The sequence below is a fragment of the Urocitellus parryii genome, chromosome 1 (assembly GCF_045843805.1).
Source record: "Urocitellus parryii isolate mUroPar1 chromosome 1, mUroPar1.hap1, whole genome shotgun sequence".
Classification (NCBI taxonomy): Eukaryota; Metazoa; Chordata; class Mammalia; order Rodentia; family Sciuridae; genus Urocitellus; species Urocitellus parryii.
Genome location: NC_135531.1, coordinates 59917555 through 60039450, shown reverse-complemented (window position 1 = coordinate 60039450; position 121896 = coordinate 59917555). Strand labels below are relative to the sequence as shown.

The 121896-nt window shown below is 41.8% G+C and overlaps 1 protein-coding gene across 1 annotated transcript; it reads right to left on the bottom strand.

Annotated features, from left to right (window-relative positions):
• Positions 1-1045: 1045 nt before the first annotated feature.
• On the bottom strand, positions 1046-64037 carry Znf366 (zinc finger protein 366). The gene is made up of 5 exons (XM_026393261.2): positions 63902-64037; positions 18758-20109; positions 14987-15178; positions 5113-5287; positions 1046-2075 (listed from the first exon to the last, which is right to left on the bottom strand). Exons 2-5 carry the CDS (start codon positions 20093-20095, stop codon positions 1540-1542), a joined length of 2241 nt encoding a protein of 746 aa, XP_026249046.2. The 5' UTR covers positions 20096-20109; positions 63902-64037; the 3' UTR covers positions 1046-1539.
• Between the last annotated feature and the right edge of the window lie 57859 nt (positions 64038-121896).

Below are 121896 nucleotides of genomic sequence, written 5' to 3'. Positions count from 1 at the left end.
CAACCCGGAGGCAGTGATCATGTGTACACGAACACAGACAGTACCTACCAGGGTCAGAGTTGAACATACGCAGCCCCATCAGTATCGCTGTGCTCAGTGCCAGTGCTTAACTAAGGCCCATGGGCCAGGCCCAATCTGCTATCTAGGTCCTCTGTGCTGGCGGGAGCTGTGGTGCCAGCACCTGACAAGAGCAATGAGTCACTGTCAACATAAAAAGTGACCATGAACAACACAGGCTTCTCCTAGCACAAAGAGCGTGTATCTGTATAGAGTATGTGTGTCTCCTTGTGAGGATCTTCCAGAATAGGTACAAAAACCTGAGTCAGCATCATGATTACAGGTATCCTGACCTCCACCTCAATGAGTCTGAAGCCAGGGACAGAAATATTTGTGGAGTCCCTGGGAGGGGGGTCCTGGTAAACACAGAAATGGATGAGGGTTATCAGAGCCCAGTGAATCCTTCTCAATCCTGGCTGTGCATACCCCACTCAGGGTAATCTGGAAATGACCAGAGCAAAGGCTCCATTCCCAACCAATTAAATCAGAATCCTGGGATAGGGCATTGAGACCCTGGCATTAGTATTTTTTAAAATGCTCTTCCAGATGTGCATTGAGAACATAGCCCAGGTCTTCCTTATAGTGATTAACTGATGATTGTTCTAATACCCTGAATAAGTCAGAACTTGTTTCAGGGAGAATTCCCCACCCACTCCCTACCTCCAGCACTGGGGAGAGGTCTACTGCTCACTGCCAACGTCTCCCTGTAGCTTTTTTATGGGGCATGGGACCACAGAGCAATGGTCTCTAGAAGGGAGCTGTGCTTGGGACACCAGAGGTTAGTCTGAGGAAACGGGACCCCCTGAGCATTGTCCAGTCATCTGCAAATATGTTTCAAATGCCCCATCTGATGAGCCAAAGCAGGACAAAAGATCCAGAAGGAATTTAAACATGGCTGATTTTCCCTTCATCAAAACTACTCATCTTTTTCTGAAGTTTCATCTTTTATCTATAGCAACTACTTGAGAATATCCTTTTCAAAAGCTCACCCTTCTGTGTTATTTCTGGTTTTCTGATTATTTAACAAAGTCTATTTTTATATATACAGCTATATATTTCTGGAAAAATATTATCACTTTCATGAACTCGACTAGAGAGTTATTAATAAGGTAACTCATCAAGCACCATAGTTTTGCAACTAGAAGGAAATTTACCATGTATTACATATTAGTAAAAGAAAAACAGAATTTCTGAAAGCACCTCAGGTTCAGCTTACAATTAGAAATCTAAAAGAATATGCATAGTTCGTTACAGGGGTGATGCATAAAATAACAGTGAACACCCTGCATGCATGCTAAAATTATGAAGGACCCAAGAAATGACCTGGGAAGCATTTACACTACCTAGGCTGGCTCATTTAGTCTGAGCCATTTGTAAGGACTGGCATCGCCAGTCAGTCCCTAGCAAATGACAGTTCATGCAGAAAGCTATATTTGAACTGCCTACTTCTCATTTTCCAAATGTAATTTTAAAGCTGTCCACTTAGATACCCAAAAGCACTGCTTGTTTTTCCATTTTCCTCTCCAGTAATTCTTTTAAACTCTCATCTCTGTGCTTGAAGTATAAGTAATCAGAAAAAGAGGGGCCCCGCCGGGAGCTCTGGAAAACTCTGAGGCTGAGACGCTCGTCTCTGCGGGCACAATCTCGCTCCTGAACACCTTCTGCCTCATGGTGGTCCTTGCTCCTCTCCTCCTCTTCTTCTTTGGGCACATCCTCCTTCTCCTCCTTGCAGTTGTCCTCTGGCCCCTCGGGGGCCTGCTCGGGCTTGGTGGACAGATCCTGGGGTGCACCAAGCTGCTGGCTTTGGGGGGCCAGGCCAGGGCTGTAGGGTTCCACCTCATAGCAATTGTCTTCGTCCTCCTCCTCATGGCAGGGGCTGCCCCCGGCACTTTCCCCATCCAACTGGAACATGGGCCCCTTTACCCCACGCTTCTGGGAGAGGTCAAAAGGCTCCTCCTGCTCCAAACTCCTCAGGACACCAGCTGACTGTGCCAAGGTGATTCTTCCTCTTCCCAAACCTGTGAGAGCAGAGTGAGAATTCATGCACACATGAAGAACAATGGAAATGGAGCCTTGAGTGTATGCGGAAGGGTAACCCAGGGCCATTTAACCTGTTCTGATTGTAAATATAGACACTTCCCAGTAAGAAGGTAGACAAGGGAGGCTTGTCAGACAGTATCTAAATCAGTGTAACCCTGTTAAGGTGAACTTGGCAACAGGCACCAAAAGCTTTAAAAATAAGCCTTGACTTAGCAGGACACTACTGAGAATTTATTTTATTTTATTTTTTAAATATTTATTTATTTATTAGTTATTGGCGGACACAACATCTTTGTATGTGGTGCTGGAGGATCGAACCTGGGCCACACACATGCAAGGCGAGCGTGCTACCGCCACATCCCCAGCCCACTACTGAGAATTTAAATGATTAAAAAATAGGCAGGCAGGAGCACAGAATGTATGTATAAATATGCTCATCACCACGCTTTTTATTATAGTGAAACTGTGAGGACAATTTTGGTATTCAAGTTTTGGTTCAACACATAACAGTACATCCACACAATGAACTATGTGTAGGTGTTATGTGTTATAAAGACCCATTAACCACCATAAAATGTATTCTGTACTTAAAGTTGAAAAATATGCACATATATTTATAGTGTAGACATGATTCATTTTCTCTTTCTGTAAAAAAAAAAAATTTCTAGAAGAATGTATGCCCATATCTCAAACCTGATGAACTCTGAGATGATTATTACATTTTTCTTTCCATTTCCAAAGTATGTATTATTTTATTTTACACACGCCCCACACACATACACACTCTACTGTAAGGAAAAAGATAAGCAACAATAAAGATATTCTCATCTTGAAAAAATACAAAGAGAAATCACTTGGGGCTGAGATATCCACTAGAAGACCATGGCCCCTGTGCCTAGTAGTGAGGCTATCTGAGGAGCACACTAAGCCCTTGTGTCTGACCATCAGTGTCCCCATGCTAGGCATGCAATTGGAAAGGATGGCATTTCCAGTTTCAGTTTGGGACCCTATAGGAAAGGGCTTGGCTGTGCCCAACAGACATGGGATGGATAGTGTTCATTCGTCCCTTCTTTACAGGTCTGTGGTGACTCCACAGTCAACCAGGACTGTAAAGAGGAGGAACAGGAAGGGAGGGGTCTGGGACGCAGCCAGGCAGGCTTCAGGGTGGGAACATAAAACAGATGGGTAGGGCCCCAAGGTCCAATGTTGAGTACTTTATGGTACCAGGCACTGCTGCTGTCTGTATCTTTAATCTTGCCAGGGGACAGGGAGGATCTTCTAATGACTTTTGAGTCATTTAAAAACCAGAATGGAAAAAAAATGCTAACATTCTTTGTAGATGAAAACACTAGAATCGTTGAAAGTCTGTAAAATTTTTCAAAGCAACCCTGTGATACACAGTAATGCTTCTCTTCTTTCCCCCAGAGTGACAGAGCTGGTCGAAGCCTGCCAGGATATGAACATGGGTATGTGGCAGGCAGTGGGGCCCAGATCAGGCTGTCAGCCAGAGGACCACCTCCTCGTTACCTTGGCTATCTCCCCCCTCAAGCAAGGGGACAAACTTTGCCTCTTCTGGAAAAATCCAGGCCTACCTTTGGAAGTGGCTCAGGTAACTACAGAGTCAATGAATCATTCAGGAGAGTAATTGCTTTAAAAAAAAAAAAAGAATTTTTTCAAGGCCTTTAAAAGCTTAAACTCCAGCCCTTTTTTGTGATGACCAAGTTCCCTGGCATCCAGGAGTCACCATAGAGTAAGGGGATGCAGTGAAATGCCTAAAAGTGACAATCATTTTGAACATGCTGTGTATGCAGGAGTGTGTCTTAATTATGAATCTGTGCTGACATCACTGTCTTTGTAAGCAGCAAACACAAACAGATTGCCCTAGGTTTTTGCCTAAGGTAGTGAGCCTGGGCTTAATTCAGAAATTCTTTGGTTGGAAGTCCACTTCCACCTTCAGACCTGCTGTCTGACCTCAGCAGTTTATATAACACCTCTAGGCTTGATCTCCTCTTACCTAAAATGAGAATAACCCAATCTCTTTCATGAATTGGTAGGAGTAGGCAAGAATGCCCTGAAGTGTCTTGCCCTGTGCTTTGATCACATTAGTGGTCAAAAATCAGTTCATATGATTTTGTAAATTACATGTATCACTGTCATCTCTCCCCCAACACAGACCTCCTAAAGGGCGGAGGTGGCCTTGTTCCTAAGGATCTGCCACGGCATGCAGCTCACTGCTGTTGGACAGAGGTGCGTTTATTGCTGTTTATGAAGGACTGGTTGATTAGGTGACTAAGAAGCAAGTCTGATGAAGGCAGTAGATCCAGAACACAAACTTGACTGCTAAGGGCCCTGGGGATGCCAAGGGAAAGGAGGCGAGAACTTCATCAGCTCAGTTAAGACTCAGTTCGGGGTGAGAGACATAAACTCCTGCCCTGCCTCGGGGGCAATCAGCAGGAAACCAGAAGGAGGGTGAACAGGGAGGAGGGGGCTGCTACAAACCCAATTCTGCTTGCAGCAGAACATGCAAACCTGTTTTTTTTTCAAAAGAAAAGGAAAATCACATGCTCTTTAACAGAAGTGGACACAATAAAGACCCTCGAGTCAGAAGGGTCTGCATTCAAATCCTAACTTGGCCACTTTTCAGATAGGCAACTTGGGAAGCCTCATTTTCCCCATCTGCAAAAAGATATAGAAGTTCTTCCAGCCTGGAAGAGCTATGAAGATTTAAGGAGATAAGGCACCTGAGGGAACGTCTGGAACAAAGGAACCAAGACCTGAGCCAACTGGCATATTGTTTTGCTCTAAATTTACTCTGTGATTCTCTGTTATTTATGTCCTTCCCACATTAATTATTACATTTCTTCTAGTAGCATTCTAAGTCTTGAAAAGTCACAGTCCTTTTTTTTTTTTGACAAGAATAACCACCCCCAAAGTAATACCCCAAAGTTAAAAACAAATTCCACACCCATCTGCTGCCCACTGGACCTGGCAGCGTGGGGCTTCCTGCAGTGATACCTTGAGAATGAAGTCCCCGCTCCATCACTCCATGCTTGACTTTCATGTGACGTGTCAGGTTCCCCTTCAGGGTGAATTTGCTGGGGCAGTAGAGGCACTTGAAGGGCTTGCTGTCTGAGTGCAGGTGCATGTGGCCCATTAGGTTGTGCATCCGGTTGAATTCCTTCCCACAAAGCTGTTGGAGACAGAGAGGAGAACACAGTTATCCTGCCAGAGAGAACCCACATCAGGCCCTTGGAGAATGGACATGTGGCAGCTCACAACCACTTTACTCTGCTTGGATCTTGGCATTTCAAAGATCTGTGATTACAAGGAAAATGGCCCCTTGGACATCAGGGAGGGGTTGGATTCTGCCCAGCCTCAGAGGTGGAGCACAGAAGAATGGATTCATGAGACATCTGTTGCTGGTGTCCAGGGATTTCTGAATTCAAGGTGAAAAATTGTAAAGCTGTTTTGGATGCAACCTTTGGAAAAGGAGAAGAGCTGAACTGAAAGAGCGGTTGCTGGAAGCTTGTTTAATTACAAGAATGCAGTGATGTGTTTGATATTTAGGGGGTGTTCACAATATGAAGGCATTGCTCTAAGTCTGTCAAGGAATATCTTACTTAATTCCCACATCAATCTTATGAGATGGATGCTATCATCACCCCTATTCAACAGATGGGAAAACTAGGGGCTTAGGTCATTTGCCTAAGGCTCACAGCTAGTGGGTGCTGGAACTGAGCTAAGGAACTCAGGCCATCAGACCCCAGGGCCAGCAGGGTTCACACTACATCCCTCACAACATAGCTCTTTTATAAGACTGTACCAGACAATGCATTTTTAATTTACTAATTATTAGAATGCATTTCAAGGTTTAAAGAAACAATAAGATATCTAAGAAAAAGATGTGTCTGTTCTTGGGGTAGGCATTTGAAGATGTAAGAATATTATCTCAGGTCTACAAAAACATGGGTTATTCATTTCTTTTTCAACATTTCTCTCTATTTCCATCCAAGTGCCGGTACGTGGAGACACAACAGTGGTTCTCACACTTCCTCTGGAAGAGTAGAACCTTCCTTCCAAACGCATGGATGGGCAAGCAGAAAGTTTAGAACAGCCCTGGGGTTATTTGCCTGTCCCCATGCCTTAGTAGAGCAGGGTTTTAGAAACTCCAGCCCTTCCTTGGCTGTCCTGTTAGGGATGCAAGGGAGCATTTCTCTGTTTGCACTTGGACTAGAGTGTTAATGAAGGAGCAATCTCCTCCCACCTCCCCACATAGTCACAGAGAGGACTAGAGGTATGGCACCCTCTGGGGCTGAGAGAGCAGTGTCCTTTTTCACTGAGACCCTTTTATGAACACTGTTGGAGATTCAGATTGAATTTTTATTAATGTAGGCAACATTTTTTTCAGGGAAGTGAGAGTTGAGTTGACTCTGGAGGAATGTTCAGACCTAACAAATGATGACTTCAGAAGGTTGGCCTAAAAGAACACTGGGTGGTAAGAGTCAGCCAGTCTAGGATTATGCATTTGTCACAGAATCCACGTATGGATTATGAATGGCTGGTTTTGTATTTTTGGATAATTAGTACTTGGGGATTTTAAATACTTTTCCCTTTGCTTCCACACTAGCAAAACCGAATTTGGCAACCTGTATGGGTTTCCAAGCTGTGCACCACCTTCATTTGAAAATAATGATCCCCCTGGAGAAAAGGATGAGAGGATTGGCCTAATTCCAACATCCTCAAGAGAAGTAATATATGTATGGACACATCTTTTCTTTTATTCTCTATAGAGATAGTTAATTAAGATATTTCATTCTATGGCTCAATTTCACACGTGTATAAAAGTTTTGGTACAGTTATCAGCTTAGGTTACCTACTTCTCTATTATGGCTAAAGAAATAAAGTTTCAAGATTCTACATTAAGTATTTCCAGTTGTGATCATTTTTAGAAAAGGCATACCTCCTTTGGTTTGTAGAATGCTTCCTGATTATTTGGAGTGATATTGCTGTTTGCAATTCCTAAGTGTGACCAGTACTTGGCTCGATAGTTATTTCAGCTGTGTTCTCACCTAGGAGACTGCAATATCCATGAAGGCTCTGCCTGCGTTTTATTGTATTCCTGTCTAGGATAAGCTTGATGCATGCTAGGTTCTCAGAGAGAATGTGTTGAGGGAAGGAGTGGGCACCTGGCCCCAGAAAATTACAGAAGAAACAGCCTGATGTGGTGAAGCACACACAAGTGCAGAAGAGGAGCTGAAAGCTATAAGGGCAATTAGGCTTCCGCACAAGTCCAGCTTGGGTGGAGTCTCTAGGCCAGACAGACATCCTTGCAAAGGATGGGTGCCTTCTTGCACTTGACTCCCATGATGGGAGGAATTCCTCTGTGTTTGCTGAGGTAGTAGAGGCTGGACTGACCTGATGGGGTTTTGTAAAGGCGATGGAATTTTAGCCTTTACCTTGAAGAATGTGCAGTGTCTTTTGTTTTTATTTGACCCATAAATAAATTCTCTTCATTAGATTACTTTTAGACACTCCAGTCAAACTTACAGCACCAGGAACAGGAACTATCACTTTTGTGATAATGATGAATTGCATGTTGCTGTCAGACCTGCTGGGACATGGGAGTCAGGGCAGACCCTGCAATTCACCTGCCCCTATCATTTCCCCTCCCCCACTCCAAATTCGGAGGTGTGCTCATCAGAGTGGCTGCCTCTAGGCATCCTCCACATTCTGCATCAGCCTCAGATAAGCTTCTTTTTATGATCCTTTACTAGTGTATTTTTTTTCCTACAATGTATTTCTAGCTCAATTCATTCAGTACTGAACTTCTTGGAACATTTTAGCGGCACATGGGGACATTAAGATGTTAAAATGGTATTGTCAATATCATTTTATATATATTATCAAGACCTGTGGCCTCGGGGTAAGTCCATTGTGGGACATGACTGGTCAGCTATATCATGTGTGATTGGTAAAGGAGAATGATTTTTGTACTATTGGTAAAATTTACTTTTGATATTCTAAATTTATCCTGCATGGTTATGTTAGCCTATTGGACACACCAATGGAGAGCTTTCCCAGGACTAATGGAGGTACACCAACTCTGAAAGGTGTTTGGGGCCCTAGACAGAGTCCCCGGTAATCTCCAATGCAAGGGTCAGCTCCCTTTTCTATGTAACCAATTTCTCTATCAAGCACAGGACTATACACCTAGTACCCTCAATGAGTAGCTAAATATTTGGTCATGAGAATAAATAACCAAGTCAGGAAAATATCATTACCCCATGCAAACTTCTGAAAGCAGCCATTACCAGTTCTCTTCCTCTCCCCACTAAACCTAGACACATTAGTTAGGAAAATACAGTCCTCCCTAGCAGGAGGATGGAGCCAATTAACTCAGGGCCTAAGGCACCTGAGCTCCATTCACATCTCAGCAGTAGTTGCTTAGATTCATCCTCTCAGCCTCTGACCCTTCCAAAAGCCCTTGGGGCCCTGTCCAGAACCAAAGGCCTCTTCATCTTTCTCAGAAGATTATCCTCATATGACATAGCACACAAGAGCACAGAGTTATTTTATGTCTTTGAAATCCAGGGAGAGAGACTTCAGACTGTTAGTGAAGAGGGGGCCAGCTAAGGATCGCACCCTGGGATGACGTCTGAGATGGCAGATCCAAGCAGAAGCACTTCAGTCAGGAGGGAAACTGGCCTGGGAGAAGAAGAGTGACTGGGAAGAAACAACAAAACTCGTTTCTTCTCTGGATAAAAGCAGCCACTTAGATTAAGTCCCCTTTAAGTCATGAGCTGTGCAGCTAAGAGCTTACCCAAGTTAGGGCTTGCTGAATCATCTCCTACCATGGTCTGCAGAGCTTAAAACAAGGTATACAGGTGCAGGAAGCTGATGGAGGGGTGAGGGCAAAGCTTTCATCTTTTCAGAATCGTCTCAACCACAGTGCCTTTTGCCTGAATCCTCTCTAATGAGCAGCATCAATGTGCCTCTGACTTTAAATCCCAGATTCTCCACCTACCCACTTTTTAAGAAGGAAGTGGACCTCAAAATCTAATTAAAAAAATAGAAGCAGCTGGGCCTGGTGGTTCACTCCTGTCGTCTCAGTAGCTTGGGAGGTGGAGGCAGGAGGATCACAAGTTCAAAGTCAGCCTCAGAAAAATCGAAGAACGAAGCAAGTCAGTGAGACCCTGTCTCTAAGTAAAGTACAAAATAGGGCTGAGGATGTGGCTCAGCTGGTCAAGTGTCCCTGAGTTCAATCCCTGGTACCCCACCACCAACCACCCCTCCAAAAAGAAAGCATTTTTAACTATACTTTAAAAATAGGTTGCCTGGATCATAAGGTTTTTCAATGACAGTGTAGACAGGTATAGTGGGAACCCAGAACAGAGAACTTGCTTTGTCTTCTCTTCTGTATAATGTTGATGACAGGTAGTTTCTTACGAAGGATGTTGGGAGGATCAAATGACATAATTCTTGCAAAGTGCTTGGCAAACAGCAAAAGCTCAGTAAATATTAGCTCTTATTACTATCATTATGGAGTGCACAGGAGATTCTTTAACGTTCTAGAAATAGGATGATCTTCTAAGATGTGGGTTCTGTCTTTTTAAGCTAAATTAACTGAAGGAAATATCAAAAGAAGGATCCAATGAAGAAAACTCTAGATAAATATCTATCAGGTTACTGGGAGCCTGATAGAAATGCAAGTAGCATATAGGCCCAGGATGGGCATTGAGTAAATCCTAGCTTGCAGGCTTTGGGAGAGCCCACTCTCTGGTTCCCCAGAACTCAGTCTGCCTTTGAAGCAACTAGCAGATGCCCTGTGTGCTCCAGGCCTTTTCACTCTGGTCTCCTGGTGCCCTTTCCCTACGCAGTCCATGGCCAAAAGGCACCACAGGCTCACTCCCGTGAGCCCTTGCGACATGCTGACAGCCAGTCAGTAGCTGCCAGAGAGAGGTCGGCTATGGGGAGAGACAGGGCGATGGCAGTGGCAGCCCCTTGGCTGGGGCCAGAGGCCCAGAAAGCCAAAAAGAAGCACACTACCCTGCTCCAGCCCCAAGTGAGCTTCGGAGCTGAGATGCCCCAGGAAGCCCGCGTTTTCCTATTCTGAGAGAAAAGGTCAAAGAGCTGCAGGCCTCAGCCGAGGAAAAATGGCCTCACTAAACTGCCCTTCCCTTACATTCTTCTCCCTCTCTCTCCTTTAATAAGAAGGGTGTTCCTTTCCTCAAAGGGAGAGAGAGGGAGGGAGAGAGAGACTGTAAACTGTCCAAAAGGACCGTGAGAAAACAGGAAGCTTTGAAAAGTACAAGAGAAAGCAAGATGAAATCTATTTGCAGGCGGCCCCTGGGGACGCGGGAGGCATTGTTAAGCAGGCAGTTCATACAGCTATATCCTTCCTTCTGCTGAGGAGGGCTTTGCTGCCAAAAGGCTGCTATCTGGTCACTGCCTTAACCCCCTCAGTGCCAGCCTGAAAACCCTGACCCCAACCATGGGGCCTGCAAAGTCCCTCACCTGCTTTCTTCCTTTTAGAACATCAAAGATCTCCAGAGGATAATGGAGGCAGCTTGGCAGTGGAGGTGGAGACCCTTTTCAGGGAGACTTCACCCCTCTTCTAATGGCTCTGCCCTCCAGCCTTCAGCCCTGTGCTGCAGAAAAGGCTGCAGATGACCTGGTGATTCATAACTTAGGCAGCTCCCGGCTTCACCCATCTCAAAAGAGAATTTGTCCCGGAAATTCTGGATGGCTGCTTTTCCTGGACAGGTTTTCCAAAGACGGCAGCTGGTTCTTTGCTGTTATGGAGTGTGGCCCTACAAGGATAGTATCCAAATCAACCCCTGCGTGCTTACGCAGAATCTGGGAAGCATATTTCTGAAACATGGCTCAAGTGAGTCTGCAGGCGCAAGCCTCTGGACAGACGCCAGCTGGCTTCAAAAAGCAAGGAGTCCAGAAGTTGAGCCAATAGCAAAAGAGCCCTGAAGGGCAGTAATTTTTTTTTTTTTAATATAAGGGAAAAAAATTAAAAAGAAAGAAACAGAATGGAAACCTTTCCTCTCCTCTAATTTTCCATCCTATTGTTAATGCCTAAGACCACAGTTAGTAAATGTTTTTGCTCGCTGGGAACAGCTGTTTCTACTGAGCACAGGGCCATAGAGAACCACTTCATGTTGCAACAGGAGGAAGGATTTATGTTAGGAGGAAATTTTAATGGTGAGAATCGCAAGACATTGGAATCCGTTACCAAAAGAACCTCCCTTGTTGCAAGGTTTTGGGTAAAGAAGACATAGCTAACTGTTAGAATATGGCTGCAGCAAGATCTGTCTTTCTTTTCCAAACATGTCAAACACAGGAAAAGAATAACTCTTCCCTGTCACTGCTCCAAGATCTTGTTTGGTTATCTGAGCATGTTCTCCAACATCACCATGAGCCAGCCAGCCATTGACCCGATGGTTATGAACTGCACAACCATGATACTCCATCCCACTCCCAACTCCCAAACCCCTGACAAGATTTCTAAGAAATTAGCACAACACAGATGAAAAGCAAGGTCCACAGGACACATCTCAAGAGGGCCTATCACACAGTTTCTATAAAACACTAAGAGCCTTTTTGCATAATTTGTAAATTCAGGCATGCTCTGGGATTCTTTTGGAATGAAAAAGAGTGGTGGTACAAAAAGGATACCAAGAAGGGTGACAATTTGCAGAGATATGGTAACGGGGAAAGGAAGAACCTGGAAGTACATTCTAGCACTTTCCAGGAGACAGAGAGCCCTGGGTAGAGGTGATTGCTACCCATTATTGTTTCGAGATGTTTAAGAAAGTAGAAGGGCCACCTAAGTTTGGCAAAAATGCCCTTTAATACCTTTTTGTCTAATAATAGATAATGCTTTCTAGGCAATCTAGTGTCTCACAATGTGGCCACATGAGAGAATGTACCCATTAGAAAAAAATGATCTTTGTAGATGACCAGCCCAAATCCTATGCCAGGGCCATCTCCTATTGTGAAATATAAACTGTGCATTCTCTCAAAGCTGGCATTCCACTCTGCAAACATTCTCTTATGGGATCTGACAGTGTGGACCAGATATCCAGAGCCTAATCCAACCTCAGGGAGGAGGAGATGTGGAGTTTCTGAACTATGAAGCTGACCATCACATACCTTTTGAACCACTGGGGTGGAGGGGGACACTGTTATCCATGAGGGGCTAAAACTTTCAGATAGGATGGCTCACTCAGGCTGTATTTCTCTGTCCAGAGTTCTGGGCATTGGTACCTGAGAGAACTTCTAGAACTTCTGATACTTCTAGCCTCTAGAAATCCTCAAGGACATTTGAGAGTGGAGAAGCAGAACTTCCTCTGTGCCCACAAATTCAATTCAGTATATATTGGCTCTGCCACTGACATATCCCCGATCTGAGGGGCATTCTCTGCCTGGTGGTGCCACTACTGCTGGATCAGAATGGATGAGATGGTTGGTCTGAACAGGTATGGATATTTAGGGGATAAATTGGGCAATGGCTCCCTTCACATTTTAACAACTTTATTCCACCAAAGGTTGATAAGATGAAAAAAATACAATTCATGCTTTAAGCCCCAAAAATAAATCAACAAAGGGAATAAAGAATGGCAAAGAGACTCTGCTTGCACCTCCATATTAGGAGACAATAAACCTCTAGAGGAGGGAACAGCTTTGATAAAAGTGAAGCACTATAGGGGCTCAATGGATTGGGAAGGGAATCAAAAATATGCCTAAGGAGAGACAGAAGAGGTACTCTGTGGAGTCCATTGGTTCATGAAGCCAAGGCTGCTTCACAGGTGTTCAGCATGGGGTCCCTACTCAGAAGGGTACTGAGTCTGATTTGATGCTCTGTTTTTACTGTCTTGAAATTCTGAATAATGTCTGAACATTAATGTTGGTCCCTGAAAATTATGAAGTCCATCCTGCATGTTGCTTCCTCCCCCTTAACTTGGCTGACTCAAGGTGGATATAAATTGACTTTCAAACCACTGGGAACTTGGAGAAAAGGAGGGGAAACAGAAGTGGGTGGCAGGAAAAGGGTTGGGGGGAGAAGTCTCCCTCTCCCGCCTCCGGACAATGCCCACACGGTCTAGGGAAGCTCTGGTTCCTGACCCCTCACCCCGTCCAGGAGTTGCCAACACAGGAAAGAAGTGAACTTCACAGGGGGTTCCTTTAAGTGGGGGCCATGCTGCAGAGGATGAAAGCAGCAATGTCCCCTAGAAGCAGGGAACCCCACTTCAGAAATATAGATCAATGGAGAATGTCACCCACACCCCATCAGACATGCAGTTACAGAAAGAAGGAAAACCTTTATTTCAAGCAGAAGAGCTCTACAGATGATCTGCATCTGGTATTTCCCTCTTCTCTCGCTCAGCCCTCCCTTCATGACCAGGATGACACTCACCCACACAGTGCCTAACTACCCAATCTGAGCAAGATTCCTCATCTTAGCAGCAGAGAAGGAAACAGGGTTAAGGGGTGGGGAAGCCTCAGGAAGCCCAGGAACTTCTGAGCAACATTGGTCAGGGCTTTGGACCTTACGAGACTCTCCAGCTATGCATTTTCTCATATGATGAAATAAAAATTCAACCAAGTTAATCTGACACAAGAGCTTTTAACAAAGATGCTCCATTCCTGTGCTTTGTGGCACTTAGGAATAAGTGAAAAACACTTTAATGACTGTGCTCACAGCATCTCTGGGATCCTTTGAAGGACTAGCTTCAGAATCCCTTTCTTTTATTCTATTTTTTAGAAAATTTTAATTGACCCATTATAACTGTGTACCTTTATGGAACATTATGTGATATTTGGATTAGTATTTACAATGTGTGATGATCAAATCAGGGTAATGAGCATGTCCATCACCTTAAACATTTTTCACATCTTCATGTTGGGAATATTCCAAATTCTTTCTTCTGTCATATCCAATAAATTGTTAACTTGAGTCACCTCACTATGTTATGAAACACCAGAACTTATTCCTAACTGTATTTTTGGATCCCCTCATCAGCCTCTCTCTATCCTGCCTCCCTCCCTTCTCAGCCCCTGGTAACCCTCCTGCTACTCTCTACTTCTATGAGGTCAACTAGCTTCCATGCAGGAGTGAGGACATGTGGCATTTGTCTTTCGGTGCCTGACTTATTTTACTTGACATAATGTGCTCCAGGCTCATCCATGTTTCTCTAAATGCCAGGATTCCATTTTTTTATGGCTGAATAGCATTCCATTGTGTATATAAAGTACATTTTCTTCATCCATTCATCCTTTGATAGACACCTAGGTTGATTCCATATTTTAGCTATTGTGAATAGTGCTGCAGCTACCGTAAGATCCCACAATCCCACCACTGAGTCTACATCCAAAGTAAAGGAAATCAACCTGCGGAATCTCTTTCATCCTCTCTGGGAAGCCTGCCTTCAAATTATATAGTTCAGATTAAATGTCAGAAAAGGAGCAGGCAGAGGCAAGGAAAGGGCTATGCTAGAAGCTTCTCTGACTCCTTTCTATATTCAATTTATTGACTGATAAGGGAAAGAGGACCACACCTGTTTCTCCACCCTGGAACAGGAACTCTCCACATCACCTCCATCCCTTACCAACCCATTCTCCAGACAAGCTTTCCACCCTCAGACCTTCCCCCAGGGCCCTGATGACACAGTGAGACAAATCTGACAGGCTCCTCAGGGACCAGCCAAAAGCTTATGTGCACAAAGGTGTAGTGCAAAGAGGGACAGAGTAGGGGATGGGACTGGGGGTTGGCCATAAACCTACTCTGAGTAGCCCCACTGATGAAACAGAGTAGACTGTTCCCAGGTTCTCTTTCCCTTTGGATATTTGCCCAACCCTCTGACCCTTCTTTTCTGCCCACCTTGCATTTGAAGGGCTTCACATCAGAGTGGACAATCATATGTGCCTTGAGAGTCTGTTTCTGCACGAAGCTCTTGTAGCAGAGGTGACACTGGTAGGCACGGATGTTGGTGTGAATCAGCACATGTCTCTTCATGTTGGCCAACAGGGTGAACTCACGCCCGCAAATGCCACATTTGTGCTCCTTTACACCCTGTGAGGAGGCAAGATTCAACAAATAATTGGTTAACAGGTAACAGGCTTCCGTGAGGTTTTGTTCTCTCTGCTACATAAATCCACAAACAGCTTGGTGAGGTTCCCAATGGTATAGTTTTAGCCTTGTTAATTTATTTCTTGGAAAAGCATTGATTACATAATCTAGGTGTTTTTGTTTTTCCTTCTGAACACCATAAACTATCCAGACCAGTAGAGGAAAAGAAAACTATCACTTTTGTTGTTCTTGTAACTTCTGGTATTTAATACTGTAGTAACAATTCAAAAGCATTAGTAGGATTTTGATAAAAGCACTGTGGAATGTGTCTGTAATCTGGCTTTTCTGGTAATGAAGAAATAAAATCTTTTAAACTGGTATCATTTGCCATATGAAAAACAATGTCCTCTTGACATTAATGGACAGAAAAATTCCAGGAGAGCAACTCAGCCTCACTTCAATCAATTATGACTTGATTGTCATTCTCTAGTTGGTCCCCTGGTTCCCATGGGCCATTCTGAGTTGTGTGATATGGTCCTGGATCTTCTCCTTCTGATGGAGAAATATGGCAGATTTCTAATTAGAAAACAGGACAGAAGGTTTCCAGTTTGCTTGCTATCTGCAGTGCAGCATTTGAATACTTGAGCATCTATGCCCTCAATCCAGAGCACTTCCAGGGACTCACACCTCAAGCAGCCCATTGGCTAAACCTATTGCTTCCCTGCAAAGGTCTTCAAAGATGTCTTGATCCAGAATGAACTTTTGTTTTCTAGGGTGGTCTTGAACTCACGGACTCAAGTGATCCTCTACCTCCTGAGTACCTGGTATCACAGCATGCACCACTGTACCTGGCCTGAATGACTTTTTGAAAAGGAATTCTTAGAGGACCAGGGATCTAAAATGAAAAATCTTACAGAATGAGAACAGGTTACTAAATGAACAAATCTTATAAATCCATATTTCCTGGAATCTATAGTATAGTATCCTTTCTTAGGTCAAAAGAAGAGATTCCAAACTCAGCTCAGACTCAGACTATATTTTCACTTATCTAACTTGGAGCATGGTAAGAAGGTACCACTCCTCAGTTTGGGTGAGCCCGTGGTACTGAAGGGTAGGGTTCAGATCTCTGCCCAGCCATTTACTGGATGTAAAACTTTAGATAAATAAGTCCCATGGCTTTTCCTGGTGGAGGCTTCTCTTCTCAAGATGAACCAATAGGTCTTGAAAATCCTAGGGTTCTTTATAGCTCAGTTTCTAGTCTAAATGATTGCAGATACATATGGATTTATGCTAATAAAGAGATCTAGGGATTGTCCTCCTTTAAAATTAAATTTTAATGCCCTCTAAAAAGATGAAAATACATTGCATATTAGTTGAGTTTAAAATTATGAAATCAATAGAAATATTTTCTTGATGGTTTTCAAAATTTACTACAGTATCTTTCTTCTTTCCAGATATTCTCTGGGCTGGGAGTGGCTCAATGTGTTCAATGCATGCCTACCATGCCCAAGGCCCTGGTTTAATCCCCAGCATCAAAAAATAAAAATAAATAAAATATTTAAAAGATTTTCTTTGGGTTGGGCACTGTGGTGCACACCTGTAATATCAATGGCTTGGGAGGCTGAGGCAGAAGGGTCATGAATTCAAAGCCAGCCTCAGCAATTTAGAGTAGCCCTCAGCAGCTCAGCAAGAGCTCTGTCTCTAAATAAAAATATAAACATGGACTGGGGATGTGGCTCAGTGATTAAGTACCCCTGGGTTCAATCCCCAGTACCAAAAAAAAATTCAGAGAGATTTTCTTTGGGTGTGGCTATGATCTAGGACCAAGGAGAAGCCACTATTTTTCACTGGTTTTGGAATTTTTTCTAGAGAATTCAGTGTCCAAAGTCAGACTCACATGAGGCTCACAGAAGGCAAGGGAAAAGGAACTTGGACACAACTATGGGGCAACAAAAGAAGCTGTTGTATCTCTGACAGGACTGGGTGGGGGGAGGTTAGGGATGAGGGGAAAGAAGGGGTGGAAAAGAGGAAGTTGTCAGGGTAAAGTGTTCAAAACTCAGACATTGGTGTCAGGGATTCCCGAGTGGCCTCTCCATGCCTTGGTGTCTTCATCCGCAAATTGAGAGTAGCTCTCAGAGTTGTTGGGAAGTAAATAAGGATTAAATGAGAAGTAAAGCACTGGCCATAGAGAAAAAGTATTCAATACTACCTTTCACTTTTTGCTTAAAATTAAAGCAAAAAATAAATTAAAATTTAATTTTTAATTTTTAATTAAAATGCAGCTTGTTTCCTGATTCAAATGAAATTTATTTTAGACACCAAGATGTTTCTCCCATTTTGACTTCATTTTCTACTAACTTACAGAATCCATATGTTCTAAAATGTACCTTTGATGCCTTTTCCATACGTGCAGGAGTCCCAAAATAAACAAATGGTCCTCTTTGTGGTTGAATCTTGGTCTAGGTCCTTTGTGATGGTTCCTGCACTTGGCAGGCAACTCCCCTCTGATGGTATCTACGGGAGCCCTTTGTAGGGCAGGAGCTGTTTGTGCAGAGCCCACAAGGCAGACCCACATTTCATCTCTGCTTCAGAGTCAGAAAATGCCCCAGGTTTTGTCTTAATCTAACAAATGAAATCCATTATAGCAGAGCAGAAGCATTATCTTGGCTGGGCAAAGTCCTTCACTGACCTTTCAGAATTAAAGAATGTTTTAACAAAACTTTGGCTTGCTAGAAGTCTTTCCTGCCAAGAAAACCACTGAGGTCAAGGGTAATGGATGAGGTCAGCAGGGCAAAACTCCCTTCTCAGCAGTTCAAAGCACTCAAGTCAGCTCAACCAGGCTAAGATTTCAGGAATGCCACTAGGGCCTTGTTTTAGTTCAGTCTGCATGACTCCAGGGCTTTAGTTGCAACCCAGACTGAAGATAGACCCTTGGGCTGTATATCTCCTTGAAGACCTGAGTCCAGGGAAGATAAAAACAAACCAAACAGAAAAGGATGTTTTCTCCTGCCTCCTACAATGCAAACCACAGGCCACCCAATCCACTCAGTTACCTGCCTCACACCCAGGAAGAACAGGCCTTGCAGAACTGGGCCAAGCCCTGCTCTCCCCAGAGGCCCTGCAGAGATCCAGCAAACAGACCAAAATGTAGCCCTGCTTCAGCATCAAAAGACAAGAATTCTCTAGAAGACTCTCACTGGTATATCCTATTGATCAAGGTCTGATAACACACTGTGTGCTAGTGCCCTAGATGAAGTTATCAGGAAAAAAAAAAAATAGGGATTCTTGGGAAGTAGGAAGCAACAGCAAGACAACTAGCTGCTTCTTCATCCTTCCTCACTCTCCTCTCCAAATATCTGCATTATTTATTCCTGGGCCTACCTTAGACTCTAAAAGGCTAGCTGAGGAAAGGACTTGATTTATAGTCTATGGTCTTATCATTCTCTCTTACTTAAAGGTGAGGAAGGGCATCAGGGCTCAGGATAGGGAAGCCTCTTGCCCAGGGTTACACAGCTTCTCAGCGTCTATGGTGATCCCCCAAGATCCAGCAACCCTGTCCCTGGGAGGGGAGCCCCTCAATACCTTATGCGTGAGCGAGTGCTGCTTGAGATGGTGGGGCTGCACGAACTCCATGCCACACTCGGAGCAGATGTAGGGCCGGATGTCCTTGTGCTTCATCATGTGGTTCTGCAGCTGGCTCGGGTACTGGAAGGTCTTGTCGCACTCGGAGCAGTTGTACTGGATGGGGCCCCGGTGCGTGGTGAGGTGTCTCTTCAGCTGGGCCAGCGTAGGGAAGTCAAGGCCGCACTCCACACAGATGTTCTCGCGCCCACTGGCGTGCTTGGCCTCGTGGGCCTTGAGCTCGCTGGGGTAGGCAAAGCCCCGGCCGCACACACGGCAGTTGTGCGGCTTCACCTCGCTGTGCTGCATCATGTGGCGCTTGAGGTGGCTGGTCTGGGTGAAGGCCTTGTGGCACACCTGGCATTTGTGGGGCCGCGTGCCCTGGTGGGTCAGCATGTGGGTGTGCAGATGGCTGAGCTGCTTGAAGAGCTTCCCGCAGCGGGTGCACGCGTGCGGCTTGATCCCGCTGTGGCCCAGGATGTGGGTCACCAGGTTGTACTTGGAGGTGTAGGACTTCTCACAGGTTGGGCACTGCCAGCGCTTCTGCGCCCCACCCACGTCCACATAGTAGCTGTCATCGATCTGGACGTTCACATCCACCCTCTCCACCTTCTGCTTCGTCTCCCCGCTCTCCTGTGGCTCCACCTTCCTGGGCAACAGGGGTTCCGGTTCCGGGGGCTGCTTGGGCAGGAAGGTGTGCCGGCTGAAGTGGAAGGGTGGGGACGAGGGCACGAAAAAGGGGAACATTAGGCCAGGGTGGACTTTGGGGTAGTAGGGGTAGGGCGAAGGCAGGAAGGGAGGGGGCGTTGGCTGGGGCCACACGGCGCTGGGCTTAATGGGCTCCTGCTTGACAGATTTGCCCCCCAAGTGTTCCAGGGTGCGGTAGAACTGGAAGCCTACGTTGCACAGGTCAATCATCTGAGAGTCATACTTGGGACGTGGGGGCTGCGGGTAGAGCAGAGGGAGGCTCGGAGGGCCACGGCTTTTGTTCTCCTCCGAGTGGAGCGCGAGGGTGGCTTCTTCCGCCGGGTGGTTGTACGGCATCTTTGTGGGCATGCTCTTCCGTTTCCGGGACCCCCCTCCTTCAAAGACCCCAGCAAATCCGTCTAGGTCTCCTGGAGGAGGTTCATACCGAAACTGGGAAAAAGGCCCTCGAAGAGCTTCTGGGAATGGATGTCTTTGGGGTGCTTTACCCCGGGAAGCCACTGGTTGCAGACAGTGGGGAAAGGAGGGGGTGCTCTTCACACCCAAGTTGAAATGCACATCCTCATCTTTGATCATCTTCATTTCCTTCTGCATCCTTGGCAGTTTTCCTTTAAAGAGAAAGAAACTTATTGTGTGGGTTTTTTGTTTTTGTTTTTGTTTTTTTTTTTGGTTTTGCTTTGTTATGAATCTTCTTTTCCCTTAAAGATTTTGGCTACTGATCAATACAAGTTATGAAGAGCAAACTTAAACACTGACCCTCATTTGTCCTAGGGCTGTTCAAAGTACCACAGTTCTTTCTCCTTTCAAACACTGGCCTTCTGGAGGGAGACCCTAGAGCTGGATTATACTGGACTCAAGTGGTGTTCCAACTACCAAACTAAGAAGGCAGGGAGTGGACTTCTCTGTTCTCTGTTTTCGCTTAAGATAAGGGTCCCAAGGTCCAGAGAGATGAAATGATCTGCTCAAGTCACACAGTTACTCTGTGGAGGAGTCAGACTGGGACAGGTTCTGCAGCAGCTTTTCAGTCTGAGATGTAGTTGCATCTACTACTACTGATGATTTAAATGTGTTTATCTAAGGATGGTTTCTTCCTTAAGGGAATGCCTTTTCAGTACTACTCCTTTACTTGGACCTTTGCTTCTAGGGGGTGGGGATATCCAAGGGCACACTGGAGAAGGGACTATAATGCTGAACTCAGATCTAATATTTTGGAGTCTCTACCCCGAGCAAGGTGTGCTGCTGAGGAATATGGAGCAGATGAGATGGACGTGCTTAAGAAAAGCATTTGGGGCAACCCGGGGTATAAAGTCATTTTGACAACATACGTGTTCTAATCTTCCACTGGAAGCACTCTCTAAGGGAAAATTCCAAGGTTATGAGTCTAAACCTGTATTTGGGTTTCTCCCTTCATGCAGATGTCAAAGTAAAGGGCAGCCTTTGGTGACTCTTATGGTCCCTGACATTTCTCCTTCTGGGCCAGTTATTGCATCCAGGTGATCATGCCAGGCACATTTGAAAGAGTGTCAGGCCAAAGTTTGGACCAGGGGCCATGTTTCCTTTCACAGATCTCTCTGCCATTTTCCTGTCTTCTTCACAAGGACACTAATGGAATGAACTAACGACTGACTCCACCTTCCCAGGGACAATCTTTTCTCCCCAGGATCCCTTAGTTTGCTGGGTCTCCTTGGCTCATCAGAGATGTCCATGTAATCAGTCATCCTGGCCAGGAGTAAGGCCTGATCTAGAGACTGTCCTGGAGTGATGCAGGGCTCTGGTCCCTTGGAATGGCTAAAAACCAGGCAGTGCAGGTTGGGGTCCTACAGGGAGAGGGCCAATGGCTTCCTGGGATTTCTGTAGTCCTTAGTGAGACACATGTAGTTTTCATAAGTATCCAGTTATTCCCAAATTGCTTATCTGTCTTTCGAGAGGTTTAAGAACTGTAGTGCAATTAAAGCAAATTGGGCCTTTTAATAATTTGATTACCAAATTCATGCACAAATAGTCCAATGAAGGAAAAAATACAAGTTCTTTTTATGTGACTATTTGGGCATTATTAACAACTGTTCCGAATTGGTCAGAATCCTAAAAAATGATGTCAATTAATATTTATTTTGTGATTATGTGAGTGATAAGATGACCCTGGGCTATTGTTCTTTCCTTAGGTTGGGGCTCAGTAATTAAGGGCATGAGCTTGTGTGTCCAGCAAATGGGAAACTTGCTTCCTCCTAAACTTCTTACCACAAAGCAAGGTCTTTTACCACTATAGCCTCAGGCAACTGCAGGAAGTGATGAGGGCAGTAAGAAAAGAAAATGCCTAGCTTCACCAGACCCAGAGAGACATGGTGGGTGTTCAGTTGAGATTTGGGGTACTAATACTGTCAGAAGGGACAGGCAGGTGGGCAGGGACAGCAGAGGGGCCTTGATGGTGTCCCATGTTTATTAGATGGTCTCTTGGCTTGCAGTGCAACAGATGCTGATCCCTGAGTTAACACCAAGTTATAGAGCGGGGGACCTGGTCCAAGAGCTTGTGTCATCTATAAAAATCATTGGCTTTCAGACAGGGCTGAACATGCCTGTTGAATATGAGGGAAAAGGGCAGATCTTTTCTGAAATGAAATTTTGTTTTAGCTGCAGTTGATTTTCTAACCCCTTTGGAGATAGGTTCCTTTTATGAAAAGTCTGTTCCGAATGTAAAGACTCTTCCTGGTGGTAAGTGGCTCTCATTGTCACAGCCCAGCCATCCAAAAGCAAGCTGCTTCTCTGTTTTATTCTGATCTGATGAAAAGAAACAATAATTTCTAGACTGTATTAGAGAGTTTGATTTGAGGATTAGTGAAAAGGGTTCATGTTAGAACATGGGACAGAACTTAACAAGTCTTTTGTGTATTTTATTCTTAAGAGGATACTAAAAATTCGTGGCTAATGATGTGTAGTATCTTTATATCATGTGCTGTATATTATACTGGAAAGCTACCTACTTGGAAAGTAATCTTATCACTGATTTTGAAACAGAAGGTATCTCAGCTTATACCATTATTATTGCCTTGTTTAATATTTTTGTTTTCAGTTATGACATGATTAACTAATTGATTTCTTTTAACATATATTAGTACCACTCCTAATGCAATGCTATCTCAAAAGCGTGTTTATTTTTGGTGTTTATATTTTTATATTATCATCACTGACCTATTAAGGCAAAGAAACATTGTTGAGCAGAGATATGGTATGTGTGTGTGTGTGTGTAACATAAGTGGCGCAGTTACATCCCCAAGTACAGAGACTATACGTGTGCATTCTCATTTCTTACTTATTTAAATGTTATAAAATTAATTTTCAATTTGCATTTTCTGTCTTGTGTATATGATGATTCTCTTAAGCCTGAAGTAGTAGTCTGAGTGCCCTAGAATGAAGTTGCTATCTCCAGCAGGCTTGAAAAAGCATGGAATCCACTGATTGACATTTGCACAGATCTTTAAAACAGCAGTCCCTCCATGCAGATGATCTTAAGGAGCATTGCCAATCACAAGAGGAGGTCAAGGAGAACTAGTGCTGCTTCCCCCTTGGCCTTCTTGGAGAGAAATCAACTGTGGCTGCTGCTAGCTATTAATATCCCTGACTTTGAGCATCAGGTAATAAGGAGAAGCCCTAGAGGGAGAACAACAACAACAACAAAACCCAGAAAAGAAACCTATACTGGGGATGGTGACTGTTGAGAAGAAAAGTAAGGAAAGTTTATCTTTCTCTGGAGTAACTTACCTTGAAATCAATCAAGTTAAAATTCTGGGTGTCCTCAGATATTAATAGACTCCTAGAAACCTTGGTGTGTTCCCTTTGATTTCTAAAAATAGATCTTTAAGCATTCATGACAGCCACAGGATTCCTGTTCAGGAAGCAAGAGAGGCTTGGGGACAAGGATGTGATTGGGAGACCCACAACCTGGAGGGCAGAGCCTGCAGGTGGGAGAGGAGTAGCTTTAAGCCCTTGGTTGCCTATAGCTGATTCCAGCTCTGGAGAAAACCAGCAGATTATATGACAGTTTCCCACCAGGCTGTGTTGAAACAATGTACAAAGAGAAAGAAGAACTGAAATTTTAGAAGTAGACAGCTGTGGGATAGTGGAAAGAGCATGGGTTTGGAGCCAGAGGGCCTGGGCTTAAATATTGGCTTCGGTTAGCAGCTTTGAGAAATTGAGCAAATTAATTTTGAGGTCTGGTATTCTCATCTGTAAAATGGGAGTTTGGATTTCACCAAAGGTTATTGGAAATTTAAAATCAAGTGGTATGAGAAAGTGTATTGAATACTAGACTTTGTGGTGCCTTTGAGGGGTAAGAAAGAGAAGAGAATTGGGTCAGTAATCAGCGGGTGGACACTGACTGACGTCATCTGTGTTTTCCAATTCAAAGCTGTTGGTCATCATGGACAGCATCCGAGCCTCTGCTTTGCAAATTCAAAGCTAAGACTTTACCCATTTACCCTAAGTTGGTATTGTCATAGCAGTAGAGGTAAACATACCCAAAGAGGCCAATGAATATATTAATTCTGGAGGCAATTAGCCCCATTCTTTCTCCAAGCCTCCTTCCCTATAATGAAGACATCTTCTTGCCGACATTAATATCAGACTAGGGAATGAGGAGTTGAAGCTAAAGGGATCAGATGCTCCTGTGAGCTATTTCAGCCAGTATGTGAGAAATTGAAGAATTGCCCCAATCTAGGGATGGGAGGCCTTCTTTGTGAAACCCAGAGTCTCAGACACTGGGACAGTGCTGGATTAACCATGGCAAAGCAATCCCTAGTGGTCTGTGAGGATAGGTGCCGGGTCTGTTTTGTTCACTGCTGTATCTCCAGTCCCCCAGAGTGTGCCTGACTCAAAGTAAGTGCTCAAAAAACAGCTTTGGAATGAGAAAAGAAATGAATAGTTCCTGTTTTGAAAGTCCCCACATGTAATCTTAAAATGTACAATTTTCTCTTACATAATTTAGACTGCAGATGACTTTTGGTATGACCCCAATCAGATCATCAGTACCCTCATAAATTCTGGGGTAGTTATTGGGAAGTACCTGATTCAGAGACCCTGTGTGAACTGTTGCACCTTGGTTTCTAAAGATGCCATTCTCCAACTCCCTTTCAGATGCAGGGTGAGCCCTAAATCCTGGCTACACTAATACCAGGGAGTCTTTCAATGAATGCCACAAAGTTCTCTAACTCAGAAAAGATTCCTGAAGAGACCAAAAAGCAGTAGAAAATAGAAAGACTCCTGAATCAAGAGTGGGAATGGTGATCACCATACATTCTTCCACAAGAAGGAACCTAGTCTACCCTTTGTGCTAACGAAGTCAAGAAAAGAAGAATCATACATTTTTCATTGCTGTGGTCAGAGAATGTTCTAAAGTCCCTGGCCTCCTATGTTGAACTTGCAACCACTAAACCCAATAGACCATAAATCAGAAAACAAATAGTTCAAGGGAGAAAATATTGGGTTGATCTGTGTTAGAGCTATTTGGAACTCAGAACGTCTTCCTTAACAGATATTACTTATGGGAGTTAGTTATGAGGAAATAAGAAAAGAATGAATTTTTTTAAATCCAAAAAAAAATTTTTGTTTCAACCAAAAAGACTGATCAGAAATACAAAACCTAACTTAGATGAAACCACGTTTAGTTTTGAGGGAAACTGCCTCTAATAATGCCCTTTAATTAGGAATTCACCTACTGCGCCAAAATATAAATATTCCCCAGATAAAATTACTGGTATTTCATGGTTCTCATTTGAACTGAAGGTCATTCCAGTAAATGCTATTAGAAGAGCCACAGTGAGTCAGCATGCCAGGGGCAGATTTATCTCTGCTCCATGACATTGATTTCTGTTCATCCTGAAATTCACCAAGGAATATTCACCCTTACATGAAAGAAAGAAACTGGGCTCTTCATTCCTTGAAGTTTTCCAATGTTTTATAGGAAAATGTTGCATTTTAGGAGGCTCTGCTTCCTTTTTAACTTGAACATGGTGGTTCATTATGTGGTTTACCCTGGAGCTCTGTCCTCAGCAGAGAGGGAGGTGAGGATAAGGAAAAACTGAGGATATGAAGCAGCGCTAAGAAGAACAAAGTGAGAAGCCTGAGAGGACAGCAAGGAGCAGGAGGGGAGGGTACAGACTGACTGATCTTCTCCCTGTTCGTAAAAGCAACCTTGTTATAAGGCTTCTTTGGAGTAGGATTTTAATAGCTAACTCGGTTCCTTCTGAATCCATGTTGTAGCTGGAGACTTTGAAACAAAATTAAATGTTCTAATGGCTTAAAATAATTGTCCTAATATATATGTGGTTGTACTTGTTTTGCATCTTTAGGTATTTGGCAAGTAATGTTTGAGTCTTAAATTCTGGATATTGGCAGGAATAGAAGGGTCTCCATACGTAGCTGGCAGATTGAGTGATACAGTCTTAAAGAAATAGATGTCCTGCCTTGTCATTCCTTGGGTCAGTGGGAGAGTCAAGAAGAGGTACCTGGTAGATACCTGGTAGCCAGACTACAGGGCTATTATGAATGACCTTGCTCCCATTTATTTTACAAACCTCGATTCTTCCTATCCTGTTATAAAAAATAACCTGTCAGCCCATGGTATGGGCTGAGTCCTATAGGTGACAAGAATATATTATTTGGTGATGAGACTTGTTCACCAAAAAGCCAATTGAATTCACATAATTAATTTTTCCAAAAGTTCCAAAATACAACTAAGTCATAACATAATGTTGAGTTGAGTTTCATATTGTTTAAAATGTATTGAATGAGCGTGGATACACATCACTTTTTTACATTTTTTTAAAAAGAAGCTCTTAATAAAAAAACAACAGTTGGTTCTGCTCCTTACTTGCATACATTAAAGTGCATGTGGCTCCCATTTAGGAAAGATAGGTTATTCTTCTAAGGTGACTTTCTGAAAAGCTGGAATGAGTACAATGACTTGAGCCCCAGAGCAGCTGCTGGCCTGTTGGGGTTATCTCTGTCCTCGTGGCCCATTGAAAGGAAGGAAATGCATTGGAGATATGACTTAGCAGTTCTCTTCCCAGCCCTCAGAGCTAATATGTCTCCTGATAGCATTCTAACTGGAGTGCTAGAATTTGTTTCTAGCTTTCTCTGGGGGAAGTTGTCCTTAGACTATGCCTTGATTTTTTAAAATTTTGTTTTATGTTCATAGATCAGATAAACTTGATATACTCATTCTTAGCTAAGTAAATGTAAAAATGCTTATTCTTAGCTAAGCAAATATACAAATTCATCTTGTCTATCTCTGAAATGGCACCATATTGGAGATCAGGCTAAAAAACTATGACCTTTCATAAGCAGATATGTTCAGAACAATGTAACTGATGAAGTTGGTCATCTTTCAAAAAGAACCTATTTTATCTTTTTAAAAATTTGTTCCTTTTTAGATAAACATGACAGTAGAATGTATTTTGATGTATTATACATACATGGAGTATAACTTATTCTAATTAGGATCCCATTCTTGTGGTTGTACATAATGTAGAGTTTCACTGGTCATGTATTCATATATGAACATAGGAAAGTTATGTCCAATTCATTCCACTATCTAAAAAGAACCTATTTAAAATTGAAACTCAAGACAGTACTTTTTTATGGGTAAGAAGATAATAGAAATGTTTTGTATATTTATGGCGGTGATGGTTACACAACTCTGTATTTGTCAAAGCTCACACAACTCATATAAGGAATTATACTGAATGTAAATTTAAAATATAAAAGAAATATACCCCAAAATGCTACTCTGCACATAATTACTAAAAGAGTAACTAAGAAATTTGAGAAATGTTCAACAATAGCCAAGATGACAAGACTCCTGTAACCAGTTCATATCTGTGGAACACGTCCAATAATGTGTATATGGTATATAAAGAGGGGTATGGAGGGGTTATAGGAATTTGATGGTATGAATTCCTATTCATTTCAATGGGGAGAGTTTAAATATGACAGATATCAGCATTGTGTGTGTGTGTGTGTGTGTGTGTGTGTGTACTCTATTCAGCAAGAGTATTGTGGGATGTTGTATTAACTCTTTGGGTCTTCTAATATTTGTCCCTGATTGCAAGCTCAGTAAACAATCTCCTATAATCACTCCACCATTCTTTTAATTGTAATGTAGTCTGGTAGACAAGATCATTTTGTCATTAGAAAATATGTTCTTACCCCTTTGTAAAAAAATAGATTGGTATGGATATTCAGGTCCATAGCTGGCTCTTGGGCATCATTTCCCCTAAACCTGACTGATTGAATTTCCTATAAAAATGGAACTTGTTTGTGAATCTTGAAACTCACAGGCCAGTGCTGAGTCCTTCCACCCACCAGGCTCTTCTCTCCTCGGGGGCCTACCTGAGTGCCTGCTGCCTTATTTCTTTAAAACCTTGCCTTAGATATAGCAGCCAGACTGCTGCAAGATTCTGCAGGTGGAAAGAACCTCCCCTAGTGGGAGCTTTATGAAATCTTCAAGGTAAAACCTTCCTTTCCACCGCAGCTGGAAGCAAATCCCTGACTTCTCCAAAGTCTGTCATGTTTCTTTGATGTTCCCCTCATTGGCAGGGTCCTGTGCTGTTAGCCACTGCTCTGTGTGCCTGGGGAGACTACATTTCTAACCTAATCTGGTTAGAAAGTCAGAAACTTTGCTGGTGCTTTATATATGGTTGGGAATCAATAATTACTTTGGGAATTTACTTGACAAATACCATATTCTAGCTCCTTGATCTCAGGTAGCACGTTGGTGTTTCCTGAAGGAAGGACTAACTGGTAAATTTATTCTGTCCCAATCCACCCAAGTCAACCTCACACAAATTAACTGTCAAGGACATCTCTAATGAGGAAGGCGGCTTAGCCCAGGCGTGGCAGTGACTGGGGTAGTGCTATATCAGAGAGTACAACCCCTCTTTCATCTTGGCTCAGGATCCTTGGCCAATGTGTGTTGTATTCTTTGAACTGAAAGGTGGAATGTCCTGTTTCACTGAAATAATATAAAGGAATGTGGGAGGCTTCTGGAAATTGCCAAGGTGACAGTGGTCAAATGCTGCTGAGCCTCTGAGAGAGTGTCACCCTGGAGTAGAACATTCCCAAGTTCCCTCCAACAGTATCCAGGAGGAGAGACCACCATGACTGTCCCACTTGGGCAACAGCTGCAGGTTCCCTGTGGCACTCCATGCAAATTACCATTAGCTTTAGGAGGCCCATCCTAATGGGTACATGGATGTGTGGCCCTTCCCTTTCTTTATGTATGGTTTGAATTCCTGCTGTATTTCTGCCTTCAGATGAATGATCATCTTCATTTGGATACTTTTCTTCACCCCTACTTACACTTTTTATTTCAAGGCCTCCTCATTTACCTGCTTCATATTGATTGTTTTCCTGTGAATTCTACTTACTAAACTCATTCTTAGAAAATATAGCTACACTTATAAAATATACATCCTCCTCTCATGTATATGTATACATAGCTCATCTCTCAAGAGCCTGGTTGTCTCCAGAGAGAAGGACCATGCAGCTTGGGGGAAGAAGGCTTGGGAGTCCAGTTAGCAACTTCACAAGCAATAGAAAGGTGCCCTTGGAGTTGTGCGGTTCCCTAGGTGGAAAGGAGACTTCTGCTTGTGGATTTTCCCAACTTATACTTTTATATTCTGGGACTGATGTAGCTATTAAAACACTTACACTAAAAAATAAACATAAAAATGCATACTGGCTTTTGTTAGCAAACACTCAGGTGAAATTAGACCAGGGATAACCTTCCTTTGGAGCTCTGAAGAGTTCCCTCAAAACATTTTATTGGACAACTTGATTTTTCTGCCTGAAGTTTTTGGGATGCCCCAGGCAAATTTCACCCTGGTTTACACCTTGGGAACACAGCTTTCTGACCCAGGCTTATTTATATCTTCAGGGAATAAGAATAAATCACAGCAGAGATTCAGACTGTGAGGAACATTCCCTCAGCATGCCACTTTGGGTGCCTCTCGTGCCTGCACTATGCTGGGTGCCAGGAAGACAGTGTCACGTCAGTCAAACACAAGGCTCAAGAAACTCAGCATCTGGTGGGAGAAACTGACAACCAGATGTGGAGAAAAGTGTGGTAGGGGCCACAATAGAAGAATCTTGATCTGGTGGCTTGATTTACTAAATATGAGAGAATAAGAAGCAGAACTACATTTTTTTTTTGACTGACACATGAAACTGTTTTCTTTCAAAATATTCCTCTTCTCTTTTTTATCATTAAAATGTCAGAACAATGTGAAGAGGATGAAGGAATGAATACCTGTGGATATAAGGGAGGAGAGAAGAATTTCCCCCATTTGACACCATGTTCTAGCCTCACTTTCAGTGTTTTCTGGACGATAGAGGAAGAGTTTTGTGACTTGCAAATTAGGAGTGACCTTGGATTAACTGAATTGAGGAAGTCAGGTGTATAAAAAAATAAACTACACTCAACCTTGAAAGTTCAGATAAAGATGAGCCGGTATAAAGATTCAGAGTAATTACAAAATCACACACTGCAAATACCACTAATCCATTTTCTCCATTAAGCATCCCTGAGTTTCTCCTTGACTCCTTCCCCAATGTTGAGAAGGAGCTCTGGGAGGTGTCAAGGTGAGATCCTTGGCTCTCTGGCCATGTCACCTCCTTTCCCCGTGCCCTAAAGTGGTTGAGTTGCTTAACAACTCTTTCTGGCTAAAAGTCCAATCCCCTTTGTGTCATGGTAGGACCCTGAAATGTCAAAAAGCTGCAGCACTCAGATGGACCTAGTCCCTTCTTCCTCTCAGCTCCCACAGTCTATGTCCACACCCTTGAGGTAACTTCCTCATGGGGTACTGTAATGAGCTGCCTCCCACATGCTGGGATCCACTTTAGGCTGGGAGCTTTTCCTAAACCTTTCTGTAAATACACTGTCTTGTGCCATGACTGCTATTTAATAACATTTAGAAAAGATTTTTGGATTGCAACGATTTTCTAGTCTTAAGAAATTTTTATTCTTTTCTTTTACCATAACTACCGAATAACTGCCGCCCCCCCACCACAAAAAAAAAAAGTTCTGTGGAATTCCTTCCTTTTTATTCTTCCCTTTTTGTCCCCATTCTAACAAATATGCAGAATGCTTGCATTATTTAGGATTAATCATGAAAAGAAATGTAAGTGATTTTCAGAACGGATTCATTTTTCTTTCTTTCTTTCTTTGTATGGTGCTGAAGATAGAGGTGGGGCCTTGGATGTGCTAGACAAGTGCTCCACCATGATTTCCACCCCCAGCCCTCATTTTGCTTTTTAAGCTTAGATGTATTCTAATGGTCTGTCATGTTTAGAAGATATCCCTGGAAAAATAAATTCATGTTCCCAAGAAGAAGCATATTCCTATAAGAATCCCCTGACTTGGAAACCAACTCAGCCCTTTCCTACCCATCAGGTGCTTTTTACGTTAAAATGTAATAACCTTCCAGGATTTGTTATTGCCCCAACATGTCTCTGATTCTTGATGTTTTCTTTAATAATAAACACTAATAAGTACCCTTCCATCTTCCCCAAATGTTAATTTTATGTATAAAAGTAAAAAGAAAAGGGCCAGGAAGATAATCATTCACTTTGACCATTCATTGTAAAGTTAAAATTGTTTTCATTTTTCCTTGGAAATAACTCCTAGCTTCTCTTTTTCTCTCCATTATCATATCCAGGACTCTAGTCCAAATGCTCACCACTTCCTCCTAGATTGCTTTCAACGACTTCCATTTATCCTTCTGGAAGCTTCTCCTTCCTTCTGAATCCCTTGTATACCAAAGCCAAATCCATTTTTTAAAAAGTCATCACTTTCTCTGAGGTAACTCTGTTCAGGAACCTACACTATAGTGTGTAGAGATTGCTGCTTGCTGCTCGAGTGTCCACTTCTCCTTTTGCCTTAAGAAACAGAACTCTGATTTCGCTTGTGATGACAATGTACCTAAGAAAATCACTAGTCTTTCAATAAGGGGCTGCCTTGTGCCACAATTCTGGCCACTGAGACACAAACCAAAGACTGATAAGGATTTCAAAGGAAGCTTTTGCATTTATTCCTTATGCAAAGTTCACCCACCGTCTCCTTTCCTATCTTCTTTCTGCCTGGGATGTAGGTATGAGGCTGGAGAACAGCCATATTAAGACCATGAGCAACAAGCTTAATGGCAATGCTTCCCACCAAGAAAGAGGGCAAGATCCAATGTGGGACCCTTGTGCCCACTGGTGTCGGTCTTTCAGCTGTTTGAGAAGATGAACTCTTTAGTCAGTTAAGCAAATGTATTCAGAGTTCTACAGTTTGAGGTTAACCCCAAGGCCTTCCTAACACAGAGAGCAAATCAAATGCAAACTCCTCTTCTGACTTTCCAAGTTCTTTATAATCAAGTCTAATTCTATTCCCCTTCTCTCTAAAAATCCTCTCAACAGCTCTCAGACCAGCCTTTCACCATTCTCTACATTGAGCAAACTAATCCTACCTCTAAATCTCTGTTTAGACTGGTAAACCATTCAGGAATATTCTTTTCATTGACCCACCCTATTTTTCCATGCTGAACTTCAAATTCTTGCAGAAGCCTTTTCTCCCTACTCCATGCCCAATTCTCTCTCTCTTCTTTCAACTCCTGTTGCATCACCCTACTGAGCCCTAGATTGAACACATGTTTTCCCCTGTACTGCACTCTGATTATTTCATGTTTGTTTTTTTCTGCAGCATGCCATTCTTACTTTCCTACTTCCCTTTGCATCTTGCATTATACAGGTTGCCACAAACATATTCAATAGCCATTGCTTGGTTGTGATTCTCTCATCATGCATTGCCATATCTGCTTTTAAAACAGATTTTTTTGATGCGTTAGAAGCACATATGAATTTAGGTTGTATCTCCATCTGGTAAATTAATATTACTGTTGGTTGCCAGCTCAGAATCAGAATGAATTAATTTGTTATGTGGAGAAATTTTGACACTGAAATCGCTGTGGGTTATTTATTGCTGTGAGCATTATGTTGAATTTGCACATTGTTTACAGAACATTTGTTGGTGCTGAAGATCTACCTCCAATCCCTCCAATCTGGGTTTTCCATATGAAGAGGATCTGAGATTGGGACTCTGGCATCCTGTCTTATAAGCCCTACAAAGGCCAGTTGAAAGGCTGAGGGCTGTCAGGTTTGTGCACAGAGTTAGGGCAGGCCAACATTGGTGAGCCCATGGAAGGTCTCATAGGGCTACACCATTCCTCTGCAGAATGCAAAGAAAGAAAGGAAAGAGGAGACAATGTACCTCTACTTAAATCTCTGAAGATTTAATTACCCTTCAATTAAATTGTAATAATCACAGAACCTATGTTTTGCACAGTGTTTGTATTTCCCCTTAGATTATGGTAACTTCTCACATTTCTGCATTAGTTTTATTCAATGATGTATCACCATAGACATAGCCTCACTTTCTTCCTGTCTCACATACATGTACACACCCACGCACGCACACACTCATAGCTATAGTACACCATCTTTTATCCCAATTACCATATTCTGTGTGTGTATGTGTGTGTATGCATGTGTGAGTGTGTGTGTGTGTGTGTGTGTGTGTGTGTGTGTTACAACAAAATAGACTGTTCCAGAGATTTCTAGTACCTTACCTGGATTTCTTTTTCTGTGTAGAATCTCCCATATCCTTACCTACAGAATCCTCTTTACCTGGACTTCTAAGGCTGCCTTATTGAATAATGATCCCTAGTCTAGAACTTGCAATGACTCTTTAATTGGTGTTTTAATATCAATTTTTAAAATTTTAATTAGGAAAAAAGGCAGATGGCATAAAACAATTGCTTTTGAATTTTTCTTTCCAAAGTACAAACACCCACAGAACCCATTGGTAAATGCCTGTGCTTTGGGGTTCCTCTGAGGAATCCCAACATTGCTTGCTGAGGACTCCCCCAGGGGTCTTGAGGAAAAAGCCTGAAGTTACTATCTTTGCTCACACACAAAGGAACTGGTGAATAGCAACTCTGAAACCTGAGGCCTCAGGGGCTCAGGAGTGACCGTGAGGCTTCAGGCAGGCAGCCTTCACAGACTGACTGACCACTGCTGTGTTTATTACCTTCCAAGAGCAAGGTCCCTGGCAGGTGAGAGAGTGGAGTGTTTGGCAATGATGTATAAAATGGATGCCTTCCTGGAGGAGCGTCTATCTAGTTGGGGAAAACAATGAAAGATCAAAGGCTCATAAATTCTCCCAGTTGGAAGAGATCCAAAAGGTCTAAAAAGCGAAGTCATATTCCAAGTTCTCAATATTTCAGAGTTGGCTTCCTCATTTATGAAACTGGGCTCACAATGTGCACCTCAGCAATGGAAATGAACTAATTATCCTGCAGAGTGCCTGTACATAAGAATGGTTCAATTTGCTTTTCGTATTATCACAATGTAAGTCAGAAATTGTATTCAATACATGATGCTGACAATAGGCTGTTACTTCCAAGTGGGGTGATCAAAGAAGTTCTCATTAATGGTGGAAACATAATATAAAAAAAAGGATTATTCAAGATGTGCCCTATTTTCTATTCATTTAATAGTGGTTAAGAGGGAAGTAGGGGCATTCTGGAACCAAGTTGCTGAGGGTAAGGGATACCTGGTAGCTTCCTGTCCCAGTGGGCAACCTGGGCTAGTCTGCCTAATCAGGGTCCATCCACCTGCAAAATCTGGGCTCAGGAATCACAAGAAGGCTCACCATCCTGAACCCGGTGCTCTGAACTCACTGTAAACTTAGGAGTCTCCCCACCCATCAGCTTTCTCTTTCATAGCCCTTCATTTTATTTCCTTGTAGACTGATCAGAAAGGTATCTTTGTCATTCCTGTATTTATTAGCTGCCCCCACTAGACCATAAGTTCCATGAGAACAGGCATCTGACCTGTGTTCAGTGTTTTATCACCCTAGAAGAAAGTCTGGCACAGTAAGTCTCAACTGGTTATAATCACTTGGGAAGTTCAAACTGTACAACGCACCTCCTTCCTAAAAATGCAATGCCCTGGCTCCTCCACAGACCTTAGGGCTGAGGCACAGGCATTGATGTAGGTGATTTTCACAGTCATTCAAGGCTGGGAACCCCTGAAGGGAGATGCTCAATAAATTCTGTTGAATGCAAATGGCATTGCTTATGCAATAAGGGAAGTGTGCATGGGTCAGGGCTGCAGAGGAGGCACTGTGCTGGAAGGAGCCCTGTGACTTTCAGTCACCTCTCCCATTCCACCACCCATCCAGGCCATTAAGGTTGGGGTGTGAGGGCAAGGAGAATATTTTTCTCTTGCTAAGGTTGAACTAACGAAGCAACAACCATTTGAGGTAGCTGGGGTGCGGGAGGTGTCTGATAATCCAGAAAAAAAAGCATACTGAACAGGTCATGCTATCCCCTGATGGTGGTGGTAGTAGGCACAGTGCACTATTTGCATTATAAGTGACATGAGTCTTGAACTTGAGATAGATGCCCATCCCTTTTCCTCCTTGCAGATGCCTGCCCCACACCAAGGCCCTGTCCAGCCATCTAGTAAGAAGCTGGGATGGGATTTGTCCCCCAAGGGGATGGCTCTTTTAACCTGCCAAACTTGACAATGAGGAAGAGGGCAGGAGAAGGTTTCTCTGCATGACTAGGATCCTTCTGAAAGGTTGGGCTGTGGGATTTTTTTTTTCCTTTTCACTTCTCTCTTGGAAATCACCTCCATGTACAGAATGGACTACAGGATGAGACTTCTGTACGTTGAGAAAGCATTTCCCACCATCTATAGGAGGCTAAGGGAGACTGCTATTTTTTTTTTCAGCTCTTTCAATGGCTTTCCATGCCATTTGTCAAATCATTTCCTTAAAATTTTTTTTTTAAATTCTCTAACAACAAACAACTAAATGCAAAATCCTTCCTTATACTTTGATTGATGGTTCACACCTTTTGGAATATCTAGCTTATATTTTTAGAAAGAAGCAGCTGGTACTCTTGACATTTAATTCCCACAAAATGCCTCACTCGGTTCCCCCTCTCCAGATAGGATACACAGACTATTGGAAAATATTCAATGACATGGATCCAAATGTCTTCCTCAGAATGGAGGAATGGTAGAATATGCTTTGAATGTCCTGGAAATTGAGCTAATGGCATTGAAATGGCTGATCTTAGGAAAACATGATTGTGGCAGGGAAGGATGCCACTGATATCTGTGGTGCTGAGGGACCTGGGCCAGGGTAAATGTTTTACCCCAAGAGCTTTGCCATCAATCAATAATATTACCAATAATCAAGATAGCTCCAGTTAACTGAGGATTCACCATATGCATGATTTTTATATGAATTACCTCATTTAATCAGTACTATTATTAGGCCTATCTTATAGATAAGGAATCTGAGGCACAATGAATATAAATGACCTTTCGAAGGTCACACCACCTGGAAGTAGCAGGTCTTAGCCAGGGACTGGCAGACTCTCACTGTAAAGGGTCAGGCAGCAAATATTTCTGGCTTTGTGAGGCCCATGGTTGAGACTATTCAACCCTGCCATGGTAATGGAAGTAGCAGAGTCACGGCATAAGCCAGCTGGAGTGCCTGAGTTCTAGTGAAACTTGTTTACAAATCAGGTAGTGGGCTGGGTTTGGCCCGCAGGCCTGTGGCTGGAATCTTTTATTTCAATAAGCAATCTTTTACATTTACACATGAACTATTGTGAACTCTCACCAAGCCCACTTATATAATGGCTGACTGGGTTAATAATTGAGGGTTTTCTTTTTTAACAATAACTCATATTTCTCAATGCCAGTTACACTGTAAATGCTAGGATAGGAAAGGGCATTTGGTTGAATACGATTATACAACCACACAAGGGCCTTTAGAGGAAAATTTCTAAGCCATGTTAGTTCTCGGGAGTTTGTGAGCAAGACAGTGAAGAGGAGTTAGGTTTAGGCAGCGTCTGCTCAGTGTCAGGGTTATGTCTATGTTACTCCTTCTATGTAAACTTCAACATGGCAGTCAAAACCACATGGAACCGCCAGGCATAGTGGTGCATGCCTATAATCCATTCTGGAAGGCTAAGGCAAGAAGAATCACAAGTTAAAGCCAGCCTGGGCAATTTATTGAGACTTGTCTCAAAATATATGTATACATTTTTTGTCATGCTGGGAATCAGGGCCTTGTATATGCTAGGCAAGACTAAGCTACATCCTCAGCCCTTTTTATTTGTCTTTAATTTTTAAAAATATTTATTCATTTATTTTGTGGGTACCAGGGATTGAACACAAGGGCTCTTAACCACTGAGCCACAACCCCAGCCCTTTGTATTTTTTATTCTGAGACAGGTTCTCATTAAGTTGCTTAGGGCCTCACTAAGTTGCTGAAGCTGGCTTTGAACTTGGGATTCATTCTCATTTCTCAGCCTCCCAAATCACTGGGATTAAAGGCTTGCACCACTGTGCCTGGAATGAGATGGACTTCATTATACCCTAGGTACATGTATGATTGCACAAATGGTGCATCTCTATACACTGTGTACAACCAGAGAATTGAAATGCATTTTGCTGTCATGTACAACTAAGTTGAACAAATAAAAGATAAATAAAAAAAAATTTTTAAAAATGTTTGCGGATATAGCTCAAAGGTTAAGAGCCCCTGGGTTCAATCCCCAGTACCACCAAAAAAAAAAAAAAAATGAAGTTACTTCTTGCTGAACGTGAGAGTTTAAGTGGCCAAGTGGGCAGTTTCTTTGCTGTATACCTTGGCTTAGGCCACACAGCCCCTTTAGATGAACTGCACACTTCACCTTGCTTTTCAACTCAGTTGCTAAGTGAGTTTGGAAAGTTAGTTTAATCTGAGATTCTTTTTGTCTCTACTCCATAAAAAGAATAGGAAACTCTGGGATGCCCTTCTCACGTTACACCATTGCTTGGATAATCAAATGTGGAAAGTATGTGGAAAGTCTCTGCAAAGGGGGAAAACGTTTTGTGTGATGTGGAGTCAGGTGCCACCTGTCAGGAACCAGATCACAGGAGCAGTGAGCCAGGACTTTCACTTTATACCATTGTGGCTGGCTCCGGAAAGGGCTCACCCACCCCATGGGATCTCCTCCACTGAATCATTCAAATTATTTAAGTTTGGGAGAAACTGGCTCCCTAAATCACCTAAACTCATCCCAAAGCTGAAGAGTTTGGAAGAGATTACAGAAGTCAATCAGTTTCTAGTCACATAAATAATCCTTTTAAAGACTCATAAGTTTCATTGCCAATGCCACGATGGCTACCTTCCTCCAAGACCTCATTTCCTATTTCTATTCTTCCAGTTTTAAAAGGGCTCCTCCTCATTAGGATGAATGTAAATCCAACCCTGTGTCCCAGGTCTGACTCCTGCCCAACTGGTTCAACAACAATGTAGTAGGAAATATGATCCAGCTTTTGTTCAAAGTTTGAAGTTCCAGCTCTTTGGTGGAGTGGGCTTTAGTGTACCCTTGCCTTAAATCTATCATACTCAGGTCAATGATGGACCATATACATATATGACATTGTTTACACAAGGTTGTATTGCCTGGTGATACAGTCATTCAGGTCTGTGTAAGCATACTCTGTGATATACGCAATATGACAAAATCAACCAACCATCCCTTTCTCAAAACATCGCCATTGTTAAGTAATTAATATTATTTGATATCTAAGAGCTTGTATAAGTCAATCATGAAAGTGACTAGTGGAAAATTGGACAAAACCATCAAAGGCATTACACAAGAACAACAGTAATGATAAATTTTTGAAAATACTTTTTGGGTTAATTTCAAGCAATGCCAGGTACTCAGTTATCATAGAATCACTAGTAATAGAAATGATTAGGCCAAAAATATAGGACTGTATCTTCACATGCCTCTGTGTGTGTGTGTGTGTGTGTGTGTATGTGTATATGTGTGTGTATATGTGTGTCCCAGAGTTTGTGTATGCACACAGAATCTCTCTATATAAACATGCACCTTCCTGAGACAGTTTAGCTGAGCAGAGGGCATGGTTTCAGATTTAAAATTTATGAAAACAACCCACACAAATATATCCAAGATTTTAACTCTGAGAATTTCAACAAATGGAGAAAAACTAACGTATTTAAGAGGAAGGTGCAAGGAGTCTCACAGATTTGTTATGCAACAATGCCTGGAATGAGATGCACAAAGCCCAAGGCTCATCTAAGGCAAAAATCACCCAGGAGAAAAATTCATTTGTGAAATAAAATCACCCTAATGCAAACGACACTTTGTGAGTAGAGACTAAAACCAAAGTGTGAAGGACATTTTCAAAATCAATGTAAAAGTGTGCAGAAATGGTTGGATCTAAATTAAGTAAGAATTAGGTGACGAATTGATGAGATGGTAAAGAAAAGCCAATTAAAATACTGGCAGACTTGTTCTGACAGCCTACATGCTGTAAGGCTGACTCTAGAAGAAGATTCTGGGTACTTTCTCATTTCTAAGTACTTTCTCATGTTCTGTTCCTTGACACTTTTTGAGTAGTCCAAAGTGAGTTGGTGCTGGTTGATTTCCATCAATGTCTCTCTCTCCCTCCTTTCTCCCCCTCCCCCTCCTTCATAAGCAACAAGTTGATTCTATCAGATCATAAACCATCTCTGGCTTTCTTGTAAAAATGGTACATCTAATGACATCATTCAAAGGTACATTTAGGAAATGGCCCCTTCAAGTTTTCATCTTATTTTTTTGCTGACTGAAGAAATGGTGAGGCTGACCTACGATGGAACTAATTTGAGTGATTAAATATATAAATAATGAAACACCTTTCTACTGAAAGTCTCAGCTGGTAAGGGGTCAATCATTTTGATCTATTCCTCCATAATAAAAGTATGAACAAATTGAATCTAGGGCTCACAGAACTGCCTATAATTTCTAAAACTTTTGAGTTTTCACAGTAAACAGCTATTTTGTAGAAAAATATTGGGAAATTCAACACGAATGATGTCCTTGCCTGAGAACTTCTTAGGGAGGATTAAGCAAACTACACTAGAAGAGTAACCCTGGGCGTATCTTATGCTAGAAAGAAACAAGCCCTGAACCATTCTATGTCTTGTGGACTTCATGTGAAGGAAGAGGGTGTAAGAAGTTCAAGGAAGGAGTATGTGTGCACCATATGTGGACACCCTAAGACTGACAGGTGACTCAGCTCTCTGGGTGATGGCAAATAGCACCCATAATATAAATACCGCACAGTCATGGTAAGCAAAAGAGCAAAAGCAAAGCCATAAATGCAGTTGAGATAAGCTGGCTATTGATTAAGACATATTAAAAAGACAAAATGCGTTAGCACCAACATTCTATTAAAGTGAACAATTCTACATAATTTATTTTAATGATCTTTAAATAATATAAATTCATTACCATTGTAAAATTTAATGCTGAAATATCTAAAGAAGAAAATTAAAGTAATCAATAACCCAGAAGTAACTGTGTTAATATTCTGTTTCTTTTTTTTCTTTAAAGTCTTTTACTATGCATCAATGTTTTTCTTTTACAATGCTATTTACTCTGCTTCTGTATGCACTATACAAATGACACTGCAGTAGGCGGACTTTGTTCATAAATCTTTGTTGAGTCTCTCTCACTTTCTCTGATTAGATTCTCCAGAAATAGAATTAGGGAGAGAAAGTATTTGAGGTTTTTTTTTTTTGTTTTTTTTTTTAGGTCTTAATACATACTGCTAAATCATTTTCCAGAAAGGTCAACTTAATTTATACTCAAGTGACTCATTTCTTTAACTGTGTTTATTTTTCTTTCTATGATTCCTTTCATCTTCCACCTGAGATTAAAAGTAAGCCCTTAAACTTGACCCAACATTGTAAGATGAATAAAAAAAATTTTTAAAAAACCCCCAAAACTCAAGGTTTAATGGGAGAATCATTTCAAGATGTTGTGATAATTTACACTGAAATAATTCTCAACTCTTTTAAAAACTTCCATACCCATGTTTACATTTAGATCCCACGAATACTCTGAAGACTGAAAAGGCTTAATTGAGAATTAATCACGGAGTGTGAGAAGCAAGAGGAAGAACTTCTGATACCATCTTGTTCAGATTTAAAGAATGTTTCTCTTTGACAGAGGCACAGGGAGGATGTAAGATATTTAAGTCCTAGAGCCCAAGTGTCTGAACTCTCAGCTGGATGACCTTTCCTCTAGCTGTCCCTGTCACGCTTTGTATCATTCCCAGTTTCCTTCTCCCCCGTGCTGACTCATCAAGCCACTGGGAAGTACACCATTAGACTTCTCCCTCTGTTGCAGAGATAAAGAGAATAACTGTAAATCTGGATTCAGACTCTCAATCAGAGACAGAACAATCTTGAGATGAGTCTTTGATCATGATGTAGATGATGACCCAGAAAAGATCCCCGAGAGCCTGTGGGTGAAAACGAGTCCAGGAAGCCGAGAGAGTCAGATCTGAACTTGTGGTGAACTTCATAGACCAGAAGGGTCAAGGGAAATTCAATAAGAATAAGCATGGAGCTCCAGCCTTGATGTATTTCTGTACCCGACTACAATGATCACAAGGACTACCAAACTCTGGCCTTGCTGTGACACAGGAGAAGTCTTTCCTCCAGATAATTCTCACCTACTCATCTGATATGGGAAGCCTAGGTAAATTCTTTGAAAAGGCAGGGGGAATTGTCAAGGCAGACTGTCCACCCCAAAGGACCTGATAGCCCACATTGCAGGTTATCATCTGGCCAATGAACGACAGGATTGCAAAGCATATCACTTAGAAATTGAAACAGCACTTTGCTTATGTTCCACAGTCAATCAACGGTCCACCTTGAACTCTAGTCAACTGTTACCTTGTTTTCCCTGGGGGTTCGAATTTCTTTTATTTAGAAACATCACAGTAGCATTTATTATTTTTTTCTGTGTAATTTTAAATTCTGAGAAACCATTTCTTAAAATGCCTGACATTTAAGAAAATCTGGCACTGTATTGCTACCACTGAAGCCAAGTATCCCATGTGTAGAAAGTAGCACAGTTTAGCATGCAAGTGTGCCAAATTTTCCTTAAAATTAACATTTGTGCCGTATGTTGGTACCCTAAACTCAATACTCCTTTGGCTGTTGAAAATGCAAAAGGAAAACATTCTCAGACTGAGTCCTGTTCTTTCCTTGTAGACACTGTTTTAAAGACATTAGCCAGAGTTGTCCTTTGGAGGTAAAAATAAGTGCCTGCTCTTTAATTCTAGGTGAGAAATCAAGCATCCCAATGTCTTTGGTAAGAATTGGGAGGGAGGGGCTGGGGCTGTAGCTCAGTGACAGAGCATTTGCCTTGCACGTGTGAGGCACTGGGTTCGATTCTCAGCACCACATAAAAATAAACAAATAAAATAAAGGCAACTACCACTAAAAAAAAAAAAAAAAAGAAAGAATGAAAGCAACAATTTGGAGGTAGAGTCCATTCTCCTCATCTAATAGGACTTTTAAGAGAACAAGATGGACAGGAAGAGGGGAGAAGTCTTCCACTGAACTTAGAGCATTATGAAAGAAATTCAGACAATGCCCAGGCAACCCAGGGCTACAAGTGGCCTATACATGACCCTCTTGTGGGTCCCAGATGTTGGGCTGCCTAGCCTTTGAAGTCACAATCCCTTTGAGTTTCTTCCTCAGAGAGTTCCCCCCACCTCTCTCTGCACCATGCTGTCTCCAAAACACAAGAAGGAAGTAGCATTCTTTACGTTTGTGGGTAAAGTATCTGCACTTTTTGGTATCTGCAACATGCTTTGGCCAAATCAATGACATTTTTTGCCAAGCTCTCTGGGCACCTGTGTGGCTCTGGTGGAGTCTGGGGGCTCTCCTTGAATGGCAACAAACCCTCATTTATGAATATTAATGTAAATGGTACCAAAGGGATGGATGAGGGGGCAAAGTCACTGAAATCACCAGAGATATTTAAGCTACGATGGGAATTATGTGGCTGGGCTTCATTCTACTGCAGTATTAAATAAGAAGTGTATATTCCTGGTGTTCAAGGGAGTTTTCATCTGCACTATGAAGTATACACAGTATTTAAGGGTAGCTTTTCAAATCCAGAAGTAGAATCCAAGTAAGTCTGAAGATGATGATGATGACAATGATGGGTATCAGGGATTGAACCCAGGGTCACTTAACCACTGAGCAACATCCCCAGGCCTTTTTTATACTTTATTTAGAGACAGTCTTGCTGAGTTGTTTAGGGCCTTATTAAGTTGCTGAGGCTGGCTTTGAACTCCCAATCCTCAGCCTCCCTAGATGCTAGGATTACAGGTGTGTGTCACTGCACCTGGCTAGATTCTTCTTCTTCTTCCTTTTTTAATGTTTTATTATAGAAAATTCAACCTGTGAAAGTAGAATAATATAATTGAACACCCGTGTCGCAACCCAATTTCAATCCATGACCATCTCATTTCATCCCTACCTACCCACTCCCAGTGTTAATGATTTGGAGGCAGATACACAACAGCATATTGTTTTATCTGTAAATAGAGTAGTCCCTCTGCATTCCTAGGGGATTGGTTCCAGGACCTCCCCAGCTATCAAAATCTGGGTGCTCAAGTACCTCATATGAAGTGGGATAGTATTTGCATAAAACCCACATATATCCTTCTGTACACACCAAATCATCTCTAGGTTACTTATAATACCTAACACAATGTAAATGCTATGTAAGTGCTTGTTATACTGCATTGTTTAGGGAATAATGACAAGAAAAAAAATTTGCACACGTTCACCATAAATGTGATTTTAAACAGAATTATTTTTCAATCTGAGGTTGGATGACTTTGTGGATGCATAACCTGCAGCTATGGATTTCAGGAGGCATATCTTAAACCTAAGGACTTCTGAAAACTTAGACATAATACTATAGCATACCAAAAAAAAAAAAAAAAAACCAATGGACTCATTTAGCATTTGAATGTCTAGTCAGTATTCAAATTTCCCTAAAAATATCCACCTTTTTTTTTTTTCCTTTGGAATGAAACTCACTCTGGGAGTTGTTAGTTTAGTATTGAACTAGCCAGTTACCTACACTTCCAATATCATAGAAGATCTAGGAGCAATCTGCAGGTCTAAAGGTCACTTCGGGAGCGATGACAAGATGAAGAGAAGGGCAAGAAAGGCATTTGAACTTTCTAAAGTTAACCTAGAATCAATCATTGACAGGACTGAAGAGGTGAGCATATACTACCCAGCCCACCACACTTCCTTGTGGTAAACTGAGGCATGCAGTGGTGGACATGTCCTCAAAGTCACACAGCTGATAAACAGAAAGGATTCCCTTTTAAGATGTAAGAGGCACTATTTAAGGCCTTCCTTATTTTTCAAATCCACTGTTTTGCATGTAGATTTCAGGTTTGTGTGGCCACTTGAGGGTATAGAGCTGGGCTGCCCGGTTCTGTCCTCACTAGCCATGCGTGGCTTTTGAGCACATCAGATGTGGCTCATCTGAAATGAGACATGCTAAGCATATAGATGACACACTGAATTTTTTAAAAGTACTTAAAGGGAGAAAAAGGAAAGTACCTCATGAATAATTATTCTGTTGATTGCAGGCTGAAATCATATTTTTGGATTATTGGGTGAAATAAAAATTGATTATTCAGATTAATTTCATCTGTTGCTTTTTACTTTTTTAATGTAGCACTTTACTTTTTTAGTGTATACACTTACCTTTGCAGCTTGCATTGGATCATGCTTTTTCTATAGAATAGCACTGATTTAGAGATTGCTTTTCTGTGCAGTACTCTATCAACTTATTTTGTAACCAGGCCTGGGGCTGGGGAGGGCTGAGGGAGTCATCTCTCCCACCTGTCTCTTTCAACTAAGACTGTACACCAAACCATCCTGTCATACATCTTTATTTTTTGAAAATTTGCAGAAAAATTAATTTTCTCATTTTTTCGGGGTGGTGGTGGTACTGGGGATTAAACTCAGGGGCACTTGCCCACTGAGCCACATTCCCAGCATTATTTTGTATTTTATTTAGAGACAGGATCTCACTGAGTTGCTTAGTGACTCACTTTTGCTGAGGCTGACTTTAAATTCACAATCCTCCTTCCTCAGCCTCCTGAGCCCCTGGGATTATGGGCATGCACCACGGTGCCCAGCTGAAAAATAAATTTTCCAACTTCCCCTGTGGTTGATCCAATACCAGTAGATGGGTTTTACAAGTAAGAAAGTTTACATCCACTTTACAATGAGTCAAACAAGGTACTAGGAATTATTCTTGAACTCCCCCTCTCCATCAGTCCTCAATCCCAAACTAAGTTCTTCTTCATGAATACCCTTCAGATCTCTGCATTGATCCTCATCAGGATCTCCACCAATTCCCTGGTCTCCCCTGAGCTCCTGCAATTGCTTTACAAATGATCTCTCAACTCATCTTCACTCCATACCCTTGACTGATTCTTCCCACAGCAGCCACAGTGAGCTTGTCAACAGGAGGTGTGACCCCGCCATTCATTCCCCTGCTTGAAGGATTCTAGGAGCTTCTCACTGTGCATTTATGTCACCTGTAACACTATTGCTCTCCTTCTGCCTCACTTTGCTGGGCCCATGTGTATGTATTCAGATGCCAACTCAAGGGTCCCTTCAGCAGAACCTCCTGACCAGGAAAGAGACACCAATCTGTACACTTGTCACATCTCCGATGGTCATTTTATTATTTACTTGGGTGATCATTCACTTAATGTCTGACTCTGTGAATAGACGGTAGGCTGCACAAGGGCAGGGGTCTTGTTAGTTCAGGGTCACTGTTGTGCCTGATATGTAAGGGACTCTCAGTTAGCAGGAGGGGACAAAGGAAGAATTAGAAGATGCCTTCCTGCTGTGGCTGTGACTCTTTTTCCTTGGTCACCCACTAAGTGGAAAGGGGACACCCCTCACCATGATTCCTCCACAGCTCGTTAGTGTACTTCTAGACAGACCGCACAAGAGCCCCTTTATATGAATTAACACATTTCATGGGCTCCATTTTTTGTGTCCACCCACAGTCCAACCACTCCATGGCCCCTACTCTGGTCAAGCCATAGTAGATTTTGCAGGATTACTGCAAGAGCCTCCTCAGTCTTCCCCTCACTTCCACCCTCGGGGTCCCTTTAGCCCACTTGACACAGTAGTGGAGGCTGATTCTACTAAAATGAAAGTCAGATCATGTCATTCCCCTGCTCAAAGCTCTCCAGCAATTTTCCATCTATTTCAGAAGAAAAGCCAAAGTCCACACAGTGTCCTACAAGGCTCTCCTGGTGTCATTTACCTCACACTCTTTCCCTTGCTTAGTCCACTCCAACCTTGCTGGCCTCTGGTGGTTTCTTGTACTTACCAAGCATTCTCCCACCTCAGGCCCTTTGGACTTACTGTTCTTTCTGCCTGGGCAGTTCTTCCTCCAGATGCCTACATGGTTCACTCTTTAGCTTCCCTCAAAGTTTTGTGCAATATCACCTTTTCAGTAAGGCAACTCTAACCTTGCCCTCCAAACCTTCCCTATTTTCTCCCTTCCCTTCTTTATTTTTTTCTCTGTGCCTTCCTGTATCCTATACCACTCATTTTACTCCTGTTTCCCTCCACTAGAAAATAAGTTTCATGAGGGCAGGGATATTTGTCTTTTGTTCCCTACTGTATCCCTACTACCTAAAACAGTGCCTGGCAAGAGATGGTCGCCTGATCAATACCTGTTGAATGAGAAACTGAGGCTCAGCCTATATGCTTGAGAAATAGGCCAACTGGTAGCCAGCTGTCCAGCTTTCATGGGCAGAACTGGCCTGTGTCATCTGTGAGACCCACTTGGCTTTACCTGGCAGCTACTTGGGAAGCAGTTTGGTTCCAGAGAGCGTCTAACAGGGCTCTTGCCAACATCCTCCCCACCTCCCTTTCCTCTTCCCTACACATACAAATACACTGCACAACTCTCTCCTTTTCCAAGGACACAACTCAGGCTATTTCTAAAATTGAGATTCTGATCTAAAACAGTAGCAGCAGCCAGCACAGAGTGCATCTCCATGTGTACAGGAAAAGACAAGGTACCTTTGAGCAATTTCTTGGCCTTATGTCTCTCCATTCCAGTAAATGAGGCCTTCTTTAGCTCAGTAATCTCTCTCTGAACCAAGCCGATGCCTTAATGGTGCATTCCATTTGGTGCATACCTCCTGCCTTGTTTCCTTGTTCTTTTATTTTTCCATTTTCCATATATAAAACCACTGGATCCCTTCTGTCCTGAAACTGGACAACCAGCTCTATTAAATGTTGATGACTAGTTAAGGCACATATGATTCTATGATACTACTGGAGAGTTTCCTTCCTAAATAGGCATTCTATTTAATAATTCATAATACTTAAATTGCACTCTCCACCTTCAAAGATTTTTGCAAACTTTATACTTCATTAGGCTGAGCAGCACTTGAGTTATGCACTGGACACCAGCAAGGTTAAACAGTTTGCCTCAAGCTATAGCTTGCTTTGTTTCCCACCAAGTACTTTGTCTTTTTTAATGTATAAAGGCAGTATAATGAATAAAAATGTAGTTCTTTAGCAACTGTGTTAATCAGTAAATTAGTTCCAAGTTATTTCCATGTGCTTTTTTTAAGGGCACATTTGGGGTTCTCCTTGACTGTACTTGCCTTTCTTTGTCTCCTGATATCACTTCATGGTCCTCTTCTCCTTCCTCTCCTCCCCCTTTCTCCTCCTCACCTTTATCCTGCCCTAGCTCCTGGGGTACTTTAGCCACCAAGGGAAACACACCATGGATTGCCAATATGACAGCAACTCTTATCCCTCATATCAATAATATGATAAGCATATGTTAAAGGATAAGAAAGGTTTAAGGTCATGTTTCTAGAGATGGTAGAAACCATAGAACAAGCTGAAATATCTCCTGGGCTATCCATTTTATTTAGTTTTGAATACCCACAAAATTTTTAATTCAAACAAACGTGAGTATATTATGGAACAGAAAGCAAAACACCAGGACACACTAAAGTCAAATCCCACCTGTAGCAGACCTCTTCAGACCTTTCTTCTTCAGATTTTTCTTTTCCATTAAGGGTACTTGAAATAGAAAAGTCTGAGAAGAACTGACTTAACAAGCCATGTCCTCTGAGCTCCAGGGAGATGAAATACTGGGATTGATTTTCTAAGGGCTGATGGAACCAGTCTTGTTATCTTATTGTTCCTTTGAGCAAGGATTTTCTTTTTTCCCCCTGGAGATTGTTTTTGCTGAAAGTAATAGAAGAAATGTGGGGCATCCTTTCTCCTGGATCTTGAACATCCACCAGTTAGCAGCCTTACTGAACTGAGGAGAGAATGGCCCTTCTCTCCTTATTTAACAAATAAAAGTAATATGAAAGGAAATCGATGACACTCGAGAATAGGATTTGAGAAAGGAATCTGGAAGGTGTTCAGCAATAAAATTTCTGTTACTTGATAATTTCACACTAAATGTGTTGAAGCCCTTAAAAGAGAACTGAAATGGGCAAATAAAATAATGACTGAGCCACAGTAATTTTGATGTAGCTTTAACCAGTCCACTGCCTGGGGCACTTGCATAACCCCTCAAGCCCCAGCAGTAGCATTCGGAGAGGTGGGTAGACACCATGTGCAGCGTGCTGTGGAAAGCACCCACCATGGGAGAGCAAAAAGCTCAGAAGACCACATGACAAAACCAGGCTTCAAAATACAGCTCCACCACTGCTCAGTGGTTTCAGTTTCCTCATCTATAAAAAAAGAATAATAACACTTTACTCATCAAATATTCTGGTTCTCTTCCTGGGCACGTGGTTGGAATGGATTTTCTTATCCCCTTTTTAAGTGGGTATGGCTGTATGACTTGCTTTAGCCAATAAAGTGTAAGCATGAGTGACATTTTATTTTGTAATTTCAAGAAATAGTCCATGATTTCATATCATATTTGTTTCTTCTAACATAGCAATCTGAAATGTCTCGGATAATAGCTGTTTGGTTAAGATGACCAAGGTCAAAGCCACACAAAGCCTCATTTGATCAATGTGATGGATATGTAATGAACTGAGAAATAAATCCTCTCTCTCTTCTCTCTCTGTGGAGATTTAGGGCCTGTTTGTTATTGAAACATAGCATAGTCTATCCTGACTAACACACTACTTCATGGGTCTGCAGGAAGATTAAGATGAGCTTCCTAATATGTAATATGCATGGTACATGGCAATTGCTAAATAAATGTTAGTCCTTTACTCCCTTACCAAATTCCTCTGTTTCCAGATCCTTCCCAAGTCACAGGCAATGCAGCTTTTCAGAGAGATGTTTTCAATTTGAGAAGAATGAAAATGAACTTTAAGACCTTTTAAAGTATTCCCTAGCATCCTTTAAGAAAGTGGGAGAGCCCCTGAGTGGGGCAGAGTTGGGAATTCCCAGGACAGGAAGAGAACCTTCTCTCCAAATTTACAAAAGGGAAAGGAGATAAGGGTCTTCTCAAGGGAATCAGTCAGAAAGTAAAACCAATGAACTCAAAAGTTTCCAGTCGCAAGAATGCTCTGCGTGGCCACAGCATGCTTCGGTCACCAAGATCCAACCCAGGAACCCGACAGGGACCCGGTGCTGACTCTCCTCTGCTGGGTCATCTGTCCTGGCTGGAGCTGGAGTCCTTGGTCTGCTTAGTGCCTGTGTGCCGGACGTCCCAGCAAGGATGACGAAGACGGTCAGACCTCCAGCTTTAGCTCTTTCCTCACTGCTCCTTACAAGGGGAAGCCAACAGGGCCACTGAGGCTGCTTTGGCCAAGTCACTTAGAGTTAATCACTTAACAACTTAGTCATGTAGGCCATGGACCTAATAGCTTTTTAGAGCGTTTAATCTCCTTTGGAGAAAAATGTTCCCACCTAAAATGACTCTCAAAAGTCAGGTCTCTAAGTTATACTCAAAGGATAGATCTAACTGATCAATTCACAAGGTATTCATTAGTACTGTGGGTTTCCCAATGGTTGAAAACTTTGAGAGGAAGGAAAGAGAAATGGACAGAGATGAGAGACAGCTAAATAAGGCTTCTACCTTTGAAGGTGGTTCCAGAAATTAGAGGCAAGAACAATGCTACTGTAGAAGAGGAGAGGAGACCTGCAGAAACATGGCAAGGTGAAAAAAGAGAACACTAGTTCAAAAGATCTGTAGGAAGAATCTGTGGAGGGCTGAGAACCGAGCTGGACATGGAGGGACATGGTGACAAGAAAGTCACGGCCCTCACCTTCTCAGGGCTGGCGAATGGTCTGGCTATTTTGTGGGGGTTAATTTTTGTTGTTGTTCCGGACTGTGGTGTGCAGAATGTGACATGCCTGCCCACCACCAGCCACTAGATGCCAAAAGTACCGCCAGCAATTGTGATAATCACAAAGCCCCCTGTCTATTTCCAAGTGCCGCCAGGGAGAACTGGACTGTCCCCCAGTTGAGAACTGGCCTTGAGTATAACAGCTGCTTTACATAACGGAAACTTTAAGAGAGACATACAGGACCCCACTGGAGGTTGGAGGAACCAAAGAGAAGCCCACCCCAAGACCACTTTCCTTGCTATCTACATCTTGCCCTGACCTGTGGACTCATATTCCAAAGAGGCAAGACCAGGTCTAAGGCACCGTGGAGCTCAAAAGAGAAGAGCAAGACGCTATAAGGGGTGGGAATTGAGAAAGAATCCTCAGACATTCCATTCCTTGACTGCAAACTTGTTGGCCTAGTTAACAGAGACCTCATAGAGCTGTCCCGTCATGGAAGGGCTTAGATGGCTAAAAGTTATCGTTTCAGAATTCATGTTATCTAACTCTCTCAGGGATGTAGCGCAATTCAAAGCTCTCTTCCTCATTTGTGGATTGCATGCGATTCTTGAAAGGAAGAGAAAGGATCATGAAAGAAAAGGAAACCAGCATTTATTAAGTACCTAGTGTGGCCAGGTGAAGTTCTAAGTATGTTCAAGTGTGTTATATCACAGAGTTTGAGAGATGTAGAAAAGTTGGGCAGCGTTCAGTTTGGATTCTATCTCTTTCCAGCTATTGGCAAGTTACTTAATCTCTGAGCTTCGGTCTCCTCATACGCAAAAATGGAGGTTGAAAAAATAATAACTTATCTTACAAGGTTATTATGATATAAAGTAAGAAATGTAAAGTACCTGGTACCAAACCAAACAAAAACTCTTGATAAATTGTAATTATACTAGTATTCAATCTTCCTAATGACCCTGGTAAGATATTCTCAGGGTTATACCAAGGAAGGAGGAAGACCAGAGACAAGATTGGGACTGAAGATATGTAGAAATAGCAAGTCAAATCAATAATTCTCCTTCCATCTTTCTTGTTCTTTTACTCCAGGTCCCTTCACCTGACTTTTTGAGGGAGGATCCAGAAGTTTCTTTTGGACTTGGAAATGGGCCTGAGAGACCCCAGCCCTATTCTTTACTGGCCAAAATCATTGGGGTGGTAAGGGAAGGGGAATTTCTAAGTGAAACATTATGGACAGGGACAAATCAGAGAATATGCAGAGGAGTATGACCTATGGCCAAGAGACTAAAGCCCCACCTTGTTGAGATGGCTGAAGTCACCTGGTGTGTTCAGAGGGAGGCCTGATAGAGGCTTGGGGGCTTGATGGCTTATGTTTAAGTATTTCAAAGAGTTGACACTTAGATCAACTGGGTTCATTCCATGTGATCCCAGTGGGCAGAAACAGGGCCAGTGGATGGAGATGACCGGGAAATATATTCCTCACTATTCCATAGGAACTTTAATTTTTCTGGAAACTTCTGGAAGGCTCAGACTGGATCTTATCAACTTTAGTGTCTGATGTAGCAGCACAGAACCTCCCCACATGGGCTGCCAACGAGCAGTAGCTGCCACTATTATTTCTGCTGGTCTCAGAAAAAGCAATCAGTTCTGAGAAGCAGATGATTTCTTCATTGGCCTATTTGCCTTAAGAAATAACTATGTCACAGGTATTTTTTTTTTTTGTAGGAAATAGATTTCGATATTATTATTAATAGAAAATATTATAATTCATTATGAGACAACTACTGCACATATGCATTATTCAAAATCGTAATAGATAATCCAAAATAAAATTTACTGCAAAACAAAAAACAAATAAACAAACAAGAATTATGTCAGTCTGTGCTAAAACTCAGGGCATCCCACCTTTCAAAGTCTAGCAATAGGTTCTTTTCTCTTACATGCAAAACCTCAAGTCTCATGGCATTCCATTAATATGTACCATTTTTATTTTTATTGGATCCATTTAAAAAAATTTAATTAATCATTTAAGAAGTCTCACTTGCAAACACCAAAAGACCAAAAATAACTGTTTCTATTAGACTAGAAGGCTGTTGATATAACAAATCTAAATGTCCACGGGATGAGCTGGAAGTGAAATTTTAAACTGGCTTAAATTTTAAGTTGCTATGAAAGGTCATTCTAACTTCCTTTGACCCTCTGATAACTGTGGTCCTCAGCATTTTGGTTTGTAGCAAGAGAGCATTGCTTCTCTCCTATTCAGGGGCCGATGGGCTTGTTTCCTCTTATGGTTGGTAATGAGGAATGAAGCCTGGACCTCACATTGGCTCTAAGGCCAAATCTTCCTGCTGGTCCCTAAATGCATGTTTCAATGCATCTAACACGCACAGGTGATAGACTTGGAAAGTCTGCTGGGCCAAAGACCCAGAAATATCATTATTCCTCTAAGTTGCAATCACCTAGGCAAATACCCCCAATATAGTATCTGCATAAAACCCACTGTCCTAACTGCCTGTGACCAAGGATATGCAAATGAATTGCATTGCTAGATGGCCCTTTATTCCTCCTTCACATGTTCTCTTACCAATTCAATCCCAAAATGTTTATTGAGCATCACCTATGCATCAAAAACAGTGGCAAGAACAGCATGATTTGCTGAGTATTTTCTATGCAACAAGAAGGTGTTGAAGACATGGCATTGTGTGACTGTCACAGCACCCTGTGAGGTAGGTGCTATTCTTTGCCACATTTTGTCAAGGAGGAAACAAGAACACAAACAGGTTAAGCAAACTGCTCAAGGTCATATACATAATAAAGGAAGAAACCAGGAGTTTTTTTTACAGACAGTTATCAGATGAAGGAAGAAATTAACAACAATGATAAATATTTCCATACACTTCACAGACTTTATCATATCCCCCTAAAATTTGTTAGTGAAATCCAACTTTTGTCCCAGAAGTGTATCCCAAATTTCTCAGCACAAAATTTTGAAAAAGAAACTCATTTTGCAAATCCCTAATAAGTTAGAAAAAATACAAAACAAATCAAAGCTATTTTGAATTTAGTAACATCTTTAATTTCTAGTTAATTAACCATCCAAGACATAACCAAATTTGAAAAACAGAGGTACATATCCCTCTAAAATTTTATTTGGTCAGTTTTCCAATAGGAGGCGTTGACATCTACATACAAACTCTGTGGTAACTCCATATTCCCCCAAAGATCCAAGCAGCTGTGTGACTGACTTCTGCTGGTGTGCCCTTTCTGAACCTCTGTTTTCTCATCTCTAAAGTGAACATAATAAGGGTTGTTGTTTTCAGATTACAGGATTTAAAAAATCAGAAGTATCCTTAGTGGTCAACTGATCCCTTCATTTTTCAGGTGAGAAAACAGGCTCAGGCATTTGCCCATGGTCATAGCACTGGTATATTTGAAAATCTCTCTCCCTCTCTCTCTCTCTCTCACTGGGAACACAAAAAGGATAGGTAGTTAAGTTATCCCCTTATACCCATGCCTTCCATCCATCTCATCCCCCCAGCTAAAGAAAGATTCTATTGGCAAGCCTATTGTATCCTTCCAGAGACGTTCTATACATAGCAAATAGACTTTTGGAAAATGATAGCATTTCATACAATGGAAGCATGTTTATTTTTTCAGTACTGAACTATACAGGTTGGTGATTGCTCCATTCTCAGAACATATAGAGCTGCCTTATTCTTCACACCCCCATGTTATGAATTAATTTACATAATACAGAATTCAAGTACTTTAAAATATGCAGTATGATGAGTTCTAGAAAATTTATATAGTTCTTCAACCGTCACTCAAATCTAATTTTGGAATATCTTTTTTTTTTAGGTATTCAAACTTTTGCTTCTTTTTAATTTGTTTGTCTTATTATTAGCAAATTTAAATAATTATTTAAATAGTCTATAAGCCAATCTTTACCAAATAAATATATGGAATATATTTCCTCCTAATTTGTGGCTTGTCTTTCCATTTTTATAATGTTAACTTTACTTGAGGGGCAAAAGATTTTAAGTTTGATGAAGTCTACTTTATCAATTTCTTCATTTGTTACTTGTGCATTTCATGTTTTAACTAAGAACTATTTGCCTAATCTCCTATGTTTCCTTTTAGAAATTTGATAGTTTTATCTAATTCTTCTATGTAGGCCTATGATCTACTTCAAGTTCATATGTGTGTATAGTGTAAGATAAGGGTTTACTTTTTCTTTTTCATATAGATTTGAGTTGTTCTAGTATCATTCATTGAACAGACTATCCGTATCTCTTTGCATCACCTTCACCTTTAATCAATCAATCATATATCTTGGAATCCATTTATATTCTCTTCCCTCCTTTTTAAGGATTGACAAATATTCCATTGTACAAATGTACTGTACTTAATTTAGCCCGTCTAGTACTCAGAAAATTGTGCTAATATCTCTTTTTTTCTGTTTTAAATAATGCTATGGCAAATATATTGCAGTGTGGGTATGTCTTTTCGCATCTCCTAAGTGTATTTGTAGGATAAATTCTACTCAATGTTACATTTTGATAGACATTTACAAATTGGCCTCTGTAGAAGTTTTCCTAAATTTCAATTACACCAGAAATATCTGAGAGTACTCTCCAGAATCCCAGAAGCATGTGTGCTCAGAAAGTTTTTTTTTTAACTTTTTTTTTTTTTTTTTTTTTTTGTACCAGGGATCTTAACCACTGAGCCACATCCCCAGCCCTTTTTTACATTTTATTTAGAAACAGGGTCTTGCAGAATTGCCTGGGGCCTCACTAAGTTGCTGAGGCTGGCTTTGAACATGCTATCCTCCTGCCTCAGACTTCTGACCTGCTGGGATTACAGGCTGTGCCACTGTGCCTGGCAAAATGTTTCATCTTTGCTAGTCAAGCAGGTAAAATTTGGCAATCTCAAGAGTTTTAGTTTGCATTTTATTACTACAAATGAGGATGAGTATCTTCTATTTTTCACGTTTAAAAGCCAGCTATGTTCCATTTTGTGTGAAATCTGTGTTTCGGGTCACTTTCCTGTGTTTCTGTTTACATTAGGCTTTTTGTGATGCACTTTCAAAAATGTTTTCCCTCCTTTTTTGTCTTGATCTTATTCACTGAGTTAGACCTGAAGGAGTTTTTGTTTTAATGTATGATAAATGCTAAGGCTTTCAAGTAAAACTAGCAAAGACCTTCCCTACTCTGAGATTCAAAAAACAAATCTCTCAGTTTTTCTAGTATTTTTATGCCGCCATTTTTTAAAAGAATTTTTAGTGCAATTTGGGATCACAGTAAGTTTGAATTTCTAACATTTTAAGGCTTTGACCTATGTGGAATTTATTTTAGGAAATAAAGTAGCAATATGTTTGTTTTTTTTCCTAAATAGCTACTTAGTTGTCCCAACATCATTAATTACACAATTTGACTTCCCCTCTGATATCCAATGCTATTTTTATCATACACTAAATTCCCATCTGCATTTGGGTTCACTGATTGACCATCTATTCATGTGTCAGTGAGCACACTTCAACTTTTATTCTCTGACTCCAGGTTTAGCTCTTTCTTTTGCATTGCTTACATTCTCAAAATGACACACAGGAAGTGGAAGAAGAACTTTATGAATTACTTGCAATAGTACTTAAGACTTTTCTTATCTTCTTCCTGATGCCACTAGCTAACAAAAACCAAACTCTTTGTAACATCATTTTCAAAAATGTACTAAGACAGTAAATGTATTTGGAAGTATAGGGAACTGAGGATCAGATACTACATTCTTGCTCCAAATGAACAATTTAGGGCTCATTCCTTAGTTCTTAATATTCCATAAGATTCAATAATTTGGGGTAAACTATGTGTTTATATGTATATGTGTAAAGCAATTGAGGCATGTACCTAAGAGATAGCTCTTTATTAAGCAAAAAACCACCCCCCCCATAAGAAACCTATATTGGTTCAAGAGCAAATATATTTGGTACTTTATGTCCAAAACTGGGGTGGGATTTGCTCATCATTAAATATCCTTCCCAACTGCATGTATTAAAGATGTGATGTCAAAATACCTCTCCTAGGACACTCAGCAGGGGCACCAAGGAGCCAGTGTCGGTCAGATTAAATAGTGGGATATGTCTGAGCAGATGGAGGGGTAAAGACACACAGAAATAGGATTGCCTTCTTCAAAATGATTGGCTGTACCTTCTTTCCCTAAAACTAGGCTCTCTGCTTCTTCTCCAACATCCCTGTTCAGATCCAGGTTGCAGCCAGGAGACAAGTCCCTGGAGACCTGGACCCCACCAGAGATGAGGGATTATGCTGTGACATCAGTGGTGTGCCTGGAGAGCTGTGGGAGGAGAATCCCAAGTTCCTGCTGCATTGCTGGGTGTTATAAAGATGGTGCACAGAGCAGTCCCTCTGTGCCCAGCTCCCTGCAGAGCTAGGTGGGAGGTGAGATTCTGGATAGACCTGTTAGTAACCTCTTTGCACTTGTGTGTGTTCCTCATCCTACGAAGTCGGGTTCTAACATCTCAGGACCTCATCCTGATGGATGAAGTATAGTGCTCCTTAGCACTGCAAAGTGCTCTGTGTCTGCATTGCTTAGGATAATGCTGGAAGACCTCTTCTGGTGCTTGTTGTGTGAACTGAGGAAGTTCTGTGGGAGCTGGGGGTGAGGGGAAGGAGGCTCCACTCTGCTATAGGGAGGAAACTGTCTGAAGGAGAAGATGGGCCAGTGAGAGACAGCACAGTGGGCCCTAGAGTGGCAGCTGTGCCACAGAGCAGCCTTGAAACCCTGAAGTCTCTCTGCACTTCCCGTGGAAGGAGGCCAGAGGGTCTCAGTGAAGGGGGGAGAAGTCACCATCTCCATCCAGGCAGAGGCCCTGTTTCTTCCCGGCTGCAGCACCAGAAGCTATTCCGGTCCTCTCCCTTGCTCCCTTCCTGCCCTGTTTCCTCTCCCCACCCCTCCAACAATAGTCCCCTCTTGATTTCTGTTCCAAGAGAGAACGGTGAGTCCCCAGAGCAAAGGAAACTCTAAGGATTCTTTCCGCAGTGTTTTCTAAGTGGGAAGAGTGAGGTGAGCGCACTGGCATCTCCTCCTTGGCTGGGATGCTGGAGGACAGGGTCCCTCTCCCCTCCCACAACCCCAGGAGCACGGCAGGATTTCTTGCCCCCATTCTGGAACATTCAAGGACGAAGCTGGCTGGGTACCCATTCTTCCTGGAAAACTACAATGCGCTCTCTCCCACACTCTCTAATTATGTTTTTATGTGTGCTTTTTTTTTTTTTTCAAGCTGCTGAAAAAAGCTGAACTCTTTTTAGGGTAATTCTCCCAAATACACATCACTGCCCTCCCTGGAGATTTCCCTACCCTGAGCCAGTGCCTTGGGTAATGGGCAGAGCCTGGGTTCCCATCCAGACTCCTTCATCTAGGGAAGAGCCTAGGAATCCTCCCCAGGTGACTTTGATGACCCATGCTCTGAAGAGGCTTGAAAATCAAAACTCTGACCTTACCCAAGAGTGGGACCTTTTGGAAAGGAGTTAACTTGCTGGGTGATACCACAATCAGCATGCTCAATGCTGCTTGGAAGGGAAAGGAAAAGAGCCCTCTTTCAGTAATACCACTATCTAACAGAGAGTTCTGCCATCTTGGTCATGGTCAATACTAACAAATGGCTTTGTAACTCTGGAACAAGGACACACATTCCAAGATCAATGTGCATTCAACAGATCGAAACCTTCAAGTCAGTGCTACTCACACTTGACCGTGCAACTGAGTCATTGGGAGGTCTTGTTAAAAATGCAGTTTCTGATTCAGTAGGTCTCGGGTAGAGCCTGCAGATCTGCCTTTTTAAAAGATTTGTAGGTGAGGCCACACTGCTGGTCCCTGGACAACATTTGAAGGGTACTGTGTGAGAGGATATTTAACTTTTAAACAATGATGAGCTACCGTTAACCTTTCCTCCTTCATGCAAAATCTGAAAAGCACAACATTGATTTAGTGAAGCAAGCAAATCACTTCCTCTAGATTATTTGTCTAAAAAAAAAAAAAGATGTTTTTGCTTTTCTCTAAGATAGTAAGAATAAAGCACCTACTTCTTAGAATGGGAGGGTTCAGTGAAATGATGCATCTTTGGAGGCCCCAAACCTGGTAATGACTCCTCCCCAAGGGGTCTTTGGTGCTGGAGCTGCTGTTAGTTATATTAATTTGTACTTGGTATCAGTGGCCACATAGAATGAGGTTAAAATGGGGTCACATGTATCAGGGAGATGGGCGAATGGTACAGAATTGACTTTGTGTCTCCTGTACTCAACACTAAAGAGACAGGCTTCATCAATATAAATAGAGAAAGCTTTTTCAGTTACTACTCTAAATTACAGAACCCTTGGACCCCAATGGTGTTAAATGTAACAGTATCATCCAAAATTGTTAGCATCATCCCAATTTGTTATTAAACCTTTCTATTTACCACTTTAAATTTGCCAAATAAATGTAAAACTGCCTCAATCCAGTATTTTGGCTATCTTCATTGCCTTCAATTACGTAAAAGAAAATAATATTGTCCTCAATGAGGATATCACATTTCTGTCCCAAAACTCACCCCATGGTGTTTTGCAAACTCACCCCTAGTGACATCCCTTTAACTTGGATTTACAGCTTTGCCCACAGTAAACCAGAGTGCTGCGCATTCTCAAGGCTGAATGCTGGCTCACAGCTCTTTCAGTCAAGGAAAGACAAATGATCATTTTCTCTGTCTGACCAAAAACAATTTGCTAGCCAGTCATCTGCCTAGAAAACACATGGAAATAAAATGCAACTAACAGTTTTTCAGTGTACCTATCTGATAAATGTTTATCTCCCATGAATGGGGGTGGTGAGGGTCCTTGCCAGGATGAGCTTATTTTTAATAGACTCGTAGCAGCTGCATGCACAAAATGATAGAACAAACCCATATGATTTCAGTCAATTCAGGTTAGGCATACATCTGTCAAGCTGGCAGTTTGGCATTGTCCAGACCCCCAAAACACTTAACAAACTTTTTTTTTTTACTAACTGCTTCATTTTGTATAATATAAAGATAGCACATGTCACTCAACAGTCCACTTAATTCATTCATTCATCTATTCAACAGATTTATTTTGCATCTATTATATGCTATGAGCTATTCTGGGCCCTGCACATATAGCAGTGGACAGAACAAAGTTCCTGTCTTTGTGGTGCTTACTTTCTGCATATATGCCCACTTGATGAGGAGATAGTTTTATTCTTTTATCTAAATACTATTGTTTTATGTCAATGGATTTGGTATTTGAATAGGAACAAGAGTCATTTTTGAGGGTACATGTCAGTGTTGGTGGTCTCCATGCTCCTGTCAGATGGAGACTGTGTTCACTGTTACTCTGTTTCATTAACCATCCAGACATATGAGGGGAAAAATTAAGTAAGATCAGGAAAGATAGGTCAGGAACATCAGAACAACTTTTTTGATAAGCTACATATTTTTCTTATAATTAAAGCCAATTTAACATGATTGAGTGCTGATTTTTCAAAACCACTATCAATTCTTTGGCCTTTCCATATCACTATTAACTTAGGGAGAAGGATATAACTTCTAAGACAGGCTGAACACAGCACACATGATAAGATGTTTTAAAAAGCAAAACCTTACAAGATCAAATCTACTAGTGTTCTAAGAAAGAAAATAGAATATATTTAATATTTGTGTTTTTCTTGATAAAGAAAGAATATATGTTCACTATATGTAAGATGCAAATAATAGGGAAATACATAAATTAAAAATGCTGTTTATACAGAATTATAATATTCATAGTTCCAAATAACTGATTTTTTCATGGTCTATACAGTTGCCCCTTGATGTGGATGAGGGATGAGTTCCAGGATTCCTACAGATACCCAAATCCATGGATCAGTATTTGCATATAACCTACACACACACACACTCCCAGATACTTAAAGTCACCTATAGATAATTTGTGATACCTAATACAATGTAACTGTTTTGTAAATAGTTGTTAAACTATATTGTTTAGGGAATAATGGCAATGAAAAAAAAAAGCCTGTATATCAGTAGAAAGGCATTTTTTCCCCAGTCTGTGGTTGATTAAATCCCTGGGGCCAAGGATATAGAGAAATAGAGAACTGATTATACACACTTATTGTACATTGATCAGTATCATCAGATTGCTTAACTGGCTGGGACATTTCTGATTCCATAATACTAAAAGCTTCTAGAATAACAATACCTTCAAATAATGCTACCTTCAAAACTAACTTCTAAAGAGAACATCTAGTGCGTAATATACGTTTCATTTAAAAGCACGGCTCTCAAAACATCAATGTAGAGTTAGCATCGGTGCCATCCTGAAGAAGACAGAGCCAGAGAGCACCCTCAGGATATCAGCAGCAGAATCTGGTAGGTCTTGCAGGAGGAGTGAATTCTGCTACACACTCACACACAGGTCACTGATTGAGTCCCTCTCCAACATTGCACAGAGAAGAAAATGAAAGTCCAAGGAAATGAAGAAACCTGGCAAGTCACCCTACAGTGAGAGGCAGAGGTGGGCTGAGAACAAGAGTGATAATCTGCTCTTTGATCTACTGCATCCAGCCGCATTAGAAGGTACCTTTTGTACAGTAGTGCAGAAGAAATCAGCTTCAATTTGTTCCCCTAAGGTGAGTGTTCAGACAAGTCCCTCTTGTATCTGAGCCTTTTATTCTAACACAAGAAACTCAAAGTTCTGGGCTGATGGTGGTAGATGTTCAATCATTTTTGCTGTTGTGTGTTTTGCTTTTGAAAAGGGAAAGGAAATTTAAGACCTAAAAAGAGTATCATTATTATTTGATGAACTAACATGCATGTAGGTTTTGAAGTTCAGAGTGAGAAAAAAAACTGCTGTTGGATCCAACACGCCCCCCTACACACACACACACACACACACACACACACACACACACGTGACAGGGTGTCCTCTTGACTGGTGTGAAGGTGAGTAGGTTGCTGCTGGAATGTTTGAGGACAGGGAACTCCGAGAGTACTCAGCCCTGGGTTGGGGGAGAATGTGTCACTTCCAGGGCTTTTCTCTCTAGCTGAGTCATGGCACAGCCACCATGAAGTCCAAAATAAGTGTCTGTAGCCCTCTGCAGCCAGGGAAAAGGTCACCAACAACACAGAGCTTGGGAGCTTGGGGAAGTGGGTAAGAGGAGACTGCCGTGTCATGTCTACTACACATTCCTCTAAGTTGAAAACTTGGGTCCCAGAGCAAACGTTCCCTGCTCTGAGCTCCATCGGCTACAGCTGACCTACAGTGAGGCCACAGCGGGTGCTTCTGCCAGAATCAGAGATGAATATCAGCACATTAAACCCCACCTTCTTTTATAAGAATTTGGAATCCAGAATGTGTCAATGTGTGCCCAACTGAATAGCTAGAGGGAATTAGCTTTGTTCTGAAAGATGCTTGGCACAACATTGAACAAGAATAGTAATCCAGATTACAGAAGATTGAATTCTATTCCTTCTATTTGTAAAAAATACAGGACTCTTCAATGTTAACAAATGGCTCTTGAAAAATCACAGCTAATATTGGCTGACTCTTAGTACTTCCCAAGCATTGTGTTAACTGCTTTATATTAATAATCATATTTAATCATCAGAACAACTCAGTTATGTTGATGCAGTTTTATGTTTGGGGATACTGAGACTTAGGGTAAGGACCCCACCTAAGGCTCATGATCAGTAAGTCACCAAGCTGGAATTCAACCCCAAATTTGCATACAACAGAAACCAAAGTGCTTTTGATGTTCTGTTGGCTCAGATTTAAGTACCAGCACCCAGAGCTGCAGGACATATATGCTCACATGATTTAAACTATATATTGGGGCTGGGGGTATAGATAAGTGGTAGAGTGTGTGCTGAGCATGCACTAGGCCCTGGGTTCAGTACCTTGAGAAAAAAAAAAGTATGACAAATGATAACTAGCTATGTGGACACTTTTGGCAAAAATTAATTAACAAAATCTTGTGTGAGTCAAATTCTGCATCATTCCAAACTGGAATTCCCCTAATGATGCCACAAGAGAGCTTCTGATGACCCCAGAGAACAGTCATTCTGGAAGTTTCCATAAATGCCAATTCACTCCTTGGAGTTGAATAAGGTAGTTTGAGAGGTAGCGGCAGAGCCTAAACTAGTCAGTGGCTACTACCTTCAGGTAGCCAAACTTTCCATCATCACCCCCTCCACACCCCGTATCTAATAAACATTCTCATGGCAATGACATTACGATGTTCACTGAAATATTGAATATGTATTTTTTCTCTTAAAGAAAATTGCATGTTCCCTGCTTGTTAGGCTCGAGTCACGGGCCAAGATGGAGCTTGCCATAATGAGTTCTTGGTAACATTATCCTTTCCCACCTTTGCCTTCCTTGTCTTTGGTCAGAGTGACTCTCCTTTTATTTATGTTGCATCCAACCCTTTTACTCCATAAGTAAAACCAGAGAGTGTCCTGTGCAGTTGTTTTAATTGGGTCCAACATTAAACATTATCAAGGAGAAATGAAACCGAAAGAAGCAAGTCAAGATCGCAGCCCTGAGTTTTCTTCTGGGATCACAGTGGCTGATAAATGATGCAAAATGCCCAAGATGACCAGCCCCGGCTACTTTTTGACCTGAAGACCTATGAGACAGGGGGTTGGGGTAGATGGCAAAGAGCTGGAAACCACCAGCGACTGCCATTAGGATCGCTTTGCATCCTCAAGCAGGCAAACACTAATCACACCTCTTTTATTAATGGTGATTCTAAGGAAAGTTCTTTGAAAATAGAAGAAAAAGGAGGTCTGACTAATGGAACCAAACCCACATAACAGACCAAGTCCATCATATTTTCTCATTAAGATGATGGCTCAGTTTCACATAAAGATTAATTACTCAATTGTGGGGAAAGTATAATCTGGCCAAATTAATTTTAAAATGAGAGTCCAGCTATTTTTATTATACTCTTCAGATCCCAGGAAATTTCTGCCAGTACATTTCATAGAAATTAATATTGTAAAATTTATGTATGGCTGTTGCCCCTCGCCCATTTAGCGCCTCTCTGAATTAAATTATTGGTATCAGTAAACACACAGAGTCTTTTGGAATGACCTTGCTGACCTATTTTTGACAGCATGATCTCGGCTCCCTCATGGCTTGCCATAATGAGTTCTTGGTAACATTATCCTTTCTGACGAATTTAATGGAAGCAAGTGAGTCTTTAGAAACTGGTCCTGTGCATAAGCTCCATTAGCTTTCTGTGTTCTATCTGGTGCTTGGAAAACCAGGCACCGAGGAACGTTTTTCAATCGCATCTATGGCTTAGCTTTTCACTCCTACTGACACAGCGATTAATCTTCATCATCCCATTCTAGACGCACGCTGTTTTCCAAAACTAAAGCTACATGCCCCAAAATCTTTGCCTCCTTTTGTGTGGCAGATGACATCTTCCATCAACAGTGAATAATAATAAATTTACATTCAACCCACATGTGGCAATTGAACACCTAAGCCTCCCTCCAACTGCTGTTCCAAAGTGACATTCCCTTCTTATATTTCCCTTCTACTTCAGTGATGCAGAATAACAGTCACAAATTAACAGTCCCCCCGCCTTTTTTGGGGGGGGTGTCGGGTGCTGAATGGAAAGAAAAGAACAAGAGGAGGGCAACTCAATCCAGACAATATGTAATAAAAACCCAGAGCGAACCACAGTTCTTAACAGACTCCCTGAGAAGGTTCCCAGGGCACAGCACTGAGGAGGAGTGAATTCTCCAGTAGGACACATCACACACTCCAGTGGCTCCTGGTTAACCTTGCCACATTGTCTGTGCCAAAATTCAGATTTCACACACTGTCCTCCTTAACCCCAATGCAATTCTATTTCCAGTTCTGCCAGCCTCAGATCCGCAAAGCATCAGTATTCTATTAAAAAAAAAAAAAAGTATAAGCTCAAATTCTGGGTCATCTAGCAGTCGCACCCTGTGATTAAGGACTACACCCAGGAAGGTATTTTCTGTGGAAGATGCCCAGGCCAGTCTCCATCCCAGGGACTTTGAAATGGAAGCAGAAAGGATTGTGTGGGTAACTTACCAGCTCCTGAGGTCAGAATGGCTGCAGCAGCCCCACCGCTTTACCTGGTCCCTGGTTCTCTCTGTCTCTCTCCCTCTCTCTCTCCCTCTTTCTCTTGTGTACAGATTGCAGGGAACTTAAAGAACTCGCAGGGACAGTGTTTCAAATGACTTAAGAAGAACAGGAACAATACTTCGTTCTCTTTTTCTCAGATGAGTACCTTCGGGAAGAAGGAAGGAAGGGAGGGGAGAGGGAGGAAGTCAACAACCCTTTGCTTTCCTGAAAAAAAATAAGGAAACAGAAGATAGACATCTCATTTTCTCTTAAACAAAATGTTGGAAGGGGCAAAAAAAAAAAAAATCTTTGAAAGAAGGAATTCCTCAAATATGCTTTCTGCCCTGGGAGCTTTAAAGAGACGAAAACGCCTTAGTGGCCTGTCCTGTCCAAATAAATGGTGTTCCAGAAAGGCAGGCTCTCCTGAGCTTGCAGCCTCTCATATCTGGTTTGCAGAACTGACACAGCCAAAAGGGAACAAATCCTGTCATGTCGACTCTGAGCAGGGGGGATGCCTGGTCCATTGTGCTAACGGAGACAAACCTGCAGCCTGGGAGACAGGACCTCGTGGCCAGTCGGCCAGGACTTTTCGCTTTTCCTAGGCCCTTGGAAACAACAGCATTGCTGCAATTCCTCGGCTAACTCTAGATCCTTAGAGTTCTTCCAGGATCGAATAGCAGATTTATGCACTGGTCAAAAACTGAGCTTTATGCAATGGACCAAATCCAGCTTCCATCTTGCTGATGGACGAAAAAGGAAAAGAAGTCACTTACCACAGTGCTGCGGACATAGTTATCTCAGAGCTGCTGTTTATATTGTCCTCTCCTTTACATTCCTAAGGCTTCTTGGATGTAATCACCTCTGGAAAACTGGAGGGCTATTTCTAATTTGTTTTCAAAACACGGCAAAGCAGTGTAGACCTTATATAAATTAGCCACCGTTTTTGAAAAAGGATGGAGAAGCTGATTAGAAGGAGTAGAGGAAATGGAGGGAACATCCTTTAGCATGGAAGGGACCTGTGAGTTCAGGGGACAGGCATCCTGTGCAGGGAGCACTTAGGATTAAGCTTGGTTTAAATTGCTCCAATTTGTATAGTGTGGACTTCATTCATCTGGTTATGACCATTGTCACCACAAACAGGAACCAGCATGGACCTTTGTGGTAGCACAAGAAAAACCAGCCTTGAGCTGCTTCCTCATTTACTCAATTGTGAAAAAATGGGGTGGAGAGTTACACCTGATGGCAGAGGACACTTACATGAGTTGGGGGAGAGGACGATTCTGATTCAGTGTCCATGTGAGGCTCTTATTGGGCACGAGGGTCTGTAAGATTACATATTCCAAGTTCTCTCTCTCTCTCTCTCTCTCTCTCTGTCATCTACATGGATCTATTAATCAGTCTATCTGAAGATGTGTGCACATTTCAAAGAGAACATGATATTGTTACTTGGCAACCTGTCAGCTCCAGAGCAGAGTGTGATTCTTTGCATTCGCCATGCACTGACACCGACTAGACGCATAGATTCCTGGCATGGGTGACCCCTGCCCCACATACCATGGACAGATGAGAAGAAGAGCCAACAGCACAAGGGCCTCAGCCTCTGCACTTTTCCCAGAGTCACACACAGCAGTAGCAAAACCCCAAATGGTCAGTTCATTGGCCTCCTGGGTCCAGCTCTAGGGCTCTTGCCCTCTGCTGGCCTTCCTCTGCATCCTGCCTTTGTAAGGATGGGAAGGAAAATGAAAATGAAAATCTAAGAAAGCAAGGGAAGAGCCTGAGAGAAGAGAGCAGGGCAGGAGTCGGAGCTGGGGCTTTCAGTGGTGGGGCAAACCTCTGAGTGTCTTGAGGCTAAAGAGTCCAACTCACCCTAGGAAGTGGGTCCATGGGAGTGTGGTGAGTGAGGAGCAATAGGGAGGGGGTGGGCATCAGCCAGCAGAGGAAGGAGGGGACCAGAGGGTCAAAGAAGCTCAGGCTACGGAGTCCTTGCAGAAATGAAGCTACCTCTAATCACCTGAAGAGCCAATCACCATATACAGCCTTTTCCATGTTATTCCTCTTTGTAGCCTCAGGGCCAGGCCAGGGCTGAGCCCCAGGAGTCCAGTCAGAATCCAAAGGATTTCCCTTTTAAGTCTGCAGAATGTGGGGACCGTCACGTTGAGGCCCTGTTGTTGTCTCCAAGCCAGCTGACCCGCCCAGAGTCCCCTGGACGGGGCGTGTCCATTTAGTCTGTGTGGCTTTGATTTCCCTCAGCAGCACCCAGCGGAGATCTGGCGACACCCACGGGGCTGGCCAGGGGATCCTCAGCCCTGCCTGGTGCCAGGCTGTTCCAAACAGGCACCTTCTTGTAGCTTTGCCCTTGAGAATCACAGAATAGGCTTCTCCTTCCTTCCCTAAGCAGCCAGGCATATGAAAAGTTGCCCCCTGAGGCTTGTCACACCGTCCACTGGTCCTCAGACCTTCCCATTCGGTTTGGAGGGAGAGATTTTGAATCAGGCTGCCCAAGCTCCAGCCATCTCCTGGCTGCTCTGGATCTCTGGATCCCACTGAGAATGAGGGGCATGGATGTCTGTCCTGCAGCCGACAGAGGCTACAATGTGCAGGGTGGATGTGGCCTTGCCTAGGACCCATCTGTAAGCCCCAATTGAATGACATACTACAGAGATCATTCGAGTGGAGAGAGAGGGCTTCATGCCCATGGGACTGGATCAGGGCACCATGAGAAAAACCAAAGTGAGGCCAAGCAGTGACCCTAACACTGAGAACCAGCACCACAGAAATACGAGCTCTGCTCAAATTGGCTTCCCACCTCTAAAGCGCCCAAATTTGTACATCTCCAGCTGTGATGATCCAGAACTCTAGGGCCATCTGTTCAACCCAGGACAAACTGGATCCAGATTGTAGAGGTGGGGGAGAAATGGAGGGAATGTTGAAATGTAACGTATTTTCAGAAAAGTGTCAAAAAAATAAATACTCACATGAGTCAGTTAGAGATGTGAGTGGTCAGGATTCCATAAAGTATCAGGACCAAAGACCCTGGTGCCCCTCGTGCCACTTCGTCTCCTCAGGGGACACTTCCTGACTTCTAACACTTGATGCAGATGATGCATTACCTGAAGTTGCATGAGAAATGGAATGGGTTTGTGGTTTTCAGTTTTGGGTTTCTTTGCCTCGATGTAACATGGGCAGGATTCATCCCTGTTCTTGAGGATGGTCATGCTGCCTTCACTCCTGTGCTGGATAGGCTTTCATTCTGTGAATGTGCCACAAGTTTTACATCTGCTCGACTGAAAAGAGACCTCTGGGTTGTTTTTAGCATGGGGTATCAAACCAGTGCCAGGAATATTCCTGTCCCTGACCTATGTCTTCCTCAAAGTCTACTATGGGACTCTTCTTTTAACAGGAAGAAGGTCCCCTCTAGTGACTCACAACCTTTTTATTTGATTTTCTTTGGTATCCACTTCCTCTCACATGGGATACATGGCATCCATTTTTTAATGCAAATGAATTTGGTTTGAGAACATGGAGATACCTTGGAGACACTGGAAGTGTTCCTGGGGAGCTTTGAACCATCAGGAGCCACTGTTCTTGCTTCTTGCTGCAACCTGGAGATGCTAGTTCCTGCTGCTCCAAGTCACACTGCAGGGCTCCATCTCCCCTCGAGATTCTGTGGAGAGCGTCTCCTCCCCACCCTGGGCTTCCCACGGACGTGCAAAGTTCCATTATATTCACGTTCAGGAGGGATGGCCAAGGCCCCAGCCTGAAACTGCTTTGAATCTTCCTTTGTTTCTTTGATTTATTGTCTTCATCTTGCCAAGCCCCAATGTCTTCCAAGTCTCAAAAATGTGAGAACATTCATTCTGTCTTCCTTTTTAGTTTTTTTTTTTTTAGTCTAAAAAACCGATCTAAAGGATTCATTTAAACACATTATTGAAAAAAAAAAATCTAGTTTGTGTAGCCAGTTTTCTCATTTGACAAGTGGGGATAATAAAATACCTATTTTGTATATTATTAGTAGTAAATAAGAATAGTGAACATCGTTCACAGCCCACGTGTCAGGCATGTTCTAAATACTTCTCATGACATGATCTACCCAAGATTTTCACAACCCTGTGAAGTAGCTGCTGTTATCATCTGCCGTCCCATCTACCCTTTTATAGGTGAGGAAACCGAGTCATGAAGGTGTTATGCTGCTTCTCCAACACAGAATAATAAGTAAGATTTCAAACCCAGGGAATTCTGGCTCACAGTCCTAATTTTTAACCGTGGAGCAAACTTGCCTTGCCTTCTGGCCAAAAAATGCCGATCACAGAGTAAAAACCCAATGTGTGGAAATCCCAAAGCAGAAGTCCTATTACATGTCCTGGAAAGAAAATGAAGTGCACATACACATAAAATAATTGGTTTTAAACATTACAAAATTAAAATGTTTTCCCCAGGATGTGGTGGCACGTGCCTGTAATCTCAGCAGCTTGGGAGGATAAGGCAAGAGGGTTGAAAGTTCAAAGCCAGTCTCAGTAACTTAGTGAGGCCCTAAGCCACTTAGTGAGTTGTCTCAAAATAAATAAACAAATAAATAAGTACTAGGGATATGACTCAATGGTTAAGTGGCCTGGGTTCAATCCCCCCATACAAAAAATATTAAGTAATATGTGTATATTACTTAATATTTGTATATAATATTATGTCTATATGTATGTTGGTTTTTATCATCCAAGGTGTTAATGTTTTATTTAATAGATTATTGAAATACTTCATAAAATTATTTCCCTCATTTTGTTCTTTTTCATGTCCTAATCAAATTGTATGCATATTCTATAAAGTAATAGCAAACATCCCCCCACAAAAAATAAAACCAACCCAATTCATGCTCCCTAAAATTGAAGAACATTTTGTTCTATGATGAAAAAGGCAAAAATATATGGCACCGAGTTTCCTTAGGCAATCATTTGGTGAGCACATCATAAGGACCAGGAGACCCCAGGCTATGGGTGGCTAATGTGCTTCTGAAGTTTTGCCTGGAAGAAGAGAAGTACAGTGAACAAGTCAAGAGGAAGGGGAGTCTGGGAGTTAGAACAGCATTTGGCAGGGTTCAGACTCTGGACAAGAAGGTCAGAGAAGGTCTTCTTAAGAAAATGGCATGTCAGCTAAGATGATGGTGAGAGGGCTGCTCATGCAAGGAGCAGCCCAGAAGGTCTGAGTTCAGTTTCTATACTTGATCCCAGAGAGGATGGGAAACCATTGAAGACTTTACACAGGGAATGAAATGATCCGGTTTGCATTCCAGGAAGACTATTTTGGTCACTGTGCAAAGAACAGATCATGGAAGGGCAAGAACGGAAGCAGATGAGCAGGTGTACAGTGTAGGCTACACTTGATGGTAGCCACAAGGACTGGAGGAGACACAGGTGAACGTGTTGGTGTTTGCAGAGGTCGTGGGATGACAAAGCTTGATAGCTACACTGCTACGCTGTATGACAAGGAATGAAATAGGCAATGCCCGTCATAAAAATACCACAAAAGAAAGTTCTGAACTTTCAAACAGCAACATCTCTACTCTGCCTCTACTCCCTCTCCAGTTTCCAGACCCTCCAAAGCTGAGTACCTACTTACCTTTAGTCCATCCCAGCCTCTGCCTGCTTCCCTTCATGAGATGTATCCTCACACCTGAATTCATCCACACCCACCCAGCAGACTGTTCTCTTGCCTTTTTACCTCTCTAGTGCTGTTAACAAAGACATCCCAAAAGCTGGCCTGAGCATGGCAGGCAAGTCTGAGTGATGGGTTAGAGATCAGTGGTTGAACTATAAGGCTGAGGACCACGTGCTCTAGGTATTCCATGTTAGAATAGAATTTGAAATTTTCTGAGGAAACTCTGCCACGCATGATTGATTGGCAGTGTTATGATCGAGATTTAGCACATTGTGGTTGTAAGGACTGGTATCTGAGGCTATGGGAGAAAACAGTCTCTGTTTCTCTTACTGCACTCTCACAACTCAGACATTTCTGACGGCAGATATGGGGGATACTTCCCTACACACCAAGCAAGCGATCAGTTCTAGAAAATACCAACTAGGTGTCCTCTAATTCAATGCTATTCTGACATTCTCTGCCGAGAAATAGTATCAGATGCTCCAGGTTGGGAGCTCAGTACCATAAGTCTGCCCCCACTTCAGGGACCAACTGCAAACTGAAAGGTGTTTACTTGTGTTTCTGACCAGTCCATTACAAATGGGGGGGGGTGTCCCACAGGGGACCTTGTGGAGGGGTCCTTGGGTTTAATTCATTTTCTGTGCTAGTTCACAGAACTCAGTAAAACACATACACTTACTGGATTATTATAAAGGATACAATGAACACTAGAGGAAAACATGAAGAGGACAAGGCATGGAAAGGGAGCAGAGTTTCCATGACTTCCTTGTGCACACGCCCCTGTAGGAACTAGCACATGTTCAGGTCTCTGGAAGTTTTCACACCTGGTCCTTACAGGAACTTATGGAAGCATGGTGGATTAAATCACTGTCCATTGGTGATCAGCTTCGAAGGTAAGCAGTGAGGCTAAAACCCTCTAAACCTGCTTTCGTCTTTCCTGTGCCAGACTCCAGGTTGAAACCACCAAGAGAATGCCATCCATCAAGTCAACTCATTAGTGCCCAGAAAGACATCACTTTGGAGACCCCAAGAGTTCTTTCTTGTATGCCAGGAAACAGGAGGGCCAAGTATGTCTTTAACAATATCACAGGTGGCTTGAGGACTTAACCACCAAAGAGCATGTGGTTTCTACAGGAAAATCCATTCTGAGCTCCAAATATCTAGTATGAACAAATAAACATATTCAAGCCGAGGAACAGCTGAAGCTACATTAAAAAGCAACTGTGGGTTTATTGTCAGGCCAGAGGCAAGGAGTCATTCCCCTCCGGCATTCACTTCTCTAATTCCGTGGGGCCCACCTTCTTACAGCTTCCTCCAGGGGGGTTGGAAAGGTCTCTTCTTCTACTGATAGGCTCTCTCTGAACATCCCAAGAGCTTATGTGTCTGTGATGCATAAGGAACAGGAAATAATTTTATTTTTCTATATTAAATATGATAAGAGTTCCCTCTCCTCAATAACATTGGCTAACAATTCCATATCATGAATTTTTTTTTTTTTTACAGATCCCACACCCTTCCTTTGGTTGTACCAGACCTAGTACTCACACAGTCCTAGGAAGACAGCAGCACTGAGCCTTGACCCATGAAAGTCGATCCATGGTCCTGTTAAAGGTGGCTCTATGCTCTCAGAGTCAGGATTTGTCAGAACATCCACCCCATCTTCCAAGATCTAGTGTCTAATGCCCATATCACCACTGTTAGCCCACAGAGATGAGACCTAAGGTTACTGCTGCTGTAAGAAAACCACAAGGTATCACATTTCCCAATCTTCTGGGACCCAACTCACACCAGGATTGTCACATCATCCAGCTTCATTAAGACTAGACTGTGTTTAGATCAACACTCAAATCTTAAATGAACCAAGCAGGTAACACAAACAGGCTAAATAAGTGCCTATGTGTAATACAAGAGGGAGTGGCGGGGGACATGGCAAATTGAAGAGTCACAAACCATTTTGGAACATAGACCTAGTGTGCTAGAGAGTTGACTCAATGGCTGGCACTCCATAGGTGGCTTTAATATGGGACTGGTCATAGGAAAGACCAGGGCAGGATTAGAGGGTTGGATCTTTCAAATGCACCATTCACCTTCTAAGTCGATCACCAATGGCCTTGTGAAAACATAGACCTAGCGTGGCCTGATTTTATTTATTTATTTTAAATAAGACAAATCTGGATTTTTATGTGGAGTTCCTTGATTTTTAAAATATAAAATTTTTAAAAATAGTTTTAAAATATGTTAAGGACTATTATTAATTTTGTTGGGTGTGATAACAATGTGGTAGTTTTGTTTTAAAAATACATGATGAAGTCTTAACAGATGAAATAAAAAAATTTTTTTAAGATTCTCTAAGAGGGGCTGGGGATGTGGCTCAAGCGGTAGCGCGCTCGCCTGGCATGCGTGCGGCCCGGGTTCGATCCTCAGCACCACATACAGACAAAGATGTTGTGTCCGCCGAGAACTAAAAAATAAATATTAAAAAAAAAAAATTAAAAAAAAAAAAAGATTCTCTAAGAAAAAAAAATACATGTGAAGGAACCCTAATGTGATAGTTTTACATTATGGCCACAAATTATTTGATATTCCTTCCCTCAAGAGGTAGCATCTAATTCCCTATTCTTCCAGAGTGGACTGGGACTTAGTGATTTGTTCCTAAGGAACAGAATAAGGCAGAAGGGAGAGTAAGGGACTTAGGAGGCAAGGTCACAACAGGTATTGAGGCTTGCTCTTTTCTTTCCCTCTTGGAGTGCTTGCTCTGGGGGAAATTGGCTGCTGTGTGGTAAGGATAGTCAAATGACTTTGGGGGAGGGCCCACATAGAAGTCAGGGGCCCTCCTTCTAATAGCTCTCTGAGTGTACATGCTAGGTAACAGGTCATCTAGCCCAACTGAGTTCTCGGTATAGACCCTGCCACATTCTGACACAACCTCAGGAATGACACGGAGCCACATCCCCCAGATAAGCTGTTCCTCAATTTCTGAACCACAGAAATAATGAGATTAATATTTTTTTATCTTAATCCATTTTCTGTTGCTATCACATAATACTTGAGACTAGGGAGTTCATAAGGAAAAGAAGCCTGTTTATCTCACAGTTCTGGAGGCTAGAAGTCCAAGACTGGGCCACCACCCTGGTGCACCCTCATGCTACATCATAACATGATGAAAAAGGAAAGACAAGTGGGTGTAAAGTTGTTATTTTTTAAGGAAAAAAAAATGAATAGAACCCTTTCATCAAAATATAATCTTACCTGGAAACCAATACAGATGAAAGAAGACGAATGATGTGGGACTCAGTCTTTCTCATTCATTGCTATATTCTCAGGTCTGCAAGTGTCTGGCAGGTGAAGATTGCCCAATAAATGTGTGTAGAATGATTGATTGTCTGAATAATAAATAAGCCCAAAGAGAAACTGCTCAGTGGCCTTCCCTTCTTCCTGCATTCTCCCCACACCCCCCTTCCTTCATTCCTCCCACAAATGTCATCACTGAGGCATGAGAAATCCAGGGTTAAATCTAAAGAGAGGGAAGAACACTTTCAGACTGGATTAGGGCAGATCTGGCCTCCGCCCTTGGTCCTTCCATTTACAGACCACAAGGCCCTGGCAGTTGGCTTCACTATTCTTTGGTTCTGATTTCTTATTCTGCAAAATGCAATAGACATTGTATTTCTTCTGTGAAGTGCCTGTTCAGTCTCTCAGCCCATTTATTTATTGAGTTATTTGTGTTTTTTTGTTGTTGTTGTTCAGTTTTTTATATATCCTGGAGATTAGTGCTTTATCTCAGGGGGGTGTGGCAAAGATTTTCTCCCATTCTGTAGGCTCTCTCTTCACATTATCGATTGTTTTCTTTGCTGAGGAGAAGCTTTTTAATTCGAATCCATCCCATTTATTGATTCTTGATTTTCCTTCTTGTGCTTTAGAAGTCTTATAAAGGAAATCAGATCCTAGGCCAAAATGGTGAAGATTTGGGCTCAAAAAACAACACCAAAAAAACCAATAACCCAATCAATAAATAGGCTAAGGAACTGAACAGACACTTAACAGAAGAAGAAATACAATCGATCAACAAAGATTTGAAAAAATGTTCAACATCTCTAGCAATTTGAGAAATGCAAATCAAAACTACAATGAGATTTCTTCTCACTCCACTCAGATTGGCAATTATCAAGAATACAAGGAAAAATAAATGTTGGTGAGAATGTGAGGGGGAAAATAAACTCATACATTGCTGGTGGGAGCGCAAATTGGTGAAACCATATGGAAATCAGTATGGAGATTCCTCAGGAAACTTGGAAAGGAACCAGCATTTGACCCAGCTATCCCACTCCTCGGTTTATACCCCAAAAACTTAAAATCAGCATATTACAGTGACACATCCACATCAATGTTTATAGCAGTTCAACTCACAATTGCTAAAGCATGGAACCAATCTAGGTGTCCTCCAGCAGATGAATTGATAAAGAAAATATGGTATATATATTTTGTAGTGTAATATACACTACAAAATATTAGCCTTAAAGAAGAATAAAACAATCATGTTTGCAGATAAATGCATGGAGCTGGAGAATATCATCCTAAGTGAAATAAGCCAGTCTCCAAAAACCAAAGGCCAAATGTTTTCTCTGATATGTGGATACTAATTCACAATAAGGGGTGGGTGGATAGGGAAGAGTAGTGTTGCTTTAGACTGGGTAGAGGAGAGTGAAGGGAGGGGAGGGGATACGGGGGAAGGAAAGATAGTACAATGAATCAGGCATTATCACCCTATGTACATAACATGACTACCCACCAGTGTGATTCTACATCATGTACAACCAAAAAAATGAGAAATGATACTCCATATGTGTGTGATGTGTTCAAGTGCATTCTTCTGTCAGGTATAACCAATTAGAACAAATTTTTTAAATCTTGAAAAAAAAATAGTAATGCAATGAATGCTTTCAGCCTCTCAGAGGTTTCAGGATCTGGCCCCGGCTTCCCTCTCTTTTAACCCCCGCCCTGAAGGAGGCCAGCCACCACTTGAGAGGTGCTTTGAAGCTAACAAACTGGAGACCTCAGAGCGATGTGACCAGAGGCACACAGCTTGGCAGATGACCTGGTGTGACTGATGTTCAAAGCAGCGTCCGTCCATCCGTGAACAGAGGCAGCCTGCACAAAGGAGCGAGCCAAAAATAATGAGAGAGGTGAAGAGGAAAAAAAAAAAAAAAACAGAAGAAGAAGAAAGAAACCCAGCAGGGCAGGGCGGTGGGGTCCCCTGTGTTTCCTCTGGACTAACCTCCTCCCTCTCTTCCTCTACCCAGTCCTCAAACGACCCCCTCCTGCCTCCTTCGAGAGACAAAAAGTTAAAAGCTTTCTTTGGGGAACAGAGTCATTTGCTTAGACTTCTGCTGTTTACCTTTGGTAGGACAGCCATTGGTGGTGAGTTCAAACACAGGAAAAGACCTCTGGTTACAGGAAGGGCTGCAGACGGGCCTGGGAGGCTGGTGGTGCTACCCAGGGAATGAATTCCCCACTGGTGCTCGGCCCTTCCCTGGACATCAGGCCACCAGCCTTCAACTACTCCTTGGACCATTTCCTTCCCTCGGGAATATTGCCCCTACAGCAGAAAGATGGTAAGGAGTGGAGGAATGGATCTACAGGGAGAAGGAGCAGAAGAGCAAAAGAGGCTTCCATTACAAACCAGTACGCTATTATTTTTCTCTTTTCCAGTCTAGCATAAAAAGCATCATTGCAACAAGCAGCAAATTTGGGATTTACATTTCAAGGCACTTTATTTGTTTCCAACCATCACAATAATCCTCCGTGAACTAAGGAGGCCACATTTTTCAAATCAGGGTCACAGTGCTACACGGTGAAATTGATTTTACTGCAGCTGGCAATCCAGAACTCTGGGATTTGTTGGTGAAAAGGAAAGAAATGCATCTGTCTTCTTATATTTCAAAGTCCTTGCTGGGGAGACCTGCCCTGCCCCCCAGGAGGGCTGGGCTGAATTGAGGGAGAGAGGGAGGAAAGCCAATTGAGAAAATAAATGCTGTGAAATAATCAAAATCTTCTGGGCTTTCCCCATTTCCCCCAAATTTCTTTCCTCTAATTCCATTTCAAAAATCCCCCTGACTCCAAGAAGCACTAGACTTTCTGGTCACACCATTCTCAAGTTTATCATAAGGATCTCACTTCTCTTTCCCTGATTTTAGAGTCACTGGTGTCAAAAATCTCTCTGTCTTCCAGAGAGTGTTTGGCTTCTTTTGTCTCCACCAAATCTGCAACAACTAAAGTAACAACAAAGGGCTGCTGATGTCCTCTCCAGCTAGTCACCTCCCGCTCACCTGTCCTGGACTTGTTTGTATTGTGGAAAGCAGCAATTTCTCCTCCACTGAAAAATGTCCCCCAGTTCTTAACAATTTAGGAATTACTAAATTTGGCAGTTTGCTTGGCATGGAACAAGTGACGTCTAATAAGGTCCTTTGTGTTCTTTCAAGAGTTTTCTCCTTAACAGTGGTTTTCCAGGTGTGTGTGTGTGTGTGTGTGTGTGTGCACGTGCCTGTTTTCTCTTCTTCCTAAACTGGCAAATTTTTATCTTTCTCCAAATCTGGAAAATTTCCAGTTGTTCTTTTTCTCAAGAAAATCTTTTCTGTCTCATTTTTCTGTCTTCTTCTCTGACTTTAATTACACATATATTAGCGTTTTTCATATGCTCTACAATTTTCAGAGGTTCTATTCTTTTCTTAAAAATCTCTTTTCTCTCTGTTCTTTATATTGGATGGATTCTTTGGACCTATTTTAAGTTCAGTGATTTTTTTTTCTGTTACTTTTACTTCACTGTTAAGCCAAACCAGTTATTATTTTTAAAATTTTAGCTATGTTAATCTTTGGTTCTAGAATTTTTATTCGCTTAGTTTTTTTATAAAAATAGTTTTTGCTTTTCTGAACTTTCCTATCTTTTCGTTTATTAGAAATGTATTTTCATTTATGCCCTTGAACATGGTTATAATAACTGCTTTTTAGTCTGCAAATCCTGTCATCTGCATTATCTCCAGATTGGTCTCAATTAATTGTTTTTTTCTCTTGAGACCAGATTATATTTTTTTTTTGTTTCTTCAAATGCTGAGGAATTTTGGAATGTATCCTGGCTATTATTAATGACACATTTCAGAGACTTTGTATTTTGTTATGCTACTCTGAAGAATATTTTGCTTTTTTTACCTAGACAAACAGTTAGTTTGGCTGAATTCCCAAAGTAACCCTGGTATGTCTTGAAGTATGCAGCTGCTCAAATCCAAGTTCAAATTTTTAGCTTCAGCTAGAGGCTGGAAGTCCGCCCCACACATGAGATACAGAGTTCAACCAGAAATTTAACAGTAGCATTTGGGCACTCTCTTCGTGAACCTCTCCATGAAATTTTTCTGTTACTGTCATCATGAAGCTGTGGTTGGTTTCTTGAACTCTAACATCTGGCTCTTCAAGTCAGGAAGACTGGGTTTCCATCTGAGTTTCAGTCACCCCATGTGGCACCACCTATAGCCTGCTCTCAGGATTAAAAAAAAACAACAACAACAACAAAAAAAAAACACCTTTTTTTTTAAAATCATAAAACTTAGTTTGTGCAATTCCTTATTCAAGTATAGAATCTCCTCTAATATCTACCTACTTTTTTATTCATCTTTCAAAGCCTTCAGGTAATTGTTTTGTTTTTCCAAAATTTTAAACTATTGTCCACAGGATAGTTGGTTTGATAAGAGTTAATTAAGCTTTAACAGAAAGTGGACTCTCCTTCTTTTGTTCCTTCAATAAGTACCTATCCAAATGTTTCCCAAGATATTGCCAATTATGCTATCCAGCAGATATGTTTGTCTCCATTTTCTATTCTGTCCCCAAACTTTGTGTTTTATTTGCTTGTGGTTCTATAGTTCAGCCATTTGGACCAGATCAACTGGGAAGTTCTTCTGCTAGTCGGCCTATAGTTATATGCAAAGTTTTAGCCATCTTGTACTTGCTTGAGGCTCTATGGTCTAAGGTGTTTTTGCTCTCTGGAGATTGGCTTGGCCTGTCTTTCTACATGGCCTCTCATCCTCAGGCTTCTGCACATAAATGCCTCAGGGTACAAGTGAAAGCTGCCATTGTCTTTGCAGCCTACCTTGCAAAGATGTAGTGTCATTTCCACCACAACCTATTGATTAAAGCAGGTCATAGAGTAGCCCAGATTTAAGGGGATAGAGATTGGATTCTGTGTCTATTGATAGGAGGAATTTTGGTCATTTCTTGTAATGCAGCACACCATTATAAAAAGATTATTATGCAAAAATAATGGTAACAATCTTATTAAATTTTAACCTATTTTTTAAATCATCCACCTCACTCATATGTGAAACATTCACATGAATGGTAGGATCCTTTTCTTGGTTCATTTAAGGAAACCAGGAAATTGGGAGGTTAAGCAGATTTATCAAGATTGGAGAGGCAGTGACAGACAGAGCCAGGGTAGATGACATATGCATGGAAGATGGAAGAAGGTATCATCAAAGGAAAGGAGGAAATTAAGAAGGGCAGGAGTGGGAGAGTTTGTAATTTTAAATAGGATGCATAAGGAAGGCCTCACTGAGAAGATAAAGAAGAGAAAACACCTGAAAGAGGGAAGGGAAGGGAAAGAGTAAGCACCCTTGGTGGAATCTGATATTATGGGAGTGTGTCATATAGATTCACTGGATCTCCATTACATTTTTATGAATTGGTGGAGCATACATTTATTATAGTGGATCCCAAAGGCTAGAAGTAGCCGTGACTTAAACTTGTTTTATAAATAATTTCCTATCCACACTAGATTAGGTTCTTTGAAGACTTCATGAATGCTGCATAAAAATTTTGGTTATATAGAATATATTACATTCTTGGATACGTAAAGCACTTTATAGTGATCAACACATTCAAAAACATGAAGTAGAAATAGAAAACTATGAAAATTTTCCCTTTCTCCGATGAACACATATACTGAAACTTCTACTCCCAGTAATTGATAACTAGGAAATTTGGCAGACCTCCCATTGAGGGCACTTCAAGAACTCCATGAAAAATAAAAAATATCTTAAAAGCAACAAGTGCTAACAAGATGATTGAGGAAAACTTAGAAGTGGAGAACCCAAGAAAAAGACCAACATCTGAATATGACTTTGCCCCAAAGGCATTTGCTACTCCTAAAGACACAGCTGCATAACTGAGCTGTACTTTTGACAAACTCCTGAGGCCAGAGGGCAAAAGGCCAGACCTGCTATGTCCACCTGAGCTGAGGATTATAATAAACCTCCCCACTCTAAACTGGGATCCCAAACAGCTGCAGCTTCGGGTAACAAACCATGAGTAAACTAATCCCTGCAAAAAAAATTGTATCTGGAGTTATATCATCTGGGTGGTCAAGGGAACCGCAAAACTTGAACTGGGTTAAAGATGGCTGTAGACTGGAGGTGCCTTAGGCTTCTGGCTGAGGCAAATGAAAATCCCCTTTGAAAGAGGATGCTATCATGCTAGGCTTCAAACTATTCTCACAAGTGATTTTTAAAACACAATGTTCAACACAGTGTCAAAAACAACCAGTTATACATGGAAACAAAACAAATTGATCAAGCACCCACAGAAACAACAGACAGCAAAAACAGACCCATAAGCACTGGAGATAATGTCTACTGAAATTATTAGTCGCAAACTATAAAGTAATGCTTTAAGATATAGCTGACTATTCAAAACTAATAAAAGATATAAATCCATAGATTCAAGATGTCTAGCAAAACCATAGAAAAACCAAAGAAGCAGAACTCTGTGTATATATGTACAAATACATATATGCATATATATATACATATATATTATATATTAAAATCAGCCATAGAGAAAAGGACATGTTACTTTCAGATAAGTAAAGTTGACAGCAGAGTTTTAAAAATCAATAGTTAAAGTCAGAAGGCAGCAAAAAAAATTTTTAAAAAAGTCCCAGAAAATATATATATATAAAGAGAAAAAAAATCTTAAATGAGGGAGTTTGGGAAATTCTAAAACTTTTTTTATTTAAAGAAGAAATAAAATGATGTAGATAGAAAGTCTGCAATGTAAGAAGAAATAAATAAACAAAAGTATCTTATTGAATCTGGTGGAATTTAAACCTGGTATAGAAATTTAAATTGTTACAATAGCAAATTAGTTGAGATGTGGGTGAATAGGGTTAAAAGACCTTAATGTTTCTGAATTATATAGGTCAGAAATAAAGATCAATATTTATATTGTGTTTGGATAAGTTAATGCAAGTCTAAGGAGAAAATAATAAGTGTCAAATAAAAATAATAATAATTTTTAGGTCAGCCACTGGAACAATTGATGACTTTCCAAAATAAATAAATCTTCCAAAATAGTAAAGAAGAAATTAATGATTAATAATTCTTCACCTATCAGTAAGAAGTCAAAAGTGAAGGGGAAAAAAGAATCCTAGAAGAGGTAGAACATACCAGAATCATCAAATTGGATAAGACTAAAACCTGAATATATCAGTAATTACATTAAATGTAAATGGGCTAATCTTACTACTTCTTAATAAACGCTCATTCACCAGCTGCAGGGGAATATTAGGAGACACAGTGGGTATAGGGTCGGAGGCCTGAATTTCAGCCCTGGTTTAGTCATCAGCTAACCATGGAATTCTGAGCAGTTTTCTGGGCCTCAATTCACATAGAAAATGAGAACTTTAGTTGGATAATGACAGAACTTCATTCAGTCCTTTTAGACTTAAGAGACTGTTCTCATGAGCTCTTTCCATAGGTCCCTGGTCTTCTATTATCTCATGTTGCTTAGGGCTCATCACATTCCTAGAAGGATGTGATGCCCTCTGCTGAGACAAAATGGAATTATTTTAAGTCTCAGATGTCCTGCTGAGCAAGACACCTGAGGAGGCACATGGAAAGGGGATAGTGAGAGGTGGCTGGGGCGAGTTTTGGAAAGATGTCTTGATGCCTAACAAATAAGAAAAGACACCCTCCTTTGGTTCCCTCTGGGTATTAAAAATGTCTGGATGTGACTCCTGGAACTTTATAGGTGTGTACTGACCTCAACCTGAGCCAGATGAGAGCAGAGTGGGAGTGAGTTAGATGTCATTGACATGCTGAGCTAATGACCCAGCAATTCCAGGCCTCAGACTGCAGCTCTGCAAGACGATACTTTTTTTTTTTTTTAAACTTACACCACTCTGAGTGTTTCTGCTCCTTGAACACTGAAGCCTCCTACCTAAAACTAGGTGCTTCCAAACATCTAGTGACAATAGGGTCATCTAAACCAGTGCTATCTAAAAGGAAGGCAACATGGTCACATGTGTGAGTTTAAAATTTTTAGTAGGCACATTAGAATGAAATTAATTTCAGTCATATACTTTATTCAACCCAATGTGTGCTAAACAGTATCACAAAAATTATTGATACATTTTACCATATTTTTTTGTATTAAGTCCTCAAAAATCTGACCGTCATTACATTTGTAGCATAGGTCTTGCTTCAGACTAGCCACGGTTTAGGTAGGTGGCAAGGGACTGCCTATCAAGATTGTTCCCCAGAAGGCCAGGTGGGGACTGCATTTGCCCTACTCATTGCTGTCTTCAGGGCTGGAAACAAGTGAGCAACACAAGTGTTTTGGCTCACACTCACCTGGCCAGCTCCGTATGCCTGGGGAGCTGCAGTTCTAGTTTCAGCTGTATGCTAAGCTCACCCAGCATCCTCCCATGACCATCCAGGGCTGGTAGGGAGCTCAGGTCAATGGCAGGCCCCTTGCCTTGATCTTCCCTTGATGTGGGTACTGGAGGACCCTTGTGTCTTGTCCTGCTTGAATATTTCAATCAAGATCATACTGAACTTCCAAATAGGGAAGATCGTATCTCTCTTTAGAAGCCTTGTTCAACTTCCTTGCTACAATATTTTTAACTCTTTAGGGTCCACTTTTGCACAAGTGGCACTGAGATACCTGGGACATGAATTAAGCCTTTTTAAAAAAAAAAAAAATTTTTAGCCGTAAATGTCTGGCAACTTTTTTTTTTCCTTTTTGATGGTACTGAGGATTGAATCCAGGGTCTTGTGCATTCTAAGCATAGTAGTGACTTTAAAAGGAAGCTTTTCTGACTCAAGTTCCATCTAACCAGCTAAAAAAACCAAATGCTTATGGTTTTTCTTTGAGTTAGAGACTTGAAAGAATGAGTAAATATACATGGTAGATGCCTGATGAATTGTGACTTTATCACTTTTATGACAGCTGAAAAGTTATTGGTTGCATCGCTGTAGTGATAGATGGTGTGTGAACACCTAACCATAAATAATGATGACATAGGGCAGGGTTGGAAGTAACAGCAGGAAAAGATGGAGGGCCTCCTGGAGGAGTGAACAGATTTCACATTTCTTTTTCCAGGATGTGTTTAGAGTCAGGACTGGCCCTTTGGACTGTGCTGTGGTTTGGAATTGTCCCCCGTAGCTCCTGTGTTGGAAACTGAGTCCTGGGCACAGCAGTGTTGAGACATGGAACCTTGAAGAGGTGATCAAGCCATGTGGACTCTGCCCTCACAAATGGATTAATACCATTATTGCAAGAGTGGGGTTGTTGTAAAAACAAGTTCAGCCTTCTCTTGCTCACTCATTTGCCCTCCCAACATGTGAAGCCCATCCACCAGGTGATGATACAACAGGGGGACCCTTGCCTGGTGCAGTCCCTCCATCATGGACTTCCCAGCCTCCAGAACTGTAAGAAACAAATCTCCATTCTTCATAAGTTAGCCTAACTTGGGTATTCTATTACAGCAGCATAAATGCACTAAACAAAACTTAGCTCCAGGGATTTTCTTGGACAATTCCAAGGTGGAAATCTGGCAGGGGGTATAGGTAGGGAGAGATGAAGGGTCTTCTACTGATTAGTGTGTTCGTTTTGTGGTGGGGGGGGTACTTAAGTGATTATTGTGAACAGTAAAATGGAATTTTAACCTTCTTTGAACACATGACAAGCCATACCTATTATGGCAGTTGACAAATATTGTGTATGGACCCTCTGGCATTAGAGACAACATTAACTGCAATGACATTTCTAGTTCTCTTTTCTATATGGAATGTGTAAAATAGTAATAGACTCCAAAAATGGTTCTCACATTTTGTTGCATATTAAAACCCCCCAGAGAACTTTAAAAATCTCATTGACCAGGCTGTGCCTCAGATCAATGGAACCAGAATCTCTGGAGAAAACCCTCAGGCATCAACATTTTCTAAAGTTACCCCAGATGATCACTAGGGCACAGCTGGATTTGAGAACAAGTGGATTATGATATTCATGGTGTCAACTGTTAACAATTATTTTAAAACATACTAATAGCCAAGTAGGTTTATTCAGGACTATCCAGGTGGAGTTGACATGGTTGCTTTTCCCCTTAGCTTCCTTCCCCCTTCTTTTCCAATACAGCCCCAGTTTTGTTCAGCCTCCTCTGAGTGGTCATGAGGCTCAAAAAGCAAACCACGATTGGCCGTTCCACAAACTGGGAAGGGGTGCCATGTGCTGTGGCTTGGCTATGGTTTGAATGTAGCTCCCAAAGGCTTTTGAGCTGGAGGTTGGTCCCCCAGTGTTGGGAGGTGGTAGGACCTTTAAGAGGTGAGACTTGGCACAAGGTAATTAGGTCACAGCCCCATTAGCCTCAGAAGAGATTAACGCTGGTCTTGCAGAGTAGGTCGGTTCCCCAGAGAGTTAGTTGTAAGAGCCAGCCTAGCCCCTGACTCCCTCTGGCTCCCTGTCTCACCAGGTGGTGATTCTCACACATGCTCCCTGTATTGGGGAACCATCTCACTTGAGGTCCTCATCAGAGGCCAGCAGATAGGGCTGCCTGATCTTGGGCTTTCAGCCTCCAAAAACCATGAGCTAAATAAACCTCTTCCTGACAAAGTACACAGCCTTAAATATTTTGTTATAACCACAGAAAATGGACCAAGACTCAATCCCTTGGTGTATTTGCTGAAGCCCAATAATACCTCGAAGAAGCAGATGGAAATGAGGTTGAGAGAAAGAGGTGTCACCTCTTCAGTGCAAGTGCAAAGACACCACATTTCTGAAGGACCACTGCTCTGGAAGCCCAGCCCAGCCTGGAGGAAGATCCATCAGCAATCTTCTGGCAAGCAAGCAGGGGAAATTAGCTTGTAAATAAAGTAGTCTTTTAAAATGACAGTAAAGTAGGGTGTGGTGGCCAACGCCTGTAATCCCAGCAACTGAGAAAGCTGAGGAAGGAGGAGCGAAAGTTTGAGGCCCGCCTAGGCCACTTTGTGAGATGCTGTCTAAAAACAAAAAACAGTAAAGGGATGTGGTTCAGTGGTTAAGCACCTCTCATTTCAATCTCCAGTGCCAAAAAATAATAATAAACTAGTAATAATAAAAATATGAAGAACAATTCTAAAGACACTTACACATGCATTTTTACAAGTCGTTGTGTTGATCTGAGAGAAATCTAAAACCATGTATCTTTTTAAAATCTTCTTGAGATTGTAGAAGGCGGACATCTCCCATAAGGACAAGATCCATCTCTGGTTATGGATGAGGAATGCTTACTACAAATAACATTAATATTTTAAAACTACTACTTGAAAGTATTAGAGGGTAGTAAAAGCAGGAGGGTATTGAGAGGGTTTGAAATCTAGAAGATGGGAATGGCATTGGATGAGTTTGCCATTTTTTGTTCTATAGTTTCTAGTTGGAAGATAGACCTAGTCCATGTTTCACAGGACACAGAAACCTGTAATCCTGTGGCTTGAAGAACCAGGGGCAGGAATCAAGATAATCACAGCAAATGAAAAGTGTTGTGTGCGTGGGGAGAGGAATTCCAAAGTGGACAGAGTTAGAGAAGAGAGTCCCAAGATCTGCTTGTGAGCTCTGCTCATATTCTGGCTGAATCATCCTTGTCTGGTCAGACTCTAAGCAATCCAATACAAGCGAAAGCCAGAACTGATGTTTAAGACTTTACTTCTGCTGCTTAAAAAAAAAATCAATATTCTTTGGAGGAACATAACAAAACCAAGTATCTCTATGTGTTTCCCATAGTATCGAGGCAACAATAAAAAATTATTAGACACATGAAGAAACAAGAAAATGTGAGTCACAGTCAAGAGAGAAAAAAAAACAATCAAGGGAAATCAACCCTGAAATATCCCAGATAAAACTGGCACACAAGGGCTTTAAAATAACCACTAAACTGTGCTTAACGATCAGAGGAAAATGTGCTCACACAAGAAGAAGTAACCAATTTTAGTAGTCCTGCATCTACTAAACAGATGTAGACTAGAAAAAACCTGACAATATTAATTTCCTATTTTATAATCCCATTGAGCTTTTATTTAGCAACTTTTTACTTGTGTTGAAAAATCTTATTCAAATCAACTCAAGACATTTTGATCAGCTCATTAGATGAGTTGAAGTTTGTTCTGAGGGAGACACGGAGCAGGGGAACTGCACCAATAAGCAACAACTTATTTGTTGATCAAGGGTGCACAACAGATAGCCCACCTTCAGCGGATTTTCCTCATCTTTCTGGGGAGAAAGTGAAGGGAGAAGAGGTGGAAAGAAATGGAAACAAGGAGGAGAGAAGCAGCAGCCTCAGCTAGGACTCCAGCCCCTAGTGATTATTAATGCCAACAATAAAGGATCATAAGGTTTAGCTGTGGATTTGAGCATAGAACTGGAGACCAAGGAGGAGGAAGAAGGCCTATGGTACACATCACCTGAATGTTTTAAGCTGAAAGTTGAACATTTTCTTTTTTTTTTGGTGGGGGTGCTGAGGATTGAACTCAGGGCCTTGTACTCTACCAACTGAGCTACATCCCCAGCTCCTTGATCATTTTCTTTAGACTAAGTTAAAGTGTCATATGCACATCCTGATTCTGACTCCCCTTGAGTCCTACTGTGATGTGTGCAGCTCCCATTGTCCTTGGTAAAATTATGTGCCACGAGTAAGACCAAGCAGGGAGTAGGAATAGCAAAAGAGTTACATTTGAAGTATTTCCCAAGTATTCCCAGAAATCCCAGAGACAAGACTCCATGGCATTTTTCTCAAGCTGGGTTTTGAAGACATTTTCTTAAGTTAATTGTAACAACCATGATTCCGTGTACTCAACTCAGTTCTGTGCTTAACTGAGTTGGGATGTAGCAATGAATTTGTCTAATATTCCTTCACTAAGAACTCTGATGAACACTAATGATAAGTAAGTCACAAAGAAAGGGTTTAATGAGCTACATTTTGGGGAAGTCCTGTGTTAAACACATTTTTTTTTTCTTGCAGGGCCTTTTACAGCCTTCAACATAGGAATATGCATCGTAGGTCACCAAGGGTGTCAGGGTCAGGGTCTGGCAATCACATGTAGAGCAGGGACTCAGGATATGGCCAGGCCTCTGAATTTTCCCAAGAGGGGAACTCACTCATTCATTTAACAAACATTAATTGAACATCTACTTAATCTAGACACTTTTAAATATGCAATAGATAGCACTGCTTTCATTGAGCTGTATGGCCAGAGAAATAGAAAAAAAAACAATTAAATAAGCTAACAAAGTATCATTATAAGTAATAGCGAGTGCTTCAAAGCAAAGGGACAATAGAGAGTAATGGAGCCAGGCTAGGACATACCTAGATAGCATGGCTAGGAGAGACCACTGAGGAAGTGATACATATCCTGAGACCTGAACAACAAGAAAGAAACAGCCTGCGAAGGGCCAAGGGAAGCGCTTCAGAGAGAGGAAGCAGCTCCCAGGGAGGATAGAAGGCAGGAAGTACTTTGTGTGTTTAAGCCTCTGAGAGGGGACCAGGTGGCTTGGAGCATGAAGGATCATCTAGATTATGGAAGGTGTTAAAGAAGGAAATGTCTACAGCACACAACAAATGAGGCAGAGTCTATTACCTGCAGGCAAAAAGCACATACCAGGGAAGAAGTATGCTGAGCTCCCTGCTAGTGGCAAGGCGAGACCCTATGGTCACTTTGCAAAATAGTTAGTTTCCTAACAAAGGCAAATATACCCTTGTGATATGGGCCAGTCATTCTATTCCTCAGTATTTATCACTGAGAAATTAAAGTGCATGTCTGCATAAAGAATTTTTTTAAATAATCATTATAGCATTTATTGTAATACCTCAAATCTAAAAATAACCCAAATGTTCCTCAACAGGTTAATGAATAAAAACTTAGGTATGTTCCTAGAATGGAATAAAACAATAGAAGGAAAAAGCTAATAAACACACAGAGAGACACGCACACACACAAGATATTTAGCAAAAACACAATCGTGCAGGTAGAAATTCCAAAGAAACTGTGGAAGTGCTGCGGAGCTCTAAGTAGTGGATCGAACAAGGAGAGGTGTGGGAGTGTAGGACCCCAGGCTCTCTAGTGCTTCCTGTCTGAAGATGTGATTCTCCCTCCTATAGGTCCTCCTGCCATTGCCATCCATCTTCTGCCATGTGGCCCTTACAAGAGATTGTGATATGCTACTTGAACTTTTAGCTTCCAAAGCTGAGTTAAATAAACCTCTTTGCTTTATTAAATTAACCACCTCATATATTTTTTGTTATGGTAATGGAGAAGCGACTAATACAATCTAACTGTAAGATAAAACCCATGAGTAAGTCTAAACAATCTTGGAGTAAGCAAAGATTTCTTAGGACACACACACACAACACACACATACAAACCACAAACCATAAGAAAAAAATTTGATAAATTGGATTTCATCAAGATTAAAATTGTGTGTTCTTTGGAAAATATCATTAAGAAAATGAAAAGACATGTCACAGACTGGGAGAAACTATTCATGATACATATATTTGATGAAGGGTCTTAATATTTAAAGAACTTTTACAACTCAATAATAAGAAGATCAGCTGGGTGCAGTGGCACATGCCTGTCATGCGGCTTGAGAGGCTGGGACAGGAGGATCGTGAATTCAAAACCAGCAACTTAGTGAGGCCCTAAGCAATTCAGTGAGACTGTCTCTAAATAAAATATAAAGGGGGCTGGGGATGTATCTCAGTGGTTAAGCGTCCCTGGATTCAATCCCCAGTACAAAATAATAAGAAGAAGAAATAAGAAGGTAAGTATCGGATAAAAATATGCAGATTTATGTGACATTGGTGTATTTCACATAAGAACACATACCAATGGCCAATAAATACAGGAAAAGATACTCAATAAAATTGATCATGAGGGAAACACAAATTTAAAATTCAGTGAGAAATATCTACACACCCAGACTGACTGACTGAAATAAAGAAGATGAGAAACAGTATGCACCAGTAAGGACAGGGATCAACTAAAACTGGTGTGTTGCTGGGGGTGCACTTTATTGTGCACAAACTATCTCAATAGAGTTTTAAAAAGAGTTAAATCAATGAAGCTTTAAAAACAATGGCTATAATTTATAAGAAAAGAAAAGGGAAGAAAAAAAAAATCCCGAAGGACTTCGGCTTGATTCCTGTGTTTCCGGAGGCGCTGTGCTATATCCATGCTATACAGTTCCGGGCTTGGTCTTAATAAAGAGCCTCTGAGATGAATCCACTTATCATCTCTCTTTTAGAGTTGGGCAAACTGCCGTTCACAGAAAATAAGTGGTGAAGCCCGTGCAGGCTGACTACAGTACCTAAGCCCTTAAGCATGAAGCCAAAGAAGCTGAAATTGCCGCCTTGCAGGGTTTCTTTAAAGCTGGTTATAAAATGGAGTGAATGCAATGCTCCATATATACTAAATTTTCCTTGAACCCAATTCCAATTTTATATGCAGCACCCTAGGTAGTAAGATCTTTATGGAATTAATTGACTTGAAAAGGCTCTGGCTCCACAATACACCAGCCCCATCCTAGCTGCAAATCTCTCCCCCTTGGTTTCTTCAACTGTGAAATGGAGATCTAATCCCTGCCTTCCCTACCTCAGAGGTCTACTGTGAGGATGAAATAAGCCTCATAGTTGAAAGTGCTTTGTAAACTATACAGCCCTAAAAAATTGCAAAATCATTTGAATAAACAAGAAAGCCTTGGTGGAGATGCCATTCTACACGGGATTTCTTGTTCCAATTTTCAATTAGGTTTCAAGGACCTGCAGATTCTGAATTTACTGTCATCGATTGCATGAGTGAACCAACTGGCCAGTATTTATTGATTCTGACTATGTGTTCGGTGCTGGTTTGTGGTAATTAGAAAAAGATGCTTCAGCTCCTGCCTTTGGGGGCTTAGAGTAAAACCAAAGGAATAAACAACAACTAGGCTATCCCAGAAGCAATGCAGGTAAAATTTACACCTGGTCTCTGTTCAGGTATATCCACTAGAATATCCTGAGGATAATGAAATCCTCTGAGATATCAACCATTTTTAGAAAAGTCTCAGGAAAATATCAAAGAGAAAGAGAACTTCAGGAAATGTCAGAAACTCAAGACAAGAAGGCAAAACCAATGTGAAGGAGAAAAGCTTTTGACACATGGTCTAGGAGGAAATCCAATTGCAGTCATTCCTCCATATCAGAGTGGAACTGGTTCCAGGAAACAGTCCCCCCAACCCCCACAATGGATACTAAAGTCCAAGAATGCTCAAGTCCCTTATAGAAAATGATGTGGCATTTGCTTATGACCTATGAAACCTACCTATATACTTTAATTCATCTCTAGATTACTCATAGTCCCTAATATGATGTCAATGCTATTGTAAATAGCTCTTACGTTGCATTGTTTAGGAGGAAATGGCAATAAAACAATGTACATATGTTCAGTACAGATGCAGGCTTGGGGGGAATATTTTTGACCCTCAGTTGAATTCTCAGATGTGGGAGATGCAGAGGGTTAACGAGGTATACCAGCAGAAGAAATTGGCAGAAGAAGAGAATCTTGCATGGGTGTAAAAACATGAGCTGGGAGCCGGGTCTTCCTGGTCTCTAATACTCTAATACCAGCCTTCCAGAAATCTGGACAAGAAGTCATCATCCTATCTTCAGCAGACAAGCACACAGTCTCTTTTCAAGAACAAAGAACTAGTATGGGCATGGTGGCGCATGCCTGGAATTCTAGTGGTTTGGGAGGCTGAGGCAGAAGGATAGCAAGTTCAAAGCCAGCCTCAGCAATTTAGCAAGGCCCTAAGCAATTTAGTGAGAATCTGTCCCTAAATAAAATACAAAAAAAGAGCTGGGGGTGTGGTTCAGTGTTTAAGCACCCCTGGTTTCAGTCCCTGGTACCAAAACAAAACAAAACTTATTTCTATGCATTTATGAGTTGGTCAGGATGAACCCAGCTACTATGTAGAACCATAAAGCTCCAATCAAAAAAAAAAAAAAATAAGACAAAGAGTTTACTATCTGCAGCAAGTCTTGAGTTCAGTTCTTTGGGAAGTACTGTGAATAAGCAGATAGATTTGAAAATTACCCAGTTTGTATACTTGTTTCCATCTCTGTTTTCTACCCAGTGAAGCACCCAGCAGGAAAGAAGCCAAATGAAAACTCAACAATTTTCCTAAAACCTGGAGGCTATGATGAACTACAGTAGACAAGCATTTTAGGTCGGTGCTTCAACACAATGAGCAAAGTGAAACTTCTCTAGCAAAAAACAGGTTGCAGAGGCTGGGGTTGTGGCTCAGCAGTACAGTGCTCACCTAGCACGTGTGAGGCCTGGGTTCGATCCTCAGTACCACATAAAGAGAAATAAATAAAGGTATTGTGTCCATCTACAACTGACAAAATATATTATATATATATATATATATATATATATATATATATATATATATATATGATAAAAGAACAGTTTGCAGGAAATAGGTAGGCTGCTTATGAGTAGGGGACTTTATTAGTGGCTTTACTATTTTATTTGAAATCCTGAAAGTTTTCAGACAACTAGTTATTCTCAAAAATAAATTCTCATAAAGCATCTTTATAAGCTGACTTGGAAAATTTAAATTATTTGAAAATTTGAATTTATCATACCAATATAACCCACATGCAGTACAAATATCATGACTGATGCCACAAATAGAAAATGTAACTTGTTCATCAATATGTATGACTCCCCTTTGTGTTTCGTCTTTTGGGCATAGGTCTATTTATGTATTTTGTCTTAGTTTAGGGCTCTTTCAGATCTGAATCAGAGATAAGGATTGGAAAGAAAGCAGTTTCTCTGGGAGGTAAAGGGAATGCTGTTAAGGGAGTGGGGAAATGAGGGAAGAAAGGGACCCAAGGAAAATGATAGAAGTTCCATTATCAACCCTGCCGCCACGGTGGCGATGAAATGGAACTCCACTGTGGAAGCTCTGGGAAAACACCTGCCTCACAGCCACCCACCTGAGGGACGACAGAGGGGAAATGCTTATACTCCTGTCAAAAACTGGCACCAATTGCAATAAGTACAGAAGGAGAATGCAGCTGAGACTTGGAGGGGTGAAACAGGCAATTCCAAAAACAGAAGGGCCAGCCCTTCCCCAAGGAATAACAATAATAATAGAAGAAGAACTACTGTTCATGGGCAAGGCAGCCTTTTAAAAGGACATAAAAAACATGAAATTTCAAATAATATTTATCAAAATCAGAGAAAAAAATCAAATCTCTTTATCACCAACTGAAACAGAGATCATATATATATATATATATTGGTGTCAATCACTGCAGAGAGTTGAATTTCCACCCCAGCCAACCCAGGCTTTTTTCACACCTTGGCAACTTTGTGTTTCAGCACTTCATGTCACCCCTCCTGAGGAAGCTTCTCCTTCTGTTCCAGGATGGGCTCCCTGATGAGACCTCATCTGACATGGTTCTACTTGCACTCAGTTGAGTTTTATTTACTCATTAACTCCACTTCTTCCTCAATCCTAAGTAAGGCAAAATATTCTCTAATTGCTTCATCTATAGCTCTAATTTCTTTCAAGTCAGTGAATTTTCCAAAGAGAGGGAACATCTTATTCTTTTATAATAGCCATGCCACTAGCACAGTACCAGGAACAGAAGGAATGAAATCTGCATTTAAATGTGGTAAAAGAGGGAGGCACAGGTGTGGTTTGATGAGGTCACAGGAAATGGATCTATAGAACTGCTGTGGATCCTCTGCAAGTTTCTTCATTTATAAACAGGGAATGAAGTATCTCCTTGGAGATTTATGGTCAGGATCAAATAAATTAATATATGCCAAGTGCCTAGCACAAAGCAAGCTTAGGCTATATTTATTCTTTTCTCCTTCCTAATAGAAAGCAATGTGCTTCATGTTCTAATAGAATGTTGACCTTTAGGTTAATGTTAACCCTTAGTCTGGAGTCCAGGATAAACTTGAGACTCTGTTTGCCCATCTCCATGTGAATTGTTCTAAAAGTGATTTTTTTTAAAAAAAATGTGGACTCACTATGTTGTCCAGCCTGGCCTCAAACTCTTGGGCTCGAGAGATACTCTTGCCTCAGCCTCTGGAGTAGTTAGAACCATTGAACCATGCCCAGCTTGAGAAATATTTATCCTAATTCATCCTTGATGTGTAAGGGTAATTGAGACATGCTCACATTTGTAAGGGCCTTTGTGCAAACGTAGGGAGAATCTGGTTACAGTCAATCAGAAAAAGGAAGTCCCTTTGAGCACAGGATTTAGCAGAAGCTAAAGACACCAAGCAGAAAGCAGGTCAAGTGGACTCTGCAAAAATTCGAGTTCAGTGCTCTTCCCTAGTGTGACTCTAGTTCTTGTCCTGCCAGGCTCAATTCTAGAAATCTCTGACTTGCCTTGTCCTATTGCATCTCTCTGAATCTGGCTGCTATGCCCTCGGTCTGACTTAAATTAGCACATGGGCCTTTCTCATCATTATGAGGATTCAGCAATTAATGATGTGGACCTCGGACCTCCGTGGCAGCAAAAGGAAATCAGCTTTGATTCTTCCTTTCACCAAATTTGAAACAATAAAATTTTACTTGATGGCAAGGAGGTATGAAAGCAAATCAAGGTCCATGCCCATTCTGATTTAGTATCTAGGTGTGTGTGTGTGAGAGAGAGACAGAGATACACAGAGACAGAGGCAAGATGCAGAGACACAGAGAAAGGGGACATAAAAATTGTTGTTCAGTAGTTTTTAGAAGCCTGGGCAGAGTTCTATTTACATTTACCATGATACAGTTTGGATGGTTAAAGGCCCATGGTTAAAGGCTAGTTGTCCAAGGTGGCACTGTTGGACTTTTAGGAGGCAGAGCCTAGTGGGAAGTCATTAAAGCCACCAGTCCTCTTTCCCTTTTCTTCCTGGTTGATGAGATGACCAGTTTTCCTCTGCGGCCTTCTCTCACTGTGATGTGCGACCCCATAGCAAGCCCCAAACAATGGGGCCAATCAATCATGAATGGGAATCTCCCATACTGTGAGCCAGAATAAACCTTTTCTCTTGTAAGTTAACTAGCTCAGGTATTTCCTTATAGGGACAGAAAATTGGCTACACACACAACCTTTTCATTTCTGTCATGCGTGACCCACCCTCATCAACAGATAAGGACACCAAAGACCAGAAAGAGCCTCTATGTTTTGCTCAAAGGCCCACACCAAAATGCTCATTGGTGTCCTCAGTCCAGCTCTAGTCGTCTTGCCCTCAAGGGCCTTCCTCTGCATCCTGCCTTTGTAAGGATGGAAAGAAAATAAAAATGAAATTCTAGACAGCAAGGGAAGAGCATAGAGAATGGAGTGGAGCAGGAACAGGAGAAGAGGCTCTCAAAATGACAGCAGACTTGGGGCAAGCCCCTCAGGGATAATGGGGTTAAAGAACACCGAGCTGGAACTTACTGCAAACAGTAGATCAGTGGACACAGGTTTATACTCAGAATACCAAATAATGAATACCCAGGATATAGAAAGAACTCAGAAAACTTAACACCAAGATGAATAACCCTCAATGGGCAAACGAACTGGACAGATCCTTCTCAAAAACAAACAAACAAACAAAAAAAGAAGTACCAATGGCCAATAATTATAAGAAAACATGTTCCTTTAGCCATCAAGGAAATGCAAATCAGAATTACACTGAAATTCCATCTCACCTCAATCAGAATGGCTATTATCAAGAATACAAAAATCTATCCAGGTGTGGTGGTGCACGCCTCTAATAACCAGTGGCTTGGGAGGCTGAGGCAGGAGGATCTCAAGTTGAAAAACAGCCTCAGCAAAAATGAGGCACTAAGCAACTCAGTGAGACCCTGTCTCTAAATAAAATATAAAATAGGGCTGGGGATGTGGCTCAGTGGTCAAGTGCCCTCGAGTTCAATCCTCAGTACCCTCCTCTCAAAAAAAAAAAAAAAAAAAACTAATAATTGCTGTGGAGGATGTAGGGAAAAAGGAACATGTATACACTGTTGCTGAGAATGTAAATTAGTATAATTACTGGAAATAACTATGGAAGTTCCTCCAAAAGCTAAAATTAGAACTACCATATGATCCAGTGAGGCCACTCCTTGGTATAGATCTGAAGGAATGAAAGTAGCATACTATGAAAATACCCTGAATACACATATCTATTGAGGCACAAGTCATAATAGCCAAGTTAGGAGATCAGCCTACGTGCTCCAAAACAGATGAATGGATGAAGAAAATGTGCTGTAAATACACAATGGAGCATTATTCAACCATAACAAGTCCAAAATCCTGTCATTTACTGGAAAATGAATGGAACTGGAGATCATTGTGTTAAGCAAAATAAGCCAGACGGAGAGAGATACGTATCACGTGTTTTCTCTCAAATATGGTATCTAGGGAAAAAAAAATTTAAGACAATGTGAAAGTAGAAGGAAGACTATTACAAGAGGAAGGGGAGTGGGGGAGGGGAGGAAAGGAGGGTAATGGGGGTGGAAATGATCAAAATATGTTCAGTGCATACACAAGTAATCCACAATGGAACCTATGACTCTGTATAATTAATAGGAACTAATAAAATTTTAAAAATGGGTTCGTGGGAATGAGTTGAATGAGGAGCAATAGGGAGGGCGTGGGCATCAGCCAGCAGAGGAAAGGAGGGAACCGGAAGGCAGAAAGCTCAGGCTACGGAATCCTTGCAGAAATGAAGCCATCTCGATCATTCCAAGAGCCACCTACAGCCTTTTCCATGTTATTCCTCTTTGTAGCCTCAGGGCCAGGCCAGGGCTGAGCCCCAGGAGTGCAGTCAGAATCCAAAGGATTTCCCTTTTAAGTCTGCAGAATGTGGGGACGGTCACGTTGAGGCCCTGTTGTTGTCTCCAAGCCAGCTGACCCGCCCAGAGTCCCCTGGATGGGGCGTGTCCATTCAGTCTGTGTGGCTTTTGTGTGTGTGTGTGTGTGTGTGTGTGTGATTTTCTTTTTTTTAATTTTATTTATTTTATTTTATTTTTTTTAGTCTGTGTGGCTTTGATTTCCCTCAGCAGCACCCAGCGGAGATCTGGCGACACCCACGAGGCTGGCCAGGGGATCCTCAGCCCTGCCTGGTGCCAGGCTCTCCATCCCGTGAGAACCACAGAAAGGCTTCTCCTTCCTTCCCTGGGCTGCCAGGCATATGAAAAGTTGACCCCTGAGGCTTGTCACACCGTCCACTGGCCCTCAGACCTTCCCATTCGGTTTGGAGGGAGAGATTTTGAATCAGGCTGCCCAAGTTCCAGCCAGCTCCTGGCTGCTCTGGATCACTGAGAGTGAGGGGCATGGACGCCTGTCCTGCAGCTGACAGAGGCTACAATGTGCAGGGTGGATGTGGCCTTGCCTAGGACCCCACTGATAAGCTCTAAATTGTATACTGTTTCACAATTTGAATAAGAACCAGAGGTTTGAAAACCCTTGTGATGGAGGAAGAGAGATAGACAACGACTTTACCTGATTGATCAGGTAAAATTTGTAACAAGCAGAAATCTGAACTGGCAACCAAAATCCAAAACTCTATTCAAGATGTTCTCCCATCTGCAAGGCATCTTTATTCCCACTTGCCATCCAGTTTATTCAGACCAGCTGGGAAGTCCATTCAACCTTGGACTAATTTAACCCCAGACCCCTGCAGGGATTTGTTTATTTTTAAATGTTATCAAAGTGTAACATTAAAAAAAAAAAAGGTAAGAGCATAAAAATCGTAGTGGGCTGTTTTAATTTTCACAAAGTGAGCCCATGCCTGTAAACCACCTCCAAATCCAGAAACACAACACAGTTAGCACCCAGAAGCCCCTGCAAATCCTTTCAGCAACTTCCTCCTCAGGTATAACCATGACCCTGACCAACTTCTAACCATGACAACCTGTTTTGCCTGTTTGGGGCCTTACATAAAAATTGGAATCACACACAGTGTATACTCTTTTATGTTATTTTTGGCATTCAACATCATCAGTGTAATTTATAATTGGAGTTTATTGACTTTCATTGTGGTAAGATATCCCATTGTTTAAATACACATGATTTATCAATCCATTCTATCAAAAGGGGCATTTGGGTTGGTCTGGTGGGTAATCACATGCACAGAGTTGCCCTGAACATTGTTGCACAAGCCAGGTCCTGTTTTCAAAGTCTGATACAAAACCATCTACCATTGCTCCGGCCCTCTTTACCAAGAAGATGTTTCACTCCCAAGATTTCACAGTTTGGGGACCCCACTTAACTTCCTCCCATAATGATTTATGTTATTTTTTTAATACAAATTACCCTGGCGGAAGAGCACGTTAATATCATCAGCATTTACTCATCTCTGTGTGCCCACAGAGCTTTGTCTAGTGCCCTGCACAAAGCAAGTGTTCAACATTTTCTCAGTTAAATGGAATTGTTTGAGAATGAGCCCCACATACCTATCATCTCCCCTAGTTCCACTTCTCCAAACAAAATATCATCTCTCTCTTAAACATCCATTACAGCAGTGGTGCTCAATTATTTTGTTTTGATATCTCCAATGTAAATAAATGGAAAACTCTATTCCCATGCACAAATTTTTAAATTTGTATATTTATCACTATTTTAAATAAATAGAGTGAAATTTCTGCCATATTGGAAATTGTTTAATACTGTAAATATTTTTTTAAAAGTTGAAACTGCAAATTTGGCTCATACAAGTTATGGACAATATTCACCATATTACATAATTGGCAAAGCAGTCCTCATTGTCAAGTTAATTAACAAAATCAGAGTTATTTCATTTAGATATGACTTCCCACTATTTTAAAAAATTATTTCAAATAAACATGTTATGGCAAACATTACTTATAAATCATAATTCTGAGCCACATAGCTGTATAGGTAGGTGGATGATGGATGGGTAGATGGGTTAGATGGGTGAATAGATAGATGGATGGATGGGTGCATAAATGAGTGGACGAATGAATGGATGGACAGGTAGGCGAATGGGGGAATTGGTGGGTAGATGGATGGATGAGTGGATGGGTAAATGGATGGATGGATGGATGAATGGATGGATGGATGGGTGGGTGGGTGTCTGGGTAGGTGAGTGAATGTGTGGAGGCACGGAAATTCACCATGACCCTTTCACTTGAATGAAACAAAATTCCATACCTTCAATCTCCTCCCAAACCTTTCTTTGCTTTGCTTTCATGTGACTCTCTAGAAGGGATGCCTTCCTGCATTCTTTGTATGTTAAATGCCCCAAAATCTGTTGCACTCTAGGACAATAAGTCTCCAACAAGAAGATCCAGGGTAAGTGAAGAGTCAGTTCTTCCTTTCTGATGTGGGGGCAGAGAAAAAGAAGGTAGAAAGCTGTGTTCTGAACACATTTGCTCTGTGCTTGCTTTCTAAAATCATGATAAGAAGAGAGTGATTGGCGTTTGAAGATATTGGATCACTTTATTTTCTCATGCTACCCAGTCAAACCATGAACCTTAGTTCCATCTCTGTGTCATGCATAAAAGACACACAGCAATCCAAAAACTAGAGAGAGGATCTGTTTTCCAGTCTCTCAAGAAAATGGACAGCAAGGGATTTCCTAGTAATGCTCACCTGGCATTTAGAAAGTTTAAAATTCTCCCTCTGAATTATTTTTCTATTTTACTTGTTAGTACTATGATCAGGTGTTTTCTAGGAAGGGTTAGAATCAGCACTAAATCGTTCTTAATTACCAAACAATATTTATTTCATTCATTACCTGAGTTCAATTTTTAATTTGGGTTGACTTTTCCCTGAAATTTAGCATAATAAACATTTTGGCTCATTTGCCCCCCACAGCCCAACTAGTTTGAGCTCATGGAATGCAAACTAATTTTAAAATAAGCAAGGGACTTGAAAGGCAAGCTTTTGCTGCCAAAAAAAAAAAAAAAAAAAAAAGGAAAGAAAGAACATACTGCATTAATAGCCAAGTGGTATTTCTCTGACATCTGGTATCCTCTAATTCTCCAGAACAGCTGCAAACCTGAAAATACCCCCAAAGGCCTCTGGAAGTGAGCAGTGGTTCACTCTGGGAAGATTCTCACTTTGAAAACTACAGAAGAAAAGAGGAAACCGACTGTTCCCTTGGACAACTGCACACCCAGCCATGCAGACCTCTGAGGGCTGAAGAAGGTGGCCAACAAGAAGTGCAGACCCAGAAGCCTGGAGAAGTGGATCCCCAAGAATGAAGAGTAGGGACTTGGGGAACCCCAAAGACAACTAAGAAGAAGTCTGATCACTCCAAAGAGAAGAGCAGCAGATAGGGACAATATCAGCTGCCCTACCCCAGATATCTCAGGACCTCTGATAGCCTGTGCATGGTATTAACACAAGGGTCCTCCTTCTGTACTTACCCTTTTGACTGTAAGGAGTAGACACCTCTGTGTATCAGCTCCTCAATCTTCCCTCAGTCAACCGTGTACCTGCTCCACCATGGCTACTGCTCCTCATAACTTTGCCCATTTGTACACCACCAGGGGCTTTTCATCCCAACTTTTATATCACAAATGTTTTATTTACACTCCATCTCATAATGCTCTACCTCTTTCCATGTCTGGTTTGAATTACTGAGTACCCTATTTGTCCAATTTGACTTTTGAAGCCAAACTACGGGCCAAGACTCATCGACCAGCTTGTAGACTGGCTACTTTTGGGACAGGTGCCCATTTTGATTCCACCAATTATAAGTGGGTTTGGGAAAGACATGTGACTAAAAACATGGCTACCCTAGAGCTTCCCATTAGCAGAAATTGTGATAAGCAATATATATATATATATATATATATATATATATATATATATATATATATATATATATATATAATGTCTAGTGAGACCCTGAACCATCTAGGAGAATCAATTTGGTTTAATACACTTGGCTTAATAAAAAGCAGGAAAACCTGATATTATTTCCAATGAAAACTTTTACCTCTTAAAATAATAACTTTAAATCATGTGGAAAGTTCACATATCCTGAGTACCATACAACAGAGAGGTAATTAACAATTCTTTCTCAGATGATACAGAGGATTTGTAAATATTTTTTCATCTTCCTGGAGTGTTAAAGTGGCTATTGGGATGTTATGTTCAGTCAGTTTTCTGTTGGATGCAGCTAGCTGTCTTTTGCTATTGGAAAGTATTCCTACAAATACTCTCTAATCCATTTATCCCAGAGCTTGCCACAATCACAGGAAACATGAGCCATGTCTTTCTTAGGTCTTTTATGTGTTGGAGTTTAGGCATCAGGTCTAAGTGCTGACTCTAAAAATTCTCACGATGTAGCAAAAAACAAAGAAACAAAAAAACACACATTGGTCCCTGGGCAAAATGGCAAACAGATGTCTCTTCACCCCTACACAATGATATCATGTTCTTACTAAAAACATGGCCATAGTCTAAAATCCAATGAGAATGAAGTTGGTATAAACCACTAGCAATTTCCCTAATCAGAGTACTTTTCTCCTGCCCCTCTGACAAATCACACCCACTTGTCCTTCCAAGTCCAGCTAAACAAAATTTCTTGTTTTGAAATTCCTGGGATAATGGCTGGAAGAAAGACAGAAGGGAAAAATCCTGGGAAGTAGTTTGGGTGACTAGGAAAGGTTCCTGCAGCCAAGAATAAAGAGAGATTGCAGGGAAAAGGCAATTCATGTCAGGAAGAAGCCTTAGTTTAGTGGCTAGAATTATCCACAGGAGTAGCTACTTTAGCAGGATCAGTCTTGGATGCTACAATGAGGGAAGAAAAGAACATCTCACTTCTAGGCCAGTGAAAGGTATTGGGGACAGGGCAGAGATACTGGTCTGGAATACAAAATCAGGGTTGAAACAACAGAAAAAATAATGGGATCTGAACCAGGATTCTGGCCAAGGGCAAGGCCAGACAGGTGCAATGTATGAAGTTTGAAATAAGGTAGAAAGAACCAAGGGGCCAGGTAACTTGGAACTTTTCCAAGTTCAGAAAAGAGAAGGACAAAAATCAAGATTTTTAACTGACCTATATTCTCTGCACTCTTGGGAGTTCTTAATATGCGATTATCATAGTTTAGCACTCACCTGTTCTTACCTTCTCTCCTAATGTTATGGTTTGTATGTGAGGTGTCCCCCAAAATCTCATGTGTGGGACAAAGGTTTAGAGGAGTACTTATTGAATTATGAGAGCCCTTGTGAATTAATCCCCTCATGGAATTACCAAGTGGTAACTGAAGGCAGGCAGGGTGTGGCTGGAGGAGGTGGGTTATTGGGAGGGTGTCTTTGGGGTATATACTTTGTATCTGGCAAATGAGTCAGTCTCTCTTTCTCTCTCTCTCTCTCTCTCTCTCTCTCTCTCTCTCTCTCTCTCTCTCTTTTCTGATCATCATGTGAGCTGCTTCCCTCTGCCATACCCTTCCTTCCTCCATGATGTTCTGCCTCACCTTGAACCCCAAGGAATGAAACCTGTTGTCCATGGATGGAGACCTCTGAAACCCTGAGCCCCCAAATAAACTTTTGCTCATCTACAAATTTTCTGGTGAAGTCTTTCAGTCATAGCAGCAAAAAAAAAAAAAAAAAAAAAAAAAAAAGCTGATTAAAACCCCCATTCAAGCACCTATCATCAATTTGTTGAGTTTCTGCTTCCTAAATGTAAACTCCTTATTAGAGAAATCTGAGTTGGCTTTTCATTTCCAGAAAGTTTCTTAAGAATATGGGTTGTGGGACTGGGGCTGGGGCTCAGCGGTAGCACACTTGCCTTGCACGTGTGAGGCACTGGGTTAGATTCTCAGCACTGCCTATAAATAAAATAAAGATCTATCAACAATTAAGGGAAAAAATATTTTAAAAAAAGAAAATGGGTCAAATGTTCATTTCCAATGACCTGGAATGGGGGCAGAACTCCGGAAGGAGACCTGTGGACTGTAGGTAAGTATGAGGGGAACACATGTTTCTAGGACACATTCTCAGTGGGTTGCAGGATTCTGGAGGGGTAGGGTGGTGGCATATCTGAGACATACATGAAGTAGAAGCTCTCTTTGTCCGCCTTCACTTCGCTGACTCTAAACTTCCTTCTTCTCTCCACTCCCTCTAGAAGACCTGCCACATGGTGGCCCTGGCATAGAGAAGTCTCTCAGTCTCTCTGTCTACTCCTGCCCTTGCCAGCTGGGCTGTGAGCTTGCCACGCATTATCCTGTCTGGCCCTGCTCCTGTTCACACTAGTCGTGCTTGTATTATAATTGTATAATTAAATAATTAATAGGTAAACTCAGAGCATGTAAATTGAAAAAAAAAGAATTATCTCTACAAAGATGAATTTGAATGCTATGAAAAGACCCATAAAGTTTCATCATCAAATAAGATGTGAGAAAGACAACTCAAAATGGGAGGAGTACCTGCAAATCTACAAGTATTCTGCACTCAACTTACTTGAAAACTGTTTTTAAGTTGTTCATTCACTTGAAAAAAACCCAAAACTAGAAATCATGGATGATTTACTACAGACATGATTTATTCCAGAAAGACAATACAAAACTCCAGTCAGTTGTCCCTGAATTAAAGTGAAGGTCTTAGCCTGCCCTGAAAAAATGGCAAATGAGTTTACATTTTTTTTTGCATTTTGTATGAATTTATGTGTTTGCATATTAATTTACATGCATGTGTATAGTGGAAACATTTTAGGTCATATACTTTTTTATTATTTTCTTCAGTAACTGCCAACCATCAGTGTAATCAAATTTAGTGGGAGGACTTTTGTTGTAATTTTAGTCCTTCCTGCTGCTTCCTATCAATAACTTGCTTAGCACCAAAGCATCATGGTCACTGGTGACCCCTTGTTCCCTGACAACCTCAAAGGAGGTAAATAGGCCAAACAGTGAGAAACAATAGCCTGTGCCCAAATTATCATCACAGCCCAATACTCCTTGAAGACTGAGTGAAATGGAAGTAATAGTGAATCGTTAGTTCTGGAAAAAAAGAAATAATAATATAGTCTCTTGCTTTGACTTCATTGTTAAGATATTTGGCACTGACACTTTTAAATACTCCCCTAAATGGCAGAGAACTTGTCCTAAACATGGCCCCCACGGAGAACCAAACAATAGGGAAAAATCAAGATCATGATCAGGCACTCTTTTCCTCCCATCCAGTGCAATGGGTGAGAGCTCCGCTCTAGAATCAGGTGCCTTAATATCAATTTGCCAAAAAGCATCGATAATAATTTAACGTTTCTAAGTCTCAGTTTTCTCTGCTGTGAGTTGGACTCTTGTTGAGAACTGAATGATGTGATGGATGCATAAGGTCTTCTTGGCCTTCATTCCTTCTCCTTTTTCATCTTCTATCCACCCTGGAGAAGGGGAAGGTGATGAACACAGTAGAGGGAAGAAATTTGTCACCCATATAAGGCCTGGAGTTGAAAAAGAAATATGCATTATGTTTGCCCCACTCTGAAGTATATGAAGGGCCTCGAACCTCCCCAACACCTCACTGGCTCAGAACAAAAGCACCTGGAAACTTTTCTTGAAGATGCAACCTTTCCTTCATGTGTCCACCAAGCACTAGCTATGTGCCAGACACTGAGGTGCAGCAGTGAACAAATTGAGGTCTCCACTCTCAGGGAACTTACATGAAAATCTGACTGAAGAAAAGCCAAAGACCAAGAACTTCCATGTGAAAACTGAGCACAAGGCCTAGCACATAGTAAGCACTCAATAGACACCAGCTATTTTAACAGTGGTCATTATTACTCCAAATGAAAAACCTAATTTAGGATTGTTAAAATACACCCCTGGCTTCACCTCTGTTTCCCACTTAAAACTGGACTATCCTTCCACTAAATTTCTCAAGAGCCATCCTTGGGACCTCTGTGACCTTCTTCCAAAACACAGACCTCCCTGTGTTTTATATGTTTTATAAGCTTTCCCTTCCCCTACTTTCCTACCTGTTTTCAAAGGTCACTACCACTTTACAGCTCTGCAGCAGCTGGGAAAGGAAAAGCTGGGGTCATCAAAGCTGCAATGCTCTATTAAAATATAACCAATCCATGTCCAGCCTTCCATCCCATTCCAGCAGTAAAAGGCACGCCCCTTTTCAAGGATCTCCAGGTCTGTGCAAACCTATGGACACAAAGGAGGGCTCTTCGAAGTGTCACCTGCTAATCTGAGCATAGCCTAATTCTGCCGGGCAGGTTTCCACAGCCTGAGTCTCCTGGGGCCTACCTAGGCCCCTACTTAATACTGGACCCCTCCACACTCTTCCTCATTCTAGTTTTTCTTTACCATCTTCTAACTCATAATTCATGTATTTATTATGCATGTTCTTTATTTTCTCTTTCCTCCATGGTGATGTAAATTCTTATGAGGGCAAAGGGGTGTAAATTTTGTTCATTAGACTCTGCCTAGCCTATATTAGATGCTCAGTAAATATTTTTCAAAAGAATGAATGAAAACCACAGAGGAAAAGCTGCTTACCAGTCCTGGAAGTCCTGTGGCCCTTAGCCAGCACTCCAGAAGGCAAAACCAACTCACACTTGGACAACTCACTGAGACTGTTTCCATGTACAAGGAAAGGAGTGGGAAAGGTGGGGGAAGGGGAGGCACTCTAGCCCTTCTCTGCTGCTGAGATGGCCCAGGTAGCAAATGAGGGCCAGTGCTGCTTCTGTTTTCTGGAATGTTCCCTGTGTATTGCTTATGTGTTTCCATTCTGTTGACAGCCCTATTCTGGGTCTTATATTGTGTGCCTATTTTTTCCACATCAGGGTTACTGTGAACAAATAAATTGAAGGACTGAATGCATCTACACACACACACACACACACACACACATACACACACACACACACACACACACACACACACCACACATCATACACACCCAGCCTAAGTAGCCCACGCTGGGATTCTGCAGATAGAAAACATATAATGAAACTGGGATTTGAAAGCACCACCTTCGGTTGTTAAGATTTTGTTTCTAAGAAGGCAGACAAGAAGAGTTGGGCAGACAGGGCTGTTGCAGGGCTGCCATCTCTTTTGCCAGGACAGGCGGAGCTGTAGTGGGCAGAGGAGGGAGTGGCCCAGGGTCCTCCCCTCGCTCCCAAGCGCCTACAAAGGGCAGTGCAGGCTGCGCCTTGCTGAGCCAAAGCAGCAGCATACAACAAAGGAAATGGGTGGAGAGGACTCTGGGGGCCAACAGTATGGAGCCAGGCAGAGGAGAGGGATCAGAGGTCCCCAAGGGGCTGGCACAGCAGGCGGAGAGCCTTCTCCCTGCAGGCTCCCAGCGTGCCAGGACCCCTAGATTGCCTCCCCCGTGGGCATGGGGGTGCTTATGCGCCCTGGGAGAGTGGGGCTTCACCATGAAGACTGGTTTCATGCCTTTTCACATTTTTTGCTCCAGAACCCAAGGTTTCTGAGCAGGGAGTGAGGGGCAGGGACATAGAGGGACCCAACAGAGGGAACCCAATTGCTTTAGCTGTGCCCTTCCCCTGCTGTTCCAGGGTTCCCACTCCAGCCCCTCAATTCCCCGAAGTCTTCTGACCGCTCATACTTCTGTGACCCCCACTCCCGAGTTCCCGCAGGAAACACGACATTGCATCTCTTAGTTCAGGTCTTTCCCTGGACAAATTGTAAATCACACGAAGAGCCTTATTCTCTTTTGCCCAAGTTTTATTTCTCTTTTTCTTCTTTAAATTTTTTCTTCTGATTATAAAGTGTTTCCATGGTTTCTGTTTAATCCAAAGCAGTAGTTTTGCCCAGCCACTAATAGTGTGACCTCAAGAAAACACTCTCTGGAGTAAGTTTTCTCGTGTGCAAAATGAGATTTCTAATGTCCCTGACTCTTTGAAATTCCAGACTTTCCAAGGAGTCCTAGGGTTGGTTTATTAGTTAGAGCTGTCCTGACTACAGTGGTTTTAGGTCTAAATGCAGTTTCTGGGGCAGAGGCAGGGATGAGGCTTCCCCTTGGGCATCTTTGAGCAGCCAGCAGGAAGAGGGGCCTGCAGTCAGCCTGGTCTGTCCCCCCTGGGGTACACACTACCTGCCCCAGTTCTTCATACATATAACCACTCTGGTAGTGGCTGAGGTGTAGGGAAAAAAATCTCTTTTACTGCAAGTCAACTCTGAAAGGGGGGATTTTTCAGAAAGAACTTTTGCTAGGAAATTATGAAGTCCCAAACCACAAAACTACCTTCATCCAGTCAGAGCCCACATTCTTGTGAATGACTTTAATAAAAGGCAGACATTGGTTAGTAAATTTTAGTAACCTAGAGTCCCAGGTTATTTCCCTCAACTGAACCATGAAGAGAAGGGTGCCCAGGCCAAGGAATTCAAACCATCACCATGCAGCATATGTGGCCCTTTCTAGGATCTGTACAGAGGAAAAAGCTTGGGCTTCCAGATCATTCTCATGCAAATTCAATTCCAGTGTTGCCCTTTTTTTGGCCATCTTGTTTTGGATCTCTTTCTTATTTATTTATTTGTTTGTTTGTTCAAATTAGGTATATATGACAGCAGAATGCATTTTGATTCATTGTATACAAATGGAGCACAATTGTTCTTTTCTCTGTACACGATGTAGCGTCACACCACATGTGCAGTCATACGCGTGCCTAGGGGTAATGATGTCCATCTCATTCCACCATCTTTCCTGCCCCCATGGCCCCTCTCCTTTGCCCAGTCAGAGTTAGGAGAGCCTTCTTCTCTGATCTCCATTTCTTTTCTTTTAAATAGAAATAATACCTTCTGTGACACTGGGTTAAATGAATATTAAAGGCAAATAAATGTGAATCATTTGGAGTTCTTAATGATACACATGGAACTGACCCCTGTTCAGCATAACAGCAATGTATTAAGGGATGCTCCACACAATCCTGAGAAGGCCAGTGAATCAGGCTTGGAGGCCATGAAGCCACAAAGGCTTCCCAAATAACGTCTGCCTCTGCAGGTGGCTTGGGCCAGACAGCTTGTAGCTCCTGTCCCGGCCTGTAGTGTGTCCATCAGGGCTCCTGTGCTGCTGCCGCCAGCAAGACTTCTCAGACTACCTCTTGCAGCATTGCCTTCCAAATCAAAGGCTCACACAACCTAACAGTGTCCTCTGTTACTCCTTCAGATCTCTCTCTGGCCCTGGGAAGCTATTTTTCTTCATTTTGTTTGATTCATTGGAGACAGTCCTCCATCTGTTTTTAAGACTGATTCTGCCCCTGGGTGAAATTAGCTTTTCACCTCTTTTTTGGGAACAGAATAGTGTGACCTTGGCAGAAGGCTCTGTAACCTCACCACTCCATCCCATTGCAGCTCTAAGTTAGTACCTTGTTTCTCCCTGAGCCTAGACTATCTTTGGAACACCTGAGAAATTCCCACTTCTTGTTTGAGTCAAGTTTTCATTACCAGCTGAGCCACCACCTGGCTGTTCTTTGGTTCAATACCCTAATGCCTCCAAGGCTAGATCAGTGGTTCCCAGCCCTGCCTGCACATTAGAAGGTGCAGGGGTTGGGCCTTGGAGAGTCTGATTTAATTGGTCCTGAGTAATCCCAGGTATGAGCATTTTTAACAGCTCCCCCATTTCATTATCAAGGGAGCTGTGTTCTTCTAAAATCCCATCAAGGTTTTTCTTCCAACACCAAAAGCTTTAGGCAAGGAATTAAAATTGAACATATTGTATCAAACAAGAGGGTAATGTACTCCCAGTCTCTACTAACTATCTGCAAATATTAAGTTTTGAGTTAACATTTTGCAAATAGGAGCTGTGAGTGAGCCTTTTTGGATACTTCAGCTTCTGGATTTGAAAGTCACATTGATCCCTCTGAGGCTGTCGTTACCTATTCAGATTGAATTTAAATATAAAGGCAAGAAGGAGTCCTTAAGGGATGTGACACAATGCCTGGTGGTCCAGTCTCTCTAAGGTAAGTGAGGAATGACAAATTCTCAATTCTGCTTACTTCAAATATTCGGTTTGTTCAGTAACGTGAATCATCTAATGATAAAGTGACTGAGGTAAAAGTATTGACAACTGTGAGAATACCAGGGGGTTTATTACTGGTCCCTGACTCCACGATATCTGTTATCAATTTTCCCATCTATTTATCAGTCCAAACTGTCAATTATACTCATAAGAAAGTAGAGCAGAAGGGAATTGATAGGCCTTCACTGATGGCATAGCTAAAATGCTATAGAACAATGGAAAAATGTGGAAATGACATCTCAGTGTGACTCACTTTACATATATGAGTCAGCAGTGTTTTGAGTGGTTGGTGATAACTATGGAGACGACTGATCATCTCCTCCTCCTCCTCCTCTTCCTCCTCTTTCTTCTTCTAAAAAGTCATGAGAAGCCTTGCCCCAAACTGTCATTTGGTGTTCAACCTGCAGAAATGCTGAAGTTAAGGTCCCCACCACTGGTGGACCCTTGTCATTCTTTTGTCCAAATAACATCTGGGTTGGAATCTCCCACCTCCCTAGGGAGATGCTAAGAGTGCCAGACTCTCACCTGGCCTGCTGCCCCTGAAGCTGAGGCATGGGCCCAGCTACAGAACGAGGCTCCACCAATCACAGACAACCACTAGACTTGCAATCAAAGCTCAGTGATCAGCAGTGATGCAAGATGGCAGCAGGTTTTAGTTGTCTGATGCAACAGTGGCCATGGTTCTAGCAGGTGTTTCCAGCATCTGAGGCTCTGGGGGGCAGACTGCCACATTGGGCAGGATGGCAGTGGGGGAAGCATTATGGAGACACTTCTACCTATAATGGAGCTACCTGTCAGCCTTGTGAGATATTTAATGAGCTACCCAATATCCTTTCAATAAAATTTTTCTTTTCTCCTTAAATTATCCTGGATTATTGCAACTTCAATGTCTCTCTACTTCAATCCTGCCCTTCTTTGGTATATTGTGAATGAAGTAGCTAGAACATTCTTGTGAAAACATCAATCATGGTATAACATTTCTCAGCTCAGAATTCTATGGCACCCTGTATCACTCCAAATAAAGCTTTGATAGTGGCCTATCTTTATAGGTCTTATGCAGTGCTGCCCCCTCTGTCTTTCTGGGGGATAGTCAGAGGCTACATTGAAGGACTCTGGTTTTTTTACATTTGAATAACATGTTGATCTTTTTCAGTTCAAGATGAGCAAGAGGGAACCTGCAATCATGGTAGTGGTCACAAATTCTGATCATGGAACAGTTACATAAACCCATTTTATAGGAAGAGCTGGGCAGTGTAATTATGTTAATGATAATAGCAGCTACACTTACTGAGTGCTTACCAAATGCTAGGCACCTCTTTATAGGTTTTACATGGATTATCCCACTTAATCCTTACAACAAATTTATGGGGTAGGCACCATTTTTATTTTCCATTTTACAAATAATAAAATGAGAGGCTACACAACTTTCCAAGAGCCACATACCCATAACGACTTCATGAATCATTTGGTTATGTTTTAAGATAAGAAGAAAGAAAAATTGAAGTCTATCCAGCTACCTTGTATTCTAAAAATAACCCTACAAAATTGTGGGCACCAAACACAATGTCACAGAACACAGACAGGCAGATGGATTTGACCTTCACATCTGCGATTCACTGCGTGACAAGGCAAGTTACTTATCAATCTGGCTTTAGAGTTCCTCTTTTGTACAATGTGAAGTTATGTGTTCCTTGCAGCGTTATGAGATTAAATATAGTTACACAGAGAAATACTGAAATAATGCATGTCCCAGAGAAGGCTTTGAAGAAATGGCATCATTATTACTATGATTGTTGTTGATATCACTGAAGGAATCCAGGGTCCAGCCTCTTAGCTCTCTACTTGTGAATGCCCACACCCTTGCTCTCAAATAGCATTTCACATCAACTGGCTAGCAATTGAGAAGTGCAAATTCCTGAGTTCTAACATGCAGAGATTCTATAGATACATTGGGGGCTAGAAATCTGACTCTGAGATGGGAAATTGACATTCTCTTAACTCCAGAAAGAGAGAGAACCTGCACCTCCTTCTTTATGACGCTTTGCTACCTACTGCACACTGCCCCAAGTCTCCCTGCAGTGCTGCCTCTGCTGAAGGAACCACTCTGGCTTACACTCCGGGGCCTTGGGCAGGCACTTGAACCTCTCTGCCTCAAATTGGAATAACGAACTATAAAGGAATGAATGAAGGCTTAAAGTAAACATGTGAAACAATTAGGAAGAGCCTGGCATCAATTAGGTTAAATGAAAATGAACTATTACCATATTATCATTTGATTCTACTTCCCATTCTTTGATCTTCTATTGATGGAATGATAGCCAAAAGGAAAAAAAAAAAAGGAGGAAGAAGAGGTGAAAGGAAAAAAATATTTTTTTTTTCTCAAAAAAATGTCTCTAGCTGGGTGCGGTGGTACACGTCTGTAATCCCAGGCTGAGTTCAAAGCCAGCCTTAGCAATGGTGAGGTGCTAAGCAACTGAGTGAAACCCTGTCTCTAAATAAAACACAAAATAGGGCTGGGGATGTGGCTCAGTGGTCGAGTGCCCCTGGGTTTAATCCCTGGTACCCCCCCCCAAAAAATAAAAGTGTCTCTGGTTGGTCTTCACTGCTCCAAGAGACGACACACTATGCGCACTTGTGTTCTGCAGGGCCTGTGCAAAATAAAGAAGCTCAAGCTTGCCAAGGGCCCAGGCTCACCTTCAGGAGACTGCCAGTGTTTCATATATGTGAACTTAGGGAACGTTTCTTAATAGCTAGTCTAAATCTCACAGATGAGCCTTCCATATATCCATGGTGTAGGGAAGAAAACGAGCATCCATTCCCTGACCCCTACCCCGTCACTGTCAGGATCCAGCAGTTCCTGGCCTTGGTCATTCTTGCCTGCCCAAGGCTCAGCACTTTTCCTCTGCCTGGAATCAGCTCTCCACTCTTGGCCTAGCTCCTGCTCCTTAATATAGAGGCTTTCTCTGACTGCACCCTTAAAATCTCCCCTCCTGCTCTTCAGGACCCAGGTGGGCACAACACCACTCTGCCATTTCCTCTACCTCAGTACTTGACTTCACAGCCTTACACAGCGTACAATCATCTCTCTCATTTTTCTGCTTTTCTGTTTCCAGGCTGTGCCCCCCACCCCAGAACTAACTAGAAGATCTAGGAACCACATTTATCTGTTCCCCACTTGTCATGAGAGTCTGTTTCACATAAGCAGCTCTCAACAAATATTTAATTAATACTGAGTGGATTTAACATTTTGGTTCTAAAAAGGCATTTCCTCTGGACTCTTCTATCTGAAAGAAAAGTCAAGGGGATGGATCTGACTAAATAGAAAAGGAACAAAAACATTAGTCACAACCTCTGCAATTTCCTAGAGTATGGCCATTAGTGAGGTCCCCAGCAAGGCTTTTAAAATCATTAAATGAAGATTTTTTCCACCGTAAATGTGAAAACCAGTAGCTACACAAAGCCTGCTGAAGTTTCAAAGTCATCACAAAGGATTGTGAGTAAAATAAAGTACAGTAGGGTTTTTTTTTATTTTTTTTTTCTGAGAAAGAAAGAAAAAAAACTTTGATGAGATCAGATCTAAAAATCTCTTGATCTTTCTGAGAGGAAAGAAATTGGGTCTTTTCTTCTCTACAATTTTGTCATATTAATTTTGAAGCTTGATTGTTCCCTTGGCTCCCAACTGAAACGTCGTCTGCTCCCTCTGTGCCCCCATGCCCTCCCCACCTGTAGGTACAACTTGGAGCTGGAGGGACTTTGAAAACCATCTTGTTCAATTCTTTCTTTTGTTGAAGAGGAAAAAAAAAAAAAGAAGTCCAGCCACATTGAGACTGAACTCAGGAGGGATCCTAGGTCTCTAGACTCCCTGGCTCACCCTCCACTCCTCCATGGTCAATTCCAGTCACTTGGACTCAGCCCCTCCTGACTCCTCAGGGCTCACCCACTTTCCAGCCCCAGTACCATAGTTCAGGAGGAAGCTCGTCCACATTCTGTCTGCTTTGAAGCCACGGACAACACCACAGATGTCAGCAGAGAGTGTTCCTTCTGGAAGTATTAACTGAGCCTTCTTTTCTCCAAGTAGCCATCCGGCCAGAATATTTCCAACTATCCTCAAAGATCATCTCTCCTGTCCTTCATCAATCTGGGTTCATTCCCAAAGTCTGACCCTCAGTGGAAATAGGTGTGGGGCTCTCCCCACCATCCTAATCAGGAAGCCCGGCTCTCTCTCCCTGGCACTGCCAAGGCCAGAACATTTTTTAGTCTTCTTTTGCCCAATTCTCCACCTCCAGAAGGAAAGGTCTCCCACAACTGCTTTGGTGAAGCATACAATAGAGCTAAGTCTTGGTGGGCTATGGAAGTATTGGGAAAAGACCATGTCGTCCTTTATGGCCACCCTGAGGTCTGAGCTGAGCCAGTTAGTTCTGCCTTCCCTCCTTTCTGTCCACCTCCACTGCAGAATCTGAGAGATGCTGGAGAAATCCTTTGTTCTGATCCCCTTCTCTCTAGAAACTCTATTCCCTCACAATAAAGCTCATGGGGAGTTCATTGTGTTCACATGGTCCCATTTTACTCTTGAATTTGTGTTGGTGGTTTTGGTATTTTTGACAAGAGGGAAAGGAAAGACAGGTAGGAGTTGACAATTTTTAAGATAAAAATATCTCTTATCTCAGTCTCTCAAATTGTCTTTGTCTAAACTTGTTTTCCCTCATCACGCTGACTCATCTAATAAACAATACTGGTACTTGGATTTTTATTGATTTTTATTTTTATTGTGTTCAAGGGTTTTATGCTTTGTTTCATTTTGGTTCTGGTGGGAGGATTATTGATTTTACCTTCACCTCAGGTTCTAAAATTGTCTGCACCTGAACTAAAACTTCTTTTCATACTAGAGTTCTTCAGGTGTCCTCAGTATATTATCACCTTCCTGTTCTCTCAGTCTGAAAGCTGGATTATCTTTGATCGATTCCACTTTTCTTCATCTACCAATTCTTCTTACAAGAGCTTCTCAAACAAACTTAATTTTGGTAACTTCCAGCAGCTTTGTATTAGTCATAGATCTTAAAAAGTATTGGCATGAACTCCAGTCAAGATGGTGTTGTGAATCCAAAACTTGAGGCTTTGTTTTGCTCCAGAAGCATTGCTGTGACATAAAAAATAGAGAAAAGAAAAGGACATGATCATTTTAAAACAAGATCAATATCTCAGTGTACTACAATCAAATGAGAAAAAAAAAATGTGGAATCTAGACTCACTAGGGTCTGAACCTGGAGTGAACAAGAGGTGACCAGGAGTTCCAGCTCCTGTAGGATTATGGGAATAGAGGTGAGGACAGAAGCAAGGTCCTCTGCTAGGTGCTATCCACAGCCCCTTCTGAAGGAACAGTGCTAGAAAGCCATGTTTTGAACATCACCTTACCCCACTCTCTCCAAAGCTATGGATTAGACCAAGATGGCTCTCCCAGGGTCATCCAAGCCGTAGCTTTTAAGAGGGTCCTAGAATGGCAAGTTCTATCAAACAGAAAAGAGTTGGTTCCATGAGATTCTTATTCCAGTGAAATTACTGAATTGTAATGTGGTGGAGAGCAAGTGTGCTATTTCATGTCACTCCCTGTCTTCTTATAAAGCCACTAATGCCACAATATCTCCCAAAAGCCATACCTCCAAATAGCATTAACAAAAATTTGGGAATTTAGTTTCCAACCTATGAACTTTTGAAGGACTCATTCAAACCATAGCTCTGAAATAGCAAAACTTACCAGCTTTAGAGAAAAGCTCCAGATAGAAGAATGAAAATGCCAGTCAATAATTAAAAGAGAGAACCAGATCCATAGAGAGATTTGGGGTCATCTTCAGGGAGAGAAGGAAAGCAAAGCTCTGCAACTCCCACTGCTAGGAGGATCTGGTGAAGGACTGTGGAGCCCAACTTCTGACTTCAGCCTTGAGAGCTCTCACTCTACAAGAATCTGGGCCCTTCCTGAGACTTTGGCTCCTTATTAGCTGCTGAGAATATGCACAGTACATTTTCCCGACTCTCTTTGCCAGTGGGCTTCTGATTCACCGAGAGGCTTACTGGCATGAAATTGAAGAGCAGGAGGAAAGGGAAGCCAGAGAATTTCTCCCCCTATATTTTGGACAGCAGCTCTGTCAATGGCCACATATTCTTCTTGTACCAGATTCCACAAGAGGAACTTTTCTTGGTGTTCCCAGATCTCACCATGCAGCTCCTGACTCTCCAGCGTTAGGGGTGAGAGCATTTTCCTGATTTTACAAATCTTTGGATGGCCTCACTCTCTCCTGTTTAGCATTTCACCCCTTGAACCCATTGGTAAGTTCTCCATGTTAAATTTCATCTATTAACTAGCATAGATATAGCAGTTACTAAATGGCCCAGTGAGGAGCTGAAGTTAGGTCTGTGTGATTCTAGAACCTATATCATAAGTCCACATTATATTGACAGTCAATTCACAGAGAGATTTCTCTGAATGTCCACTGCAAACTAGTGATGTTTCCCCCAGAGAAAGCCCAAAGAGCTTCCCACATTGTGTTTTCATGGTCATGAGTTGACTTTACAATGTCACGACTCTAAAGACTAAAATGGGGCTAGTAGAGTTCATGTCTAAGAAGGGTACCTGGCACCACATCCCTTTGCTTTGTTCTGACTCTGCTCCCTGAATCCTCAGGGTCCATCTGTTTAGTCTTGAATTTGCTACCAGATGAGGAATTCCCCTGGCACCAAGTGTGGCACTTTGGCAGGTTGAAATTCAGATTGCTCAATAGGCTTGCCACTAATTAAAAGCAATGAACAATCTCTTGCTAGTACTCTTGGCTCCCGGCCTCTCCCCTAATTTCAACTCTTGGAGACTCTGTCCTTTCAGGATGACCTATCCTCTTAACACTTTCAGGCCTCTCTCTCTTCACCCCTTCCCCTCTCTCTCTTTTTCCTCTCCCTCTACGAGATTCTTGAATTTCTGATTATCTTACCTCCAAAGCCAGAAGTGTCTTCCATGGTAGATCATGTATTAGTATTATATTAATATTCCTATGTGGTCATTTCATTAAGGTCAATATCACCCCCCAAAAGCTGTCATCCTCTGTTTAATGTTGCACTAAGGTCTGGCTTTCTGTGCCAGAAACCTGGAAGAGGGTGAATATCAGATTTTTTTCAAAACTAGATGCTCCTCCAGAAGAAGCAGAAGATTTATATCATCTTCCCTGAAAAAAATCTAAAAAGAAAAAAAAAATCAAAGAAAGAGGAATCAACTTTATGATCTTGAAATAAACCCATGATTGCTTCCCTAATTGCAAATGGCTCCTGCACCTGGTCTCAGTCCTTTAAACTCTAAGTTTAGACTACTTGTGGTAAAGGTGCCTAATTTCAGCATTCAATTAACAAGTACGTGATGGGAAATGTATTAAACTCTTGAGGTTTGTACTATACAATATCCCATACTACTGTAGAGTGACAGTCTATAGTTCATAGACCACAGTTGAACAATCTGCATGATCATTTGTAAAAATAACCAAGTCTTGTTAAAGAAATGGGTGTTATCTTTGGCATCTCCCTCCACGCTTCTTCCAGCTACCACCTCCCACATCCCAGCTGTCGCCTAATCCTGTGAGGGTTTCTGTTTCCCCAAAAACTTTAGTGATTTCTGTGTTCTTTCCTTTTCTCTCTCTAAGGAAATCTCAATGTTAACAGAGACTAAAATGGATGGCCATATGTTACAGAGAATGAATCTCTTCCTAATTCCTCTCTTCCAAGGTGAACTAGAAGCCAGCCATTCTATTCAAAAGGAAGGTCTATATGAGGAAGGAAGGTACCTAGCCACACCCCAACCCCACCTAGCTAGCTCCCACTCACCATTCAGCTCTCAGAAAAGAGTGGCATCCTTGGAGAAATGTTGTCCAGCTCTCAGTCTAAGTCAGGATCGTTGTTATTCACTTAGAACCACCATCCTTTCCTTAATGGTAATTAGCTCAGCTTGTAAATTCCTCATCTGGGTTCTCTGGATGATGACTCTCCATTCCAGTAGTCTGTAGGATCCATGAATATGTATGTGCCAAACTATATTTTATGAAAGTGGTGGAGGCAGGGGATCCTGTGGAAAATTAATTTAGCAAATGCTGGATTAAACCAAGTTAAGCAAATTTCTTTACTGAAGGATTTCCTGGAGACTTTAGAAGGCTAATGTGTATAGCCACTGGCATTTACCAAACTATGTTAACCATGGGACCTTTTTTTTTATAGCACACATTACCACCTGGAAGAACTAATGTTCTATGGAATAGAGTTTGAGAAAAGTCAAGACAGAATGAATTACAATTTCTGCCCTTACTCGATCAATACGGCATTGTGGTAATTCACAAAAACAGGTTTTGAATGGTCTTGGGAGCTGCAGTGGAAAATTGTAACAAGACTTCAGAGTGAAATAATCACACAGGAAGAGAAAGTAAGGATAAGAGTAACCGAGGAAGATACCACATGCAAAAAAAAGAGTAATGAGAAAGAAGGCTGGCTTATCAAGTATTCAAGGATAGAGTTCCAATTAAAGTAGAATCCGTGCCAAGCAAGAGAGTAAAAAGAGAACTGGTAAGATTCTTCTCAATATAGTGTTGAGTAAGAACCAATATGGCGTCCGCTATTGGGCAATAGGGGGGAGAGTGTTGATCTCGGGATTTCTGACTAACTTTCAGATATAACAACTACATAGTTAATTTGTTCATGATAATGTGAAAACTGAATAATTTCATGTTTCATAGGATTTTAATAATTGTTCAAGAAAATTGCAATCTAAAAATTATAGTTGATTATATTAAATAATATAAAATATATTTATCATGTAATTTTTAACTTTTGATAAAATCTTTTTTTTTTCCTTTTTTGGTACTAGAGGTTGAACCCTGGGGCACTTTTTTTTTTTTAGAGAGAGAGAGAGAGAGAGAGAATTTTTTTAATATTTATTTTTCAGTTTTTGGTGGACACAACACCTTTATTTTATTTTTATGTGGTACTGAGGATCGAACCCAGTGCCTCGGGCATGCCAGGCGAGCATTACCACTTGAGCCACATCCCCAGCCCCTGGGGCACTTTTGCTGAGCTGCATTTCAAGTACTTTTATATATGTATATTTTAGTTGTAGTTGGGCACAATACCTTTATTTTATCCTATCACTTCTATGGGGTGCTGAGGATGGAACCCAGCACCTCGCATGTGCTAGGCGAGTGCTCTACTGCTGAGCCACAACCCCAGCTCTGCCCCAGTCCTTTTTCTTTTCTTTTCTTTTCTTTTTTTTTTTTTTTTTTTTTGAAGCAAGGTCTTGCTAAGTTGCTAAGGGTCTCGCTAAGTTGTTGAGGCTGGCCTCAAACTTGTAATCTTCCTGCCTCAGCCTCCCAAGTCTCTGGGATTATAGGCAGGCACCATTATGTCTAGCAAATCATTAATTTTTTTGAAGACTTAGCAGTACTCCCGTGAGCTATTATTTTTTCTGAGAGATGTAAATAGATGCTTATTAATATTCTAAGGGGCTACCTCAGATCTTTTTAGAAAATGGAGGAGAAGACTTAAGAAAAAACTGTAGAAAGAATTATTTCAAGTTTAGTGGGTAATAAGATGATGTCCAGGAGTTTACTGTGCTGTAGATTACTCTTTGGAATTAATCGAGTTTATAGGGATTTTGGTTTTTAGTTTTATTTCACAATAAGGCATACAATTACACATGAACAATGGGAATGGAGAGGGAAGAGCTTGTTTTGCAAATCAAGTAACATTTAGTTTTCCACTTCAGTCAATCAATTCAGATGACTGTTTTTATTGTGAAGAATTGAGACTGCATTAGGTAAAATTCCCCTTTTATGTATGAAGAGAGAACTCAGAGTTGGTGGTTGGAAAATCTCCAGGCTTTCAGACATTTACAATGTTACTTAAAACAAGCTTAACCAGTAATCTCATGTAGAATATTTCTGTCAGATAATGTGAACACAGGTGTACGGTATAAAGACAAAAAGAGGAGAAGACTTTGGAAAATGTCTGTGTGGATTTGGCTCTACTGAGGCTCTCTTTATGACAACCCTGAACTCTATCTTCAATGATTATTAAAAAGAGATTGAATTCAAAGTATCACTACTACACTCACATGGTCCTGGGGTCTTGATACTTGGATCCAAAAGCAGGACTTACCTGGTCTGGCCGGAAGGGTGGTTGGAAGAGATTTATTTTAAGCCTCTGTGCTCCCGAGAGGCTATTTCACTAAGTTCTTAACTAAGGAAGCTGAGTTCTAGGGGCAAAATTAGAGAAGGTGTTGGTCTGGAGTGGGCTATGGGAGCTCCCTAAGGGAAGGAAGGTTGTTGGCTCTGGTGAGTAAGGAGCTCTCCCATGTTGTGAGTCCCCCATCTGCTTCTCCTCCACCTGCCAGGCGCCGGGAACTCCCTGGGCCCTGCCTTTTGAGTCCAGCCACCCTCACCTCGGTGGCAGGGGCCGCTCTCTATCCACCCTTACCCTTGCAGAGGTGCTACCCAGTTTAAACTTCCTCAAGGACCTGAAAGCATGAGAGTTCTTTACTTCCCCTCCCAGAAATGTAGGGACACATGCATGTAGTGGTGGTGGGGGGGAGGGTGTGCACTTGTGCTTGAGTTCTCTTGGTGCAAGCTGTTGGGGGAAGCCTTAGATATTTAGAACCATGATACTAGACCTTCTTTGCTGAGGTGTGGGTAGACACTGAGACTAGTAAGCCTTTGTTCTTTTCTTGGAGTCGGGGAGTACGGGGATTGAACTCAGGGGCACTCAAACACTGAGCCACATCCCCAGCCCTATTTTGTATTTTTTATTTAAAGACAGGGTCTCACTGAGTTGCTTAGCACCTCATGTTTTGCTGAGGCTGGCTTTGAACTTGCGATCCTCCTGCCTCAGCCTCCGGAGCCGCTGGGAGGCTTTGTTCTTAATACCTACTCTGCTCCAAGAGCAATAAGAACTCACTGAGTTTTGTTTTTCTGTTGTTGTTTTTGTTTTTAATACCATATTTTCAATTATCATTTTCTTGGTTTTCTTTATTTTTAATTTGTTCTAATTAGTTATACATGACAACACATTTTAACACATTGTACATAAATGGAGCATAACTTCTCCTTCTTCTTGTACATGATGTGGAATCACACTGATCATGTAATCATATATGCACATAGGGTGATAATGTCCTGTTCATTTTCCTCTTCTTTCTACCCACATACCCCCTCCCCTCTCATCACTCCCCTTTGCCTAATCCAAAATACCTCTATTCTTCCCTGACACCTCCCCCCTTATTGTGAATTACCATCTGCATATCAGAGAAAATATTCAGCTTTTGATTTCGGGGACATTGGCTTATTTCACATAGCATGATATTCTCCAGCTCCATCCATTTACCTGAAAATGCTATGATTTCATACTTCTTTAAGGCTGAGTAATATTCCATTGTGTATATATACCACATTTTCTTTATCCGTGCATCTATTGAAGGTATCTAGTTGGGTTCCATAGTTTAGCTATCATGAATTGAGCTGCTATAAACATTGATATGGCTGTGTCCCTGTAATATGCTGTTTTTAAGTTCTTTGGGTGTAAACTGAGGAGTGGGATAGCTGGGTCAAATGGTGGTTCCATTCCAGGTTTTCTGAGGAGTCTCCATACTGCTTTCCATAGTGGTTACACCAATTTGCATCCCTCCAGCAATGCATGAGTGTGCCTTTCCCCCCACATCCTTGCCAATATTAATTGTTGTTTGTATTCTTGATAATTGATCCCTGGTCTCTAAACAGATTGAACCAGCCACTTAGCTAGGCTCTAAAAACATGTGAAAACTGGCCTGAGCCTGCTGTCCGGTGTCTGCCTCACTCACCTGCTCACCTGTTTTTGCTCTTGCCTTCTCCACCTTTTGGACATTTCCAGCTTGCTCCCATATGTCTCAGACCTGCTTGTTCCAAACTTTTCCAGATACACTCCTCTGTCTCTAGTCCCAGTCTTTCAGCTCTGACATGACGCCAGCAGGTTCTTCCAAGCTCCAGGACTCCAAGAGCTATTGCCACCTTGAGACATTCTAACTCTTTCCAAGAGAGGCAGGACACAGCCCCAGAAGAGGCAGTGTCTTTAGTCCAGTCTTCAAGAAAAGAATCTCTTTCTCTCTCCAGGCAAATCAAGGATTTGACTCTGATCCTACAGCCAGGCCAGAGCATCATGCCCACTGTGGAGACCACTGCCTTTGAACTCCCCACAGACCCCTTTGGAGAAGGTCAAGCTTCTCTCTTCCTCCTATTACACTTGGCCTGGTTATTCAACCCAAAAGGGGAAGCAAGGGCTGGGGCCAGTGTTTGAACTTGACCTGCAGTTCCTGAAGTTCTCCCTCCTACTTTCTGTCTTTCTCACCCAAACCAGGAGGCTACCGCCAGTTGTGGTTAAAATTGTCCCAGTGGTTTCCAAAACTCCTTTCATAGTCACTGTAGACCTTTAGGTTTGACTTCTCTTCTGGGGGACATGTCACCACAAAGAGTCCCTTCAGCTCCAGCTGACAATCATTTTACACACACATACCCAAGTTGTCATGGAGGATGAAACTGGATGTCAACCTTCCCTCCCCCTAGAGCAGAGATGGGGTTGGACAGCCCTCCTTGCTACCTTCAGGTCCTTTGTCTAAACCCAGAAGGAGCAGTGGTTTTTCTACTCCTGGTTCAGTTCCAAGAAAGCTATATATTGTTACAACCTATACTTCATTAAAAGGAGTGTGGCATCATTGATCCCTGTGGGAATATGTGCTCTTTCATTTTAGCTTATAATAATAAGTAAGATAAATAAAACCAATAAGGTAAATAAAACCAATGAATAAGGGCACCAAGAGTTAACAGTCACATGTTTGAGAAGCAGTGACCTGGAGACAGCTTTCTGATCATGCATCCTGAGTGGAGAGGATCAGCAGTTCACTGGCCACTATGTGCACCCATCCCTCACCTGCTTTTAGTGATGAAGCCAGATCTACTGTGGTTCCAAGCCCCATTCAGGCCTTTTTCCAAAACTCCAACCTCTAAAGCATTTTTTGGAGTGACCTTGTGAGTCAGGGGCAGGCTTCTGGCTCATCGAGGGTGGAGGACCAGGCCTGTGCCTTCTGCTCTTTCTAGGTGCCAAGCCCCATCAGCTCCACCCTCCCCAGGGAAGAGCTGCAAAGAATGTGTTTCCAGGCAAGCATCTTCCGCCTCCTCTTCTGCTCCCTGAGGGGCCCTACTGTGCACTAAAGGGAGGAGGAGGAAAAACAAGCACTCCAAAGTGAGATTCCTGGAGGGTTATCTCACTTTTCCACTTACAATAATCCTCAAACTATCTTAATAAGTTTTGCAACATTTCAATTCATTTCGTTTATCTGCTTTAGATAAGATGGAAAAAAAGTTTTGAAAATGACCTCAGGGCCCTTTGCATCAACTAGATAAATGGTCAGGTCTATGAGAGGTTAATGCTTTGTGGCACTCTCTCTCTCAGCGTCCTACCAGGGCACTTGTCATTTGTCTCATACCAACAGGACGCCTCTAGTCGCCTGCAAGGAGTTATCAACTAATTTCAGAATAGAGATAAAAGACTATGAAATATGCAAAGGCTCCTTTCTAATTAAATGATTCACTGAACAAATTTGGTTAAAATTGAGCTTTCCCATTTAGAACAAGGGCTAAGTCCTCAAGGAGATGGGGCAGTGGGTGACAGATGAGTTTTTGGTGATCAAATTTGATGATCATCTGCTCACAGATGGTATGTCTGCCACATGGAGGGTTTTTAGAAAAGGACTTAAATTATACTTTGGTCTCTATCCTATCTATTCTACAAACCCTTTACAAAAGTTGAACTCTGGCCCATGCCAGAACAGTGGGAAGCTCCCCCTGCCTCTACTCTGGTCCTAGCCATCTGGATCCTCCTCCCTGATTATTGAAATTATTGAAATCGCATTTTAGATGGAGTCCCTTCGTCTACTCTTCTCTCCCTACATTCTCTTCTCAACACAGCAATCAGACTGATCCTGGTAAAATGTGAATCGGCCCCATCAATACATACAATTTTATATTTTGACATATCAGTTTAAAAATAAATTTAATTTTTAAAACAGTGAGTCAGATCATAAAATTCCTCTGATCAAAACCCTCCAATAATTCCCCATCTCACCCAAATTGGAAACAAAGACTTCTCCGACCTGCAGGGCCCTTCCTAACCAGCTGTCTATCCCTCAGCAATCTGACCTCTCTCCCCAGTCACCCTGTGCCCCGTGCTATCTTCTTAGGGTTTTCTTGGCCATCTCTTCCCGGTGGCCTTCCTCCACCTAATTTAACATCGCACCCCTTTGATGTTCTACAATCCTCTCTTCTGCTTTATTTTCTCTGAAGCACTTTTAACACTGTGATGTAATGTATAATTTGCACATTCATCAAGTTTATACCCCCCCTCCCCATATACCTATCCCACACACTTACACTAGAACGTAAGCTCTACAAAGGCAGTTGTTTTTGCTGCTTTTCTTCCATGCTTTATTCACAGGGCCTTGATCAGTGCCTGGCATATAGTAGGCACTCACTAAATGCTTGTTGAATGAGTGAATGACCTGAGTCTGAGCCAACGATTTGGAGGCCGTTTGCACAGAAGTAAGCAGATGCTGCAAAGGAGAGGCAGACACCTATGAGGTGTGGTAGGAATGGCAGGAAGCAGAGCAAATGGAAAATACAAAGCCCTCAGAGACAGAAGGCCTTGCTCCTCGAGGTTCTGGTTCTGATTTATGATTTCTATTAGGCCTCTGACATGTAATTTGTTTCCTGTCTTTGAATTGGCCATGTAGGTACAAAATAGGACCCACTTTATCCCTATAGCACTGGTTTTGAAAGAGACAATGTTAGAAAAGAAACAGCAGACCAATTCATGAAAGGCTTTGCAGGCCACTCTATATTCTTCAGTTTCTGATCTGTTTGAAATTCAAGGACAAATGCAATTTTTTGATCAGAGGAGTGGCTTGCTGATTTTCATTTTAAGTAGCTCCCTG

What these genes read in the sequence shown, in the direction of transcription:
- Znf366 (XM_026393261.2), bottom strand. Translation starts at nt 20,095, where the DNA reads ATGCAGAAGGAAATGAAGATGATCAAAGATGAGGATGTGCATTTCAAC. An exon ending in AGCACTCGCTCACGCATAAG is followed by an intron (nt 15,179 to 18,757) that starts GTATTGAGGGGC and finishes GCCTCCTCACAG; the next exon opens with GGTGTAAAGGAGCACAAATG. An exon ending in GCGGGGACTTCATTCTCAAG is followed by an intron (nt 2,076 to 5,112) that starts GTATCACTGCAG and finishes CTGCTCTCACAG; the next exon opens with GTTTGGGAAGAGGAAGAATC.